At 52.4% G+C, this 124,278-nt stretch overlaps 5 protein-coding genes across 11 annotated transcripts; 2 read left to right on the top strand and 3 right to left on the bottom strand.

Moving 5' to 3' along the window:
- Positions 1 to 8,169: 8,169 nt before the first annotated feature.
- Cd8b (CD8 subunit beta) lies at positions 8,170 to 22,087 on the bottom strand. Of its 2 annotated transcripts, XM_071601791.1 has the most exons (7): positions 21,994 to 22,087; positions 18,737 to 19,096; positions 15,685 to 15,774; positions 11,610 to 11,699; positions 10,310 to 10,346; positions 9,489 to 9,553; positions 8,170 to 8,768 (listed from the first exon to the last, which is right to left on the bottom strand). In XM_071601791.1, the coding sequence occupies exons 1-6, from the start codon at positions 22,034 to 22,036 to the stop codon at positions 9,535 to 9,537; spliced, it is 639 nt and encodes a 212-aa protein (XP_071457892.1). In that variant the 5' UTR covers positions 22,037 to 22,087; the 3' UTR covers positions 8,170 to 8,768; positions 9,489 to 9,534. The 2 variants fall into 2 exon arrangements, with proteins under 2 accessions (XP_071457892.1, XP_027804660.1); XM_027948859.2 differs by lacking the exon at positions 9,489 to 9,553.
- A 19,339-nt stretch (positions 22,088 to 41,426) lies between these two features.
- Positions 41,427 to 44,714, top strand: LOC114084523 (sodium channel protein type 8 subunit alpha-like). Its single transcript, XM_071601258.1, has 4 exons — positions 41,427 to 41,436; positions 43,308 to 43,898; positions 44,010 to 44,510; positions 44,626 to 44,714. Exons 1-4 carry the CDS (start codon positions 41,427 to 41,429, stop codon positions 44,712 to 44,714), a joined length of 1,191 nt encoding a protein of 396 aa, XP_071457359.1.
- A 2,324-nt stretch (positions 44,715 to 47,038) lies between these two features.
- Krcc1 (lysine rich coiled-coil 1) lies at positions 47,039 to 60,395 on the bottom strand. Of its 6 annotated transcripts, none has more exons than XM_071601785.1 (5): positions 60,198 to 60,395; positions 54,822 to 54,929; positions 51,563 to 51,675; positions 50,811 to 50,868; positions 47,039 to 48,400 (listed from the first exon to the last, which is right to left on the bottom strand). In XM_071601785.1, exons 2-5 carry the CDS (start codon positions 54,827 to 54,829, stop codon positions 47,602 to 47,604), a joined length of 978 nt encoding a protein of 325 aa, XP_071457886.1. In that variant the 5' UTR covers positions 54,830 to 54,929; positions 60,198 to 60,395; the 3' UTR covers positions 47,039 to 47,601. The 6 variants fall into 6 exon arrangements, with proteins under 6 accessions (XP_071457886.1, XP_071457888.1, XP_071457887.1 ...); XM_071601787.1 differs by having other exon boundaries at positions 51,608 to 51,675; XM_071601786.1 differs by lacking the exon at positions 60,198 to 60,395 and adding an exon at positions 59,412 to 59,904.
- An 8,937-nt stretch (positions 60,396 to 69,332) lies between these two features.
- On the top strand, positions 69,333 to 102,057 carry Smyd1 (SET and MYND domain containing 1). The gene is made up of 10 exons (XM_027948889.2): positions 69,333 to 69,469; positions 87,802 to 87,978; positions 88,424 to 88,637; positions 91,061 to 91,191; positions 92,499 to 92,537; positions 95,618 to 95,807; positions 97,659 to 97,751; positions 99,751 to 99,914; positions 100,537 to 100,705; positions 101,899 to 102,057. Exons 1-10 carry the CDS (start codon positions 69,333 to 69,335, stop codon positions 102,055 to 102,057), a joined length of 1,473 nt encoding a protein of 490 aa, XP_027804690.2.
- Positions 102,058 to 107,208: 5,151 nt separating this feature from the next.
- Fabp1 (fatty acid binding protein 1) lies at positions 107,209 to 111,863 on the bottom strand. The gene is made up of 4 exons (XM_027948920.3): positions 111,797 to 111,863; positions 109,982 to 110,154; positions 108,745 to 108,837; positions 107,209 to 107,259 (listed from the first exon to the last, which is right to left on the bottom strand). Exons 1-4 carry the CDS (start codon positions 111,861 to 111,863, stop codon positions 107,209 to 107,211), a joined length of 384 nt encoding a protein of 127 aa, XP_027804721.3.
- Positions 111,864 to 124,278: the final 12,415 nt, after the last annotated feature.

The raw sequence follows: 124,278 nt of genomic DNA, 5'->3' as shown, positions 1-124,278 counted from the left end.
ACCATACTGTGTGGTTTAAATTCTTACAGCTTTGCAATGTATTTTAAATCAGGAAGTACAATACCTTCAACTCTTTCTTTCTCAGTGTGGCTTTAGTTATTCATATTTTGTGTGTGTGTGTGTGTGTGTGTGTGTGTGTGGCTCCAAATGAATTTCAGAATTGCGTCTTATATTTCAGTGAAGAATGCATTGGGATCTTGACAGACTTCGTGGGAATACTTACAATTTCAGCATGCTTCCCATATGTTTTGTTACTAATAATCCTGGTGAATAAACAATCCTTGTGATAAACAAGGAGGAAAATTTTATATTGGGTTACAATTTCGAAGAGTTTGGTCTGTGGTCACTTTTTTTCTGGGCCTGTGGTTAGGCAGAGAATCATGGTGGAAAGGTGTGTGGGAGGGAAGCTGCTTACCTCTTTGCTGGCAGGAAGGAGAGGGAGCTTGTGGGAAAGTGAGTGAAGGGCTGGGGACAAGATGCACCCCTAAAGGTCCCTCCCCACGGCTCACTTCCTCCAGCTGGAACACGCCCTCTAGAACTTCCACCTCCTCCCAGTGGCACATTACACTCTGCATCCAGGAACAGGTGACGGTCAGAGCCCTTAGGATCCAGCCATCTCTCAAAGGCCTCACCTCTGAACAGTGCTTCACTGGGAATCCAACCTTGGACACATCAGTCTTGGGGGAATTTTCAGATCCAAACCAGGACACATAATAATAACCTTTTTCAGGATAAATTTCTGGAGGCAGAATTGCTGGGTCAAGTCACTATTCTCAAGCGTGAGACTCCTGATGCATATCGCCAGACTGCCCTTCAGCTGGTGATACAGCTGCAGTCCCGGAGGAAAGGTCTGTCTCCAGCACTCACAGGCTGCAAGCGTCCTGGGGCCATGTTACACAGTGTATTTTAAAATACCCTCTTTTGTTTGTTGTTCAGCAAGTCCACTCTATATTGGAAACAAGTTTGCATTTCATCTTTATTAGACTTTATTATTAATTAAATTACAGAGCCTCTGGCTTCTTTCTTTATTAACATAAAAAATTCATTTATTTAAACCATCTGGAATTACTTTGGATGCAGATGCAAAGAGTTAAACTTATTTTTTCCCAATGGCTAACCAATTGCTTTGGCACCTTTTATTTATTGTAAGATTGATTTTTTCCCCCACATAGGTAAATGCCACATGCATCACGTAATTCATAGATACTAGTGGGGTCTAGGCATCGATTTATTTTAATGATTGAAATTACTCACTTAAAATTGCCCAGTGAATATCTAAGAGCTGTTGATTTCATGGAAAGGGAGAGTTTTTTTTGCCTTTGAGAAAGAAAAGCTTTTCTTCCTGAGTCTGAAAAGATGGGTGACTCTATTCCAACACTTCAGCTGTTTTTCCTTCTGTAGGGACCGCAGGTGGGGAAGGCAATACCTCACAGTGCAGAAACAGGAATCCAGAACCCAGAACGAGGCCAACTGGTAGGGAAGCCCGAGGGAAAACCAGCTCCCCAGGTGGAGGCTGAGGGGTGGCCACACTCTGGGTCTCCAGAACTCCAGGTTGCCCTGGTAGCACATTAAAGACAGAGGGCTGGGGCAGACAAAGACAGTTCAATGACACGATCTTAGGGTCCAGCTTGGCATAGACTGGTGAGCCCATGGTGAACCCATGCTTGAAAAACATCCTTTTTGATGCAAAATTCATAATATGTTTGGCTACCATGATGACAAATTAGAGGTCTGAAATGAAAAAAAAAGTGGGAAATAATTTTGTGTGTGGTGTTTTGCTAGTAGGATTTCCTTGGCTCTCTCATCCTGATGGGCAGGCCTGAGCCCACAGCCAGGGCCATGCAGCGAATCTGGGGTGGACTCATAATTCCAGGCAGATAGAGAGGAAAAATAAATTGCCTTAAGTGATTGTAAAAGTGAAACATAGACGGTAAGAGGGGTCATGTCAAGTAGGGTGCAGGGCGCTGCCCACCAGGGTCTCAGGATGCCCCTTGCACACCTGCGTGAGAGGTGCTGGGAGCTGTCAGGGTGCGCCCATAGCACTGCCGTTTCTCCCCCACCCTCTCTTCTGTCCTGTGATCATTTGACTTCTTACTTCATCCTCTGTGTATGTCCAGCCTCATCCACTGCTCCAGATGGTTTTTGGAATTAGTGCCAGAATAAATAGAAACATTGATGCTTAGCTTGTTTATGTATTAAAAGATTACATTTTAAGTTGTTAATTGATAAAAATAAAGTGAAGAATACCTTTGTCTCAATTTCTTGCTATATACATGAAACTGGTTTCTGTTCCTGGGGATTTGGCCCTTCCCACTCCTGCCCAGTGCTGCAGGGGCACACAGCCTGCTCTGGCTTGCAGTGGTCCCGCATTCAGGACTCGACAAAACCCCGCTTTCTGCAGGTGGCTATTTGCTTTACAAGTAGGGCCCTATTTAGTTCCTTCCTGAGTCCTACCTTTCCTCCCTGAAGTACAGAAGCTCCCTGACCTATGATGGCTCTGGACAGTGCCCTCATCCCCAGCTGAAGGTATCAAGTGGAAGACGGTCATGTGTGCTGGCCTGCAGAACATCCCAGCAGGCAGCAGCCCCTGAGCGCTCAACTACTGACCCACAACATCCCCAGCCTTATGTTTTTTTCTTTTGTAATAATTTTTTTTTAGTTGTAGTTGGACACAGTACCTTTATTTTATTTATTTATTTATGGGTGGTGCTGAGGATAGAACCCAGGGTCCCGCACGTGCTAGACGAGCGCTCTACTGCTGAGCCCCAGCCCCAGCCCCCCCAGCCCTATTTTGTATTCTATTTAGACACAGAGTCTTGCTGAGTTGTGTAAAGCCTCACTAAGATACTGAGGCTGGCTTTGAATCTGCAATCCTCCTACCTTAGTTTCCCAAGCTGCTGGGATACAGGTGGTACTACCATGCCCGACCAGATCCGCCGTGTGAGTGTGTGTGTGTGTGTGTGTATTTATACATATATATTTATACACATACACACACACACACACACATATATATATATATATATATATATATATATATATATATATGGCTGTGGATGGACACAACATCTTTCTATTTATTTATTTATTTTTATGTGGCTGAGGATCAGTGCACCAGTGCCTCATGCAGGCAAGGCAAGCGCTCTACCATGCAGCTACAACCCCATCCCAAAATTAGTCTTTTTTTTTTTTTGTAGTTGTGGATGGACAGCATGCCTTTATTTTATTTGTGTACTTTTTGATGTGGTGCTGAGGATCGAACCCAGCGTCTCCCACATGAAAGCCAAGCGCCCTTCTACTGAGCTACAGCCCCAGCTCCCAAATCAGTGTTTTGATGCCATTCTCATGAGGCCCGGATGAATCGTTGGTGTGGACAGCACAGGGTTTATTCAGTGATTCCTGCTGATAAACCTGTATTTGTTTCCGGTTTTCATTTTGCCACCCAAGACGGTACTGAAAGAATCACGGCTGCAGGTGCACCCTGCGGGTGACCCTGCTCCACGTGGCCACGTTCCCAGGGCACAGGTAGCCTGTGACTAGCTCAGACTCCGACGGGCATGGCCAGTCCCCCGGGGACGCCCGAGTGGAGGTCACAGTCTGTTCTGCAGTCAGCAAGTGTCTTCTCTCCTCACATTCCACCTGCAGGTGACAAGGGCGTGCAGATGACAGATCTCTGCTTTCCTAGAGAAGGTACCCTTGATCAGGCCCAGGTCACCTCGCACACTGAAGAGGAGTTTGTGGGGGCGGAGGTCGTGGCAGGAGAAGGGGCACCTGCGTGGGGTCAGCGAGACACGGACTCGCGCAGGGTCTTCATTTAGGTGGGACACTAAACACAGAGCAGGCGGAGGGGTTGGAGCTTTCTTGGCAGCATTGGGCTGGGTTCAAACATGGGACAGTTGACCACTGCAAGGCCCCGGCTCACCGTAATGGGGATGGCCTGGAAGGCCAGTGTCCCCTACGCAGGTACACAAACAGGCTCTCTCAGACCTTGATAAAACCCAACAGCGCTACTGCCCCGACAGCACCCATGTGCTAGGCATGCTGGCCACTCCCCAGCAGGAGGTCACAGGATGTGAGGGTAGCTGTGGCCTGAGCCTCCTCCTCCTACAGCACAGGTCTGGTGGCCAGACATGGGATCTGAGTTTCTGAGGAGCTGGCCTTTGAGGGGTGTCCATAAAAGGCCTTCTACTGAGGCCTGTGGCCTGTGGAAGTCATCCTGTACCTGGTGCCCGGATGGAAGGAGGGTCAGCACAGCCCCAACTCTGCCCCAGCCTGGCCAGGGACTTCTCTGTAGCCAGGTATAGTCTTGTGCTGGCTGCTTCCCTTTGCCAGACCCTCCCCATGTCCCCAGAGCTTGGCAAAGGCCTGTGGCAGGGGCCGAGGACTGGAGTGGCCTCCCTTTGGCCTGGCCAGCAGGTAAGTCCCGCAGCCAGCTCAAGGCCCACAGGTTGGGCAGACCTGCTGGGGAGGTGGGCCTCCACCCCACCCTGCCAGCCAGCACCCCCCCTTGCCCCACCCACCTGCAGGGACCTCCCAGCCTGCTGTGGGAGGGGCTGGGACACTGTTGCCTAGCAGCTCTTTGTGGGAAGGCAGTTCATGCCTCTGCCTCGCGGGGAGCATCTCCGTCCCCTCGTTTATTGTCTGCCCAGAGCTGGTGCAGAGATGGGACCAGTGTGGCAGGGAGGCCACACTTGGAATTGTGTGAGTGCCACAGTGTCTGTGTCCCCTGCAATGTCACCGTGGGGTTGGGGACAGTGCTGAATCTCTAGGGCCTGAACACATGTGCTCAGTGAATGTCTGCATGTTGAGCTTCTGTTCATCAGGGCTTGGGGCCTACATGGCAGAGCGACGTTCCCAGGGTCCTTGTGGCCTTGGGGGACAGGGGCGCTGGTGGGAATCGAAGGGGACAGGGCAGGGAGGGCGCGTTGGGCTGGCCAAGGCCCGAGGACCTCCCAGCTGCCCTCTGCTCCTCTCCTCATTTAGATTCTGGCTTAACCTTGGGAACATTGGCCACTTGTACGGGGACAGGAAGGGGTCAGAGATGCTCTGGGAAGGAGGCACTGACACTCCTGTGCCTCTGGCAAGCACCCCCGAGCCCTGTGACCCTGCCGGGTCTAACTGGCCACGCTGCATCCCTGGCCCCAGACTAGGCTGGGCACACAGAAGCTCCCCAAGGAAACTGGCACCAAGGCACCTGCGGAGAGGGGTGGGGGTTCCATCTTATGTGATTGGCAGGTGGTCACAGTTGAGAATGTATGGAGGGCTGGGGTGCAGTGTGGTGGTAGGGTACCCCCCTGGCCCACAGGAGGCCCTGGGCTCCATGTCCAGCACGGCTAAGCTGGAAGGTGAGCACTCATGTGTGACGGGCTCACTGGGAGCCGAAGGTGTGGGCATGTTTCTGTGAACCCAGAGTGTGTGGGAACGTGGTTCCCTCTGGGTGGGTCCAGCCCTGAGTCACGGAGTCACAGAGGTCCAGGAACCAGGGGTTCGTGGTCCCCAAGTGTGGTGACGCACTGAGGAGGTTTCCCAAAAAAGTGACAGAGGAAACTGTCCCCACTGCCTGGGAAGGCCTGTGAAGACAGGGCAGTTTCTCTTTCCCTCTGACTGGGTGGTAAATTCGGGCCAGCCCAGCAGCCCACGCAGCTGGGGATCTCTTTCTGAAAACAAGTAGCCCACTTCCTACAGGCAGAGACCCAGGTGCGGGATGAGTCAGGATGAAAGGAGGGTGGCTTTGGAGATTCTCCTCCTGAGAACCGGCCCTGGGGCTTCCTAACAAGAGCAGCGGGGCACCGCTGCTTCGAGACCCTTCCACCCACTGGGGTCAGTCAAGGTCACTGCAGCACAGAGAAGGAGACGCTGTGGAGGCTGTTTCCAGGGGGAGCCCAGTCCCTCAGCCAGCCCAGAGCCGCGCTTGGCTGCTGACTGGATTCAGACACAGTGACTTCCTTGGTGTCAGTGTGCAAAACCCTAACTTACGGACAAATTTGGATTATTAAGTTGAATCGATCGTTTTTGTACAATAACAAGAATCAGAGTCCTTTTGAAAAGAAGTTGTTTCTTTATTCCAAACTTTTGTCCCCTCCCCCATTACAAAAATAATAATTGGATTGTCCCAAAGATTCACACAACACCCCTGAGCACAACAGTATTGGAAATCCTCCAAAGCCACAGCCAGGAATGGCTGCATAAACCCCTCGAGACTTCACACACACACACACACACACACACACGAACCCAGAAGCCTTGATAAATTCTTAGAGAACACAAATCAAATTTGTAAAACAATTAATCTTCTGTATTCTATATATTATGTATTAAGCATTTTCTCTATCATATTCTGTATTTATAAGATTTCAATTTTCGGTTTGAAAAAGCTATGTGCAGACAGAAGTCTGGAAGAATGAGAAACTTTTAAACACGTGCTTTGATGATCTGCAATGTTCTCTATTAGGATTTTTTTTTAAAAAAAATGTTTTAGTTGTAGTTGGATATTTCTTTCTTTCTTTTTATTTGATGCTGAGCATGGAACCCAGGGCCTCACAGGCTGAGCCCCAGCCCAGGCTCCTCTGTTTGGATTTTTAAATTTCTTGTGACTCTTCCTCTACATCCATACCGTGGAAGGCTCACCTGCAGCTCAGCAAGTCCCCACACTGGATGCCCTCCTGCGCCTGACCCCCAGCTGCAGAAGCAGAGCCCCCAGGCCTCCTGCTCCCTCCCAGGGCAGCAGGAGGCTGGCCCTGGTGTCTGGTTGGTGCTTTGCCCGGGCCTGTTCCCCGCCCTTGGGATACAGGCAGGTGAAGTGGCTGTCACTTGGGGTCTAGCCATTCCTGGCAGCTGTCTGGACCCCGTGAGGCCGTATTGTCATACTGCTATCTGGTCCCTTTGATGGGCATTCAGCTTGTTCCCAGCTGGGGCCTGAAAACCAGGAGCACATGAACAATCTCATGCGTGTTCTTTGTACATGTCACTTCTGAAGTGTCCTGGGCAATGTGTGCCAGGCAGAGGATGGCAGTTGGTTGCTTGTGCATGTATCTTGCCACAGTGTCCCCAAGATGGTGGCTGCAGCTCAGTGTCTTCCTCAGAACCCAAGCCAGGTGCTGGGTGCAGACTCCTCACCGCAGCCCCCACCGATGCGCCAGGCTGCTGTGGCTCCTGGGCGGCCAGAGCTGAGCCTGCAGGTGGGTGCCTGTGGCCCGGAAGACAGACGGGGGCAGGCCGGTCCCAGCGCAGCCATTGCAGCAGCAAAGCACAGACAGCAGCAGGTAGCCCTGGGGCCAGGGCCTCCGGCCTGTTCTTCCTTCCGCTGCTTGCGGCCGGTGTGTGCTCAGTCTGGGCCTCAGTCTCTCATCGCTCACACAGGAGGCCTGGCCAGGGCCTGCCTGACGAGGGACGCGGGTCCAGCCATCCCGAGCCTCTTACCTCTCCCCTCAGCCATGGAAGGTGGCCCGTCCCTGTTCCCAGAGCTGATGGGTAGGAAGATTCGGCTCCTCTGGAGGTCACTGCGTTTGCGCCCTCCTTGCCCCCGGCCCACGCGCAGCCCTGCCCCCAGCCACCTGCGTCTCAGATGCTGGAGGGGATGCGCTGCCCCCCCCCGCCCCCCAGCCGTCTTTTCTTTCCTGTTTTCTGCGACATGTTAACATTCTGTGGCTGCCAGAGGCCTCTGACCACAGCTGGTGGCCCACACCCTTCTCTGAGCAGGCACAGAGAAGCAGGTGGGCTAGGTTCTCCGGGTTGGGCGGAGGAGGCCTGCTCACCAGTCCTGGGCCCTAGAGCCCCGGGCAGGACTAGAGGACACACAGGGACCTTTCCAAAATGCCCAGGTCCTCCTCTGCACCCAGCTCGGTGTTGCCTGTCCTTCCTTGGCCACCAAGGCTGAGGGACCAATGAAAGGTGGGCAACCTGCTGTCTCTCCCTTCCCAGGTGGCCCGAGGCCGGCAGTCCCTGGGGCTCAGCCCTCAAGAGCAAGAGCAGTGAAGTCACTTAGCCAGGAGGTGCTGGCCTCTGGGTGTCCCGATGCTCCCTGCCCCCAGTCTGTATACCTACTGCTGGCTACAAACGTGCATCTCAGATGTAAAATGAGGACGTACAAATCACATCCTTGTTGTTTCTCCTCAACTGAGCGTTAGCATTCTCCTGTAAGTGGCTCTTGTCATAACAGGAGTCACTGCATCTTTAACCCAGGACTTTATTTTTACAACTGAGATATTTTCATAAAAAGGGCAGAGAGTAAGAGAAGAAATAAACAAGCCATGGGAGAGGAGACGTGAGCCTGAGAAACTCCCTTGTAGAGGGGAAGGCCTCAGAGACCAACAGGGCTGCCGGGAGCCTTCGACATAGCTGGCCTCCCACCATGAGGGCAGGGAGGACATCGGCCTTGGCCTGGGAACGCACAGGAGGCCATCCCAACTCCATTCCAGGAGCCTCAGGAGCCAATGTCACCACTCTGCCAGGAAAAGCAAGCGGCAGCAATGGTGGCTTACTGGGCCCCACCAAAGCCCAGGCGGGGGAGGCAGGAGCCAGAAGAGGTGCCTTGGTGGTGTTGCTGAGCGCCCGGCCAGCTCGGTGGGGACCCGGGGCCTGGGTCCTCACAAGCTGCTCCCACATGCGAGGCCTGAAGAAAGAACTTGCTGTAGTTAAAAGCGGGTGGCTCAAGAGGGTGGTCATCAAGAATGTGGTGGTCAGCAAGAATGTCCCTCTCCCACTTGTGTGGACTATTGCTGACCGATGTCTGTCTCCTCATGTTGGTGCAGTCTGCTCACTTGTAAAACCTGAAACAGGAAGGGGTGAGACGCTCAGCAGATGACAGACGCAGGCCAAATGTAGTAGCCAGGGCCGTGGTTAGTGTGAGGATGTTCTTAGGGCACTGCTGGGTCATTCAACAAAACTCGAAAGCTCAAAGTCCCAAGGATCAGAACCCAGAGCACCCGGCCCAGGGAACCCCAGCTCCGAGGTCTCACTTCCTCCGGGGCCTCTACAAATGCACAGTGAGGGCTGGACACACTGCCTGACCATGGCTCTTCCCACAGGTCGGGGCTGCGGGGCTACAGGACATGCGACTAAGCCACAGCTGGAGGTTGGAACACCTGCTCTGTGAGGCCCAGGGACTCCTCACCATACCTGGATCATGACAGCAAGACCAGAGGCAGTTTGCAAGCTTTTTTAGCCACAAACCTTTTTGTTCAGATGACATCTTACAAGAACATGTAAACCCAGGCAGTAGATGAGAGCAGAGCTGTTTCAACTGAGGAGGGTGAGGTGGGCGCAGTGGCCCTGTGACCACCAACACTCCCTCCCTCCCTCCGCTGGTGCTAGGAACCCTGGTTTGCCAAAGCATGAGGTCCTGCCTCTGGCTCATCCAGAACTGATTTCAGGTCACTGGGGAACAAGTTAAAGCAAGAGAGTCTGGGGACAGATCACAGGGTGTGCCCAGAGCGGGGCTCCGTTCTTCTTAAGAGGCCACCATGGGAGCTGGGTGCAGGGACACACACCTGTAATCCCAGCAACTCTGGAGGCTGAGACAGGAGGGTCACAAGTTCAAGGCCAGCCTGGGCAGCTTAGAGAGATAAAGTAAAAAGGGCTGGTGTCACTCAGCAGTAGGGTGCTTGCCCGGCACCTGCCAGGCCCTGGGCTCCATCCGCAGCAGGAACAAAAATAAAAAACCCAGAACAAACAAAAACAAACACAAATCATGTGGGGCATTTTGAGCGGACTTCTTGCTGGAGGGCTGGCCTTTGGCAGATGCCCTCAAGTTATCATCCCTGAGGTTGACAGGTTTCTGAATCCGACCCCTGGGTGAAATCGCCCAGCATGAGACTCATTGCAAATCACCTGCAAGACGTAGCTGGCTCAGGGACCCGGCGGCCTTCAGGGCCCTTTGACACACAGCCTGTCCTGGTACTAGGTGGGGTTACAGGTAGCAGAGGGGAGGCCAGCTCTGGGCAGGGAAGCAACTATGGAGGGGAGGCCCACCTCCCCTGATCTGCAAAGTGGGGTGATGGCCCTCCTCTCACACAAGCCCAGGTGAATGGAGCTGGGACAGAGCCTGGGCTCCCCAGCCCCCTCGTGCTCTGCCTGCAGGGTTGATGGGTGCAACCCACAGAGCTGAGAGCTAAGCACTCCCCCACCTGAAACACCCCGAGTGGTGTCTGTGTTCCTCTAGGTCACCCCTCTCTCCCCCTCTGTTTGTGGCTCTCTGCAGGTGACAGCTGATTCTGCTCCCAGCTGCAGTGGGAGACTGTAAACGGGGCAAGGCCCAGTGTCCAGGGCCACACGGGCCTTCAGGGCCCTGTAAGGAGCCCCACACACTCACTGTTTTATGAAGCGAAGCCGGGTTCTCCTCTGAAGACCTGGAAGGGAGAGCAAGGAGCTGGTCAGTGCAGGCTGTGGACCACTAGCACCGACCCAGAGGACCATAGGAGGACAGGGCTGGCCAGCACCTCAGGCCACCTCTGCACAAGGCTCTATCTCCAGCCCCTCACACACCCGTGGCCCCTCATGCTCACTGAGAACCTGTCAGGTGGACGCTACAACTGTCCCGTTACCCATAGGAGCTGAGGCACAGGTGAGGGGGCCACTGAGTGGCCTGCCCAGGGCCAGGCAGGTGTCAGAGGACATGCAGGTCAAATGGGAGAGGTGGCTCCAGACTTCCTGGGGGGTGGGAAGGAAGCCAGAGCAAGCCCCTCGTGTTTGATCTCCCCATCGTTACTTTGACCTCCAAAGCCCACTTAGAAACACCTGGGATATATTGATAAATAAACTGGGCAATTGTAGTTAATGAGACCAGTTTTTAAATTTTTTACTGATAAGGTCCTTAATCAGGAAAGTCTGCAGTCCCTGAGCTTCAGGGGGTTCTGAGAGCAGGGCATGCAGACCCACTGCAGGGAGCAGTGGTGGGCAGAAGAGGGTCCACAAGACATCACACCTCCCCAGGGCTCAGTGACCTGTACAAGTTAAGGGCTGTGGTCCAGGCCTTGCCTCTAATGTGCCACCCTGCCTGTCTTACAGAAGCTCAGAGAGGGGCGGCCATGTGCCCAGGGCAGCACAGCTGGAGGAGGGCAGCCTAGGTCTCGCCTCCCCAAACCCTTAGTAGGAGCCTGTGCTGGGTGGAGCCTGGGAGCCCAGAGGGACCAGGGGAGCTGCCTCCCTGAGAGGGAGGACTCAGGAGCATTACTCAAACCTCACCAGCGGTCTCTCCTGGGTCCTGGGCCCGAGCCTCCACAGCTCACGGGAGTCCCCGCTTACTGAGCACATGCTGCCCACCAGGCACTCTGCGAGGGAGAGGCCAGGCCCAAGGCCAGTCATGGGTGAGGGTGGCAGCACTGGACTCAGAGCCAGGTCGGCCTCACTGAACAGACGGCCGCCTCTGATGCAGCATGGCTGAGGCCAAGAAGGCCTCTGGCCGGGTGCTGCCCAGCAAGCCTGAGGCCTGGGTTCCCTCCCCAGCACCAGGGCCACGGGGTGGGGGGACAAACAGGAGAAGGGTCACCTCGGAGCGCCACAGGGTCCCTGGGGCAAGTCCCCAGCAGGCCCTGCTCCCCCGGAGAAGAAACCACCCTAGAGCCACTGCAGACCCCAGTAGGCCCCCAGCCAGTAGAGGAAGGGCCACTCACAGTATAGGTGGACGGCCACGCCCAGGGACACCAGCAGGACCAGGATGCCGGCCACCAGCAGGCTGAGGGTGACAATGCCACAGGGCAGACCTGGAGAGACACAGCCATGCTCAGCCCTGACTCCATAGGTAGGACATGGGAGGGAGGGAGCTGGGGGCCCAGCCCAGGCCCAGCCCAGGGCCACCCCAGGGCCCATCCTAGAAGGCCAGCCCAGGCCCAGCCCAGGGCCACACCAGGGCCCAGCCCAGGCCCAGCTCAGGCCCACCCCTGGCCCCCTGTGGGTCTTCTTCGAGGCCTGTTTGTGTGCACTTCAAACCTCTGAGGTAATTTTGTATAAAAATTCCATGTTTCACATCCAAATATTTTTTAAATTAATTAAACTCAGGAGGTCTCTGTGTTCCAAGGAGGTAGACAATTGTCATGTATGGAAACGATGTTTTCACTGCATATTTTAAAAACCTTTGTTTGAATTTCATAAGAAATAGCTGACTGTACTTTCTTTGTACAGGTTTAAATGGGTGGTTAGGGTGCCCCTTGGCACCCTGGCTCCTTTGATAAGTTTGATTATCACCCTTGATAATTTGGTGGTCTTTCTTTTCACACTTATGCATACATGATTTCCACAGATACTTAAGTTTTTTTTTTTTTTTTTAATGCAGTGGATTCCACTGTACAGATTATTCTGCAAGGGCTTCGCCCTCTTCATCTGATCACACAGCATGTTCTTTTCCCCAGCAATTGATACGTGACTGTATGGATAGGCATGGATTATTTAGCCATGAGTGTGCAACTGGACCGATTCCTGTGTTTTACAAGCAACCCTCGGAGAACATCCTGGTATGTTTCCTAATACGGATGTCTTCCTGAGCAGATACTGAAGATGGAAATTACTAAATCTTAGACTCCCTCCACCTTAAATTTTTTAGGGGTGCTGGGGATTGAACCCAGGGGCACTTTGACACTGAGCCACATCCCAGCCCTTTCTATTTTTTACTTTGAGATAGGATCTTGCTAAGTTGCTTAGGCCTCACCATGTTGCTGAGGCTGACTCTGAACTCCCAATCCTCCTGCCTCAGACTCCTGAGCCCTTGGGAGGTGGTGTGCATCGTGGTGTGCACTACCATGCCCAGCTCATGTATGAATTTTCTTCTGTGAGCTGGCACTCTGTTCCTTTGCCCATTTCGCATATTATTTAAGTAGCAGAGGTTGGGTTTGTTTGTTTTGTTTTTTCTGTGCTGGGGATGGAACTCAGGACTTCAGGCATGCCAAAGAGCACTGTACCACTGAGCTATACACCCCACCCAGGAGCAAAGCTTCCATTCTTAAAGTGATGCCCCAAACCCTTCTCCAATACCTGTCGGGACCTGTGGTTGGTCCCTCTAGTAGCTGAGGTCCAGAACTGAGGCACAAGGGTGACGGGGCAAGGCTGCATATTTTGGGCTTGAGGTTAACAAAATTAGGAATCATCTTAGATGTCAGGGAGGAGGGAGTTTGTACTGAATGCAGCGTGCCAAGGGCAGACTAGGTGCAAGCCCTCATCTTGTGGGGAAGGAACGTTTTGAGGCTCATAAAACCAAGATTCAAATAGGTTCAATCATAAACCTGAGGTTACCCAGCTTCTATGAGGCAAGACCAGGTGCAGATACCGGTCATCCGAGTTCTCAAGCCCTGCCTGGCCCACCTGTGCTGCCCGAGCTCCTGGAAGGGAACCTGCCATCGCTGGGAGGGCACAGGCCAAGGCCAACGACGGGGACATGGAGGCTCCTGCACAGGCAACGGGTTGGAAGAGAGGCCCAGCTCTCTCCAGGTTCCTGCCCGGCTTCCACTCACCTTCTCCAGCTCCCCTCAACTTGATGAGCCTCAGAAATGTGGCTCTGGGTGGAAGCAGCCAAGCGTGAGACCAATGGAAGCACCCAGATCGTGTAGTTATGTTTATACGAACTGCCAGGGGCACAGACTGGGGAGGTGGAGAGGGACTCATGGTTACCAGGGGCTGCGATAGGAGGACACCAGCTCTGGACACGTGCAGGGTCTCACTGGGTCCTGAGGCCTCCTAAGGCTCAATGGTGGTGCACTATCCTGAGTCCCATGCTCCAAGAGTCCCCAAGTCCGCATGCTTAATGTGGATGTTATGGTTGGCAGACTATAACCCTGACGGTTTTCAGAAGTCCTGGAGGTGGCCTCACGGCGCCTGAGGATGGCCGCCTGGAAGCCTTCCTGTGGAGTGGTCACTACCTGCTGGAGCTGCTGTGCAGCTGGGGTCATGGGCTGGCTGAGCCAGGGCCCCACTGGGCTGCTCCCTGTGTCCTGCTCCCTGTGTCCTGTTCTGTGGTAGTACCATCTGCCTCAGGGCCTCAGGCCAAGTTGTCAGGGCCTGGTGCATCATGGACCTAGGCCACTCTGCCCCCCCCTTTCTATTCCAGAAGCTTTGCCAGTCTGCACAGGGGCTCTGATTTCCCTGAGCTGAGCCCAAGTCCTGTGGGTGCCCCTCCTCAGCCCCTGTCAGGCACTCTGTATGGTAACAAAAGCCACCCACTACAGAAGTCAGTCCCGTGGGGGTGGGGATGCTGTGGCTTGTCTCTGGGAAGTGGCAGATGGTACTTTCTGTTTGTCACCAGTTACTTTTAGGGTCTGAGGCCGGTAGTTTTCCAGAAACACGTTTGGACTGATGATCAAGAAAAGTGTGTGGGTGGACACGTTGTGTGCGTGTGCCACTTCAGCTATGGGGTCTGGTGCTTACAGCATAGATGGGCCGTTCTGTCCACTCACTGACCAACAGACAGTGAGCCCATCCCATGTGTTAGGTCCTCAGTTAAGCATCAAAATGGGGAGAGGGGCTGGGGCGTGGCTCAGTGGTGCAATGCTTGCCTAGCACATGCAAGGCCCTGGGTTTGATCCTCAGCACCACGTGAAAACAAACAAATAAATAAAATAAAACTATTGTGTCCATCTACAACTAAAAAACAAAAAATAAATGGGGAGAGTTTTAAAGCTTAAAGTGTGGCTGAGGGTGACAATGCCACAGGGCAGACCTGGAGAGACACAGCCATGCTCAGCCCTGACTCCATGGGTAGGACACGGGAGGGAGGGAGCCGAGGGCTGGTTTTGTGCGTGTGTGTTTTTGTTTTCTGTTAGTGCTGGGGATTGAACCTCTGAGCTACAATCCTTAGCCACATCCCCAGCCCTTTTCATTTTCTATTTTGAGACAGGGTCTTGCTAAGTTACCCAGACTGGCCTTGAATTTGTGATCCTCGTCCTTAGCCTTCCGAGCTGCTGGGATTATAGGAGGGTGCCATAGCGCCCGGCCTGGGTTGGGTTTTGTTGAACAGTCTTTCTGAGGCACAATCTGCATATCATAAAGCCCCTGTTCCCAGTGCACAACATGGTGGCTCTTTCCATCTTGGTAGAATGATGTGACCATTACCATATTCTCACTTTTGTCCATACCCCCAGAAAGAAAGAAACCCTGCACCCCCAGGAATTGCTTCTCCGCCTCTCTGTCTCTCTCCCTCTGAGCTGCATCCTCGGGCCACTCCCCAGGTCACTCTCCAGCCCTCCCTGGGTGGCCGCTCACACGCCCTCTGTTCCTATGGAGTGCCACCTGCACATTTCATAGCAGGGCATCGTGTAGCACGTGGCCTTCTGGGACTGGCCTCTTCCACTGTGTAGCAGTTCCAAGGTCCAGCCAGGGCACCTATCGGCTCTTGGTTCTTTACGTGGCCGATGTGCTGCTGTAACAGAGGCCATACTTTATCACATTCATTAGCTGGTGGACATCTGGGTTGTTTCTGCTTTCAGCCAAAATGAACCATCGTGTGCAAGTGTTTTGGTGGTAGATTCTCCCTGGGGTCTGTCTGTGATGATTTGTGAGTCTGACCACTGGACAGGGAGCTGCTGTTGCTCAGTGTCCCTTCTGGACCCAGCTCAGGCTGGGGAATCAGGCTACAGAGTGGACACTTGGCAAAGGCTTGGAGGAAGAAGGAGGGGAGGAGGGAGGGGAGGAGGAGAGGAAGGTGGGAAGGAAGGAGGGGAGGACGCCTGCCTCATTCTGAGGGTGCTGGGGATGGAGACTCACCCTTCTGGGCCGTCAGCTTAGGGCGCTGGCAGGTTCTTTTCTTGGGGATGGACTTACTGGTGGGCTGGGCAGTGGTGGGAAGAGCATCGACTACAGAAGGAAAGCAAGACACACCCGAATCAGATAAACAGCAGGTGGATGTAGAGACAAATTCAAAGCTGCCTACATCATAGGCACAAAAGTCCCTATGATGGTCCCCTGGGCTGTCACAGGGATTCAAGTGACAGAGCAAAAGAATTTTGATCCTTTTCTGGAATCTCAGATGTATCTGAGGCCCAGGAATGGGGGCCAGCTTTGGGTCCTGCAGAGAGGGGCTCTGCAGCCCCCAGACCTGAGCAGAGCCAGCACCCTGGTCGGCCACTGTGAGACGGCCACCATGAGACGTGGGAAAGCCCGCACACTCTCTGGGCTTCAGCATCCCCACCTGCCACAATAACATGACTCCACCTCCTTCTCAGGGTCGCTGTGGCTGCAAAGTGTGTGAGGGCTGCCTGGCAGGAGGCCGTGAGCTGCCATCAGAGTCCCCAGGCCTTGGCACAGCCACCCCTGAGCCAGCAGAGAGGCTCATGGGAAGGGGCCACCCTGCTCCCGGACTGAGCCATACAGAGCACCTGTCTGGGATTTCTCTCCCTCTCAGCTGTCCTTGAAAGTCTAAGGGGACCTGTAGTCTCCACTTCAATTTCAAAGGTGAACTCCAGCAATGGGGGCTGGAGGAGGCCTTGCAGGCCAGTGCTGGGCTAGGCCCCCAAGCACCACTGCCCTCCTTCCCCAGGCCAGTGTCCCCTGCTGCAGGGTTGGGAGAGGGCAGTGAGGCCACCCCCAGAGGGAAGGGAGACCCAGGGTTCTGCAGAGCTGAGCGAGCCGTGAGCGAGCATGGCGGCCACCAGCCCTCGCCCCCCTGGGCCGAGGAAACTCCTCAATGAGGCCATCTTTTGGCAAAGTGGTAAGACGAAGAGGGAAGCAAGCTGAGCGTGACCTCCAGAGCCAGGGGAGCAAGGAGGGGTGGCTGGCAATGGTCCCCATGGGCTGGCACCTTCCATACGCAGAGAGGACACGGGGCCTCTTCTCCTGGGCCTCCTCTGGAAGGTGGAGGACGCGGCAGCTTTGTCTGCTCTATGGTGTTCCTGGGAAGAACTGGGGAAACTAGAACAGACTGTCCTGAGCTCCCTGGCGCTTCAACCTGAGAGGACGGCCCCTGCGAGCCTGGGCCTAGCGAGCAGCTGAGGAGGCCTCTGCTCAGAGGCTGTAACAGCTTGTTCAGACCAACCGGGGAGTCAGGATCTGAACCCAGAGCCTGGTTCCACCCCAGCACTCCTCTTGCACCACTCTGCTCCGGGCACCAACGTTTTCTGACAAAGGTGGAACACTTAGGCTGACCTGAGCCTTAGGTGACCTGAAGGTGCTGGGGACCACGGTAAGAGGATGAACAGCGGGCTCGGCGCTTGTGGCCCGAGAGCTCCACTGGCCTGCAGGGAGCCCCTCAGCTGGAGCAGGAGCCCGGAGGAGATGGGGCTGGCACCACGGACCTGGGCCTTGCTGGGGCTTGGGGCGGGGGGCTTGTTCTGTTTTAATTCCTTCTTGCAGAGTCTCGTTCTCCTCAGCTGCTCTCTCTCTCTCTGGCCTTGGAAGGCGCAGGCCCTTTGAGCCCTGGGACACCTCGAGGCCTGGTGACAGGCCTCTCCACCACCCAGGCTTTTCTGACACACAGGACCTCGGCCACACAGGTGGGTGCTAGCTCTGCACACCTGGGCTCTGGGGAGCTTCGGGAGCTGTGGCCAGTCCTGGGAGGTGAGCAGTGGCTTTGAAGCCAGGTGTGGGGGGTGGGGGTGGAGGTGGTGAGAGGTTTCTGGAAAACAGTGGCACTTACTCCACAGAGACTGGAGTCTCACGGTGGGGAGATGGGGGCTTTCAGAGCCAAAGCTGTAAACCAACCGCAACCCAACCCTCAAGCCGGGTTTCAACACTGTTCCCCGAGGAGGCCTTGCTTCTCGCCCAGAATCTGACCCCAGGCTGAGGACAGGCATCGCATCATTCTGGCTTTTGTCTTCCTAACTCAGCCACTGTCCCCAGCTGTCCTGCACCTTCTTATGCTGAGCAGTGTGATTATTGGGGTTCCCCAGTCCTGCTCTGCACCCCTGGTGGGTGGAAGCCGTGGGAGGCCTGACCACAGGCTAAGCTGGGGAAGGGGCCACAGCCGGGTGCAGGCCTGAGGGAATGTCCACTTCCCTCTCCGCCAGCACAGCAGCCCCTGGCCACGTGCGGCTGGGTGTGTGCCGGTCTGGGTGGACACGCCACAAGCATCAGTACACCCTGGCACTCAGTGTGAGCACGCTGTGAACTGCGCGATGGCTGAGTAAAACGTCACATAAAGTCTTCCACTTGTTTCTTTTTACACTTTAAAATCTGGCTGTTAAAATTTTAACTTACACCTGTAGCTTACAGTATGCGGCCACTGGACACTGCCTTAACTCAGGGCACTGATGCTTCTCAGGCCTGAGGGGACACAAGGCCGTCAGCAGCCCCCAGAGCAGATGAGGAAACTGAGGCCAGGAGGGAGCGGACTGCCCAAAGGTACGTGGCAGATTCACAGCACAGCTGGGCCTGGGGTCCAATTTCCTTCGTCTCTAAACTTCAAGTGCGGGCTTGAACCACAGGCCCCACAAAGAACATTTGGGGCATCTGCCCCTCCATTACCCAGACATGCTTTTGTTGAGTGTATGCAGGCGATGGGAAGCTTCTTTCCCTGTCTGCACACTTGGGATCCTGGGATTCATCCCCATCCAGCCACCACCAGGTGGGCCTGAAGGACAGCACTGCCCTGTCCCCATAAGAAGCATGGCCCCTGTCTCCTTCAGGCTCATCTGACTCCAAGTAAGATGGGAGTGGTGAAATGCCCCCAGCTGGGTGGGTACAGTACTGAGTGACACCCTGTGGGAAACGTGGCGGGTGCCTGCCCTGGCCAGGCCCGCACGCGCCCTCTGTGATGCCCAGCTCTCGGTCATGGCTGCAGAGTAGGCTCCCAAGAGTGGCCAGCCCAGAGCGCCGTTCTTACCCACACTCAGCCGAGTTCCCTTCCCGAAGGTCAGCTCAGGGGCCCCGACAGTCATGCAGAAGTAGACGCCACTGTCCGCAGGCCTCACGTTCGTGAGGTTGAGAAAGTGCCCGGTGGCATTTGAGAACGGAGTCAGCTTCTCCTTGGCCACTGCCTCTCCATACGTCGTCTCTTTTGGGGGATGCCAGGAGGCCAGGAACTGGTACCAACTATGCTCGCTGGGGGGCTGGGGCTGTCGCAGCCAGAAGACACGCACTTGGCTCAAGGAGGTTGTGGTCTTACAGGACAGTGTCACCACTTGGTGGGTCAGAGCCACCGTGAACCCAGGGGTCTGTTGGAAGGCAGAGCCGCCGTGGAGAGCTACGAGAGACCAGGGGGCAGAGACCATCAGCACATGTTCTGGCCACCATGTGAGGCCTTAGTCACACTGAGCCGGTGCCCGAGGGAAAGCCATGGAGAACCTGTCCAGAGACAGGGCCCAGATGTGAATGTGATGGGTGCCTCTGCACTCAGAGCTCACACATCTCACCACCCAGTAGATCGGCTGCCAAGTATTTCCTGTGCCGAGCTTTACCATAGGCCCAGGAGAGACAGCGGCCAGTTGTGGGTAGCACATGGATATGCTGGCCCTCAACCTGGCTTCAGGAGTTTAATCTCCATTGCATAGAGGAGAAAAGTTGGCCATGAAGGTACTTTTCCAAAGTTACTTGCAAGTGGCTTTGGATTCAAACCACCGGATCCAAAGTCTGAGTCAAAGCTGGGGCTACTCTATGCTCAGGCCTCAGTAGCTCAAGCCACTTCAGGAGAGCCGGGAGAGACTGAGTGCCAGGCAGAGCCCACAGCTGGTCTGGACGAGCTGAGGATAGCCACCACTCTGGACAAACAGCAGAAGGGGCTCACTGCCCCAGTGGCCACAGTTGTCCCCATCACTCCCAGCTCAGCGATCCACGGTCGCAGAACCCCGTTCTGTGTGGAAGGACGCACCCCAGGAGCAGGGTGGGTGTTCACGTGAGCCTCCCTGCAGGTGGGGCTTGTCCACCAGGAGCTAGAGGGGAACTCGAGGCTTGGCAGGAACCTGCCTCTGCTGTGGGCCATCTGTGGGACCGAGTCTAGGCCTGAGACGCCGTGAGGGAGGTGGCTTCCCGCGGCTATCTTGTAGCAGGGCCCAGCAGAATCAAAAGCCCCAACTTGTTTCCTTCCCCTTCTTCCTGGTGAGAGTTGTTCTCTCTGGACTTCCTATTGCTGAGAATGGGGACTGAAGAGCCACCCCTGGCCCAGGCAAGACGGCCTGTGACGACCTCTCTGGCTAGCACAGCCTTGCTCCATCCCCAGGCGACTGTCTCCTGGCCTTGGTTTCTAGGGTCCAGTGGGGACAGACTGGCTGCTTCTCCCAGTCCTGGCCAAACAGCCTCAGATCCCTCAGTGCCCTTCGACATGGCTTGCTCTCTCCTTATGTGGGTGGGTGGCTGAATGCAGCCGCTGGGAGCCGGGCAGATTCCCTGGCTGGTGGCCACAGCCATCCTGTTGGCCTGAGGGCCAGAAAGAAAGGAAAGGGCACCAAAGAACCATCTCAAGCTGCAGAGCCCTCCACGCAGGGAGACACTGTCCTCCTATCCACAGCCCAGGGGCTGCTACAGGCGACAAGTAAGACCTCAAGAAGGATCCCAATGGGTCCCCTTCACAGTCATTGCCAGGTCACACAGGTTCCCAACAGGCCCATTCTGACTGGGCAAGGAGCAGAGGGGGACCCTGCAGACCATGGCAAAGCACAGAGGACACAGACTGGGTGGGCAGAGGAGGCCGGGGTGTGGGCGTGTGTGCATGGGGCATGCAGCAGGGCGCTGCCTAGACCAGGGGTGCTCCTGCCCTACTCGTGGCTCAGGCTCAGTGTTCCCACAATGGCTTCTCCAGTACTGATGAGGTGGACCTGAACTTCCTGATGCTGCTCCCAGGCCACGCGAGCTTCTGCTGACATGCAGAATGAGATGGCACCCGGGGCCCAAGTGGCAGCAGGACCTCCTCTCTTCCCAGACACCAGGTCACCCGGCAGAGGTTCCTCATTGGGGAGTTAATAAGAATCAATAACGACAGTATTTCCTGAGCTGCGCCCGGGAGGGTGTGTGTGTTTCCTCATTTAACCCTCACTGGGTCCTGAGGATTAAAGGAGACCTGTTTTACATTCAGGCCCAAGGAGGGAAGGAACTGTTCAAGGTCACACAGCCTGGCTGATGGATCCAGATTGCAGGGGCCCCAGCACCTGCGCTTGGAGCAGGTTTCACGGCATCTGAAATCCGCCCTCCTTTCCCAGATCTAGGTTATGTGCACAGTGGGGCAGCAAATGTTCCGCCACCCAAACCCTGGCCCAGAAAGCCCAGAAGAGCCTCCCTGGGCAGTGGGGGCCATTTCCCCTCCTGCCAAGGCATGCCCTGCTCCTGCTCTCTTGCTCTCTGGGCCATTTGCCTCTTGGCCTCTGGAGATTGAACACCAGGCTGAGACAGAGCCCCCACTGGGCCAGACACAGAGCCAGCCCCCAAGCTGGTCTCATTGTGGCTCCCAGTAACCCACAGTTGTCTCTTCTCAGAGGCCTGTGAGGTTTCCAGAGCCACCAATGATCAGCAGAGTTCTGTGGCTTGGCCTGATCTGGGTTCTTGCTGTTTGGATATGGCTGAGCTCACAGGGTCAGAGCTTGGTGCTGTCAGGCCTTGTCCCCTGCTGGCAGAATGACAGCTTTGGGCTTTGGGGACCACAGGCTAGAGGGCAGTTTGGGGCGTGGGGGGCCTTCTTCCAAAAGGTAGTCTCGGGGGACTTAGCCAGAGGGGCCATCCTGACCCCCGCCACCTGCCAATTCCAGCGCTCCAGTCCTAACCCTGCTTCTTTGGGGAATCCCACCACACAGGACCCCACACCAAAGGACAGCGGAGTGAGGGGACTAGAGAGGGCACTTCCCGGAAGTGATAAAAATGTATCCACAGGACCCTCAGCTCAGGGCAAGTGTGGGGCTCAAAGGCCAGGCGATTCCTGGCTCCTTCCAGGGGCAAATCCCCGTGGGGACCGCGAGGACCTCTCTTCTTTCTCCCTGTACCCCTCCGTTCTTCTCCCTCCTCCCGTCCCTCCTCCTGGGTCCTCCCTTCTCCAGAGCGGCTCTCGGGCCCCGGGGTTACCGGGCTCCCAGGGACTTTCCTTCCCACGGGGGACCGAGCCTGCCAGCCGCCTCGACCCCGCCGAGTCCCGCCGAGATCCGCCCGCGTCCCGCTTACCCGCCAGCTGCGCGGCCAGGAACAGCCAAAGCCGCGGCTGCATGGTGTCGCCGCGGCACCGTCGGGCGGGCGGGTGGCGACGCGGCTCGGCTCCGTCGCCGCGGGAGCCGGGGAGGCGGGAGCGGGGCGGGGCCGGCGCGAGAGGCGGACGGCGGGGTCTCCGCCCTCGTCCCTGGAGGCCCAGGTCTCCACCGTTCTCCCTCCGCTTTCCGCTAAGGCGCCGACCTCGCTGACCTGTGCCTAGCAGTCTGTGCTTGAAGGCCTCCTGCCCCTGGGAGGTGCCCAGGGCATGGCGGTGACCCACTGTGTCAGCTGGAGAGGTTCGGAGAGGCCGGAATTCTCCAGGTCCTACAGGACGGCTGCTGGGGCTGACTTAACTGGGGGACACTGCTTCACTTCTCTTCTGTTTGAGCAGTGGCCGAGGTGACCAGCCTGGTGACCAGGGTTCAGCTGGACCTGGAAGCAGGCACGGCCATCCTGACTGTCACACAGGAAGATGAGGGAGGGAGAGGACTTGGGAGCTGGAACGCTGGAGGGGCCCCCAGCTCTGCCTGGGGTGGAGCTAGGTCAAATCTAGGCCCTGAGTCCCCAGGACTAGCTGATGGGGTGTGCCAGGACCCGCCCTGCCCCTGCACCCAGGGAGATCCAGCCTGGTGGGCACACTGTAGTTCGACCTGGCTTGTGGGTGTTAGAGATGGCAGGGCTGAGAGTGGGGAGGCTGTCCAGGGAGAGCTGGTGAGTGATGACCTACAGGGGAGAAGATGGCTAGGAGGGCTGCAAGGAGGGGACCGTCCGCAGGATCAGCTGGACAGGCCTGTGAGGGACCAGGGGAAGAGCTTGCATATCCCAGAAGGGATGGCCTGTCCCTGGAGGGCTAAAGTAGGCAGTGGGTGGGGACATTGTCACCTTCCCAACCCACTCTTGCTCATTGCTGGTGATCAGCATCACTGACCTAGGGACAGGGTTCAAAGTCTGGAAGGGAAGAAGAAAGGGGGTGCGTGCACTGAGTGTGGGCTTCTGACGGCTCACACCTCCCCTGTATTGTCGTGGCCCAGGAGCAGCTGATGAGGCCTGGTGCACACAGAAGCCCAGGGAGATCGATGGTAATACTTTGGGAAATTAAGGGGAGCCCGCTGGGTACGGTGGCATACATCTGTCATCCTAGCGGCTTGGGAGGCTGTGACAGGAGGATCGCAAGTTCAAAGCCAGCCTCAGCAACAGCGAGGCACTAAGCAACTCAGTGAGACCCTGTCTCTGAATAAAATGCAAAATAGGGCTGGGGTGTGGCTCAGTGGTTGAGTGCCTCTGAGTTCAGTCTCTGGTACAAAAACATAAAATAAAATAAAATTAAGGGGAGCCAGAGGTGGTGGTGTGTGCTTGTAATCCCAGCAACTCGGGAGGCTGAGGCAGGAAGTTCTCGAGTTTGAGACCACCCTGGGAACTTACCAAGACCCTGTTTCAAAAGAAAATAAAGAACTGTAGAACTGGGGCAGTGTAGTTCAGTGGTAGAGCACCCTTGCATTCCCACCAACACTTGCCGCTTTCTGTTTTGTGCCCATCCTTGTGGGTGTCCTTTTGTGCCCATCCTTGTGGGTGTCAAGTGGCATCTCGTTGTGGTTTGGATTTGCATTTCCCCAGTCATTAAGGAGATTAGCTTCTTTGCATGTCCCTCTTGACCATTTGTATTTCTTCTTCATATGTCTATTTAAAACATTTGTTGCTTACTTCTGGGTGCAGTAGTGTACAACGGCTGTTCCAGCAACTCAGGAGGCTGAGGCAGGAGGACTGCAAATTTGAGGCCAGCCTGGGAAATTTAGTGAGACTCTAAACAACTCAGCAAGACCGTGTCTCAAAATAAAACAGGCTAGGGGTGTGGCTCGGTGGTCAAGCTCTTCTGGATTCAATCCTCAGTATATATACACACACATACACATAAACATGCATGTTTATATTTTATATGCTACTCTTTGTACCCACTCTCTCTCATGGGTTCCTGAAAAACAACTTTCTCACTGAATGGCTAAGAGTCACTTCTTGTCCAGGTATTGGCAAGGATAAGGTACTCCTGGATGCATTAGTCAAGGAAACACTTGCTCTCCTGATTAATTAAGTCTTAATGATTTACTTCTTAACGATTAGGCCTTAATGATTTGACTCCATCCCAATGCCCTGGCTCCCTCTGCACCCTCCAGTGGCTGTTCCAGGGCTGGAGCGAGTCTGTTCCCCTCATCTGCAGCCCAGGCTCTTTCTGTCTTGCCGCTCTCCACCCTTAACTTGAGGCTTCAGGGACTACTGTGCATAGGGAAGGGAGAAGAGTGGGTGGGTGGAGCCTTTCTCTGTCCACTCTTCCATGGCCGGGGCTCAGTCACCTGTAGGGGTGCTGTCAAGTGGAGCTGAGTTGGGGCTGGGGATGTGGCTCAAGCTGTAACGCACTCGCCTGGCATGCGTGCAGCCCGGGTTCAATCCTCAGCACCACATACAAACAAAGATGTTGTGTCCGCCGATAACTAAAAAATAAATATTAAAAAAAACTCTCTCTCTCTCTCTTAAAAAAAAAAAAAGTGGAGCTGAGTTGGAAAGGGAGAGACCTTGGTCTGCACACGCCCAGTGAGGATCACACCATCAGCCATGTGTCTCACTGGGTTATTTTGGAGTTAGGTGAGACCCAGGGTTCGCTTTGTGATCTCTTGCTGGCTGATCTCCAAGGAGCCAATGCAGAGGGGGACACAAGGACCATTTTTATAAAAACCGAGGTGGCGTCTCACTGTGTGTCCAGGCTGGTCTTGGACTCCTAGGCTCAAGTGATCCTCCCACCTCAGCCTCCGGAGTCTCTGGGACTCAGTGTGCATGCTACTGTGCCTGGCAGTGTCCCCTTCACATGGGAGCAGTTTGGAAAGGCACTGAAGATCTTTCAATAGATCCACTAATTGAGGTGGCCATAAAATTTGGTGAGTGGGGCCAGGGGGCCAAAGCACAGCATGAACCTTTCCTGTGACTTCCAAGTGTGCTGCTCGTCATCCATCCAGGTGGATGACCTGAACCTGGAGCTGACCATTTGGTTCTCACAGGGTGCCTTTTCCTTTGGGCTATTAACACGCTGTGACTCTGGTGGCCCAGCCACGTGGCCCAGCCACCCTTGTGCCCCCTGCCCTCCCAACCTCCTGATCTCTGCCACATGCCAGGACCTACTCCGGCTTCTCTGCAGCTGGCGTGTGTGTGGTGCAGTCAGTGTTGGGGCGCGGGGACCTTGGCAGGGCGTCTCCGGAGCCCAGGGAGCCGGCTGGTTCAAATGCTCTCCGGCTCGTTCTCACGCTCTCCTCTCTTACGTTGTGCTTTAGGGTTTGTGCTGATTTGTTTTGAAATCGTGGGTGCAGGTTGGACATTTTGTCTCAGGATTTCATTTCAGGGCAGTAAAAATGCTCTGGTAAGAATGGTCAAGTCAAAGGTTCTTGTCTGACAGGTTGGGATGGGTGATTCCCAGGGGGCTGCGGGGCTTGCAGCGGCTGGCTGACAGGCCCACAGGGGGCGCTCTTTCAACAGCTGCGGAAGGGGCGGAGGGAGGACCAACCGGTGTAAATGCTTTAGTGCACAGTGGTGGCTCAGGGTAGATCTGTGCGTGTGCCAGACCCTGGGGCCAGCACCCAATGAATGAGTGAATGAATGAATGAATGAATGAATGAATATTAAAATAGTGTGATCAGAAAACACCCAGAACATAAATCTAGTTTAGATTAGTCTCAGAACACTCTGAACTCTGAAGTCAAAGCTTTTGGAGCTGCTGTTCATTTTCCACTTGGAAATCTCACACTTAATGCTAGACCAAGTCAAAGAAAAACAGTATATACCACTTTTTCTAGTCTTATTAGGAAAGTGCTAGAAACACCAAACACATGGCCATCAAAGGGAACCCAAATGGAAGAAAAACATTGAATAACCTCCTCAAGTAAAGGGCTAATGATTCCACTGTCACCCATAAGAGAAGTGAAAGTAGGAGCCTCTTACTCAGAAAATCACATTAGGGGGCAAAGAAAGGAAAATCATGTCTCTTGAAAGTTTATTTATAGTTGGGCATTTTTCTCTTGAAAATCATGTGTCTTGAAAGTTTTATGGACATATCTGTAATCCAAACTACTGGGGAGGCTGAAACAGGAGGATCACAAGTTTGGGGCCAGCGTCAGCAAATTAGTGAGATCCTGTCTCAAGATTTAAAAAAAAAAAAGGTGGGGGGGGGGCTGGGGATGTCTTTCAGTGGTCAAGTGCCTCTGGGTTCAATTCCCAGTACTGGGGAAAAAATTTTCCAAGCTGGAGAGCTGAGCAGGGAAGCCAGTGGAGACTGCTTGGCTGGTCTACCCCTGTCAGAGGCTCAGGTGTGGCTCCATATTCCAAAGTCAGGTGTTCACAGATACTTCACCACTTCCCCAGAGGTATGGAGTCTACTTTTATTTTTTCCAAATTAATTTTTCGATTTTATTGCCTTTACTCAAAAATGTTGAACAATATATGAAAAAGAATATTCAGGATTTTTTAAATTACCTAGAAAAATGGAAGTGCCTTATCAGTTCCCATCAATTCCAGGCCTGGGAGTGAGCCTCCTGTGAGAAAGAAATCATTCAGATGAGGTGAACTCTGTCTGTCCTCTCGGTGAGGCCTGGAATGGCTCAGAGGTGGGAGGAGTGCCCAGCGTATGAGGCCCTGGGTGGGACCCCTAGCAGCACCAAGGAAAGGCGGCCAAGGACAGGGTCATCAGCCCTTTCCCTGGGGAGCCTATTCGACCTGCTTGAACCCGAATGGAGACCAGTCTGGGCAAAACAACAGGACTCGGCTTCAAAAACAGCAACGCACACGGCAGGCCTTGCCAAAGGTCCCTCACACCCCAGGGCAGGGGTCACCTAGGATCCCTTCACACCCCAGGGCAGGCCTCGCCAAGGATCCCCTCACACCCCAGGGCAGGGTCACCAAGGATTTCTTCATACTCCAGGGCAGGCTTCCCAAAGGGTCCCTTACACCCCAGGGCAGGCCTCGCCAAGGGTCCCTTCATATCCCAGGGCAGGGTCACCAAGGATCCCTCACACTCCAGGGCAGGCTTCCCAAAGGGTCCCTTACACCCCAGGGCAGGCCTCGCCAAGGGTCCCTCACACCCCAGAGCAGGGTCACCAAGGGTCCCTCACACTCATGGCAGGGTCGCCAAGGGTCCCTCACACTCCAGGGCAGGGTTGCCAAGGGTCCCTCACACTCCAGGCAGGGTCGCCAAGGGTCCCTCACACTCCAGGGCAGGGTCGCCAAGGGTCCTTCACCCCTGGGGCAGGGTCGCAAGCATTTTCTTTCCTTTTTTCAGAGGCACGAGCAGGTTTACTTAGGATAGTGGAGACCTAGTCCAGGGAGAATGGGGCCATCTCAAGAGGGAGGACTCTGGAGTACAGAGAGGAAGGCGCATCCCGGGAGAGCGGAGTTGGCCTCTAGGGGGCAAGAGGGCAGGCTGTCGCTGAGGACCGCCCTGGGGCTTCTCCTGGAACTCTCTGTTCTCCTACACAGCGCAGTCTGTGCCTCTGGCTGGCGCTCACTGTGTGCCAAGGACCCTGCGGGTCCTGCACCAAGTGCCCCCTGTTCTCTGGGACTCCTTGGGCCCTTCTTCAGAGATGTCTTCTCCTGGGACATCTCTGGTGTGGTCCACATGGGGACCTCTGGAGGCCCTGACTTGGCCTCGTGAAACTGGCCTACTAGTTTAAAATCAAAACTTGGAGACCAAACCCAGGGAATGAAAGGGCTAAGGAAAAGCAGCCCAGGGGTTGGCCCTGGCCCTTTAAGGTCGGCCAGGACCTAGGACATCATGGACCCCCTAAGGCCTTGTGACTTCAGGGAGTCGCCCTACCTCCCAGTCAGGTGGATTGTGAGGATCCCTGGGAACAGGAAGCCAACATGTGCACATTCTGCAAAGAGGAGGGTCAGAGAGGGAAATGCTCCTGATTATTCTAAGGGGGCCATGGGTGCTCAGTCAGACCCTGCCCCATCCTGGTGGCTGGCACTACTGATGGGGGAGGGCAGCAGAGCCAAAAGGCTCTTCACAAGTCCCCAAGCATGACCCCTGAGCAACCTCAGCCACCCTTAACCGTAGGTAGGAACCAGTCAATTTTTTACCAACCTGGCCTTAAATACCTGGAAAGCATTTTCTTAAAGGGCCATATTTTTTCACCTTTGTGGGTCTGGTCTATTGTAGCTCTGAGGTGACCGCATGAGTGTGGCTGTGTCCCAGTGTAACTATCTACAACAACAGGCAGAAGCCAGCTTTGGCCACGGGCTGCAGTGGGCCCACCCCTCACATCCCTGGGGAATGTATTAGTTGGCTTACTATTGACCATGAACGTCCAGTCCATGAATTTGAATGTTACTTTTATTTATCTTAATCATTAACACATATAACGGGCTTCACGAGGACACTTCCACCAGGGCACAGATCAAGCTTTGGTCATGCCCACCTTCCTGCCCCTCGTGCCCTGCCTCCTCTCTCTGACTGCCTTCCTAAATCCTAATAGCTCCTCTTCTACTTTCAGGGCCTCCCCCGCTTCCCCCAGTTTCCACATAGGAGAGGAAATGTGCAACAGTCGTCTTTCTGTGTCTCCTTGATTTTGCTTAACAGGAGGTCTTTCAGTTCCATCCATTTTCTGCAAATAAGAGGATTTCATTCTTTTTGTTTTTTCCAGTACTGGGTATTGAGCCCAGGGTGCTCTACCTCTGCACTGTAGCCCCAGCCCTTTTAATTATTATTATTATTTAATTTTGTGACCGAGTCTTATTGAGTTGGTGAGGATGGCCTCCAACTTGTGGTCCTCCTGCCTCAGGCTCCTAAGGACCTAAATTTACAGGCATGAGCTACCATGGCCCGCTGACCTGGTTCCTCTCTACATACTGAATAATGCTCCATTGTTAGGCCATATTTCCTTTATCCATTCATCTGTTCATGGGCACCTGGGTTATTGTGTGTGGGTGTCTCTTTGTATGCTGACCTCATTTCCTCAGATATGTGCCCAGCAGGAGTTCTGTTTTTATTTTTGTGAGGAATCTACATCCTCTTTGCACTAATTTACATGCCCACCAACAGTGTTGAGGGCTTCTTTTTCTGTGCAACCTCATCAGGACTGGTTATTTTTTGCTCTTTTGCTAACAGGCTGAAAGTTAAAAAGTTGCAAGTGACCTTTGGTAGGGATTCAGGAGCTTTGATCCAGGAGAGAAGCTCATCTCAGTGTTCTGCTGCCCACAGGCCACCCATCATTTTTATATCTAAATTAGCACATTTATTTCAGCATAAATCTGTTGACCATCCTGCTGGGCCCTTTTTCTTTGTGCACAAATGCAGGAGTGGGAGGAAGGGAATGTAGGGCAGGATCGGGGTGACTGATAGACAGTAGAGAGGGCTGGGGTGAAGGGTCAAGCTTGGTTTAGGTCCTTCAGCGATGGGAGGTTATGAGTCTGTCTGGAGTGGTATCTACATACACATGTGCATATGTGTCTATATTATTTTACACAGTTCAAAATGTTCTCTGAGAAATGGGTCTAAAATCAGCTCCTTTTCTGGAATCATTATGGGTTGCAGACTTAGCTACATGTGTGTAGCTCTGCTTGAGCAGATTGGAACCCTCTTCCGCCTCCTTCATCTTGACCTTGAGCCCTGCTCCTTTGCCAGACAGAAATCTGAACCTGGCTCCATACTTCTGCTGCCCTACCTTGGGCAAGAGGCTGCCGATCTGGTCTCACGGATCTCTCAGGAGTCACATTGACCTCCAGGCATTTTGAGGATGGGGTCAGACGGTGTGTAACACACTGGACTGTCACCGCACCACCTGTGGTCATTGAGCACAAGCTCTGCTTTCCAGCCCCAAACATTCCAGGCATTTGGACACTGAAGAGCTGAGCACTCAGGATTCTGGCACAGGGAACATGCAGTCTGTGGGACAGAAAAACAAACAGAATGGGAAATTGTGCTACTTGTCAAAGGACGAAATGACAACGATTTAGTTTAAAGATCTTAATTCATTTTCCGCTCTATTCTAGAATGTCTCCATACTTCCTTCTGTAAGGGACCGGCGAAAGGTCAGAGGAAGAGACCACCAAGAGACTGACTTCATGCAATAAGCAGAAGGGGATTTTTATTGAGGATCCGATTCAGCGCGCTGAGGCTCCAGGCTCACTCAGGAAGGGAGAGCAGCCCAGAGCCCAGAGCAGGGGTTGAACAATGCTTAAGTACACTTTTTGGGGAGGGCAGGGGCTTTGCATACATCACAGTCTCCTTTAACAAATCACCTTACACCGCGGGAAAATCAAACAACAACTCCTAGACTTGATTAGTACATTCATTGGCGGGAACAGGTCAGGCTGGAGTGATAGGTCATTCCTAAGGAGGGGGTTACATTCAAACTGATTGGTTTGGGCCTTGAATGCCTACGTGACAAGCTGCACAGGGTCTTGAATGCTTACGTGACAAGCTACACAGGGTCCTAGGCTATAAATCAACTAAATGGCCAGTAGGGCATTGTCTTAACTGCCTCAGGAATTTAACCCAGGCTTTGCAGTTTAGAAGCAGGTTTACAATGCCTGGTCCTTTACATTTTAACTCAGGCTTTGCAGCTTAGAAACTTTACCCTTTCACTTCCATAAAGTTGAGGACCCACAGAATAGAAGTGGTTTTACTGACAGAGAAAGGCCAAAGAGAGCAGAAACAACAGAAAAAGCAAATTGAGCCTTTCAAAGTTACTTTCCTTGTGAAGTGGGGAAGAATAATAGAAAAATAATGGACGTGGCTAACACCAGACTATTTTGGGTTGCTCTGCCTAAGGATGTAAGGCTGCCGGGGTGAAGGTAGAGCAGACAGGGTCCTCAACTTGAGCCAACCTGCCTGGGAGAGTAAACTCCTTTCCTGGTTTTAGGAGGGCAGAGAAGCAGCTCAGTTTGGGTTTGATGACAAGGAACTTCAGCGCAGGTGACTCCCCTTTGTTGATTAGTCTGGTTTTGGGGACCCACTGCAGGAGGATCCTTGTCCAAAACAATGGTCTTTGTAAATTTTATTTAACAAATCAATGAGCCTGGTGAGGAAACAGGGGCTCAGGTGAGATTCCAGGTTGGAGTGTGTGGGTACACGTGTGGCTGTGTGGTTATGTGTGGAAGATGCATGTGTGTGTGTGTTTGCATGCAGAGTTTGCTTGTCTTGCTATTTAGTGTTCCACACATTCAGTTCTGCTCTACCCTACCTGGAAGGAATAGATAGTCAGCAGCTCCTACAGCCTGAGCCACCCGTGGGAAGCCATGTCCAAAGCATGCGGGCAGCGAGGGCTGGGACCCAGGCCTTCCTTCCTCCTGAGCCCCTCCCTGTCTGTCTCTCCCTCCTCCTTCCAGCCTCTCCTCCTGGGTCAGATTTCTGGCAGAGATGGAAGGCTCAGTCCTGGGCTCTTTGAATTCCTGGGAGGATGAGCTAAGCTCCAGAAATTTCCTTTCCAAACACCCGGGCCCCTCTGGCCCTGACCCAGCCCTCAGACTGAGGATGGGGACAGCCAGCTCCAGCCTTGATGTGGACCCACGGGAAGCTCTGCAGATGGTTGGGAGCCCAGCTAAAATGGGCACCAAGTTGTTACTCTTCTGGGAGGGCTGACCTGGGCCCTCCTAGAAAGCACCTAGGGAACGTTTCCCATGTTCACACCTGCTCTAGACTCAGCGGAGCACAGAGCCTTCCCAGATTTCCCCCTGAATTGCTCCCTATCCCAGTCTTCACCCCAGCCCCGACACAGCCTGCCTTGGACACAAGAAGCCTTATTCAGGCTCCTTTCCGCTGTCAGCCATCACCCCCCTTCCCAGTTTTCCACAACTGTGTTCCGAGAGAGAATTTTCTTCAAAGCTTAAATAATAAAAGCTGAATTAAATGTATCTATTAGAAACTAACACTTCCCATAAATAGGAAGTGATTGTTAATTTGAAAACCAGGGAAAGAAAAACTGAGGTCAGAGAGGAGATCTTCAGTGCTCCAGGGGATTCAAGGTTGGCCAGCACTGGAGGGAGACTTTATGTCTGAGGGCTCGAGGAGGACAGACTGGATGGGAGGACAGATTGGACAGCGGCAACCTTCCCACGTCATCCTATGTGGTTTGATGTGTCTGTAAATTACCTGAATGAATATTTGTAAACTGATGGGATCTCAGAGGACCTTGGCTAGTCATCCCTGGCTCTTCTGGGCCCCAGGCCATGAGTCCTCATTGAATAAAAGGGGACAAGACTATACCACCTTGCCTATCTTGCTAGGTTCTCCTCAGGGACAAAGGAAATCAGATGGTGATCTAAAAATCACAGGAGCTCTGAAGGGTCAGTCAGGCATAATGGGTAGGAGCAGGAGCCCCTGGGGGCGCATTTTGTAAATTCATGATGGAAGACCTGTGTTGGTCTTCCCAGTGTTGGGGTGGAGGGGGCTGCTGGCGTTTAGCAGATGGGGTAGGGATGCCGGGAGTTCTGCAAATGCATTGATCTATACCTAGACCAATGGTTAAATGACAGCTCCCTCCCCCGTCGGCCCTCTGGCGCCCCCTATAGGCAGAGACGAACATCAAGCCACCGGGCGAACCAGACCCTGGGCCGCCCAGCTTCTCAGAGCAATGAAGCCACTTGGATCTAAGAGTGGTACCTTCAGCTCAAGGTGAGCTGCCCGCCCTGCCCAACATGAGCCCAGATGGAGCTCAGTTACACATCAACGGCTCCCTCCCTCTCTCCTCTTTCTTCCTCTTTGTCTCTATTTCCTGCTCTGCTGTATCTCTATACCTAGACCAATGGTTAAATGACAGGTGAATGTCTACATTTTCTTATTGATTTGTAGAAGTTATTTGTCTAGTAGGACTGTCTTGGTCAAAGCCAAATCAGGAGATCAAAACCACACCAATAATTTAAGAAGAGAAAATTAAATATGAAGAATTGTTAGCTATAAAAGATGGCTAGCTACCAAAAGGGTACAAAAGTCTATTGCACATGCCTATAATCTAAGCTCCTTGGGAAACTGAGATAGGAGGATCTCAAGTTTCAAGGCCAGCCTCAGAAACTTGGCAAGAACTGTCTCAAAATAAAAAATAACAAAGGGCTGGGAGTGTAGCTCAGTGGTAGAGCAGCTCTGGGTTCAATCCCCAGTGCCAACAAATGCCAGGTTTCTTTTCTGACTAAAACGCTCAGGGATTACTCCAGTTGAACTGGGCTGACTGGGCTGCACAAAATAACCACACAAGAGACACAAACACCTTTTTCTTTGGGGTCGCTATGACGGCTCCTCTGACCTTAAGGGTCCACAGAAAGAGAGAGAGCCCACATGAGCTGACCCCCTTTTATTGAGGAGAAGCTATTCAAATGAGGCAAGGGCTCAGGTTTCAGGGGGCTGAGTCTATCTTCATGATGTCCACTGTCAGCAGGTTGACTGACATCTGGGTAGGCCACACCCGAGGGCACAGTAAGAGAAGGGGACATATACAAGGCACTTCCATGAAGATTCTAGCTTAAACAGGGCAAGGGATTATATTACAAAGGAATAGGTGAGCATAGCTCCACCCATGGGGCTGTAGTAAGACACACCCAGGGACGAAGACACAGTCACTCAACCCTGGAAGAGCGGGGCAGTCTAGCAGCATGGGTGCCTGATGCCACACCGCCCAGTAGGGGAGTTAACTCAGTCACATGCAAGGTTGGTCTCCCACAAACACACACACACACACACACACGCGCACACACACACACACACACACACGGGACAAAGAGCACAAGAGGGCTCTGAGGCAGGGTGGCAAGCTTTTCCTGCCAAGGTCTGGGTGGCAGACATTGGGGCTTTATGGACAAGAGGCACTATCAAGGATACATGTTCCTATAGCAACACAGAAAACAAGCGTCTACTGTCAGGTAGACTTAGAACAAAGCAGCCCACGAGGGAAAGGAACATCAATCAGGTGCCTACAGAAAGCCTGTCAATCAGCGGGATCTCCTGACTAGCACCTGTCAATCAGCAGGACCCCCTGGCCAATCCTGGAGTTCAGCCAGCTCCCCTGACCAACTCCAGCAGGACAAGGGACCCTAAAAATCCCTTTTCCTGTCCAAAGCCCTTCCCTTCCTGCCTAAGCCCCATAAAATCCCAGTCCAGTCAAGTTCCCATGCAGTTTCTCCTCAGTCCCTTCTCCTGTCCACTCTATCAGTCTGATTGAGTTCCGCTCTGGTGAGTCTCAATAAAGGCTCGTTCATCAGCCTTTTAAAATCTGCCTCCTTGGGCTGGGGATGTGGCTCAAGCAGTAGTGCGCTCACCTGGCATGCGTGCGGCCTGGGTTCGGTCCTCAGCACCACATACCAACAAAGATGTTGTGTCCGCTGAGAACTAAAAAAAAAAAAAAAAAAAAAAAAAATGAGGGGAAGGGTGGGATGTCAAATAAAAAATAAAAAATAAAAAAAATCTGCCTCCTCTTGGTCGCCCTGTGTCCTGATCTCACATCTACAACATTTTTATTGATGGGATCCAGAATAAAACATTGAGTACATGTTTTGGAATGCTGTTCAATCAATGAGGACTGGTTTAACATTTTGCTTAGTTGAGGTCCAGGTGTAAAACCCATCCTCAGCTCAAGGGCAGTGCAGAAGCTGGAGTGGACTGATGGCTTTAAGCCCTACCTGTGGGGCTGGGCACGGTAAGCAAGGAAGGACTGAGAAGGAGGGCATCTCCCTGATGACTGGGAGTCAGGCTCCGCAGAGAGAACCGGGCCCTCAGCCCAACAGTACAGACTTGTTGAGGGCACAGGTGGGAGGTTGAGGCCACACTCCTCTAGAGAGATCTGCTCCAACCTGGGCAGCAAAGCTGGTCCTCCCAGCTCCCACCCCCGTCGGCCCTCTGGCGCCCCCTATAGGCAGAGACGAACATCAAGCCACTGGGCGCACCAGACCCTGGGCCGCCCAGCTTCTCAGAGCAATGAAGCCACTTGGATCTAAGAGTGGTACCTTGAGAGTGGTACTGGGGCACTAGGTGATGCCATGATTTTCTCAGTCTGTTTGACTTGAAAACATTTGTGTTTCATAGGACGCAGTATTCAAAACGGAAAGAAATAACACTTTGAAAAGTTAATCTAGCTCCCACCTCTGTCCCGGCTCACTCAGTCCTGGCCCCCAGAGACTCTGGTTACCATGTACCATGTATCTTTATTGAGTGCCGCAGTCTGGCTGGGCACAAATAACCGAGCCGCCACAAAGCCTTGTAGGTTCAAACAGCAAGTCTTTATTCCTGAACTCTCACCGGCACTCTACACACACTTCCCGGGAACACACTCCCTCCACGGGGCTCCGTGCGCCAATTCCCCTGGAGAACTCAAGGGGAACTCCAAAGTAGTGAGCGCCCAAGGCAGCAGAATCCGCCCTAATCCTAGCAGGATCTGCCCTAATCCTGAGCCACCCTATTCCTGGTGGATCCACCCTAATCCCGGAGCCTCCCTAATCCGAGAGCAGGGTCACCTTTCAACCATTCCCTCTAGCAAAATGCCAGGCGTCATTCCTAAACTGTGGCTCTCAACAATTGAGCTGTTCTAAGTATGCAAGCAATGCTTATTTTTAAATTTCTGTTTTAAAGATTTCACAATAAAGTCTTCTTCTTCATACAAATTCTAAATACTTTGGCAACTATGTCTCTTAATTTTTCTCATTTAATGGCCTCTGGCTAAGGTGTCTTGTTTATGAGGGACAGCCAAACACCAAGATTAAAAGCCATTTTCCATATTTTCTTCTACGACTTTTGTACTTTAGCTTTTACTTTCCTGCATTTAAACCGCCTGGGCTTAACAGTGTGAGGTGGGGATGAGCTTCTGTGTAGTGGTGTTTCCAAAAGACCCGTCCCTGTCCCCTATGCCAGTCCAGTAATGAGGACTCGAATTTGACAAAAAAGGTTATTGCTTTGATAGTGTTACCACTGTTGACCAGTGACAGTCCTTGCTTCCCCAATGTTGAAGAATAACACCAGAGAAGCACGGCCGAGGCAAGGTCAGAGTAGAAATTAGAAGTTTATTAAAGGACAGCAGAAAAGACTTCTCCTGGAGGAAGAAGGGGACCCAAGAGGTGGAATCCGTGGAAGTGCAGTTGTTTCCCCTTTGTATAGTTCTTTCAGTGATGGAATGTAGGTTGGAAGGTCGGAGGGGTGGGACACAGGTGGGCCAAAGAAGTAATCTGGGCAGGGAGGACTTCATTAACACTTCTTTGGGATGGGCTATCTCCAAATCTGTTGGGGGCTTTTTTTGGGCTCCATTAACATTCCTTTGGGATGGACTTTGGGCCTAGGGCTTTTTCGGGACTTCATTAACATTCCATGAGTTGTCCTGTGTTTCCCGGAATTCATTCAACATGGCCTCCATTTTAGATCTTACTCGATATTAGACCCGATTTACCTAACTACACTGACTACCTAACGTTAAACCTAGCTTCACTAGCAAAGGAGACACAGGGCACTCCTGTCCCAGAGGCTGTGATCCTGCCCATCAGCAGGAACTGGGGGCTGTTAAAGAGGTGACTCAAAGGCTGCATTCCCCGTGCTCTCTGTTGGAGTTAATTTGAGAGATGGTCATTTCTGAGACGTTCTGGTGCCATCCCCAAAGTCTGGAGGACTTCTTTCCTATGGTGGGTGTGTGCTCAGGGACAGATACCTCTGCCTAAGATGGGCCAGAAAGGTGATCCTGTCTCCCCTGAGATTAGGGAGGAACAGGGAGAGATTAGGGAGGAGCAGGGAGAGAGGAAGATGCTGGGAGCCATTAGCCAAGTAGGTTTGACAATTTCCTTGCCAGCGTACCCCATGTTGCAGTGACATTGAATGTAGGTGACCTTGTTCAAGGACCAAGGCGGATTAGGGCGTTCCCGGTTTAGGTTCCAGGTTTAAGGTTTAAGATTATTCCTGCTGGGAATAGGGCGTATCCTGCTGCCTGAGTTCCCCTTGAGTTCTCACGGGATTCAGACAGTATATTTTGGAGATAGAAGCCCAGTGGAGGTGGATTTGGGCAGAGAACGTGGATTTCCCCAGAACGTGTTGGTAGACGGCTGGTGTGAGTTTGGGAATAAAGAGTTGCTGTTTGAATCTACAAGCTGTGTGGTGGCTCGTGATTGTGTGCCCAGCCAGACTGCGGCATTTGTGCCCAGCCAGACTGTGGCAGGAAGAGAAAGAACCCTGTCCATTTAAAAACCAGTTGCGGGGCTGGGGATGTGGCTCAAGCGGTAGCGTGCTCGCCTGGCGTGCGTGCGGCCCAGGTTCGATCCTCAGCACCACATACAAAGATGTTGTGTCCGCCGAGAACTAAAAAATAATAATAAAAAAAAAAAAGCCAGTGGCAGAGCAGCAGGGCCACATTCAAAGCCTGAAGTGGACACTGTTACAGTGGGAGGTGGTGACCATTACCCAGGTCCCTCTCAGCTGCGTTCCTTGGGCTCTACTGCCTGCAGACTGCTCTATGCCTTGCCTTCTCTGTGGGCTTCTGTCTTGGATGTCCCTGGGGCCAGAGCCACTTGGGAGAGCCCCAGGCTTTTGAAATGCTTGAGACTTTCTGGTGGGTTGGACAGTGCGGGCTTGGTCCTCAGCAGTGGGCGTTTGCCAGCTGGGCAGGTGCCTGGCTTTCTGTCCTTTGCAGCCCTTCCTGGGAAGCAGGGCCCTGGTGGCCTCCTGGGGGATGTGGGGCCATGTGCTTCCTCCTCATCCTCAGGAGTAGAGTCCTGGTCACCCTCCTAAGCCACACCTTAGGCTGTAACCCTTTGGCTTTCTGTTTTCTAATGTCAGTCTCAAATTCATGTTGCGAGGGTCTAGAGTTTTCCGTTACATTGACCAGGAATGAACGCTCTCCATTGAATGCATTGCTTGCTAGGAGCCCGTTCTTGTCTGAAGAAGGGCAAGCTCAAATTCCTAGGGGAGAGGATGCTATGTACTGTAAATACTCCTTGTCATTTGTGCTAGTCAGCTTCTCATGACTATGACCAAAATACCCAACACAAACAACCTGGAGGAGGAAAATATCTATTTGGGGCAGGGTTTCCGAGGTCTCAGTCATGGTCAGCTGGCTCTGATGCCTGGCCTGAGGTGAGGCAGAGGTCATGTGGAGGAAGGCTGCTCACCTCATGGTGGGGAAGCAGAGGGAGACAAGGGAGAGAAGATGACCCCTTGCAGGGTATGGGCCAGGGACCAGCTTCCTCCCTACCTCCTACCTCCCAGGCATCCAGGCAGTCATCACTGGGGTGATCCCCTGAGGAGGCCAGCACCTCATAATCCAGTCACTTCCCCCAATCCTACGTATGAACCCATGGGGCTATGGGGATGTTCAGGTCCAAACCATAACGTCATGGATCTTGAGCAGGCATATTTGGTATAGAATGGAAATCATGAAACACAATGGACTATGAAAGTGAATCTCAAAACACTGTGCAAATGTGAGTTTTAATATATAATAAATGTAACTCCCATTCTCCCAGGAGTTCATGTTTAAAATTTATCCCTGGTTACCACAGGTTTGAAGATCATGGATAATGTTAGTCTTTCTTAATTGTTTGGATTTTTGCTATAAATACCATTACTTTGTATATAAAAATAAATGAGATTGAGTCATTTTAAGAAAACAGAAGCAGACTACCAAGCAACTAAGCTCTGGTGAAACCAAGCCAGGCATGTTGGATCAGGCCTGTAGTCCCAGCTGCTTGGGAGGCTGAGGCAGGAGGATCACTTCAGGGGCCAGACTTGGCAACAGCCAGACCTGTCTCTAAATAAACAAACAAATCTAAAATATATATATATATATATATATATATATATATATATTCATTTGTAAGTTCTACATTTGTAAGTTCTACAGAACCAGAACTGGTCATCTTATATGCCAGGAAGGAAAAAGCAGACCAACCAACACGTCCCAAGCACACGTGTGTACTTGGTCCCTCCGTGTCACTTCTGTGCATTGGACCTGAGAGCTGGGCCATGCAGAGCTGTGTGGCCAGGCTCCTGCATCAGGCCCACTGGACAGACCAAAATGGAGTTGCTGGTGCTGATTTCCACCTCCCCAGGTGGGAAGAAGCTAAGCCATGTCTCTGGTCACGGGGGAAATCAGGAGAGAGGCAGAGTCAAAGCTCAACAGGCCAGGTTCATCTGGGATATGCGGAGTCCCCTCAGCTTTCACTCATTAAAGGATGGATGGCATTTTGCCGTTTCTGCTTCCTCGAGCCCATCTCTGCCTCTAAAGCCAAGGCCTCTGCTCGGCTCATGGGAAGGCTCCTGCCATGTTGTGAAAGAAGGTGTTGCCATTTACTTGGACACTGCTTATTCTTTTATGTTCCCTGAGGACAGAGTTTGCTACCACCCTCTCCTAGTTTCAGAATCACAAAAGGCCACAAGTGTGACTGGAGCTTGTGAAATCTGTGGTTTTGCTTATGTATTTGTCAGGCTGCTTCGTTTTGAGCAGCTTTGAGGCTGCTTACCAAGATGAGGACTTTGTTAAAAGAATGTTTGCTTTGTGAGAAAAAAAAATGGGAGGAAGATTAGATGAGAGAAATAAGATAAGGTGGACGCCCCAGGCCCTGCACTGCTTGCCTGGGTGTGCCTGGCCCATGTGATCTTGGCTGGGTGCAGCAGGTGGGCTGTGAGTTCGCCTGGGAGGTGGGAGCTCTGAAACGGGCTCAGCACTGTGACATTCACACTGTCTGGTTTCCCTAGTGCTGAGTCCTGAATGAAGTATCCTTTGGTGTGTGCTGGGGACGACTCTGGGACACTGCGATACCCAAGTCAGTTGCAGCTCACATTCTATAAGAACCTGCACAGTCTCCCCTGTGCTTTGGTCATCTTTAGATGACCTGTCATACCAACAGTAATGCTGTCAAGAGGCGTCACACCGTATTGTTTGGTGAATAATAATAGGTCTGCGCCTGTTCAACAGACAACAGTGGAAAACAGCGTCCACCCATGTTCGTTGAGCCTGCACAGGCTGAGGGCTGACATGCACACTTCTCTGTTCCTTTCTGGTGCCTTTAGCGTGTAAGCACATGCTCTCCCACCGAGCTACCCCCAGCCCTGTATTGGATATTCTGATTCAACTAACAAATGGAACTGGAACATTTTATCTTCAAATCACCTCCTCAGGTGAGACTGTTCACAAACATTGTTTAGTGATAAAAGCTCAATAAAGGTTAAGTGACCCCCTCAGCCACCTGACTGTGAGACCACCTCCCTGCTCCCCTCTCCCTTCCCAGTCCTGAGTTCCCACTCCCAGCTGCTCTGTAAACCCTGGGTACTTGTAAGGGGCCTTGAGTATCAGACAACTTGAGGTAAACGCAGAAGAACCCCTTTTAAAACATGTTTTTATTAGTGTGTTCTAGTTCTACAGAGTGTGGTTCATTGCGACACAATCAAACATGCAGAGAATTTAATTAACTCTAAGTCAGCCCCTAGGACCTCCACTTCCTCCCCTGCACCCCCCTGTCCCCTCCTCTGGTCCACTCGTTTATTCTTTTCTTGTTTGTTAAGTTGGAGCTTCATAGACATACATGTGAAGTCCTCCCTGGAGTATGTGCACAGGACAGAGCACAGCACATCATGGCCCGCTAGCTTCACTCCACACTTCTCCCCCCTCAAGCCCCTTCCTCTACTCCATCCATCTCCTCTCTATTTAGTGGGACGGGCCCTGCTTCCCTTTATTTTGTTCTAGCTTCCGGATATGAGAGAAAGCGTCCAACCCTTGACGTTCCACTCAGCATGACGACCTCCCTTTCCCCCACTACCAGCCGACGTCATGATTTCCTTCTTCTTTATGGCTGTGCAGAACTCCACTGTGTATGGGTGCCACATTTTCTGTGTCCATTCATCTGCTGACAGGCTCCTGGGCTGGTTTTGCAATTTGGCTGTTGTGAACTGCGCTGCCATAAACATTGAGGGGCGGAAAGTGTAACCACCACATGACCCAGCCATCTCACTCCTTGGTATTCATCCAAAGGGAAACATTTTTGATGGTGCTGCCTAGGTGCAGACAGGGAGATGTCTCATGAGGATACTCTTGCTGCTGCAGGTTGGGGGGCCTCTAGGTACCTCAATACACATAGGTTCCTGGGTAGCACACATTGGGGGAGGGAAGCTCCTGCCCTTTCCACAGGCTTACACCATGCACGTCTCCATCTGTAATACCCTTTATAGCAAACCAGTAAGCATCAGTCAAGAGTTCCCCGAATCTGTGAGCTGTTCTAGAAAATTAACCAAATCCAAGGGGGGAGTGGAGGGAACCCAACTATGGCTGGTCACTCTAAAACAGGTACATCTGGGGCCTGTGATTCGCATCAACTTGAGGGATGTCTTGGGAACTGAGCCCTCATCCTGGGTGGATAGTGACAGAGATGAACTGGCTCAGAGGACACCCAGCTGGTGTCTGCTGCAAAAACTAGAGAACCGGGCGATGGCTTGTGGTGGGAGAAGTCCTCACACTTCTTGGTGACCAGAGGTCACAGAGACCTTGTGTTGTTTTGTGAGAGTAGGGTGGGAGGAATCAAGTTTGTTTTCCTCTACATTACAGAGTGGTTGAGGGAGTTTTTATAATTTTTCTTCTGAAAGGGAGACAGAAGCAAATGGATAGGATAGTCCAGTACAGACCCTCAGTGCAGGACAGAGATGAGTCCTGAGAAGGTAAAAGGTGTAGAGTTCATGGCATGAGGAGAGGAGGTGTCTTCAGGAAGAGCAGGTCATCTTCATGAGGAAAGGGGGTGTCTTCAAGAAGAGCAGGGTGTCTTCATGAGGAGAGGAGGTGTCTTCAGGAAGAGAAAGGCATCTTCATGAGGAAAGGGTGTGTCTTCAGGAAGAGCAGGGCGTCTCCATGAGGAGAGGAAGTGTCTTCAGGAAGAGCAGGGCATCTTCATGAGGAAAGGGGTGTCTTCAGGAAGAGCAGGGTGTCTCCACAAGGAGAGGAGGTGTCTTCAGGAAGAGCAGGCATCTCCAGGAGGAGAGGAGGTGTCTTCAGGAAGAGCAGGCATCTTCTGAGGAAACAGGGTGTCTTCAGGAAGGGCAGGGCATCTCCACGAGGAGAGGAGGTGTCTTTTAGGAAGAGCAGGGCATCTTCATGAGGAGAGGAGATGTCTTCAGGAAGAACAGGGTGTCTCCACAAGGAGAGGAGGTGTCTTCAGGAAGAGTAGGATGTCTTCACAAGGAGAGGAGGTGTCTTCAGGAAGAGCAGGGTGTCTTCATGAGGAGAGGAGGTGTCTTCACGAAGAGCAGGGTGTCTCCACAAGGAGAGGAGGTGTCTTCAGGAAGAGCAGGGTGTCTTCAAGGAAGAGTAGGGTGTCTTCACGAAGAGCAGGGTGTCTTCATGAGGAGAGGAGGTGTCTTCAGGAAGAACAGGGTGTCTCCACAAGGAGAGGAGGTGTCTTCAGGAAGAGTAGGATGTCTTCACAAGGAGAGGAGGTGTCTTCAGGAAGAGCAGGGTGTCTTCATGAGGAGAGGAGGTGTCTTCACGAAGAGCAGGGTGTCTCCACAAGGAGAGGAGGTGTCTTCAGGAAGAACAGGGTGTCTCCACAAGGAGAGGAGGTGTCTTCAGGAAGAGCAGGGTGTCTTCAAGGAAGAGTAGGGTGTCTTCACGAAGAGCAGGGTGTCTTCATGAGGAGAGGAGGTGTCTTCAGGAAGAACAGGGTGGCTCCACGAGGAGAGGAGGTGTCTTCAGGAAGAGGCTGGCGTCTTCATGAGGAAAGGGGTGTCTTCAGGAAGGGCAGGACATCTCCACGAGGAGAGGAGGTGTCTTCAGGAAGAGCAGGGCGGCCTCATGAGGAAAGGGTGTGTCTTCAGGAATAGCAGGGTGTCTTCATGAGGAGAGGAGGTGTCTCAGGAAGAACAGGGTGTCTCCATGAAGAGAGGAGGTGTCTCAGGAAGAAAAGGGCATCTTCATGAAGAAAGGGGGTGTCTTCAGGAAGAGCAGGGCGTCTTCATGAGGAGAGGAGGTGTCTTCAGGAAGAGCAGGGCATCCTCATGGGGAAAGTGGGTGTCTTCAGGAAGAGCACATCGACTTCATGAGGAAAGGAGGTGTCTCCAGGAAGAGCAGGGTGTCTTCATAAGGAAAGGGGGTATCTTCAGGAAAAGCAGGGCGTGTTCATAAGGAAAGAAGGTGTCTTCATGAAGAGCGGGGCATCTTCATGAAGAGAAGAGGTGTCTTCAGGAAGAGCAGGGCGTCCTCATTAGGAAATGGGGTGTCTTCAGGAAGAGCAGGGCTGTTGAGAGCCACAGCCGAAGGGGCCCCAGCAAACTTCCAGCTGCCGGCTGATGATTGGCTCACAGCGGCCCCAGCAACATCTAGCTGATTGGCTCCTCTGCGGTGATGCTCATTGGGCTGTTTCCCTGCCCTTTCAGACCACGGAGCTGTTCATGGGGAACCTGCGAAACAAGTGTGTCGTGTGGCCCATAAACTTCAATGAGAGCTATCTTGAAAATGGCACCAAAGGCTTTGATTGGGAAGAGTATATCAACAATAAAACAAATTTTTACACGGTTCCTGGCATGCTGGAACCTTTACTCTGTGGGAACAGTTCAGATGCTGGGCAGTGCCCAGAAGGATACCAGTGTATGAAGGCAGGAAGGAACCCTAACTATGGTTATACAAGCTTTGACACTTTCAGCTGGGCCTTCTTGGCATTGTTTCGCCTTATGACCCAGGACTACTGGGAAAACTTGTATCAGTTGACCTTACGAGCAGCTGGAAAAACATACATGATCTTCTTTGTCTTGGTCATCTTTGTGGGCTCATTCTATCTGGTGAACTTGATCTTGGCTGTGGTGGCCATGGCTTATGAAGAGCAGAATCAGGCAACATTGGAGGAGGCAGAACAAAAAGAGGCTGAGTTCAAAGCAATGTTGGAGCAACTTAAGAAGCAACAGGAAGAAGCACAGGGTCTCACTCTGTTACCCAGGCTGACTTGAATTCCTGGGGTCAAGCAGTCCTCCTGCCTCAACTTCCCAAGTACCTGGGACTACAGCATGCATCACCATGCCTGGCTATTAGCTGCCGCAATGGCCACTTCTGCAGGCACTGTTTCAGAAGATGCCATTGAGGAAGAAGGTGAAGATGGGGTTGGCTCTCCTCGGAGTTCATCCGAAATTTCTAAACTCAGTTCAAAGAGCGCCAAGGAAAGACGTAATAGGAGAAAGAAGAGGAAGCAAAAGGAACTCTCTGAGGGAGAAGAGAAAGGGGATCCTGAGAAGGTATTTAAGTCAGAGTCAGAAGATGGTATGAGGAAGAAGGGCTTTCGACTGCCAGACAACAGAATCGGGAGGAAATTCTCCATTATGAACCAGTCACTGCTCAGCATCCCAGGCTCACCCTTCCTCTCCCGCCACAACAGCAAAAGCAGCATCTTCAGCTTCCGGGGCCCTGGGCGGTTCCGAGACCCAGGTTCGGAGAACGAGTTTGCAGACGACGAGCACAGCACCGTGGAGGAGAGCGAAGGCCGCAGGGACTCGCTGTTCATCCCCATCCGGGCCCGGGAGCGTCGCAGCGGCTACAGCGGCTTACAGCGGCTACAGCGGCTTACAGCGGCTACAGCGGCTTACAGCGGCTACAGCGGCTTACAGCGGCTACAGCGGCTTACAGCGGCTACAGCGGCTTACAGCGGCTACAGCGGCTTACAGCGGCTACAGCCAGGGCAGCCGCTCCTCGCGCATCTTCCCCAGTCTGCGGCGCAGCGTGAAGCGCAACAGCACCGTGTGAGCAGGGCGTCTTCCCTGTAACAATGGGAACGTGGGGCTGTGTGCAGGAGGCAGACAGACAGAGGCATCTATCTCCCTAGTGGAGTGGGAGGTAGGTTATCAGCTGAGAGAAGGAGCCCTAGTTGGGCCACACAAGAAGGTAGGGAGGGGCAGAACATGAGACAGACCTTCTGAGTGGGAGCTGACTAGGAAGGCTGGATGGATTGCAGGCTTGTGGTCATTTGTTTGAAAGATGGTAGGGCATCCAGTCTCCCTTCCTCCCTGCTGTCCCTTCTTCTTGGCTACTTTGGGTCATGAGACAGGCAGTCAGGCAAGCACTAGTGTGCGCACACACATACACACACTCACACACATTAGACTCCTGCATGCATGTGCTCGTAGAGTTGAACCTATGAGATTTCTGCTCACTTCCTGGCCTTTTCCTTTCCTCTTCCTTTTTCTAAGTGTGGCTTTGCCATCGCCAGGGTTTGTCCCAACTCTTCAGTTTCTGCCCGGTCACTGCTCATCCTCGTGGCCTCAAACCCACATGCAAGGAACCCACCAAACACAAGCATCTCTACTGGGGACCTTCATGAGGGTCCAGCAGGTTGCAGCTCCATGTCAAGACCCAGCTTCACATCTCTTCCCAAGCAATCTAGTCCTTCACTTCCTCCCGGAGTCGGCCTGTCAGTGAGCAGTGCTGCCTTCACTGCTGCCTCCACCTCGCTGCCCAGCCCTGGTCAGGCCAACCCTGTCTCTTTCCGGGACCCTGAGACAGCCTCCCGCCTGACCTTTCTGGTGTTGGTTTGCCTTGCCTGCCCTAACCCCCAAACTTAGTTTCAGGTAACAGAGGAGGTGTAACGCAGCGACCTCAGTGGGGTGCTTTTTCAAGAGTGGTCTATTTCCCTGTCCCCTTACTCCTCAGGAGGAAGTTCTTCAATCCAAGGTCTGGGGACACTGCCTAGTAGTCATGTCTCTCCCTGCCACTGAAGATGCCTATGGCTTTGTGAACGCCCCCTGACCCATCCAGCTGTCCTTCAGGAGCCCTCATGTTCTCATGGCCCAAGCTCTGGGCATCAGACACCCAGCTCCCTCCAGTCACACTCTAGGATCCACTAAAGCCAAAGTTTCAGAATGTCTGGGGTGAGTGGGTCCAGAGTCTGTGGGAAGCGGTCTTTTAAATACTGGAACTCAAGGCCTTCAATGTCTAATGCAGGACAAATCCAAGTTCCATAACACAGCCTTGTGGACACCTCTGCTCCTCCCAGCTCGGCTCCAGACTCCTTCTGTCCTCACCCAGAAATATGCCCGTCTATGGCCTTCTGGGTACGGTAGTACCTCTGCGGGGGACACACTCCTGCTCCCTCACCTTCCAGTGGGAGCTGACCCCTAGTGACACGTCTTCCCAAGGCCTGTTCCCACCCACAGATCCGATGCCACCCAGCTACAGCCCGTCCCATGTGGACTGGCTGGCCTCCTCAGGTAGTGTGCAGCCTGGGGTGGAGACAGCCCAAGCCCACTGTCCCAGGTTCCTTCCTGGCACCCCTCAGGCCTGGTGCTCTCAGTCTTGGTTCATCTGTGTTATGACAAAAACTCCAGTTTTGACACTTCCCTTCAAATCTAGCCAGAATTTCTCTCCCCCATCTCCCAGTCAGCTTAGGTTCTGCTCTTGGGAAGTGCTACCCCTTGAAGGGGCAGAAGAGGAGAGCGAGCTGCCCGAAGAAATCTCAGCTTCAGCCACAGCGGCACCACTGATAGCCCCGTGTATGCTGAACGGGGTGGAGAACAAGGCCTCCCTTCATATTTTAGGGCAATGTTTCCGTCCTACAAACATTTTTTTTCCCTATCCTAAAATTTTTTAAAAAGATTGCACAAACCACAGGGCTTCCTCAAGATCATCAGCATCATGTATATAGCCTTCCCCTGCCCAATTTCCATGATTTAATCCCATTCACAAAGGACCTTCATGATACTTGCAGTGTGGACTGTTCATCAGGTGCTGCCTACTGGACCTGAGCCATTCGGAAGGCTCCCCAGCACTTGGTGTCTGCTGATGTCCCCCACAGCGTTGTCAGGATGGGGGAGTGAATGGCATTTCACCTCTTAAACATTCCCATCTCTTCAGGGTCAACTATCTGGAAAATTAGTCACACATTTCTCCTCTGAAAACTGAGTTCAAATATGAATATGCTTGGTACAGGAGATAAAGACCTTCCACAACTCTGAAGTGTCCCACCCCAAAGATCTGGCTGCTTACGTACAAACTGTCTTGTTGTTATTTTGCTCTTCCACTCGCCAAGGAAACTCATCACTGAGGGGAACAGACCACTGACACAGAACAACGTGTAGAAATTAGAACACTTTATTATAAACATTTCCAGAATATAAACTGATTTTTTATTGAGACTCTTCAAAACTTTTAAAACTATATGAAACATTATCTTACTATTATTATATTTATTTTCCACTTTCCAACCTAGAAAATATGATGCCATTAGAGCTAACAAAGGAAAAAAATCTAAATTGCTGCATAGAGAAAAAATCAATCAACTTAAAAAACTCCCACTCAAAACTAAAACAATCCCAACCAAGAAACAGATTCTGCAAAGTCTATTCATCCTCAAATTTAAAATAAATGATCTCCCAAGGGAAATAATCCCATCCTAGCAGTTTGATGAATAAAAGCAGAGTCACTCTCCTAAAGAGAAACCCATCGTGTAAGAACAACATAACAGTGCTTTTAGAAAAGGAGAAAGGGTGACTCCCCGTTGGGGAGCAAGCACATGAAATGCTGCACGTCTGTGGCCTCGTAGGAATCTAACAGGGAAGCCCTGTGCATACCAGCACCATAACCAGCTCCGCAACCCTGTCTTCAGCGCCACCCGGGAGGACCAGCGCCGGCGCTTGCTTCAGAACCCGAGGATGGACTGGTCCCAGAGCATTTCCTCCTCGGTCCTCTCCTGGCCTTGGTCCTTGCTGGCTTTTCTGTGCTTGCGGCCCTCTTTCCTCGAGGCCGCCGCTCGGCTCTTTCTCTCCTTCCGGCTCTTGGGCTTTCCTGCACTGACCTGCGTGGTTTCCGTCTCCACCTTTGCTTGCTTTCTTTGGATGCTCCTGTGTCTGCCCAAACCCAGTTCCTCAGAACCTCTTTTCCTCCGGTGCTTGGGCTGCTCCTCCTCTGCCTCCTCTCCGCCCTCCTCGGGGTGCCTTTTCCTCTTCTGATGTGCCTGCTTGTGGCTGGCTGGACGGGTGCTGGGGCTCTTTCCTGAAGAGAGGTGCCTGTGAACACTGGACTCCAAGTCATAAGAGCCACAATTGTACTCTCGCTGACTAAGGTTCCTGGGCACCGGTGTCCCTAAGAAGCAGTCCTTGGGGAGCTGAGAAACGCTCAGGGACTCTGGTCTCAGCCTGCCGTCCTGAGCTGGCAGGCACTGAGGTAACTGGCCGTCCGCTGTCTGTGGAGTACTGCATGATCTTGGGTGGGTCTGGACAAGTCCAGGTGGTGGTCTCTGGTCAGACATTCTGTACCTGGCTCTGGAGTCAACCTCCTCTCTGTGCCCACAGGTTTCCAGGTAGCCCTCTCTCATCTTCCTGAAACAAGTCTTTGGCTCTAAGCCTCTGGCTTTCTGCACTTTAATGTAATCTTCAAGCTCATCTTGAAAAGAGTCATATGACTTTGAATGCTTCATTAGGTTGGCAAAAAGGGATTCTCTGTAGAGGAGATGGAAGAAAATCCTTACTAGATAATTTTGTTCTGAATATTTCCTTTGCTCTTGAAAAGAGCTTTGAAAAACAAAGAAGCCTAAACAAATTAAAACTTCATCATAAATGTTAAACGTTATGACAATATAGGCCAAAAAGTGGCATCAGCATGGTCACATACCTCCCAGGCCACTCAGGGGGACCTTCACCCTCTCCACCATGGAAGGAAGAGGCAGAGGGGGCTGACAGGGGACCTGTCACAGGACTGAGATGAAGACACACACACGGACGTGTAGGGAAGAACCACGAGTGGTGGCCCCCTCTGAAGGGTTAGATAGTTTCTGAAGCTCTATTAATCAGTTTCCTGTATGTGTTTTCTCAGAAAAGTCCTAGAACCACTGAGAAGTAGTCTGATCTTTAACATGTTCAGTTTACTCAAACAAAATAAACACACATACTCACCTGACTACGTACTGTAAGGCTTAATAATAAAAGGATGACTAATCAGTACAAATTAAAAAAAAATTATATATGAAAATAAAATAAAAGGATGTTTGTGAAACAGTTTGGGGATGCTGGAAATCAGAAATTCAGCTCTAAGACGAAAACTACTCGGGTATAGGGCATGAAGGCATATGAAGGAACAGAGTTCTGTTTCTCCTGCCCAGCGCTATGGTTTCATTCCGTTACTTCTGATTGGTGGGAAAAGCATTCTAGAATACCTTCTGGTTTGTTCTCTCAAAGTACTGATGTGAGGGCTGAGGGAGGAAACTGAGGAGACGGTACTTGGGGATACCTGGTGTAGAGAGTGTCAGGAGGAACGTAGGAGGGGATTGTCTGTGGTCCTGGCGATGGAGCACAGGGCCTGAGCAGGCGAGGAGGCAGGCGTTCTCACACTGAGCCACGTGCCCAGCCCTAGTCTGTTTTCACTGAGACAGGGCTCACCAGGCTGCAGGCGGCCCCACCCTGTGGTCTCCTGCCCTGGCCTCCAGGTAGCTGCATCTCAGGCCTGCTTGGCTGTGTGTAATTCATGCTGTTTCTGCTTGCTTGTCAGATTCTTTTTGCAGGGGAGAGGGGACAAGCAACAGGATTGCTGATTCTCTCTCTTCTCCTACCTCAAGCCCTGATTAAGTACCAATACAGCAGAAAGTGCACTAGGGAATGATAATGCCCTGGGTGCTATCGGTGAGGTTTCACCTGTAAGGCAGGAGGCAGCAGCAAACCTGTGCAGAGCTGCGTTTCCCCTTTCACAAGAACAAGCCGCACAGCACTCTAGAGTCACTGCTGACCAGCTCTTCTCTTGCCAATGAAATCCACTTTTATCTAAATGAAACCCAATTGGGTGAGTTACAAAAATCAGCTCCTATTCCATGTAAATAGCACAAAAATTCTGACTAGGATAATAATAAAATAACAAATGGTTAAATATAGGCAAAATATTTTAAGAAATATTTCTGAAAAGAATAAATAGAAATGGCCAATAAACACATGAAAAGATGTTGAAGATCATTATCATCAAGAAAATGTAAACTATGTAAAGACAAACCCCACCATTATGAACCACTATAATGCACCAATAAAAAACACAGGAAAAAAAAATAAAAAGAAAATGTGAACTAAGCTGGCGCAGTGGCCCACGCCTGTAATCCCAGGGACTTGGGAGGCTGAGGCAGGAGGATCACAAGTTTGAGGCTAGCCTCAGCAACTTGGTGAGGCACTAAGCAACTTAGCAAGACTCTGTCTCAAACACTAAAAAGGGCTAGTGATGTAGTCCAGTGGTAAAGCATATATCCCTCAGTTCAATCCCTAGTATTATTATTAAAAAAAAAAAGGAAAGAAAAAGGAAACGTGAAGTGAAACCACAGGGAGCCATCCCCACCCTCCAGGAGGCCTGAAGTAAAGATGGCCTGAAGTGAAGACTGCAGTCCCCCTCTCATGAGAGTGGACAGCTGGAGCTCCTGGGAGGGGCTGAGGGGTAGAAAAGGGCACCACCACTTTGAAATCAGGCATTGGGGCTAAGCCCAGAGGTGTTCTACCACAGAGCTACATAATCTTGCAGTCCTTTTTTTAAAATTTATTTTTCAGTTGTAGGTAGATAAACAATATCTTTATTTTATTTATTTTTATGTGGTGCCGAGGATCAGACCCAGGGCCTCGAACATGCTAGGTGAGTGCTCTACCGCTCAGCCCCAGCCCCAGCCCCCCAAGTCCTTTTTATTTTATATTTCGAGACAGGATTAAGTTGCCCAGGCAGGCCTTGAACTTGTGATCCTCCTGCTTCAGCCTGGTCCATTGGGACCACAGGCGTGGCTACCGCAACTCACTTGTCTGGCAGAGCTTCAGTCAGCTTTTTTGTTGCTGTGACCAAAAGACCTGGCAAGAGCAATTTTAAGGAGAAAAAGTGTAATTGGGGGCTCACGTTTTCAGAGGTCTCAGTCCACAGACAGCTGGCTCCTTCCTCAGGGCACAAGGTGAGGCTGGAAGAGTGTGGCGGAGGAAGGGGCTCAGGAATTATGTCAGGAAGCAGAGACTCCACTCACCAGGTGCAAAAATATACCCCAAGGGCACGCCCACCTCCCATCTCCCACCTTCCCAGCCACACCCTACCACACAGCTCATCCCATCAGGGAGTAGTTCACTGACTAGGTAAGACTCTCATGATCCTCTAAGCCTCTTTGCATTGTCTCACACATGAGCTTTGGGGGGACACCTCACATCCAAACCATCACAGGCAGTTTCTTAAGAAGTCACACATACATTTACCAAATGATCCAGTGTATATCACTCCTAGATATCTACTCCAAAGAAAAGGAGATCTATGTCTACACAAAGGCTTGGACATCAATGTTTACAGTAATTTCATTTGTAACAGCTCCAGAAAGAAAGAAAATGTCATTAATAGGTGAATGGATAAGCTAAATGGTGTTACGACTTGTATAATGGAATAAATACTATCAGTGATACAAAGTGGGAACAATCCCAATTTCCATCAACTAAAACAAAATGTGGCACATTCATACAATGGAATATTATTCAACGATAAAAAGGAATGCAGTACTGATACATAATATGTCGTAGAGGAACAGGAGGATGCTATACTAAGTGAAAGAAGCTGGTCCCCAAACACTGCAGAGGGCACAGATGAGGATGATGAGGTGAACAAAAGCTTACCCTTCTCAGGCTGAGAACCTGGTGGAGATAACTGATCATATTTACCCATTAACTGCTTCAGATTTTCAGAATGAACTTTCTTCAAATAGTGAGGCTGTGCAAGAATCTGTGAGCTAAAAAACATGATGCAGAAGATTACAACTCTGTATTGTATAATACTCTTATTCTTGCTCACCTGGAACAAAGCACAATCTTGTTATAAAGATTAAATAATTTGGAGCCAGGCGAGATGTCACACGCCTGTAATCCCGGCAGCTTGGGAGGCTGAGGCAGGATTGTGAGTTCAAAATCAGCCTCAGCAACTTAGTGAGGCCCTAAGTAACTCAGTGAGTCCCTGTCTCTAAATAAAATACAAAATAGAGCTGGGGATGTGGCTCAGTGGTGGAGTGCCCCTGGGTTCAATTAAAAAAAAAAATTAGGGTGGGGTTGTGGCTCACAAGTAGAGCGGCCACCTGGCGTTCGTGAGGCACTGGGTTTGATCCTCAGCATGATATAAAGTAAAATAAAGACATTGTGTCCATCTATAATTAAAAAACTTAAAAAAATTAAATAATTCAAGCTAGGTGTTGTGGCACATACCTGTAATCCCAGTGACTAAGGAGGCTGAGGCAAGAGAATTGAAAATTTGAGTCTAGCCTGCCCAATTTAGCAGATCCTGTCTCAAACAATAAAAAGAGCCAAGATGAAGCTCAGTATAGAGTACAGCAGTACTGGGGGAGGGGGAAGGGGAGAAAGAGTCCTCCAATTTAGAAGTCAGTCGGTTTTCTTTCTTTCCTTCTCTCTTTTTTTAAAACACAATACCTTTTATTTATTTATATGTAATGCTGAGGGTCTAACCCAGTGCTTCACACATGCTAGGCAAGCCACAACCCCATCCCCTCTTTTTTATTGAGACAGAGTCTTAGCCGGGTGTAGTGGTGCATGCTTGTGATCCGAGGAGCTCAGGAGGCTGAGACAGGAGGATCGTGAGTTCAAAACCAGCCTTAACAAAATCGAGTGCTAAGCAACTCAGTGAGACCCTGTCTCTAAACAAAATACAAAATAGAGCTGGGGATGTGGCTCAGTGGTTGAGTGCCCTGGAGTTCAATCCCTGGTTCCCCCCTCCAAAAAAAAAAAAAAAAAAAGAGAGACATAGACTTGCTATGTTACCTAGGCTGGACCAAACTCTTGATCTCAAGAGATCCTCCTGCCTCAGCCTCCCACGTAGTGGGGACTATAAGTTTGTGCCCATGGCCAGCTTTAGAAGTCATTCATTTTTATGTTTCTATTGGTTTTTGTTTCTTGAACCAGGGGGTTTTTATCACTGGCTATATCCCCAAGTCTTTATAATTTTTTACTTCAACACAGGGTCTTGTTAAGTTGCCCAGGCTATCCCTAAACTTGTGATCCTCCAGACTCAGCTTCTAAGTCACTGAGATCACAGGCATGTGTCACTGTACCTAGCTATGTTCCTACTTATGAGAAATGACTAGCTGCTTCTCAAAATACTTTGCCCTTCCTTAGTAACAAAACTTAGGCAATATGTCTAGTTAGAAGATGACATTTCCTGGCCACTCTTAAAGATTCGGTCATCTGAATAAATTCTGAAAGAAAGCTCAAGGCCCTGTAGGGCTGCAGCAGAGCTCCTCCCTCCTGCTGCTGGAACGAGACACCTGGGCAGAGCTCAGTATCCTGGGCATGGGGAGGGGAGCCAGTGCCCCAAGGACCAATCTGGTCCTCTCCACGACGTACGTCATGGAGCTGTTGCAGCTGCCTGGCACTGCCTACCCCCAACCTCCCGTAAGTAGGAGGATGAAGAGGCCTCTAGAGGTTCAAGCCAGGGCAAATCTCCAAATTAGTTTAAATTGACCATGTAACTAAAGCGTTGATATAGGGAGAAGGAGATGCAAACATTTTCAGAGTACAGCTGCGAGTGGTTTTTATTGTCTTGTTTTTACACGCCTTCCTATATTGACTGTTACTTTATAGTTGTAGAATCTTGTGGTCATGTCTTCAACAGTCCTGGCTTTCGTTGTGGGGAAAGGATCAGACTAGACATACTCACAACTATGGCAACACACAGATCATCAACCCCACTCTGCAGGTTGAGAGAACAGAGAGGTAACAATTCATAGGAGAGCGGAGACCCGAGTCCACTCCATCCCAGGCCAAGACGTGCCTGCAATCATGGTGCTCTATCTCAGCCTTACGTGAACTAAACCGCAGTTTCTACAAGCTCACCGGTGGGTGAAAATAGAGCCGCTCCTCAGAGCTGCAAAGCTGGCTTTGTGCTTCAGGTCAGTAAATGTGTCCTCCTGGTCTGCAGGTACCAGACCTAAGAGATCCAACAGCTTGTCCGGTCTTAGGAGAATGAAAGGGTCAGCGTGGGAAAGATGGCTTCCTGTGCCAGGCAAAGCAGGAGAGTACAAGACGGCCCTTTCTCCAGGAGATCCCCACACAGGGAAGACTCCACTGGGAGCCCCACCCACAAAGGGAATGGGCACGGGCAGGATCGCATCTCACCTGCAGGCTCTGTCATGCCCATGACTAGTTAAGGAGAATCCCTCTCTTCTGGATCTCAGTTTCTTTGGCTATAAACTAAGAAAGTAGGGCCAATGGATTTTGTGTTTTTTTTTTTTTTTTTTTTTTGTTACTGGGGATTAAACCCAGGGATGCTTTACCACTGAGCCACTTCCTCAGCCATTTTTAGTTTTTGAGACAGTGTCTTGCTAAGTTGCTGAGGCTGGCCTGGAACTTGTGATCCTCCTGCCTCAGCCTCCCAAGTTGCTGGGATTACAGATGTGTGCCACTGTGCCTGACTGACTAGTAAATGTTTACCTTCTGTTTTTAACACTCTTATATTCTAAGACTAAAAATTCTAAACAAACAAACAAACACACACAAAAGCCTAGGTCAAGGGTGAGACTGCTACATATCATATTCATAACCTTCAACTACTACAAGGGAAGCCTCTTTGGGCCTTGATCCAGATTAATAGGTTCCTGCTCAAGCTTTATGATACTATAAGAACTAAGAATTCAGGGGCTTTCTGGATCCAGTGGAAGACATGGGGAAAGCAAATGAATTTTGGAGTTACAAAGACTTGAGTTTAAACCCTAATTCCAAAGGGGTAAGTCACTCTTGAGCAGTCCCACCATCTGTCAAGAGGACAGGGGCACCTCCTTCATAGGGTTCTTGTAAGGGTCAAACAGATGACACTCTGAAGTTCCCTGCTCCATTTAAGCTTCTGGAGGTCCTGTTCTCTTTATGTTCGACTTACCTCATCATAGGAACTTGTTTATCAGTCAGGCTGAAGCAATAGTCCACGGAGGCCTTTTATAAAAAAGGTATCTGTGACAGTTCAGTCTTTGTTCATTTAACGTGGTCCCTATAGAGGAAGTAAAGGGAGGCAAAGACAGGATCAGATTAAACACCTAAGGCAATGTTTCTGACCTTCAGCTAGTAGCATCATTTCATGAACCATCCCAAATCTTCATTTCCCAAGTGCTTACAGGCGACAGCAATAGCTTCTTGTGCTCATTAGAACAGCAATTTTAATGTGAAAACATTTAGTAAATCTCTAATACGGACACATTTTGATTTGGCTCAGAATACTGCTCTGAAGGAAAGGTTAAGGGGCACCGTGGGACCTGGACTTCTGGGACGTGATCTGGAACACCGATATTGAAGAGTGGGTAAGAGATCATCCTGGTGTTTTGTTTTAGAGCAATCACAAGAAATGTAGCCCACTTTATGGTGCTGCTGACTTCAGCTGCAGCAGGCCCTCCATGTCTGTGGGTCCACATCCTCGGACCCAACCAACCGTGGTTGGATGTGTTTGAATGTCTATTCGAACACGTACAGACCTTTTTTTCTTGTCGTTATTTCCTAAACAATATAGTATCGCCACTGATTACAAGCATCTACGTGTATCTGGTATATGAGCATCTAGAGGTGACTTACAGCACTGAAGGATGTGTGCGGGCTGTGTGTAGACACTATGGCATTTTATCGGACACAGTTGAAGGACTGTGGATTTTGCTCTATTTGGGGAGGTCCAATCCCCTGTAGATACTCCAAGATGACCCCACAGCACTAATGTCCTCCCCACAGTTGCTGTAAATGTACCCACACAAATCTCACTGAGTAGGCTCCTCAAGCCCCTTAAAGCTATACTTACATATAACTTCTAGAACATGTGTGAAACATTTTTTCCTCATAATAAGTAATTTATCCCAAAACGACTACAATAATACTGAGAACTGAACTTCAATATAAAGTTCCTAACAGTTTAAATTTATTTTACAGAAGTTTGCCAGTTTATAGTTAGGATCTACTATGGTCTTAACATGTTCCCCTAAAATGTGTGGAAAACTTAATTCCCAAAGCAACCGTGTTGGGAGGCAGGGGCCTAAAGGGAGGTTTGAGGTCAGGAGGGCTTCTCCTTCACAAGAGATTGATACCAGTTATACAGGGGGTCAGGCCGTAGTGTGATCCCTCCACACATGGCTGCCCTCTGCCCTGGAATGGTGTAGTAAGAAGGTCTTCGACAGAGGCTGGCACCTAGACATGGGAATTCCTAGCCTCCAGGTCTCCTGGGCCCTGGAATTAAGAGCCTGATCACAGCAACTAAGAATATTTAACAACAAATCCCTCCATTATGTGAAACTATAAAGCACCAATAAAAAAACAATGGGGGAAAAAGAGCTTAATGGTAGTTGCTAGGAGGAAGAAACCCCCTCTCTGAGTCCCATTAGTAAGATGTCCCTGGCAAAGAGTCACTGGCAGTAAATAAATCCAAAATTGATGAGGCACTGTTTTGTGAATAACATCATGTAAGCCATACTACAAGAAGCTGATTCACAATCCACCGCGTGAAGTGAAACTCACTTAAAAACCTTATCTATTATCCTGGGTCAGGGACACAGGACCAACTAGGGGACACAGCCTGGAGAGAGAGCTTTCACGTACCACATGCTCTTCTGATTCACTGGAATCTCCCAATTGCCTGTATTCTTTAAATAATCACTAAACCTTAATCCTGGCTTTTATTACTGACTCACGTGAGCCTGATTTGACAATCCAATCTATGTGCTAGCTAAAACTGTGCAGAGAAAACCTGAAGGCTGTGTAAGGGTGCGCCCCTATAATCCCAGCACTCAGGAAGCCGAGGCCGAGCTCCAAGACCCTGTCTCAAAGTAATAAGCACTGGGGACGTAGCTCACTGTTAGAACACCTCTAGGTTCAGTCCCCTGTACTGATAAAGAAAAAAAAAATCTAAAAAGGTACACACTAAATTTAATGGGAATAGGATAGGGGAGAATATTTAAATTTTGCTTCAGATATGCCTGTATTATGCTAATTTTTGCAAAAAAAAATGACCTTGTAAACTAAATCTCCTTAAGTATTTACATTATACTGTATATATTCAAACTAAGCTTAATTTCAGTACCAGTGTATAGATTTTAAAAGGTTTGCTTAAAAATATGTGCTCAAGATAATAATTGTAAATCAGAACCAATTTAGGAAGAACTTGATGAGTTCTCTTAATTAGTTTTGAGTTGTTTTAAAATATATAGTTGCACTTGGTTTTAAAGTAACAAGACAAAAAACGTAACGACGTAGGTTTATATACTTCTCTTTCCTCCTTTTGGTTCCGGGCTTGAGCCCTGGGGTGCTTTAGAACTGAGCTGCAGCTTTAGTCCTTTTTTTTTTTCCCCATTTATTTTGTCACAGGATCTTGCTAAGTTGCTGAGGCTAGCCTCAAACTCAAGATCCTCCTACTGTTGGGATTACAGGTATGTGCCACTGTGCTTGATTAGAACGTCAGGATTCAGAATTCATAAAGAACTGTCCATGGTGATGTGATCTCCCACCCCCTTGAGATAGGATCTATGTCGCCCAGGCTGGCTTTGAACTCTTGGGACCAAGTGATCTGCCTGCCTCAACTTTCTGGGTAGCTGTGACTATGGGCGTCAAGTCAGTTTTAATGGTACTATTAGGATTTTGAAAGTGAGAAAGATATTTTAATAACTGGGAACAGGATAATTCTTTGATAACATTTGGAGGACTCTTCTAACAAGTTCTTTTAAAAAAAAAGATATTATTAAGTATCTTGTTTTCCTCTTCTTGTTTATCTATGATCATAGCTGGCAACTATTTATAACTATGTGAAATAATAAGCTTTTATAACTATGTAAAATAAAAATATAAGCTGGGCTTGTGGCACAAGCCTGTAATCCTGGTGACTCAGAAGGCAGGACAATCACAAGTTCAGAGTCACCCTCAGCAACTTATAGAGACCCTATCTCATAGTATAAAAATAAAAAGGGCTGGCAATGTATTTTTTAAACTTTAAATATTGAGTCCCAATAGTGTTTTAAAAAATATAACATATCTAATATTACCATATTAGATATGTTATGTCAAGTGGCTAATAAAGGATATTAACTTGAAATAAAGCTGACAAGATGTATTTTTAGGTAACAATTATATTTTGCTTTTCAAGTCCACAGGAAGGACCTCCACCCTGACTCAGGCGAGTTCATCAGTCTGCAGGTCTGACGGGGTCACAGGCGAGTTTCGTGTTTAATGAGTCACTGTTTAGCACACAACCACTGAGGAGAGTGTGTCGGGTGGAGCTGCTCAGCTGTTGGTGTCAAAGTCTGGACAGTGCAGGCTCCTGTAGTGCACACCACTGACATTCTCAGTAAGATGATCTTGTGCTGTGTGTAGGTTGTCCAGTGTACTTTTAGGATGTTTGTGGCATTTCTGGTCCACAGTAAAAAGATGCCCTTAGTACCTGCCCTCACTCACTATGCCCCTCCCTGCCCAGTGGTGCGACAAGCAAATGTCTCCAGACATTACCCAATATCCTCTTGGGGACAAGGGTGGGTAGGTGGTAAAATGACCCTTGGTTGAGAACCACTGGGCTAGTCCAGCTGCCCCACTCAACAGATGACAAAGTCAAGTTCAAAGAACTGGGGACTTACTCAGGGCCATAGAGTGAGTGGAGAGACTAGCACCAGGGCCTGGGACAAATCAAGACTCCTACTCCAGTGCTCTCATTTACCACCCTGAAGTGGTTCAGAAAGGTGACTGTTGGCACCACATGGACTGACACCTATTAATGTTTTCTGCACACATTTAAAGTCACTGCAAAAACCAAAACAAACACCCAAATGCCACGTTTGGCAAAAAGTTAATTTTCCGTGAAGTGCTGTTTGCACGTCTTATGGGTTGGCCATGAAGCCACACTGACTTGCATCTCTCCTGACACCCATAAGCTGTTCAGACACACTGACAGGAAATTTTGGTGTAAAAGAAAAAAATATATATTTCAGCCAGGCATGGCAGCCTGTGACCTCCAGCTTGAGAAGGGTACGGCCAGCCTGGGCAACTTAGACTGCCTCCAATAAAATAAAAAAGACTGGGATGCACCTCAGTGGCTCAATCACCTTTCTGAGGGGACGAAGTGATAAAATCTGATGTTTCTTGATTTTTTGTTGTTGTTGTTGTTTCAAATCAGAACAATGACACTAATTCAGGCTGACTGAAGACACTCATTTGATTGTAATGGAATTCTAATTAGCATATATATAGGGAATGGAATTTATAATTCACTGCTTATAAAAATGTTTTCAGAGTTATTTTATTCCTTGGTCATTTCTCCAAAGTGAAATAAGTAAGATTATGGAATAGCACACAAAATATACACATCACAATAAAGTATTTTTATAGTTATTACATTTATGGTGTCACTCCTGGTAAAAGGGTCCTAATCACTCTTTAATATGAACTCCATTACCTTTTACTCTGCATAAAGAAAGTGACTTAGGGTAACCCAGCAAGCGCCCCTCCCTGAAATCACCTGTGGACGTTTTGCAGCCTATCCCGGCCGCCTGTAGGCGGACTGTCCGCCGTGGAGGGTACTTGGAGGAACCCAAGTCTCTTACACCGGGACGGGCAAGAAACTGTGTGTTACAGGAAACATGTTGGTGATAACTGTAAAAACTCTCCAGATCCCTGTAAAAGACATTTTTTTGAATATATTTTGTAGTTGATGATGGACCTTTATTTTATTTAATTATATGCATTGCTGAGGATCAGATCCAGGTACGCACAGGTGCCAGGCGAGCGCCCCTCCACTGAGCCCAGGCCTCTAACAGCTGAGGCTGGGTCCCTGCAGAAGCGCTGGGTTCTCTGCTCTAGCCGCCGCCCCAGGACAGGCCTGCTGTCCCGGGGCGCACCCCGACTGCCCCTGCGAACTGCTCCTCGGTCCTTCTGGGAGGTGTGTCCGGGGCCTGCGAGCCACTCCTCTGGACTGGTCAGCGGGGCCGGTCTCCGAGGGGGGACCGAGCCGGGGACACGGGGCCCTGCCTGCACGAGCACCAGCGCCCTGCGGACAGGCGTGCCCACCTCTCCCGCCCAGCGCCCGGGACGCCGGGCTCCCGAGGCAGACCCGTCCCGCTCGGCCCGCCCCGCCCGGCGTCCAGCTCCACCGCGGCCCCGCAGGAGCGCGCCGAGGCGCAGGCGGCGTCGGGACGGGGCTGGGCCCGCCCTCCGACCCCTGCGCCGCGGCATGGCGCCTTCCGGGCCGCGGGCGGCGAGGCAGGGCGAGGGCCGAGGCGGCCGCCGCCGCCCGGCAGGAACTCACCTTCTCGGAGGCGGGGCGGCGTCGACAACTGCGGCCCTCGCCCCGCCAGCGCCGCGGCAGGGCCGCGGAGCCGGTGGCGGAGAGGCGGGGACGCCGCCGCAGCCCGGAGCAGGCGGGCCGGGAGCAAGAGGCGGAGACCCGGTCCCCAGAGGGGAAGTCGCCGCCACCACCGGTGGCTGACTGGGCGGCGCCGGCGCCATGGCGGCCGAGCGCGCTCCGGCGCCTGCGCGGCCCGCTCTTGGCAGCCCCCCTGCGCCACGCCCTCCCACGTGCCCCGCCCTCTGCGCGGCTCTGCGCTCGGCCGTCCCCCGCGCCACGCCCTCATGCGTGCACCGCCCCCTGCACCGCCCCCTGCACCGCCCCGCTTTCTGTGGTCTCTGCGCCACGCCTTTCAGCTTGCCTGATCCCCTGAGCTGTCCAGCTCTCGGCGGCCCCCGCGCCACGCCCTCCCGCGTGCCCCGCCCCCTGCGAGCGCGTGCGGGCTCAGCTGGCACTTGGCCTCTGGGCTGTGGTTCCGCCTTCCCATTGGAGGAAGGGACAGCTGCTGAGGCTGGAGACCCGGGAGCGCGCGTGCCTTCCACCTGCACGACGCATCGCGTGCGCGCTCCCCTTCTTCCTTATTACGCACTTTAATACCCAACGTAGAGGAGGCGCAATCCTCGGTCGGGACTGTTGTCTTCAGGGCACCCTAAGTGACCTCTCTCCCCGCTCTTTTTCAGGCTTTGAGCATAGACGTGCAGCACACGCACGAGTACGTGTGTAGTGCACAGCACGAGGCTGTATCCAAAGCAGCACCCCTGTTTGCAGTCATCACCGCCTCTCTCCTCTCTGTCGTACACACGTATGTGGTCACATCTGTGTTAGGTTGCTTTTGTCAACTCGTAAGGCTACTTGTCCCTGTGTGAAGCATCCTGGTGACTTGTTTCACTTAACGCGGGGTTAACCGTCTGCGCAGTCGCAAGTAGCTGTGATTTATTTAGTTCCACCCATTTTCTCCTTGATTGGCGTTTTTCCTGATAGGCTGCCCCCAAAAAAGTTCCCCTGGTGACCTGTGCATTTCTGTCACACTGATACTGCCTGTTTCACGTCTTGCCTCTTTTGATTGAAACACGCTAAGATCTGCCTTCTTTTGATTTCAGCAGCTACAGTCGATGCTCATGTTGCTGCTGAGGATTCAATAAAGAAGTCATAATTGGCTCTCCATTGTCAGTGGGGAAAAGTTAGACTGAGTTCTGTCAGCTTCTGTGCACGCCCTGATCTTATTCTCTCCCACTGCCCTCAAGCCCCACCCAGCACTCACCTTATGATTCTACAACATTAAACTTTTATGATTACTACAAATACTCCACTACTGTGTTACTAAACTTTTTTATTTGCTCCCTCCTCCTGTAATGCTCTCTCCAGAGAGAGAGGTAAGAATAGAAGCAAGCATGCTATCTTATTTTGTTGTATTTTTTGCACTGCTTGGGACCAAACCTGGGGCCTCACTCCCTTGGGACCCTACTTCCTAATGAACTCCTTTTCCTAAATCCAGCATTTCTCATTCACACGCATTGTTTCATAATTTTACGGCATATATATGGAATATTGCTTTGCATGACTTAGAATTTTACCTAAATGTTATTATACATCCTGCTTATTCCTCTGGAATTTGTCTCCACTTTCCAGTTTAGCGGCATTCCATCCTGTGAACGCATGGTCTTCATTCCCCAGCCATTCTCCTTGGAGGGGAGCTGTTTCCCAGGTTTGTTCTCACAGACGGTGCTGCATCAGGGCCCTCGTGAAGCCTTGGGCACATAAGTGGTGGTTCCTATGGAGGAGATGATGCTGTGTCTTCAGTAGGAGCTCTTAGCCACATTTCTTCTCAGGACCTCCATTTCTTATCTTCCAAAAGGCACTAGTTCCCACCTCACAGGGCGCTAGGGGAACGTGGCAATTCCAAGCATTCAAACGTCTTGCTAGTAGAATCTCTTTCCAATGCACACGAGTCACTGGACATGAAAGGCCTGGGACCAGACTAGTGAAGGAAACAGTTGTGTGCTCTATGTGTCCTGCTGTCTCTCCATGTCCACCTCTCTGGGTCCTTGGGCGTATGCTGGTCTCCTCCAGTTCTGATTTCCCCTTTCTTCTTCCTCTACCCTTCTTTGGAAGATTGCCCTGGTTCCTCATTCTCACCTGGATAAGATTTTCTCTTTGTCTCCTACTCTCTTTAACCATCTTTACATGCTTTTCCATAATCCCCTTTATTATTTATTTATTTGCAGTACTAGGGTTTGAATCTGGGGCGCTATACACTGAGCCACATCCTTAGCCTCCCCTTTCTTTGTGGTGCTGGGATCGCACCCAGGACCTGTGCATGCAAGGCAAGCACTCTATCAACTGAGCTATATACCCATCCCTTTTTAATTTTCTTTTAAATTTTGAAACAGAGTCTTGCTAGGTTGCTTAGGGCCTGTCTAAATTGCTGAGGCTGGCCTTGAACTTGCAATCCTCCTGCCTCAGTCTCCCATGTCCCTGTAATAACAGGTGTGTGCTACCTCACCTGGCCCATAATCTCCTTTAAATGGTCAATGTCTTGAAGCCAGGCCCTACATTTTGTGGGTCTATGTGCCTCAGACCCTGATTATAGTGCTTGCTACATGTGCTGGTAAGTGCATGTGGAATGAGGGAATTTAAGAATTCTCTGATGGGGCTGGGGATGTGGCTCAGCGGTAGCGCGCTTGCCTCGCATGTGTGCGGCCCGGGTTTGATCTTCAGCACCACATACAAAAAAAAAAAAACAAAGATGTTGTGTCCGCCGAGAACTAAAAAATAAATATTAAAAGAATTCTCTCTCTCTCTCTCTCCCGCACCCCACTCTCTCTTTAAAAAAAAAAAAAAAAGAATTCTCTGATGGAAAGCAGTTTGAAACTAAGGATTTCTTAGAGGCAGGGCATTGGGACCAAACCAAGGGCCTCATGCATGTTAGGCAAGTGCTCTACCACTGAACTATATTCCCGGCTTCATACTTATTTTTGTGAGAACACAGGAACCAGAGGGAATGTGTTTTTCAGTGATGAAACTGCATAGAACATAATGAGTATTGAGGAGAGAACCTGCACTGCTCATCCTAGGTGTGGGCTAGACGTGCACAAGAACCTTTCTTTGATAGTGTCTCTGATATTGCTTTTGAAATGAGTGAATGCAGCAGCCAGGGGATGGCTGTTGAAGCAGCAAGCTCCTGTGGCCTCTTCTAGGTGTCCAGGCATGCAGCCATTTTAGTTTGAGCAAGGCTTGGCGAACATTTTTTGAACAGTGCCAGAGAGTAAGTTTTTTTCGGTTCTGGGGACTCTGTGTTCTATTCAACTCTGCTGTTGAAGTGTGAAGGCAGCCTTAGAAAATATGTAAATCCCGTGGCTGTTTTCTAATAAAATTAAATATATGGCCATTAAAATTTGAATTTTGTGTGATTTTTTTGTGTGTGTCACAAAATATTCTTTAATTTTTTTTCCCCAAACCATTCTAAAGGACTCCGGCCTAAGTGAAAGTTAGGGCTGAGGATGTAGCTCAGTGTACAGCACTTGCCAAGAAGCGTCATGCTCTGACTTTGATTCCCAGTACAGAAAAGGAGGGGGAAAAAAAGCTCAACGAGCCTCAGTACCAGGTACTGGGGTGCAGAGGCCGGGCCCAGCCAAGGGTGGGTCTCCTGTCACTACAGCAGGCCTCTGGGAAGATGTAAAATCCTGCAGTTCCTAGACTGGCCACTAGATGTGCTCTCCCCAGGCCTGTGGCTCAACAGGGACCCAAAGGCTGGAGTAGTTTTCCCCAGGTGTGGTAGGTCAGTGGCCACCCTATTCACACAGGCACACCAACTTCCCAAAGATCCAAAACCTATCACAGACTGTGTGGGTCTGTTTTCCCTCTCCATGTTCATACTTTTTGTGCATATTCCCTGAATCGTCACCCACCCAGCTGAGGGGAGTTAGTCACTCTGAAGCCTCTGTGTCATCAGGCTCAGGATGATCATGTAAATACAGGTTTATGGTCAAACATCCGGGAGCTTCAGCAGGCTCTGGAGACAGAGTCTGCCTAGGTGCGTGTAAGCCAGCGGAGCGCCTCCTTATGCTGCGAGGATACTTGAAGCCCCTGGCTCATCTCATGACATGGTACTGACCGCTGTCTCCAGAACAGCCCCCAGGCCTGGCCTCCTCCTCACCACCTCCTTCCACCACAGAGGTGTGTGACAGGGGCCTGGCACTACCTTTGCTTTGCACCAATGGCCTTCAACTCTTGTTAGGGTGTGGGAGTATTGGGTAGCCGTGGTAATGTTCTTTGTGCGTACGCGTGTGTGTGTGCGCGTGCACACGTGTGCACACACGGGCATTTCTGCTGACACAGAGGTATAGCGATAGCCTGGGCATCTGCCCCATGGGTCACAGAACTGACCCGAAGTGCCAGTCACATGCAGATATGCCACCCTGGTCCTGGAGGATCTCTCAGGAGGTGTGGAATGAACCTACCTCTTCCATCCCTCTTGAGGTATGATGTCCAAGAAAGCTCTGGTGTCCTTCCTGTAGCCTTTCTCTGGTGACCTCCACCAGGGTGACAAGTAATCCCGAGGATTTGGAATGTACTTTTCCTGAAGACAAGGAGCAGCCATTCCCAGAGGAGGCAAGTCCACCACAGGGAAGAGTTTAGAGATGTGATGAGAGTCTTTGGTTATCACAGTGACCCCAGGTGCTAGAGGCATGATGCTGTCCATCCAGGGCCACCAGGAAAGATCAGCATCCTGGTGAAAAGTCACTGGAGGAGCCGGGGTGCCAGCCGGGGCAAATGGGCTCAGAGCTCTTTCATCGGGTCTGTGCTCACATGCTACCTGGCAGGTCCGGTGCCTTCTGCCCCCGACCAGCCTGGTCTGGGGTCAACTCTCCTGACTGTCTGATGCTGGCCAGAAATGCTGGCTGTCCTGGAAGCAAGGAGCAGCCTTGGATAATGAAAAACCCTTGCCTGTCCCAAGAGACTCAGATAGCCAGATGTGCCTCTCCAGCAGGCAAAAACCCAGTTTATAATCACCTGGGTCCAGAACTCTGCTTTGTATGGAATCATAGAGCAATTTTTAGAAGTTCTACTATCCACTGAACATTATAGGGGAGATTGTGCCAAGAGACATCTACCATCTCAGGAAGCCATGCCCTGGGCACTGTGCCCCGCGTGGGGTTTGTGTCCCCAGATCAACCCACACAGGGCTTCACTCAGATGTGCACGGTTCTGACCACTCCATCACATCTCTACTGTGGTTGGACCCAAGCATGTGAATAGTGAGCAAACCGGCATCTTAATTTACCATCAAGGTATTAACATTTATTTTTTAGTTGTAGGTGGACACAATACCTTTATTTTATTTTTATATGGTGCTGAGGATCAAAGCAGTGCTTCATGCATGCTAGGCCAGTGCTCTACCTCTGAGCCCCAGCCCCAGCCCCACCATCAAGGTACTTTAATTTATTATAAGTTACCTTTCATTTTCTTCCCCCCTTATTAGGGTGGGATAATAGTTGATTGTGTTTTTTTTTGTAAGAGCTAGTAAATTACACTCTGTATGAACTTCATTTCAGAGTAGCAGAAGAGCCTTAGGTGATATGTACTGTGTGGAGAGACTACTTCAATACTTTATATGTGAGTTTCCCATCGCTACGGTAACAAATAAGGACAAAGTTAATGACTTAAAAACATGAAGTTATCATCTTACAGTTCTGGAGGTCAGAAGCCAGACCTGGGGTTCGCCGGCTGAGATCAAGGTGTCACAGTGCTGTGCTGCCCTGGAGGAGCGGGAGGGAGGGCCTGCTCCCCTGCCTTTTCCAGAGTCGGCCGCTTCTCTGCCCGTGACTCCTTCCTCCATCTTTATGGTCAGCAGCACTGAATCTCCAGAGAGCTCAAGGACTCCGACCCTCTGGCGTCCATTGTGATGACTCCTTCTCTGACCCTGACCCTCCTGCCTTGGTCTTATGGGGATCCCCGTGATCACATTGGTCCCACCCAGATAATCTAGGATAATCTTTGTGTCTCAAGATCCTTAATTCAATCACATTTGCAAAGTCCCCTTTGCCATGTGTCTCGATGCTACAACTGGATATCACAGACTGAGTCACTTATAAAGAAAGCGTGTTCCACTTGTGGTTCTGAAGGCTAGGAAATTCAAGACTGGGTGGCCATATCTGGTGAGGGCCTGCCCACTGGTGGGGATGCTGCAAAGACCCAAGCACCATAGGTTGTCAATAGAGCATCCCCACATCCGTCTCTCCAGTGCCATTGGACCAGGGCCACTCTCAGTCCTCCTTGGGCCTCGATTGCCCTCTGCACTCCCATCTCCAGATGCCGTTGTTGGATCCATTAAGCTTCTGCCCTACGATACCTCACGTGGGGATCACGTTCACCACTGTTTTCTTGTTGGTTTGTTTTTTTGTGGTACCTGGGATTGAACCCAGGGGCATTTTACCACTGAGCTATTTTTAAAAATTTAGTTTTGAGACAGAGTCTTGCTACGTTGCTGAGGCTGTCCTTGAACTTGCCATCCTCATGCCTCAGCCTCTAGTGCTGGGTTTACAGGCGTGCACCACCTGCCTGTCTCGGCATGAGTGTTCGTGGAGACAGTCACTCCATGGACATGCTATGTCAGGTATGTTCAGAGCTCTGGGGATTTGAGCCTGGACATCCCTGGGGGCCTGATTCTGCCTTCAACAGTATTCCTGTCTTTGATCTGGTAAGGTTGCACCCAGGGATGTAACTCAAGCTCTGGTCTCGGGCGGGTCCACTTTGTCCTCGATGACGGCTTGGGCTGAACCTGTTCCAGTCCAGTGTCTACAGGAGAGCACAGGGCCCTGCCAGGCTGAGGGAGGACCAGCTGTCACCAGGCAACATGGGTGTGGGCACTTCGCTGGAAGCCGACCAGTCTCCTCCATAATATTTTTTTTTCTCTTGGGAGTGTGTGATGTTTACTCTTTGAGGCACCAGCTTTCACCATCTTAAGTTGTTGTGCTCTTTGGATCCATCTGAAGTCGCTGAGATACCGTCCAGCCCGCCGGGCTGAGAGGGACCTCCACACCAGGATGTGCAGTCTGAGAGGATTTGGGGTGTGCTATCCAGAGCCACCGGAGAGTGGGGAGAGGCAATTTGCCTGAAGGTCCGTTAGAATTCCTGCACATCTTGATAGTCAGGGGAGGACAATGGAACGGAATAAACAGAGTAGAAGAGCCGTCACTGAATGATGTGACATGAAGTGCCAAGTGCCAGGCTCTGTCCTTCCATGTGACCTCACTTAACTCCCAAACAAGTCGGCGAGGTAGAGACGGTCACCTTGCTCTTAGGTTTTGTGTCAGGGTGACAGTAACAGACCCTTTACTGCTAAGCTACATTCCCAGCCTTTACCTTTTTTTTTTTTTTTTGAGACAGAGTCCCATTAGGTTGCCTAGGCTGGCCTTGAACTTGTGATCCTCAAGCCTCAACCTCCTGAGTACCTTGGATTACAGGCGTGCACCCCCATGATGGGCTGAGACTGGATAATTTGTAACAGAAAACTTACTGACTCGTGATACTGGAGCTTGTGAATTCCAGGCTCCAGGGGCCACGTCTGGTGAGGGCCTTCTTGCTACGTTGCCACATGGTGGAAGGCATCAGAGGAAGAGAGAGAGGAAGGGAGAGAGAGAAGGAGGACGGGAGGGAGGGAGGGAGGGAGAGAGAGCAAGAGGCGCGGGGGGTCGGGGGTGTGGACAACAGACAGAGGCCAAACTTTTATCAATCCTTTCATCAGGAACCCAAAATAACTAACCCACTCCCTTGACAATGGCCTTAATGTGCTCACAAGGGTGGAGACCCTGTGAACCACTCACCCCTTAACCCTAACCCTAACCCTAACCTTAATGTGTTCACAAGGGTGGAGACCCTGGGAACCACCCACCACGTAACCCTAACCCTAACCCTAACACTAACCCTAATCTTAATATGCTCACAAGGGTGGAGACTCTGGGAACCACCCCGCCCCCCAAAGGTCCTGCCTGTCAACACTGTTGCATTGCGAACTAGGTGTCCAGCACAAGGACTCTGGGGACACATTCAAACCATGGCAGGAGGTATCCAGAAACTAGAAGTACTACAGGGAGGATAAGCCACATTTCCAGACCTGGGCTTTTCTTCGGCTTCCGTGAGATGTGCCTGATGGCTAGGGAGAGTGGCACTTAGTTCAGTGAGGATCTCAGAACTGTCCCTCCACGGCCCTGGCACCAGGCGAGGAAGACAGAGCACGCTGGTGTTCTCCTGGCAGTAGATGGTGTTTAAGGGGAGGTTGATGGGTGGATGGAGACAGGGGCCGGTGTTTGTGAAGCCGGCCTTCCCTGTGCCCAGCCTGCCTCTGACACAGCTGCATGGCCAGTGATATTAAGGACAAGACACCCTTGGACCTCCATGCCACCTGGGGGGGCCACGCCCGGGACCTCCATAACACCTGGCAGGGGGCACGCCTGGGACCTTCATGCCACCTGGGGGGGCACACCTGGGAGCCCCAGGTGGTGCTGGAGAGGAGCAATGCCCCTTGGAACCTGTGCAGTTCTGTTAAGCAGCATTCCACTAGGCAGAGAGACTGGGGTGGGAGGAGCGTCTGGCTTGGGAAATGCGAGCCTGACAGCTGAAGGGTCCCAGAGCAGCAGGCCACCTTTCCTCTTCCCTTGGGCCACTCTGGAGGTCTGCTCTTGATTGATAGAGGCATCTGGCTGCTAAAAATACCCTCCTGCCCGGCTCCCTGTTCCAGCTCCAGCTGAGCCGACACACGCGCACACGCACACAGCTTCTTTTTGCAAAGAACCTTTCAGAACTGGTCAGGCCCCATCCCAGGGCTGCACTTGCCCACGGCATCTTCTGCTTTCTCCGCTATGCTGGGTGACAAGTGAGACCCTCGCCCTGCTGCTGTCCTCTTGCCTGCCTACTCCTGCCTCCAGGAACGAGGTAGAGGGGGAGGTGAGGGCCCAAGGCCAAGGGGGCAGGGAAGGGGAGGTGGCCTGTCCATTTATAGTCCTGCTCTTTGGGATGCCGAAGGTGCCGAAATAGCAGCAGTGACAAAGGGCTTGGCCCAGCGCTGACATCCCCCGTGCACCCGCAGACTCTGAGATGACAATAGGGAGCATGGAGAACGTGGAGGTCTTCAACTCTGAGGGCAAGGGCCGGGGACTGAAGGCCACCAAGGAGTTCTGGGCAGCAGACATCATCTTCGCCGAGCGGGCTTATGCCGCTGTGGTCTTTGACAGGTATGGGGCCCTTGCTTTGGCTTGTGCCAAACTTTAAAATAGGTGGCTCTCATGGTCACCAGGGAGGGGGTGGTGACCACGGGGTCCTCTTAGTGAAGCGGCACTGCTGCCAGGTAACTCCCTTCTGGAGGCCCCAGCATTGCCTGAGATGTGCTGTGGACTCAGGGTGGTGGAGGTGACCAGAGGCCCCGGCACGTCCTCCTGACACATGTGCCCGTGGCCCAGCTGTGGGTGGGTGCTGGGGGGCAGAGGTGGGCATGGTGCTGCGGCAGACACCTTCTGGCAGAAGACCCCTCCTGTAAACTTCCTTTGATACGTTAAATAAGCCAAAGACTTGTAGACATATGTTCAAGAATCAAGGAATTGCTGAGACTTGAAGAAATCAACTGTAAATACAGAGGTGACACAGGGACCCATGTGCCCTTCAAAAATCTTGTCCAGTCCTGGTTCCTTCTGTCTTTCCTGAGGTAACCTGTGTGATGATTTAAATGTATTTCTTTCCAGAATGTTCTTGTGTTATTACATACAGTCACTGGCACTTACCAAAGTGGCCTTTGGTTTCTTTTTATAGAGATGGCCTCTTCCTTCAGATGCCCTTTTAGAACCTCTCCTTTCCCCACACCACACACTCCTGACGGCCATTCCTGGGGGACTGGAAGCTCTAGACACTTCCTTTCAATCCTTGGGGACCTGCTTCCTTTAGGGATGCGTAGCACTGTTCACGTTGGTCCAGCTGCTCTGCGGACCCCGGGTTTGAGGTGCCCGATGAGTTCCGCCCCCCAGACTCGTGACTCCTGGAGTTGGGGTGTGGCTCAGTGTAGGGCATGCGCTCAGCCTGTGAAGGCCCTGCTGATTCTCCATGCTATCGAGCCTTGGCAGGGAGGCCTGCTGTGGCCATTGCTTGCTGGTGGCTGTTCTCTGGGTGTGTGGCTGGAAGAGCCACCCCCAGGCCATCAGAGTGCTGCCTTCAGTTTTAGTAGTGTCTGCCATGACCCTGTCCCCGCAGAACAGCCACTTTTAAATTAGCTCTTAAAATTGGTTTTCAAAAGCCCTGCCTGGTAATTAAATGAACATGATGCTTTCTAAGCCTGCAGTTGGTGTGACCTGCCTGATGTTTACGTGGCCCGTTGGTCCCTGTGATTGGCTGTGGCTCCACCCGTCCTGGGCATGGGCGCTGCTTTCCAGAGACACCTTGCTGGGCACTCAGGGTGTCCTCTCCCTGCTGCAGGCCCTCTGGGGAACTCAGAGAGCAGGCCCTGGGGATGGAGTGAGGTCTCCCTCACCAGTCCATGTGTGTGTTGTGTGTGTATGTATGTGTGTGGGCGTGTGTATGTGGGTTTATGTGTATGTGTGTATGTGTGTATGTGTGTGTGTGTATGTGGGTTTATGTGTGTGTGTGTGTGTGTATACATACAACAAGGAGTCAGCTGGATTTGCAGTTAAAACACAAAATTCAGAAACACAGGGTCTGGGACTGCTGGTCCTGTTCTGGGGCCAGGCTGCCCCCTGACCTTAAAAGAGCACCCCCACTTAACACCTCGGGTTCCCCGGAGCCCATCTGGGGCCCAGTCTCCTCCCAGGAGTGTCTGGAGCTGGGCGGGTTGCACCGTTTAGTTGTAGAGAAGCTTGAGGAGAAGTGCGTTATGGCGGAGTGTCTGCTCTCCATACGCTGTTGTCTCCTCGGCTGGTTATGCCCAGGTGTCAGCATCTGTCCACACAGCTGGGATCTGACCACATGGCTGTTGGGATTTTTCATTTAATGACTACCTATCTCTGGGCAACATACCCTCTTCACGGACACAGAGGTTAAGGACTGCGTGTTCTGCCACTTGCTGAGGATCAAAAGTGTAGGTGGCTTCTGTATCTCTGTTACTATGAATAATGTGTTATTAATTTGAAGTAATAACTACAAAAACAGCCTTAGAGCTTGCTGCAGATAAAATGCTGTACAGTATTTCATATTGTCATTACAGTCGTTGTAGGGTGAAGGGGGTGAATGATCTCCAAATTGATTAAAAGGGGGCTTGGGGCATAGCTCAGTGGCAGGCACATGTTTAGCCTACAGGAGGCCCTGGGAAGGATCCCCAGCAACACACACACACACACACACACACACACACACACACTGATGGGGAAAATGTAATAGAGATAGTGTTTGAAAGTGATTCACCCAAATTCCTTGCTGCACAGAGGAGGGAGCTGTTTCTATGGGCATCTCATGGCCGTACAGCTTGGAAACGGTGAGAGGAAGGCTTTGCCCATCGAGGGCTCCTGCTGAAGCTCAGAGACTGTCCAAGAGAAACACAGCTGGGCAGGTAGGACCGGGTCACCCAGGAAGTCCCTCTGCAGACGTGACAGGCTCTAGTCCACAGATCGGCATGAGGCCTGTTTTTAGTTGAGTAGTGCATTAAATGTGAAAATCAGTTCCTTCAATTAATGGGTGGTGCCTACCGTATCCTGTAACACCCTAACTGTTGTGATGAAGCACAGTGTGAAATGGGCACAGGAGGCCACCAGCTCCCCCTGGGGTGCTCCAGCCTGCTGCCCCTTCTCCTCCCTTCTGAGTCCTGTGTCCTGCCTGCCCGGAGCCCAGGGGTACCCTAAGCTTTTTCTCATACACTCTACTGCTTTTCTCATACAGTTTATTCACAGGATGAATATTTCTAAGCCATATGCAACTTGGTTTCTATTTCCTTTTTAATCAAAGGTACAACAATGCTTGTGGTTTTGTGCCAATTGCTTCCTTCACTCTCAAGTTCATTCTCATCCATGTGGCTTTGCCTAATTAATAAATAAATGAGCTGTGTGTTGTGTGTGCCACATGCATCTTCCACCCCCTGATGGACGGTCAGGGGAGCCTTGTTGCCTTGTCTCTTGGAGGGCAGACACTCTAGGTGCGTGCCCTTGCTGGCTTGTGGGTCTCCGCTGCCTGTGCGTTCTGCTTTCCCGCCCAGGGCTGGCGGGCAGGGGTGAGCTTGTCTAGCTCATGCTGCTGAGCCTGGCCCTCATAGCCCCCTGCCACGGTCCTCAGTGTGCTCAGGATGTCTTCCCCTTTGCCGGCTGTACACATGAGGCGTCTGCTTAGAGGTCAGGGAGACACAGAGAGCAGATGTCAGAAAGCACACCAAGAGCTGGGAGGACTCTCTCAGGCCTCAGCAGTGTGCAGTGTGTCCCATGGTCCCTGGCAGGTGTGACCAATCCCTCAGGCACACCTGCCCCCCCTGAACTTCAGCCTGGCCTCAGAATCCTCCCAGCAGGTGCTCTGGCGGCCACTGCTCATCATCCCAGGAATGGGAACTGGCTTTGGGATGAAGTCCACTTGCCTCCCATGGGTGCCTCCATGGGACTGGGTGCCAGAAAGGAGGGAGAGTGAGGTGGTGGGGGAGGGAAGCTTGCAGGGAGCCTCTGTGAACACAGAGTTTTAAAGTGGTGAGACACTGGTTTGGGGATGAGCTGCCAGAGGCCCTTTAGATGTCTCCTCTGAGGGTTCCCAGGTCCTGGGAAGACAGGGACAGGGAGCCCACAGGACCTTAGCCTCATGCCCTCGCTGTTCTGCAGTGGGGTGGATCTGGGAACTGATGATGCTGGATTGATTGTTGCTGTTTAGATTTTTTTTCTACTTCATTTTAGAAAATTTGTAAATTGTAGAAAAAACAAGGAGGGAAATTAAAATGATCTGAAATCCTGCCATTTGGAGAAAACTACAATTAACATTCTAATGTATTTCTTTCTGTCTATCTCATGAAAATATAATACATATAAAATGTTCTCTTGCTCCCGATGGGGTGTATGTGGGGTGAGGGTGCTGGGAGAAGCACTCCCTTAACTGTAAGGTAGTAAGTGCACCTGATTGTAAGGTGTTAAATACCAGGTAGTAAAATATGGAGGAAGAAGTTTGCTTTAGAATGGAAGGAATATGGGGCACATATAGTATTTTATCAATTCCAGGACATATATTTCATTTTAACATCTCCAAGCTCATCATGTGGGGCCGGGGGTTATAGCTCAATGATAGAGCACGTGCTTAGCAAATGTGAGGCCCTGGGTTCAATCACTACAAGAGTGAATAAATGAATAAAAATAAGCAAATAACATCATGATGGATGCTAAAATCTATGGTTCATTATAGTTTAATTGGCAGAAGTTTTTTGTTTCTTAGTGGTAAATACAAATGGTGTGTTTAATAATCATTTAATACTTCTAATAACTAAAGAATATTAAGTGGTGCACTTAGTTACTTTAGGTTCAATGTAGTGGAGTTATATATATTTTTTTTCTCAAGAGATGAAATTATTTTGAAACCTGTTTCTTTCTTTTTAAAAATATCTTTAATTTCTTTTTTTTAGTTGTAGACGGATAATACTTTTATTTATTTATCTTTATGTGGTACTGAGGCTTGATCCCAGTGCCTCGCACATGCTAGGCAAATGCTCTACCACTGAGCCACAACCCCAGCTCCCCCGAAACCTATTTTCTTTACTTCACAGCATGTTGTGACATTCCAAACCATTAACATCCTTCCACACCTTTTACACACCCATGTAGTGCTCCTTTTGTTGACCCGTGTTTATTAATTTAACCAGATATCAAGGGTGGGTCCTACTCTTTCCTAGTAAGTCTTCCCATAGGTGTCTGATTATTTATTGAAGATAAACTCCTGGAAACAGATTTTTTTTTTTTTTTTACTTCAAAAGACATTTGTCAGGCTTTGGATGTAGATTTTCACATCACCTCCCCAAAGGGGCCACGCTGCCTTCTCTGGCAGTGAAGATTTACCTACCCGCCCTAGCCTTGGTGAGCAGTTATTAGTTACTTTTTTATGTTTTCCAACTTAATCTGTAAAATCTTACTTTACTATTGTTATAATTTGAGTTTTCATTATTAGAGAAGTGAACTTTTAAACTGTTTATTAGCCATCAACATGTATTACTTTATGATTTGGTTTTCTTTGAATGTCCTCAAGTTTTAAGAAAAGAGGGTCCCCACTTAGGACGGTTCCCCACAGCCTTCACCTCTAGATGGTGTGAGGGTGACCACACCCAGTGGGAGCTGCCCTGTGAGGTGGGCCTGTTGGTCTTCTCCTGGGCTGGTGGTGGGCAGCACAGTACTGTCAAGAGGCCGGGCAGTGGCAGCTGCTGCAGCCCCCAGTCACTCAGCTGTCACCAGGTGAGTGACGGACACTCCACAGTGCGCTCTGTTGAGCTAGGGTGTTGGTGGCCAGGTGACCACACATATCTTTGTCTTTTCTTTGGCTGTGCTGGGAATGGAACCCAGCGCCTGGGGCACCCGGAAGTTCTCTACCACTGAGCGGCACCCGCAGCCCTGCATGCGTTTTAACTCAGGATATTTTCAATTTAGGATGTGTTCACTGGCACCTGTCCCTGTCGTAAGCTGAGGAGCAATTGCACTTTTGTGCTCAGATGTTTTCCCCTCCTTTACGTGCAGGTCTTCACCACTGCCTGCGTTTCTTGAAATCTCTTCTGTTTTGATTTCAGCTCCTCCACAGTCTTCTATTAGTTTTGACTTTAATTTTGCAAGTCTTTCTTTGATCTTATCTGAAGACATTTTTAGAGGTGCATATTTTCCCTGTGTGTGCCTTTTAAAGTAATGTCCAGCTTTGCTTCTTTCTTGTTCCTTCATTGCACTCTGATTCCTGTTGTCACTGTGGTTTTCATCTTAGCTGACTCAGTTTGTTTTATGTCAAGTAGAAGGAGAGACAAAGGGCTCAGGAGTGACTCAAGCCTTCAGCAAATGATCAGGTCCTGGCCTTTTCCCTGGGTGGCCTAGGAACTCTTCCAGACCCTCAAAGGAAAACCTCCATATTTTTAACTCCAAAATCTACTGGATAAGCCAGGTAACTTATTGTAATATGAATGAAATTCACCACCATTGCCACCATCATCACCATCATCATCATCACCATCACTGCTACTACCACCACATCACCACCACCACCACCATCACCACCATCACCAACACCACCACCACTACCAACATCACCACCACCACCACCATCACCACCATTGCCATCACCACCACCACCACCACCATCATTACTGTCACTACCATCACCACCATCACCATCACCACCACCATCACCACCACCACCACCATCATACCACCACCACCACTATCATCATCATCACCACCACCAACGCCATCATCACCACCACTACCACCATCACCACAATCACCACCACCATCACCACCACCACCACCACCACATCACCATCACTACCATCACCACCATCACTATTACTATCACCATCACCATCATCACCATCACTATCATTATCATCACTACCATCACCACCATCACCACCATCACTATTACTATCACCATCACCACTATTACCATTACCATTAACATCACCATCACCACCATCATCATCATCATCATTACCATGATCACCATCATCACCATCATCACCATCCCTACCACCACCACCATCATCATTGCCATCACCACCACCCATCACCATCGCCACTGTCACCATCCATCACCATCATTACTTTCAAACAATGTACATACCTAATAACTATGTGGCCAAACTGGAATGAATTCAGAATTGGGCTGGTCAACAGAAGCATAATACACTTCAGATAATTTTCAAATAATTTTGGAGAAATAGCCATCTGAAAATAATGAATTGTCCTTTGAAAGAAAGTGTTCTGAACATTCTGTTTCTCTCTCTCCCCCTGCCTCGCTCTCTACACACACACACACACACACACACACACACACATATACATATTTTAATGTCAATAGACCTTTATTTTATAAATTTATATGCGGTGTTGAGACTCGAACCCAGTGCCTCATACATAAGACATAGTCAGGCAACAGGCCTTTTTGTCCGGGGCACCTGAAAATTTCCAGTCTCTCGGCACCCAAAGCCTCGCCTGCCCTGGCCCAGGTGGGCCTGGCAGTGTTGTTACTCCTCTTGAGGTCCCCTAAACAGTCCCCCCGTCTTGGATTTAGAATCTGTGTGGCCTGGGGGTTCCTAACTTGGATCCAGGGATCCTTTACCAGGGAAATACCTCAACCTGGAAGGTCCAGCTTTCTATGTGTGGGCGTATCCGCTTCTGCCTCTGGGAGAAAGTCCACAGCTTCCATCAAGTGTGAGTGATTCCAGCCCAGATGAATGCTGGGGCCATTGGCTTTTATGCAATCTTCTGTGGCAGATGAGGAAACTGAGGCTTAGAGAGGTAATGGTCCCCCAGGTCACACAGGGTGGGTCCCAGGGAAGGACTGAGTTGTCCAGGCCATTGGTTCTCATCAGCTGCACTCCTACCCCCAAGAGGGCTTCATGGTACTACTACCAAGCTTTCTCGTGCAGTGTTCAATGCAATTAATGGTATTCATTTTTGTTTTGTTTGGGGTACCAGAGATTGAACTCAGAGGCACTCGACCACTGAGCCACATCCGCAGCCCTATTTTGTATTTTACTTAGAGACAGGGACTCACTGAGTTGCTTAGCACCTCACTTTTGCTGAGGCTGGCTTTGAGCTCGTGATTCTCCTGCCTCAGCCTCCTGAGCCACTGGGATCACAGATGTGCACCACCATGCCCAGCCAGTATTTAATTTTAATAAAAGAAAAAGCATCCATCAATTTCAGAAGAATCAAAAGATGATTATAGCCAGGTGCAATTATGCCTGTAATCCCAACTCAGAAGGCTGAGGCAGGAGGATCCCAAGTTCAAGGACATCCTGGGCAATTTAGGGAGACCCTGTCTCAAAAATAAAATAATAAGGGCTGAGGCTGAGAGCAGAGCACTTGCCTAGCATGTGTGAGGCCCTGAGTTTGATCCCCAGCCCTGAAAAAAAAGGTCACTGGCTCCCAGGGTCTAGGAATTAAGACATGAACACCTTGGAAGGCTATTTTTGAACCTACCACAACCAGTAATGTGAATTTTCTAGATCAAAGTTCTTTATAAAGTATAGTAAGAAGAAGGAAGGAGCCAGGATAATTTTGGAGACTTTTCTTTTAATTTTTATGACTCTTTTCTGTGCTAGGGATTGAACCTAGGGTCACGTACATGCTAGATGAGGGCTCTGCCACTGAACTATATCCCCAGAGCTTTTAAGTCTTTTAAATAAAACATGACCAAGTCCAGATGATTCTGGGTGGGAGTTAGGGTGGCCGAGACATTGTGCAGACACCTGTGTGCAGGGAAAGCACAAGGGGCAGCGAGGAGGAGCTGAGGACTTTTAAAGAAATGGTCCCAGCCAGGCTGCTTTTGAAAACTGAACCAGAGAGAGCTCCTTTAGACCCAGTGGGGACAGCTGGGCCTTGGGCCTCTGGAGCGCTGCGTGACCTGTGGGAAAGCCAGGATTAGCCCCGCAGACGCAGGACACACATGTGGCCTTTAATCTGGGAGCAGCTGGTGAGTGGAGGGTGGAGGGCAGATGAGGCTATAAATAGAAACAACTTAATAACGGGATTAGAGAAATTCCTGGACAGTTAGTTCAGAAAATGCAGGAATCAGTGTCTGTTAGGGTGATCAGGTGGCAGCCTCCCAGGTCTGCCCTTGCTGAGGGCGAGTCTCCCCTTTAGTTTGGCGTCTTGGCTGCAGAAAGCTGCAGGGCTGGAGTTCTCAACAGTCCTCAATGGCAGACTTAGAATGGGTTGCTTTTTAAAAATTTAGGCAAATCACCTCCGCAGAGATGTCATCGTCACTCATGTGCTTCTGAGGGCTGAGCAGAGTCTCAGGTTGGGGCGTGGACACGGCTGGAGCAGGGCTAGCATGCAGGTATGGGGTGTGTGACCTCCTCACGGGAGGAGTGGCAGGGAAAACCCCAAGAGTCAGCCTTTCAATAAAATGTGGCCTGTAATCCCAGCAGCTCTGGAGGCTGAGACAAGAGGATTATGAGTTCAAAGCCAGCCTCAGCTACAGCGAGGCGCTAAGCAACTCAGTGAGACCCTATCTTAAATAAAATACAAATAAGGCTGGGGATGTGGCCCAGTGGTCGAGGGCTCCTGAGTTCAATCCCTGGTACCAAAAGCAAACAAACAAGAAAGTGGTAGAGATGGATAGGCCATCCCGGGCCTCCTCCAGAGATGCCATGCCACCCAGTGTATGCTTAGGCACACAGGACAGTGAACAGCAGCACAGCAACGTCCCTCAGGGCCACTGGGCCTGAAACGCACAGCAGGGAGATGTCTGGGGAGAAACGGAGCAGCCAGCTCTGCTCCTGTTGCTCCTCTTTCACAGGCCATCAGTGGGAGCCCCTGGGCCTGCAGGATGGGGACGTGCACTGAGAGGGCAGTCCACGTCCCCCAAGCCTGGTCACTTTCCCAACATCCCTTCCCAGTATGGTGCCTCCTGCAATCTCCCCAAGAGCTGGCCACTCCTGTCTCCTAGAGCACCCCGCCCGCTGCTCACCCACCTCCAACTCACGCAGGAGACCTGGGCCTCCGAGTGTGCACACAGCCCATCTGGGGGGCCAGAACAATGCCTCCTCTCCCAGGTGACAGCTCCACCTCAGTGAAGTAAGGGCTTCTCCCTGACCTGATGGTGTTGCCTTCATACGTGTTTGTGTCCCAGGCCAGCCTGGGGACTGCAGGAGGGCGAGATCAGCCTTCCCTGTGTTCAGGCCCTCCATTACCTACCTCAGTGTGCAGCACATAACAGATGCTCAGTAAAGACTTGTGAAAAGAAGGAGGAGGGGAGGAGTGGGGGGAAGGGTGAAGAAAGGAAAGAAGGAGTGAGAAAACGAATTTGAGACACTGGAGTTGTCTGGGGGCTGGAAGGGGTGCTCTTGAAGAACCCCTCCCCCAGCGTCCTGGCAGCCTGTGGAGCCGGGGGCGCTCTCTCAGCCTCAGCTGGCCCGCCCACTGCGTGCACACCTCGACTTTGCATTTGTCTGTGACTATTTCCATACAAGGAGTGGAGCAGCAACTGCCCTCCGTCCCTCTTGACGCTGACAGGTGATAGAGCACAGGGCACAGCTGCGGGGCGAGGAGCGAGTGGGGACCAGCAGCCAGGACAAGACACACGTGCTGTAGGAGGGCAGTGGGCTCTGGGGCGTCTGCCCTCATGCTGGGAGTGGGTGCAGCAGCAGGCACTCGGGTGAGACCCCTGCGGGACAATGACCACCTGACCATCGGAGCTCCAAAGGCTGCGGTGAGGATTTAAAAAAGAAAAGGACTCCATACACCTCTGGAAACTCGGAGCTCTGTACAAAAGAGAGCTGCCACTTCCTGTGTGAAGGGCACCTGGGAGCCCAGGAGGCAGTCTTGCTGAGCCTGGTGGGACCACACTCTCCCAAAATCCAAGCAGTTATTTGGGGATTTGCTTCTTTTGGACTTTCTTCTGTGCTGGGGGAAGGGATGGGGGTACTTCCATCTGGGAGGGGCCCTGGTCCCACCAGGAGGGTCTCCATACCCGGCTGTACTCTCCTCCTCTCAGGCACCTTGGAGAGCAGGAGGAGCTGGAGGAGAGCAGGGGCTCAGAGGTCACCTGACCAACCTCCCTGTGTGATGGGCGGGCCAGGCTGCCATCCAGGGAGCACCCACCCGGTGCCAGGCTATGCTGGCTACTTCACACCTATTATATCAAAATCATTAAATCCTGAAAAAAATCACCCTGAGTGTAGAACTTCTTTGTAAATTTCTTCTTGCTTTAATTTAAAAGCAGTAATGATGTTTCTTTCAAAAGCAACAAATATTAGTCTAAAAGATATCAAGATGTAGGTGTTGCCATTCCCATCTTCACATAAGGAATCAGGGCTTAGAGAGGTTAGGGGACTTGCTAAGGTCTCACAGCCAGCAGATATTGGAGTCAGGAGTTGAACCCAGCTCTAACTGACTCCAGATTTGACCTTCCACATTATCCAAAAACTCTGGAGGTTTTCCCTGCCACTCCTCCCGTGAGAAGGTCACACACACCACTGATGAGGAGAGGTGAGGACCAGAGGGCTAGGCTTCTCCTTCTTCTTGTTTCTAAATAAGCTTCCTCTTCCTATCTACCTGGTATTTCCCAGTGTGCTCCCTGGAAGGAGCAGGATCCAGGTTCCTCCCATCTCTACTTTCTCGCTCCTGAAAGTGGAGGCATCAGTGTCCCCCCAGAACAGGAAGGGCACAATCCCAGGCCCCTCAGACCTGGCAGCAGAAGATGGATTTAGCAGGACCTCCGAGAATGTGTGTGTAGTGAGCCAGGGCCGCAGTCCGCAGGTGCGGTTCAGGGCTAGGGCGGCAGGTAGCTGAAAGAGGGGCCGCCTGTCCCAAGGGGACCGGGATTTGGAGCTAACTTGCAATGCTTCCTGGGTTTCACCGGCCTTTGAAGCTGGCTCCAGGCCCGGGGAGCTGCAGGATGGATCCCAAGCCGACTTCCTCCCTTGGCTCTGGAGGAAGCACTCGCTCGCACTCGGACCCACACTAGTCAGGGTGAGAAAAGGCCATCCTGATGGTCACGTTTACGATGTCAGATTTGTCCCACTGCACATTTAGTTTTTATGAGAGGAATGAAAGCCTCTTATGGGGAAGTGACGAGGTGGAAGGAGGTGGGACATTGCACTGATAGGCTTGCTGATCCGAGGCAGGCGACAATCAGTGATTGGAAGGCTTCCTGTCACTCAGCCTGGAGTGAAGGGTGAAGGCCTCACAGGAGCAGCCAGGGCTCTGTCTCCAGCCTCCTCCCCAAAGTGGTTGCTCTTGACCTTGAAGCAGCATGGTCCAACCCTCTGGAATTTATTCTTAGGAACATAATTTGGCTGTAGTTCATTGCAAGTGGATTATTCTAAATTCAGGCCTTAGTAGAAGTGATTTAAGTCAGCTCCTGGGAGCTGGGGACAAGTGCCAGGCCAGGAAAACACACCCTAGTGAACCTCGGGCCATGCAGACCCACGGCAGGCGGGATAGGGGTCCAGCCAGGGGCAGGCCATAGGGGGCATTGTTTGCACAGTTACAAATCAATGACAACCAAGTCCTACTCATCTGTTTCTACTGTCATCATGACCCACAGCCCTCGACCATGTCAGACCGTGGGCTCCTGCCTGCCAAAACCCATGTTCTGAACAGTTGCTGTTGACTGACCTTCACATTGGCACATTTGAAAACACTGTCTTCTGCCCGGGGTTTGACTGGACAGACTCTCAGTGGCACCACTGTTCCCTGATACAGCAGGCCGGGCTGCTGTGTTCGCTTTGAGAGCTGCTCTGGGGACGAGACTCCTTCAGCTTGTGCTGGCCACGTCTCCAATCCTGTGATACCACATGGGTTAGGCCAAGCAGTGAACGAAAACGTCAAACGTCTATTATGCCAGGTGATCGCCTAGAGCTATTCACATTTAAGATTTATTTAATTTATTAATTTTTTTTGTACCAGTCATTAAGCCCAGGGGCACTTAACCACTGAGCCACGTCCTTAGCCCTTTTGAATATTTTTATTTATTTTATTTAGGGTCTTGCTGAATTGCTTAGGGCTTTGCTAAGTGGCTCAGGCTGGCTTTGAACTCTCCATCCTCCTGCCTCAGCCTCCTGAGCTGCTGGGATCACAGGTGTGCACTGCCATGCTTGGTTTAAGATTTATTTTTTATTAAAAAATATTTAATAATTTGGGGGTTGTTGGGGATTGAACACAAGGCCTTCCTCTTGCTACGCATGTGCTCCACCACTGAGCTACACCCCCAGCCCCCAGTATTTAACCTTTAAAACAGTGACCTGGGCACTGTGATATTTTTAATATTTCATAAATTTTTGAAGTTTTCTCAAATTTCAATGTATCCATGAAATATGAATATATATTATATTTATATATGTGACTAAAATACGAGGTATATTAGATGCTCTAAAAATATCAATTTGGGGGCTGGGGTTGTGGCTCAGTGGCACAGTGCTTGCCTTGCACATGTGAGGCACTGGGTTCGATCCTCAGCACCACATAAAAATAAATAAACAAAATAAAGATTAAAAAATGTATATTTTAAAAAACAAATACCAAATTGAGTGTAAGGCATTAGACAGTCCCAGTGTGGGGTTTTCTCTGATGGATGACCCTGGAGGGGACAGTCATGGAGTGCCAAGTGACAGCAGGCACCACTGTGCAGCTTCTAACAGTCCCGCCCCAGGTCTTGCTAGCCACCCTCTTTCCTGCCTGTGTTTCTGTGCCATCTGGTTCTGATGTCCCAGAGGTGGCGTCTCCTGCTGTTCCTCCTTCCCCAAGGAAAGGCTCTCAGGTGTGCCGAGGCCTGGAAGCTAACACACCAGCACAGAAGACGCTCTTGATGAAAGGGAACGCCACACCACAAGCAGCCAGGAGGGGACAATGGTGATGCCTCCATTTCCTGTGAGGCAGTTCAGAGCCAGGAAGGAACTTCTGGCTATGATGTGTGTGTGCGCCATCTTGATGACGGTCTGGTACACAGATGTGCACCATCTTGGTGATGGTCTGGTACACAGATGTGCACCATCTTGGTGACGGTCTTGTGGACAGATGTGTGCGCCCTCTTGGTGATGGTCTGTGGACAGATGTACCTGTTGGAATCTGTCCAAGCGTACACACTTTCAGGGTGGCCTGAATGCACTTTGCTTGGGGAAAAGGACATGAGCTTTCAGGGGCTGGAGTAGGTTCCTATAGTTTGAATTTTTTTTTTGTACTAGAGATTGAACCCAGGGACACTTTATCACTGAACTACATCCCCAGTCCTTCTTGATTTTTTCTGTTGAGACAGGGTCTCACCAAGTTGATGAGGGTGGCACAAAGTTGCTGATGTCGGCCTCAAACTCTTGATCCTCCTGCCTTAGCCTCCCAAGTTGCTGGGATTACAGGTGTGTACCACCATGCCTGGCTTATAGCTTGAATTTTGAATGTCCCTCCAAAGCCCATGTGTCAAAGGCTATCACCAGCTGGCTGGACTGGTGACATGAACTGGGTTCAAGGGAGCTGGTTGTATAAATAACTATGAAAACGGTGAAGAAACATGCAGCAAATGAACATAAGTTTCTAAGGCAGGACAGTTTGGTGACCCCAAGGGGGAGCTCCAGCGCTGGAAGGAGCAAGAGAGTGAGCATACCCCAAACCCCTGTTTTTATTTAGGGGAAAGACGTTTGAGAAAGTTCCACCCCAGGGCTGGGGATGTGGCTCAAGCGGTAGCGTGCTCGCCTGGCATGCGTGCGGCCCGGGTTCGATCCTCAGCACCACATACAAACAAAGATGTTGTGTCCGCCAAAAAATACTAAAAAATAAATATTGAAAAATTCTCTCTCTCTCTCTCTTTAAAAAAAAAAAAAAGAAAGAAAGTTCCACCCCAATAAGGCAAGGGATTGGATTTTGAAGGGTGGAGTCTTGCTTGTTGTGTCTTGGGGTCAGAGGATTGACTGGCCTCTTGGGAGGCCACACCCATCTCAGGTGCTGTGTGGGATCATAGGCAGAGCGAGAGGAAAGGCACACAATCAGGCAGCAACGTCGGGCCACTCCCCTCATGCGCTCAAATGCACATGGCTCACACACACAGCCCACGGATGACTCGGACTAGAGGCTTGGTCTTCAACCTGTGGTGCTTTTGGATGATGGTGGAAACTTCAGGAGGCGGGGCTGCTGGAAGGAGGTTAGGCCACTGGGGTGCTTCCTTGAAGAGGTGCCACCTCCTCCTCTTCCTCTCCTTGCTTCCTGGTTGCCATGAGGTGAGCAGCTTCCTCTGCCATGGGCTCCCACCAGGATGTGCCACGTTGCCACAGGCCAAAAGCAATGGGCCAGCGGACCGAGGACTGAAATGTCCCAAGCCGTGAGCTGAAATAAACCTTTCCTCTTCCTAAGTGGACTGTCTTAGCTAGCCTGGTGTGCACATCTGGAATCCCAGTGACTTGGGAGAATTGCAAGTTTGAGATCAGCCTTGGCAACTTAGTGAAACCCTGTTTCAAAATAAAACATAAAAAGGGCTCAGTGGTTAAACACTCCAGGGTTCAATCCTCAGTATCAAAAATAATTTAGGCTGATTATCTCAAGTATTTTGTTATAGTAACAGAAAGCTGGCTGGCACATACATTTGGGGGAGGGTGCTGAGGATTGAATCCAAGGCCTTGTACATGTAGACATGTGTTCTACCAATGAGCTACACCCGCAGCCCAGAAGAATATATTTTAAATATGTGTGGTTGATTGTGTATCTATTTTGTCCCTATAAAGAATATTTAGTGCCCTATGGATAGGCAGAGACTCTGATTGGGCTCGGGCCTTTGGGAGAGCTTAGGAGGGTCTGAAGACTATTTATAATTTGATTTTTACACTAACGTATTTTTGTAAAAGAAACTAATGGAAGTGCAAAGTCAAGATCCAGGAAGTGTAAGTGGGACCTCATTGTGATACTATTCTCTATCCTGGACACGGGGATTGTAAAGTGTCTTCACCTCTGAGTGGCCAGGAGATGACATATGGAGCCTTTTGGGGTCTATTCTCTCGTGTTCTTCAGCAAGCCAGTCTCTGCTAAGGAACTTCAAACTCCTGCCAAAGAATGCAATTCTGACTTATGAGAGAGAGGGAGAGAGAGAGGGGGGAGAGAGAGAGAGAGAGAGAGAGAGAGAGAGAGAGAGAGAGAGAGAGAGGTGCGGGACCTGTAGCTCCCCTTCTCTGGGGCTCGGGGACTGCACACGCTGGCCAGGCCCCGTGGTAGCTCATGTGCCCGCTCTGTTGGGCTTTCACAACAGCGGCCTTCTCTCTGGTGCACCCCTGTGGCTCCTGATGGGGGCTGTAGAATCTGTGCAATTCTAAGTATGCGGAGGAACTCCTCCTTCTGTGTCACAGGGAAGCTTGTGGGGACGTAGGTGGCAGAGCAAGGAGGATGTTACTGTGGGGATAACCTTGAATCTCCCTAACTTACAAATAAGCACTGACTTTCCACACCCTGGAGCACTTCAGGGTCACTAACAAGTTGCCAGCAATGCATCTCGGTGGGGACAGAGCAGGGTGCTGGGTCTGCTGGTGGGTGGCTGGGGGCCGCCTGGACTCTGTGGGAAGCCTGGGCCTGGCTTGGAGCAGCAGCCCATGCAGTGCCCTCTGCTGGCTCTGCATGTGTCTCCCCCTCTTAATGCCACTGTGGGAACATGGGGCCTGGCCATGGGCTGGCCCCCGAGTCTGACCCCTTGCACTGGCCCCTGGACCTGGCTTGATGACATGGTTATGCCCACTTTCCTCTGACTGCAGGGAACATCAGAGGCCACCCAGGAGGGAGGACTCCAGGGGCCACACTATTCCTGCTGAAGGAGCTGTGAGCCTCTCACTTGGAGCAGGGAACGAGGGGGAAGCAGGCAGGGGGTTCCCATTCTGGAAGACTGATCCCCTGGGGCAAGGGTCCAGTGCCCCCCATGAGCGTGCAGGCGATGGCTTCTGTGGAGGCAGATTGAAGCTGACCAACAAACAGACTGGCCACCAGCGTTGTCCTTGGAAGAGGTGCCAAGCTTTCCTCCCTGGGAATTAAGATTCGTGGTCAGGAAGGGACCCAGGGATCGTGGCACTTGGGGGGGGGCCTGTGGAGTTCCTTCCGCCTCAAGCTGCCCCTAAATGCCTGTTTTCTTATCCTTTTGAGATCCCTGTGTAGACTGCCGACTCTAGCCTGGGTGTCCACATCTGCTGCCCACCATGATGGGAGAAGAGGGCGCCAGGGAGTCCCAGAGAGAGGAGGTCTCCACCCAGGAACAGCGGGGTCCTAGACGTACATGAGGGGAGAAAAGTCCAGCACATGTCAATAGCGGCTCAGGGATCTATTTAGGAAGGCCAGGAACATGCATTCAAGGGATCCTGGGCCATCTCTAGAGTGAGGGGTGTGTTTGGGGGCTCCCCACCTCTCTGCTAAAGGAAGCTTGGTGACAGGTGGGTGTGGGAAAGTAGATAGGGATGACATGAGCCTGCGATCTCAGGGTGGCCTCCAGTGGCCATCCTCGGGATCCTTAGGCTGATGTCCCCATTACGGGATCAGCAGATAACACCGGCAATGCCCTAAATTAAAGGTTTTTCAAGCTATCACGTCTCTCTTTGCTTAATCTATTTATTGGGGGCTTAATTTACAGTGCTCAAGGTAGTTGTATAAGTGAGTACTTTATGGTCAACTTCAAGATTTACAGATTTCCCCAAAATGTGGAGAGACAGACCTGGAGAGGCATGGCCTGTAGTTCCAGAGGCCTGGAGAGGTGTGGGGGACCTCAGGTTAAAGGCACAAATGTACAGCTGGGACCTGAGACGCTGGGCTTCATTCCAGAGGCCACTTGCCTGGTGTCAGGCTACGTCTAAAACTATTTCCTGTGTGGCCTGTGTCCTTCTTTATTAATGGTGGGGCGACACGGGGCACGTGGCTCTCTGCAGGGAACACGGGAGGCCGGAAGCTGGGATAAGAAGACTGGCCCTCTAATGGGCATGCATTTCCCACCCTCCCTCCCAGCCTCTCTCTGAGCTGGGAGAGTTTCTCAGGTGACATCGGTGACCTATTCTTCCTGTAGCAAAACCCAGGACTGTGTGGGGGCAGAGTGTGCAGACCTGGTCACCCATGTTATGAATTTAAGAATGGCTACGTGAAATGGGCCAGATGGTCCTGTTCCGTCGTGAGCATGTGTCACTGTGTATTGACAGCCCACTGTCATGTAATCACAGTGCAAACAAAGGCACCGGCATGCAGAGGGCAGAGGTGTCTCCCACAGGGCCACGAGAAATGCCTGCTGCAGGATGGCCAGAACTAGAGGGGACCTCGGGAAGCTCAGGCCCCTCGTCTGAAAGGCGGGAGTCTGGAGTTTGGAGTGATGAGGACCAGCCCACAGAGCTGGTTCCTGAGCCCAGGTCTCCCCACTGGGGTAGGTATGGTTTCAGTGCATATCAGGGCTTCCTGTGCCAGGTGTGGCCCTGCCCTACGGCAAGGCGTTGGAGGTGGAGATCCAGGACTATGGCCTGCAGTGGGACCCGTGGGCAGAATAGGACTAGGTCTTCAGGTTGCGAGGCTCCAGTGCCCAAGATGAAGCTGTGGCTTCAAGGGACCAGGGAGCGCACACACACCCACAGGGAACCCTCCCTGTGGCTCCCTGGGCTGCCTCCCCCTGGAGGCCACCATAGCCAGGTGGGTGTAGCCTGTAATTCTAGCAAGTTAGAAGGTTGATGCATGAGGATCCCAATTTTGAGGCCAACCTGTCTCTTTGGGCTGTGGCTCTGTGGTAGAGCTCCCTGGGTTCAACCCCTAGTGCCCCAAACCAAACCAACCACAACAAACCAAAAAGGCCACCCCAGAGGTGAACCCGAACCCGACCTGAACTCTGAGCCCAAATAAGTGTCTTTTCTTTGAACCTCTCTTGTGGGTTGAGTGCTGTCAGCCGGAGTACTGAGACCCCTGACCTGCTCTCTCTGCCCTGCCAGCCTGGTGACTGTAGTGTGCCACACCTGCTTCAAGAGGCAGGAGAAGCTGCACCGCTGCGGTCAGTGCAAGTTCGCCCACTACTGCGACCGCACCTGCCAGAAGGACGCCTGGCTGGACCACAAGAAGGAGTGCTCGGCCCTCAAGAGACACGGGAAGGCACCCAGTGAGAATATCAGGTCAGGCCCTGCAGACCAGGAGGGACTTCCAGGGCCCTGGGCTGCTCACTCCTGCCGTTCCCCCCACCCGGCTAAGAGGGAGGCCGGGGGAGTTCACAGAGCACGGCAGGCAGGCTCTGCAGGCAGGCTCTGCAGGCGGTCCAGGGCCCTGTATGTAACAGCTGACCTGCCAGGGTTGAGACATGGGGGTTTCCACATTCAGGAAAACCACGGTTTTGGCTTCTCTAGAAACAATGGCAGGAGCTGGGATCTGACAACGGGTGGGACAGAAGAGTACTGTCCACTTACAGTGGTCTCCCAGTCACCCGGCTGCCCCGGCCTGAGCGCTCTGGGCACCCTTGCCCCCGCACATGGGGCCTGGCGCGCATCAGCCGCGGCTGAATGAACGCAGCGTGACCGTGACCGTGACTGGGAGCGTGGCCTGCCTAACGCTGCCCTCCCGCAGGTTGGCCGCACGCATCATGTGGCGGGTGGAGAGAGAGGGCAGCGGGCTCACCGAGGGCTGCTTGGTGTCGGTGGACGACCTGCAGAACCACGTGGAACACTTTGGGGAGGAGGAGCAGAAGGAGCTGCGGGTGGACGTGGACACGTTCCTGCAGTACTGGCCGCCCCAGAGCCAAACTTTCAGCATGCAGTACATCTCCCACATCTTCGGAGTGGTACGGCGCCGGATCCGCCCTCCACTCCCCTCCGGCCCCTCTACTCCCCTCCGGCCCCTCCACTCCCCTCCGGCCCCGCCCCACCCTCCTCCCGCCCGCCCCACCTCTGTCTTCTCCTCCCTCCTTCCCTTCCAGCCTTTGGGTGGGTGGGCAACCATGCAGCAGGAGCATCTGCTGCTTCCCCTTAGGAGCCCAGGGACAGGCCTCTAAATAGTCCTATTTGAAACTAGAGACCCTGGAGTGTTATTCCTAGTAAAGAGGGGAGACGGGGACAGAGGGGGTTGTCCAGCCAAGAAGCTTCCAGGAAGTGCTGGTGCAGAGTCAGGAGGGGACCAGTGGATAGAGGAGCACAGAGCTTTTAGATGAGACCTGGCCCTGACCCTCCATGGCTTTGCTTGATCTGGGATCTGTCCGGCCCTGACTGAACCTGCCATCCCGTCCACACACTATTTCTGCATCATTTCTGAATGACAACTTATCTTCCTGCTTATCAGCACTTGGTAAACTTTCTTCAGTCTGAAATGAAAACAAAGACCTGATCCCCATCCCTCCCTGCCCACCAGTCACCTTGGAACTAAAGCCCTTCCTCTCCCCAGGTCTGCAGGGCAGGACTGAGGGGGCACTGGAGCAGTGGGTCCTTGTGCAGCCAGGGAAATTGGGCTTGTGGAGGGGGCAGCCCAGCCAGGGGAGCCACCAGGTCCAGGAGGTAGGGGTGGGGCCTGTGGATCAGGAGCTCCTTGGCCAGTGGGCCGCGGCCTCTCCCATGGTGCTGGTGATGAGGATGAGGAGGGGGTCCGCGGAATAGCAACAAGAAGGTCACACTTGCTGCCTCTCCAGGCCTGACCATGGAGAGAGGGGTGGGGACTTATTTTAAGGGACTGGCTCAGGCAACTCTGTCCAGGGGTTGCTGGATACCCAGGGAAGAGCTGGGCTTGAGCCAAAGGCAGTCTGCCCCACCAGTCCCTCTTGCTCAGGGGAGAGCAGTCTCTCCTATGTCAAGGTCTGCTGCTGATCAGGACCCACCTGCAAAGCGGTGGCCACTCTGCTTTGCTCCAAGTTCACTCGTTTAAAAATTAATCTCATCTAAAAAACAACTCTACAGAAACACACATACTAAGGTTTGACCAAATTAAATACCTGGGCACCATGGTCCAGCCATGCTGACCCATAAAGGTAGCCATCATGGCCTCTCCCCCCAGATTGTGTCATGAATCGTCACCACACAAGGTGAGGGCCCTCGTTTATAGAACAGAGAACCCAGGCTCAGAGAGGTTGTGTGATCTCTGAAGGCCACACAGTTGCTGCTTGAGGAAGGTCTGGAAGCAGCCTGTCTGGTGCCAGGGCATCTGTCCTTACTTCTGTTAGCCCTGCGGCGAGCTGCTGTGACAGACACACCCTGGGCGTCCCTAGGGGTCTGGGGATGAGAGCCACGGTCCTATAACTACCAGAGCCTGGAGCTGAGAGGATCCTTAGAGTTCCTCTAGTCCATTTGACTCAACCTACAGATGGGACACCAGAGCTCAGAGAGGAAAGAAGTGTGCCTGGTGCTCACGGGTGTGCCCATGTCTGAGGAGAGTTGTGGGAAGGTGGCCTTCTCCAGTACCAACCGCCAGGCCAGGACACACAGGCGTGCTGTTTCCGTTACCCAGACACAGTCACTGACACACTCCAGGTGTGCGCTCTTGTACGCGTCTCGTGCTCTGAGAGCAAGTGTTTAGAACCTGTTTCTAGAAAGAACGACTTATTTTTAAGGAAAAGAAAATCATTTGACTGCTACATCTGTAGTAGCAACTTGATTTGCCTTGCGTTTCAGAGACACATTAAATATGGCCCTCTTCTGATTTTTCAAATTTGTGAACAGGAAATACAAACCGGGACTCAGAGGCTGAGACAGGAGGATGGCAAGTTGGAGAAACCCTGTTTCACAGTTAATAAGTGCTGGGGCTGCAGCTCAGTGGTTGAACACCCCCGGTTCAATCCCAGTACTGGAAAAAACAAGAAATAACTATATGCCAGATTAAAAAATAGTCCAAGAGCGTTGTCAATTTTATGTCGCGGCAGCTACGGGAACTGTGAGAGGGCAGGCAAAGAAAGGAGGAGAGAGACAGGCAAGGGCATGGGCTGTGTGCTCCTACACGAGGGTATAGAGGGGAACCTCGGCGTGCCCAGGGGGACTCACGCGAGCCCAGCCAGGGACCCGGCATTTCCATCTTGAGCCCTTTTAGAATAGAACCTGGGCCAGCTTCAAGGTGCTGATGCACTTTTGCCAAGATGGGGCTCCAGGTTGCTCTCCCCTGTGGGTCATCTGGAGTGATGCAGAGCAGGGGCATCCCCTAGGCTCCCTGGCTTCAGGCTCCCTCGAAGCTGGGTGGCCTTTGCCTTGCCTGTGTCCCTGACGGCCCTTTGGTCTCTTTCTTTGGTAGATCAACTGCAACGGGTTTACTCTCAGCGATCAAAGAGGCCTGCAGGCTGTGGGCGTGGGCATCTTCCCCAACCTGGGGCTGGTTAACCACGACTGCTGGCCCAACTGCACTGTCATATTCAACAATGGCAGGTGAGTCCAGCTGAAAGGGCATGCGGGGACAGGCGGCCTCCCATGTCTGATGACTTCACTTAACCAGAGTGGGCCTTCCACCTTGAACCGCGGTGAAAGTCCCCTGTGCGCCCAGTTGGAACCTCCCACAGACGAGCTGCGGCTGGGAAGGGTAGTGAGGAGAGAGCAGAGTGCCGCGGGTCACTTCCAAGGCCTGGTGTGTTTCTTGAGGCTGCCTGGCATGTTAGATGAGCCTCTAGCGTCTATTTTAAAATGTGAAGCTGGAATCATCTCTCTCAGGTCATGCAGAATTCAGGTTGAGGGAGGCTGCAGGAACATACCCTAAAGCCTCTAGCATTAAGCGCATTTTCCCAGTGATTCCCCAGAAGCCAGAAACAGTAGACTCTGGGTCCCGCTGAGAGCTAGGCCTCGCCATCAATGTGGCAAGGACCCGATTTCCCTCTTCCTGCCCGTTTCCGATGTCAGTTTCTAATGGAATTGAGAAAGACCTTAAGATGGGAAAGTTTATTTTGGATCTTGATGATACTATTTTCCCAGCATCTGTATTTGTCCTCCCAAGCCTCTTGGGGTCACTGCCTGGACCTCCTGCAATCTCCTGAGAGGGCCAGTTTTCCAGTCTGGCCTGGCTGGCAAGGAGATCACACTCAGCCATGTGCAGGGCTGACTCTCTAGGCCCTTCCCTAAGCTATGGCGACCCGGGACTCTGCCAGTCACTCTGCACAATGGCCAAGGAGCCTGGGAACCTTCCTCTGTCCTCTCGGCTTCTGCTCTGGCTTCCCTGTGTCTACTAATTCTGAGCAGCCATGTTTGTCTGGGCTGCTTGGCTTCTGTGTGAGAAGACGCCTTTGCGTTCACTGCCTGGCCACCTGCCATCTGGAGAGACCCCTGGGCCTGGCATTGGGTCCTGATTCCAGCTCTGACCAGTTTTACCTACTAGCTGTGTGAGTGGACCACATCTTAGCACTGGACTTCAAATGCATTCTCAGGACACCACCTGCCAGGTGGCAGGTGAGACCCAGAGGCCCAGGGAAGGAAGCAAGCTATGCAGGGCCAAGAGCCTTCTACCCGCAGACCTCCTCATTCCAAAACCAGGGTACTGTCCACCAGGCCAGCCGCGTCCTGTCCTGGGACCGGCTGGAAGGGCTAGGATGCAGGCTGCTGTGACAGTGAGTGGCACCTTGCCGACTAGGCAGGCCGGCCAGTGGTATTGACTTCACCTGGTGTCTGTGACAGTTGTGGGGCACCTTGCCCACTGGGCAGGTCTGCCAGTGGTATTGACTCCACCTGGTGTCTGTTTTGTCTTTCAGCCATGAGGCAGTGAAGTCCATGTTTCACACCCAGATGAGGTGGGTCAGCCCTTCCATGACCCCTGCTCCTCTGACCCATCTGCCTCCTTTGCCTGGTGTGCTGGGCCCACCACGCCCGAGACTCCATGTCTGCTGTCCGTCCGAGTGTCCTCTGCAAGCCAGTGCCCATCCTCCTTGCATGGCGTATTGTTAATGCTTTTGAACTGGGCATCTGCTGCTCACCCACCTCTTCCTCTCTGTCTGCTCTCTCTCTCTCTCCTGGCCACCAAGCATGAGTCCTTCTAGTCCACATCTTAGCCCAAACCTACGTCTGCCCCCTACACCCTGTTCACCACAAGACGGGGGCTGTGGATCCACTGACCTGCTAAAGGACCCAGTTTGTTTATAACCCCAACTTCTCGCCCAGACTGGTTTCTGAAAATAGCATCCACAACTGTGAAAATTCTGATCAATAGTCATTCATTTTAGTATTCTGTTTATAGTTTCTGGCCAACTCTGTGAATTCGCAGTTTAGGTTAAATTTTGCTTTTGCTTTTCCTTAATGACGATCAAATAGCTCCAGAGGGGTCTTTGGGTCGGGCTGTGCTTGGGACCCTTGAAGTGGTCTTTGGGGATGAGGGCTAGGAGAGCTTGGGGCACCTGATTTGTTGCTGTGCCTCACATGAGACTCTGGATGCGCCACACCATCTCCTGGCTTTGGGTTCCACATCAGGGGAGCAAAGGTGAGGAGGACGGTGTCTCTGGGGACCTCTGGCTCTGGCTCTGTTCCTAAGCTCTGCAAAAAAATGCTTTAAATAAGTGGCTGCTTGTCGCTCAGCTAGCTGGGTGATAGATGGCAGAGTGCTGAAGTACAAGGGACCTGGGTCCCGCCAGGGCAGGGACAGGTCCAGGACAGCGGCCACAGGAAGGGCAGTGCCACACCCCTCACCTCCTGCTTCTTCGGCAGTGCTTACTTCAATTCCCGTTTGCCCCCAGCCACCAATTCCACGTACAGATGTCCCTCGCTTACAGTGGCTTGGCACAAAGATTTTTTTGACATCCTGGTAGTGCAGAAGTATGCCCATGTGGTCATCCTGTCACCCACCAGTAGCGCAGTAGTTGAGACATCAGGTGCACAGTGACATCAGTGGGAGATGACCTCGCCCACTGCAGGCGGTGCCCATGTTCTGGGCATATTGAAGGCAGCCGGGCCAGGCTATGGTGTGGGGCAGGTCAGGGGACTGCACATGTCTTTTGAGGGTTGGGACACTTTATTACTTTCACGCTCCCCAGCAGGGGCAAGCCCATCTGCGTTTTTGTCCTGTGATATTTTCAGTTACCCATGGGTTTACTGGGACGTGAGCCCTGGAAGTCAGGGCTCACCTGTAACATCAGACTGGGAGAAGATGTATGTGTGTTTTTTGGTATTTAAGTGATACAAAATTAATTTGGTTTTGAAAACTCTTAAACACCATTAAACCATCTGAGCCACAGATCACTGTTGGATTTCAATCTGTCACCATGGCGAGCTGCCTCTGGGAAAGGAACCGTGGGAGCAGAGTGGGTCCTCATCTCCCGGGACAGGACACCAGTGATCTACCCTACACCCTGGCCCTGGAGTGGCTCACCTGGGACAATTTGCCTGGTAGTGGAGTCCTAAAACCCAGGGCAGTGGTCCATCTCGTGTCCCAGGCAACTGTGCTGGCCGTGAGGCTTCCTGGAAACCTCATGGGAGCAGCACCAGGGGCACCAAGGGCACCCGACTCTAATCTCTGCCACCCCTGTGCTCTGGGACCTGGGAGGAGGCCACTTGCTTTCTTGGTTTGTGTCCTCGTTTCAGAGACATGGGGCCCTGCAGCTCAGCGTGTTAGGATTCTCAGCAGAGCTGTGAGCACAACCACCCACCTTCTGTCCCACCTGCCTTTCATTGCCTCTGCTGAGAACTGGGCTGGGAAGAAAGGAAAGCAGGAATAGGAGGTGGCGTCCGGGGCTTTCCCAGGCTGCCTCAATGAGTGCATTTTGGGGCGCGTTGGTGTATTCCAATTTGGGGAGAGGTTTCCACCTTAAGTGGTGACCTCAGGTGCCAGGCGGGCATGTCTCTGCCACTCACCTTGGAAGACATGGAAGGGGATGCTTTGCCTGGAACCCCTCCAGGTGCTAGAGTCCTGCCCTGCCTTTCACACAGCACCTAACAGCCTTTCTGGGTGGTAAAGCCATGCCCACCTCTGCAGTGCCTGTCCCCAGCCCTCTGCATCCTGCCCCTTGCTCTCTGGATGGTGGTTTTCCCCTGGGCCGTAAGGCCCTGGACTGGGCTTGGGATCTAGCTTGCCAGTCTCACACTTCTCTGTAACCATCTGACCTTGTGGTGCTGGGGGGGGGGGGTGGAGTGGGTGGGGCCCGCAGCCTGCCTGTCGGATCCACTGGGTGTCAGTTCTGCAGAGGGCTTTCACCTTGAGCACCTTTCATATTGTTGCTCAGCGGGTGGGTACTGGAGGGTAAGGTCTGGGGGGAAGGAAATCTACCTACCGTTGCTAGTATGCCGCGTCTCCCAGGAAACGCTGAAGGCAGTGATGAGCAGGCTGCAGACCCAGCCTTTGTTTGTCTACCTCCAGTGATAGTGGTGGGCATGAGTCCCCCACAGGGGGGGCCTGAACATTGGACCAAAGCTGAAGGTCCTGAGGCTTAAAGTCAGACACAGAGTGTGCCAGGGTTGTGGGTAATGGAATGTATTTGTCTTTGAGAGTGTCTCCAAACTAACCAGAAATCGCTTCTAGGTCTTTTTTTCTTGGGGTTTGCCTCCTTGTTTCTCCCTTCCCTTGTCACAGATAACCAGTAACTAAGTGCACACAGGTGGCTGCAGAAATGGTGGCTGTGTATGGTTTTATGGCCCAGCCCAGCCCTCTACTGGGAGCCTATGGGAACCTATTCCAGGGCAATCGGCTGAATGGAGCAGATTTGACCATTATAATACTGAGCGACCTACAACTAGGGGTCACATTCCCCCTCCTGGGGGGAATGGGTGCTTTCTCGGGGTGCTAGTGGAGGTGCAGTCTCTGGGACTTGACCCTTGAGCCTAGGAGAGCACGATCCTCTGTGGGTGGCCTGGTTCTCCTGACTCCTGCCCCTTCGTCCTGCTCTAGGATCGAGCTCCGGGCCCTGGGCAAGATCTCGGAGGGAGAGGAGCTGACGGTGTCTTACATCGACTTCCTCAGTGTCAGCGAGGAGCGCAGGCAGCAGCTGAAGCAGCAGTACTACTTCAACTGCACCTGTGAGCACTGCCAGAAAGGGCTGAAGGATGACCTCTTCCTGGGAGTGAAGGAAGACCCCAAGGTACACGCAGCCCACCGCTGGGCCCAGGCCACTGCCCCTGGAGCCAGGCCAGGGCAGTTCTCACAGCCAGTCGAGGTCCCCATGGCCCCGGGGAGGTGGCAAGGGGTGGTAGGGCCCAGCTGTCCCGACTAGGGGTCTGAGTTTGGGGGAGTCACTCCGTCTTCCCATCTGCGAAACAGGAATGAAGGCCCGCTGCAAGGGTCGTCTTGAGGATGAACCAAGGTGCCATAGGAAAGGGAGCAGAGGCACTCCGCGAATCTCCCACCCCCATGTGGGTGAAATACCCCTGAGCCTCTCAGACATGGAGGTCTGAGGGGCAAAGAGATTTGTTACTGGGTTTTCCCAGAGAAATTCCTGGTCTCACGGATGACAACATGGAGAGGGGGCAGGCTTGCGGAGGGGCCTCTGGAGCTCAGCTGCACCAGGAGGGAGCCGAGTGGCCAGGTGTCAGAATAGCAGGGCAAAGCCACGCACCAAAAACGACAGTGACATTGTCTGGCTCTATGGTCAAGCGGGAAGGGCTGGGTCCTGAGTCCAGTGGGAAGAGTGTCTTCAAGGCCTGCCATGCCTTCGTAAGAGGTGTAGGGAAGGTCCCTGAAGGGGAGCTGGCCCAAGGTCTCAGAGACCCAGGAAGGAAGAAAGATGTAGGTGGCGGCCCTGTTGGGAACACTGAATATTGAATAAAACCCAAATAACCACAGACAGAGAGTCAAAGGAGAAAATACCCTGAACCCACTAAGATGAATGAGCCAGATGTTTATGTGCAGATGTGGAATGAGCTGTGTTTGTTAAAGGGCAAGAATCAGGGGCCAAGCAATGCTGTGCAGGCTAGTTTGCTGGAGCTGCTTATAACAAAGTGCCCCGAACTAGCCCTGTTGATCCCAGGGGTGCTTTACCACTGAGCCACATCTCCCTTTTCTATATTTATTTAGAGTTGAGTTGCTAAGTGCCTTGCAAAGTTGCTAAGGCTGGCTTTGAAATCACGATCCTCCCCTCTCCCCTGGCCCCTCCCCTGGCTCCTTTGCTTATCTCAGGCTCCTCTCCTCTAATCCCGCCCCTCTCCCCTGGCCCCGCCCCTCTTCCCTGGGGGGGCGTTCCTTTCCTTCTCTCTGGCTCCTCCCCTCTACTTGGCTCCTCCCCCTTTCCCTCCCCCTCCCCCTTCATTTAGTACCTTCTCTTCCTCCTTTGAACTTTGACAAATTCAGTGGTTTTTTTTCCTTCAAAATTATGGTGTCCTCATGTGATATGGCTTCTTGATTATGGTACTTTCATGCCTCAAATACCAAAAACGTCTTTGGATAGGTTTTGGCGGGATTAATGCGGTAAACCAAGTGGGTCTCGGTTTCAGATGTAGCTGGCAAAAATCCCTTCTGACGTCCTCTGGTCAGGATGCCAACCTTGTCCAGATGCTAAGACGCTGGGAGGTTTGAATGGGCAGAAGCGCAGGATCCCCCTTAACGACCCCCTGTGAACTGGAGTCCAATGCTGCAGGCTCAGTCCTCGCCTCAGGCTGCCTCCAGAGCGTGCAGAGCGTGCCAGTGAAGGTGGGCTAGTGGATGAGTGGCCGATGTTTTGGGTGATAGATCAGAATCCAAAATGCAGAAAACACCCTACAGGGACCAGCGCCAGGCTCTGCTCCTGGCCACAGCCCACGGGGAGCCTGGACTAGGGATCACTAGCTGGCAGAAAGCAAGGCAGAGAAGCTGCAGGAATCCTGACAGAGCCGCAGGACCCAGAGTTCAGAACCAGGAAGGCACTGATCTCGGTGGCCTCACCTACCTCCGCTGGCAGCTGTCAACAGAGTGGGCTTTCCCTGGAGGGGGCCTCCAACTTCACGTCCCTCTTTTCCAGCCCTCTCAGGAAGCTGTGAAGGAGATGATACAATTCTCCAAGGACACATTGGAAAAAATACACAAGGCTCGCTCCGAGGGTCTGTACCATGAGGTGAGAGGCTACTGCTCTAGGGCTGGGCTGGGGAGGAGCGGGGAAGGGCTGCTCTTCTGCGGATGTCCCTTGATTGAGACTAGGGCTTTTCTTGCTCCTAATCCTTTAGTACCTGCTAGAGGTGTGTTCTCAGCGACCCTTCAGTTCACGGGAACTGGGTCTGAGCAGAGCAGGGGCAGCTTGACAGATGTGTCTGGGGCTGTAGGACAGCTCAGGGCCATTGGAGGTGGGATGGCGATGACAGTTGGACTCATGGGAATGGCCTCTTGCTCTGAGTAATTGAGTGCTTGAATGGCCACAGTTTCTAGTCTCCGCCAACCAAAATTCAGTTGTGGTTTCTGGAAGCACCAGGGGCTCTCACTAGAGAGGGGGCTGTACACTAGAATCACCTTCAAAAAGTCCTGATGCCCAGACCCTGGCCCAGGACAATTTCAGCAGAATCTCTGGAAGTGAGACCCAGACAGTAAGATTTTCAAAGTTCTCCAGCAATTTCAACGTGCAGCTGAAGCTGAGGCCCACGGCCCAACACTGGGCTGCAGTGAAGTGGCTTTGAATTATCCTGGGCAGCTGAGTCTCACCCCCTGAGATGCCAGTCACCCAGTCTGCAGCAGAACAGAGACCAGATTCAGGATGTTCTCCCGAACTCATTAAGCCACTGGGGCATGTGGGCAGGTTTGCGTGGCACTAGGACGCGGTACCATGGGGGTGGGTTCTCTTCCTTCTCCCTCCTCTCCTCCTCGGCCTCTGCTAACTCAGTCATTGCACGTGCAGAGCCCTCCCTGGGGTGACCAACACGACACTGTCCTTGCCTCCCTGGAATCCTGTCGGTGGGGAGAGTCAATGCCCAGTGTTGCGCACAGCTTGGGAAGCCGCGTCAGGGCGTGAGCCGGGAGTGGGCAGCAGGCGGGTTCTCTTTCTCTGGATTCTTGTCTCCTCTTCATTTCTTCTTTGTCTTCATTCAAACTTGGCAGAGCCAACTTCGGGCTGCCCACTGCCCCTTGGATTGGAGAGGGTTTCCTGCAGGACGGGCTGGTCGCAGCTCCCCGTTGCCACCCCACAACCATTTGCTCCCAGGCTCTGGGGAAGCCTCAGAGCTCGGCTAGTTTTGAAATGGAGAGAACTGGTGGCCCTTCCCCATGAGAGCATCCAGGGAGGAGGAGAATAATGACAACCCAATCGAGAGACCCTCTGGGTTTGTGAGGTGCAGTCTCAGCTTGTGTCTACGCATGAGCTGTGGGAAAGCCTGCCCCCACCAAGGTCTCCGGCCTTCCGGGAACCGCCTTCTCTGCCCATCATCTTGTACGTATCTATCAACTTGCTCAGCCTCACTGGGCAGAAGGACCCCCAGCGCCTCCCACAAACTGCACATCCCACATCTTTCTCCCAGATATTTGGTATCAATTAGTCTGGGGTAGAGTCTTTTTTTGGGGGGGGCATCAGCATTTTAAAAAAGCTTTCCAGATATTCCAAAGTACAACCCATGTGGAGAATCACAAGAAGGGTCGCAAAGATGGAGCTCAACTGCTTGGTTCGAATCTTTGATCTCACTACCTGTGTGACTTTGACAAAGTACTTACCTTCTCTGTGCTTCAGTTTTTTCCTCTAGTAAATTGGGAATACTGGTAGTACCCAAGTCACTGCATTGCCGTGGGACAAATCTGTCATGGACCTGTCACCTGTCTGTATTTGTACATGTGCACATATTTGCACATGTATGTCTTTGTATGCACATGTATACACGTATACACACACATACGTACACAGCTTTCACAGCTCTCAGCTGCCCACAGATTTAAAAGCTGCCCACTACCTCTGTCATTGGTGTGTCCCGTGGTTACACTCTCATCCCCGCATCTTAGCCCAGTCACAAACTCGGCTGCCTCACTTCTGTCAGCAGCTTCCCCAGCCTTAAAAGAGGTCCGGGGTCCTCGGGATGCTCCCGTGTGACTGAGGCTCCGGCTCCGGGGTAGTGGTGACGGTGGCCCGTGTTTCGCTCCAGGTGGTGAGGCTGTGCCGAGAGGCTCTGCAGAAGCAGGAGCCAGTGTTTGCTGATACCAACCTCTACACGCTGCGGATGCTGAGTGTCGTGTCTGAGGTCCTCTCCTACCTCCAGGCCTTCGATGAGGCCTCCCACTACGCCAGGCGGATGGTGGACGGCTACATGTAGGTGACCATTGCCGACCCAGGATGGTCTCCTGAGACCTCCTCCAAATGGCACACAGGGCGCAGGTGCTGCGCCTCCTCACCCACGGCCTCTGTGGGCCACCCACATCTCCTTCCCTCCAGCCTTTCTACATGGGCTCCGAGTAGTAGTGACCACCCTTCACTTCCGCGTCCCCATGAGCCGGTGGGTTTGCATTTCTGGACAAATGAGGAAGTCTTCCAGAGGAGGCCGCCTGTTAGACATGCTGCCCACTGCCCAGCGGGCAGGAGGGAGCCTCCCAGAGGAGCACAACCACCAGCTGTCCTGAGAAGGACGCTCTAGTTATTCCTGTCACTTTCATAGGAGAGCCTGAGTGCCCCCTAGGGCCCCAGCTCCCCCTATTCTAGCTCAGAGTACCATCCTGGGCCTTCTCATGGGGATGCAGCTCGGGGGCTCAGGCCGGAGTCCCAGCTCCTACAGCTCCCTGTGCCCCTCAGTCCCACCCAGCTGGCCAGGGAGGCCTCACAGACTAGCAGGAGGGGCAGACGGGCCTAGCACTGAAGGTTCTTTCTGAGCCACTAGGAGACGGGTGGGAGTGGGAGGGCTTGGGGTCATGTCTTGTTATCTTCTGTCCCCCTGCAGGAAGCTCTACCACCCCAACAATGCCCAACTGGGCATGGCCGTGATGCGGGCAGGCCTGACCAACTGGCACGCTGGTCACATCGAGGTGGGGCACGGGATGATCTGCAAAGCCTACGCCATCCTCCTGGTGACTCACGGGCCCTCCCACCCCATCACTAAGGACCTGGAGGCAAGTAGTGCCTGAGGGCTGGGCCTCGACCTCTGAGCTCCCTGAGGGGGAAAGGCCTAGTTCAGGTGGACCTGGCCCTAGGGGAGTCCTGATATCTGGAGGGACCAGAAAGGGAGGGTGCAGAAATGCTTTGTCATCCCATTGTTTCATATCCAGGAACCCCGGGGCCCTGGGAAGGGGCTCTGTCTGTAGTGACTGAGGGGTGACGGCAAGGCTGAGCCTAAGTGCTGGGCCTGAGATGGCCACGGCTGGACTGAGAAGCTGGACCGTGGTGTGTGCACAGCCATTTACACATGGAGCTTGGAACTCGCCTCTGGAGTCCAACTCCGGGGTGGAGTCCCAGCCTCTGCTCTCTCCAGCTGTGCTCCTCCACACAGTGATGGCAGTGACACCTGGCCGGCTCCACCTCTGTGTGGTAGGGACCAGGATGGTGTCGTGGTGTGGGTTCAGCAAGTCAGTGCTTAAAGGCCCAAGGGACGAGGGGCGCAGTTTTACTATCTGCTGCGTCCCTGCCTGCTTTGAAGCGCTGGTTTATTTGAGTGACAGGACTGTCCTCAGGTGACTTCGTCCAGGGGAAGCAGGTATACTTCATGTCTTCACACTGTGACCTCAAGTGTTGCAGAGTGGTCTTGACACTAGGACTAGTGTGACCTCAGGTGAGGTGTCCCTGACTTCTCAGACCCCCAGATCCTCATCTATAAGAGAGAGGATATGCTAGCTCTGAACATGGATTCAGGGACCAAGCGACAGCGGGGAGCGGAGGTGACTAGCTGTCTGTCCAGCCACTAAGCTTGTCCAGGCAGAGTCTCCATCAGTCTGATTCACTGTGGTTTCCAGTGAAACCACAGATGTCCTGACACGTGGAGAGACAGGGCTTTCTCGTGTGCCATACTCCATGATCTTCCAAACCTACTGTGAGGCACAAGGGGATCTCATTTGTGTTCTGGACAAGACTGAGGGCTGAAGTGGTTGTGTCACTTGCCTGAGGTCCCACAGCATAAGTGAGGGACCCAAGTCTGGGTCCCCGCTTGACAGGTCCTGAGGGCAAACATTCTCTGGTGGAAACGTCCCTCTGACTACTCCCTCGGGGCCACGCCGCCTTCCGCACTAACTGCCCACTGCTGAGGTGGAGAGCAGAGCTCCCTCAAGTGTCCTGGGCTGTCCCCACCATTCACTGTGGATGTGTCCCCCAGGCCATGCGGGTGCAGACGGAGATGGAGCTGCGCATGTTCCGCCAGAACGAGTTCATGTACCACAAGATGCGAGAAGCAGCCCTGAACAACCAGCCCATGCAGGTCATGGCCGAGCCCAGCGCGGAGCCAGCCCCGGCTCTGTTCCACAAGAAGCCCTGAGGACCTGGGGCGGGGGCAGCCCGCGGGGAGGGGCTCTGGAGGCAGCGGGTCTCTGCAGAGACCCTTGGTGAGCAAGCTCAGCCTCATGGGGACGTCCTGCCCTGTGTTCACCTTGTCATTCGGGCTCAGTTCAGCTTGTTCAATGAGTTTGACGCTGTCTCCCAGCCCGACGCCTGTAGGTACGCGCTGTTGCTGGGCCCTAGCGTCTGGTAATGGAGCCCCCAGTGTAGGAGGGATACAAATGTAAGTGATCGATTAAAGCCCAGTGTCATCCTGAAAGCAGTGGTGAACCACATGGAGAGGGGTGCAGGGGAGGGATGTGTCTGGTGTGTGTGCACCTGGCGTGTGTGTGGGGTGCCATGGGGCTGTGGTGCCAGGCGCCTGGAGTCTCCTGGCTGCTCACCTATTTGTGCAAGTGTCTCTGGGGCTGGTGGTCTCCCCCGGGGCTGGAATCGTCAGCGTTTGGCGACTCGGGTGAGTGCTGTCTGACTTCCTCAGGTCGGTGGGATTATGAGGAATGGCTGTTAGGCCCTTTAGGACCCACTCAGAGACTTGAAGCCCATTCAGAAGGGGACACATGCAGAAAGAGGCAGGACCTTGCCCAAGCCACCTAAGATCTCAATTCTGGGTCTGGGTTCCAAGTGTAATTTTAGAAATAATTCTAGACATACAGAGGGAATATCTCCCCACCTTAGCACCTGGCCTGGTGCCTCCTTGTGATGTGGGAGCTGCTGGGACAATACCTGGATTTTTCTCGCCATTGACCTAGTAGGACTGAAGAAGCCTTCCCAGGGTGCACCTGGGAGAGAAGGGAGGAGACACGCACGCGATGGCCCTGGGTCCAGCAGAGGTGTACCTGGGGGTTTGGCTCCGTGTGCCTGGGTGGTCTTTCTAGGCTTAGACTCCTTCATTGTCCCAAGAGGCTCCGTCAGAGGGCTGAGTAATTACTTCCCTTGCTGAATTTCTTTTTCTGTCCGTGCCCTGGGGTTCTTGCTCTTCTCACCAGAAGAAACACCTGTGCACCTCTTCAGAGATGTGACCAGTGTGTCCTGATTTCCTGGGAGACTCTTGTTATTTCCATAAAAAAGTGTAGGTCTTGAGAATTGTCCTATTCCAAGAATGGCCTATTATCTTCTGAGACTTCAAATTTCTCACCAATGTTTTCTGAGACCCCGGAACAAACTCCTTCAGTTAGGGATGTCCCCAAGACTTCTATGCAACCTTGGGCTACTACCACTGACCCCAGAACTCCACCCAGCTTCGTGGAGTCAAGTAAGCTCCGCAAATTCCGTGTTTTCCTCCATCCCTGCTCCTCCAGCTCCAGAATGACCCACTGCCTCCCTCTGAACTTCGTCTAGTGGCTGAAAACTCTGCAAAAGGCCACTCTTTGCAGAATATTAGTCCCTGACATTCGGCTCTTCTTCAAGGACACTCTCTTCTATGGAAGGTTCTATAGGAAGACTGGCAGTTCTTTCAATCCCCATTCCGCAGACCAGGAGGCTACGCTCCACTGGCACCTTCGAATGACCCCCTCTTCCTCCTGGATGGAAACCTCTCCAGCCCTCTTCCCTTCTGGGCCATGTTGTCTGCCCACCCACTGGTTGTCTCCCATGTCCGGGGTCATTTTTTCCTCCCGGTCTTCCTGAAGCTGTTGTCTTGGTGAATTATGTGTGTCTGTGATTCTCCTTCCCTCTCTCCTCCAGAGCTAGACTGCTCCTGTGCCGTGGAGCCCTGGTCTTCCTGTGACCCTGGGATCTGCTCCATGTGGTTCCCCTCCCTCCAGGGTCCTGCCACTCCTCACCACTCCCATCTTCAGATCAGGACTCTTGGACCTCCAAGACCCTTGGTCTCCATGGCGAGGGTTGTAGTCTCATCTGCTTTTCCTCCCTCTGCATTTCTGTGGAGCCCACTGTAGCCTGGCCCCACTCCTGCCCTCCACTGCCCCTGCCCCTCCACTGCCCCTGCCCCTTCACTGCCCCTGCCCCTCTACTGAATGGCTCTCGCCCACTCTAGCGTTTGCTGTTGGGGCCTCTGATGAGTGGACTTCTCTCTACCCACTCCACTCCCTGACCGTGACTGTTCCTTGGGACGAGCCTCTGACGTTGTTTCTCCACCTGCCCCCACGTGTGGCATCACAGGAGGTGGTTCAGCCCTCTATCTGCCCTCTTCTCTCCACACACACTCCCTGCCTGTGCTCCAGCAGGTCCTCTGCTGAAGGGCTGCCTGGAGGATGATGCTCTGCCGCAGTCCGGCTGCAGCAAAATAACCGGGGGGTGACGAACAACTTGTGTACGTTGATACAGCAGGAGTAGGAGCTGTTTATTGCAGGACAGGAGCAGTATTTATACATTCCACACAGCTTATCTAATTAGCATAAACTAGATACAGCAGTCAACCAGTCAGGAATCTCCACACTTAATGGCTCGCTTTTGTTACTTCTCAAACCACTCCCTCTGGCATTTTGCCAGGCACCATCCAGACTTGTTTACGAACTCTAACATTCCCCTGGCAAAATGCCAGGTGTTATTTTGACTTATTTACAGACTCTAACAATGCTCTGTTCCCTGACCTTGAGCTCCAGCTCCACTGCCCCCCACCCCTCAGAACACCAACCCCGGGCATTGCCTCCCCTCTGATTGTGAACTCCTGGAGGGTGGGGCTGTTCTTGCCCCAGAACCTGGCCCAGGTCCTGGAGCAGGACAGGTGCCTGGGAAATGTGTATAATGGATGGATGAATTTGCTAATTACGGAGCAGTGTGCACTTTGAGTTTTTGTGTTACAGCAATCGACAAAGCCCTTTAAGCCCTTTATGTTTCCAAGCAAACAGGTGTGGCTTCTAAGGACCTCGGAGCAGTGATGATGGATAATTTTTGCCGCCCCAAACAGTCATCACTAGCGACTCCTGACTGCTGAGCACTTGAGTCTGACTCAGACGGAATCTTTTATTTTATTTAATTTCCGTTTATGTTTGAATAGTCAAAGCAATCAGTGGCTGCTGTGCTAGATTGTGCAATTTTAGGGGAGTAATTAAGGATAGGTTCCCCCCGCCCCCACCTCCTGCTCTCAGTACTAGGGATTTAACCCAGGGGTGCTTTACCACTGAGCCACATCACCAACCCTTTTTTAAAAATTTTATTTTGAGACAGGGTTTCACTAAGTTGCTTAGGGCCTTGCTAAACTACTGAGGCTGGCCTCGAACTTTTGATCCTCCTGTCTCAGCTCCCAAGCCATGGAATTACAAGGGTGGGCCACCACTCCTGGCTCAGAGTAGTTTTTAAAGCCAGACTTCCTTCTCCTCCCCACCCCATGAATCATTTCCTCTAACCCAATCCGTGTTTTGAAAAGGGGAAGCACTCTTCTGGGTGGATGTAGACTGCTGCAGGTGTAGACCGCATCGCACCTGCAGACACCTGGCACGGCACCTGCGGCAAGCGCCCCCTGTCGGCGGGAGGACCGCACCGCAGGCAAGGGGCCCGAGAGGTCGGGGCAAAAACAGCCCACCTTACCCACAGCTGTTGAGCCAATTTGTGTAAAGCAGATTTCCAGCCCAGGGTCTTCTGGGCATCTGTAAAAACCAAAATTCGCTTCTAAAATTAAATCTCCTTTTCAGTCCAAGTCTTAATAGCGATCTTCCCCCAAATGAGTTCCCAGGGAGGAGCCTCGCTAGGAGCCGGGGAATTTTGTGTAGTCCTGGAGGTTTGCTCAGAGTACTTGACTACTCTCTCTTCCTGCGGCTGGAGATCTAGAACCTCAGTGCCACCGCCCCTTGGGGCTGTGGATGAACCTCTTCTCTCAGCCTCTGCGTCTGCTCTCAGAGGTTAATTCCTGTGGCTGCACAGTTGCTGCTAATGCTCTTACCAAACCCAGCGACATTCCCAGAGGAATCCAATGGCAACAATGACGTGCTTTACTCTGATGGCCTTTGGTGTGCACCAATTCATGGGCTTCTTGCAAAAGTTCTAGAGAAGGTCTCCTGCTGCCCATTTCACAGTGAGAATACCGAGGTCCAAAGCCAAGGAGCAATTAGCTACAGTTACATCTTCAAGCCCAGAATTTTTTCTTAAGGCATATGCTTGTTAAGTTCATTGCCCTCTAAAAAATGGTTCCACAAAATCATTTACTTGCAAAAGATTCATACAATGTAAATCAGGCAAAAAGCTTTTGACTTTCAAATTTGTTCCACCCTAGAGGTCATGGCTTTTATCCAGCGTTGCAATCAACTAGAGGTTTCCCGTGTTCACCTATAGCTTTGTTTCATGTTTTAGCAAAATTTACAGGAATGATATTGTCAACATTGTTACAAAACTAGCTTTTTAAACAATGTGCTTTATCTTAAGGGACATTTCTATGCTGTACATGTAGACCTACCTTGTGCATTTAATGTATTGTGGGTTATTTCAGGGCGTGCCTGGACCACAGTTCTATTCTTATTTAGCAGTGAGCATTTATTTACAGCTTTAGGTTTCTGCATCTGTGTGTCTCTTCATGTCTGTGTATAGCACGTGTGTAGGAAGCCCTAGGACAGTGGCCTTGCTAGGTGTTAGGGATCACATTGTTTTCAGTGTGATCAGGGATACTGTCAAGTGGCTCTGTATGGGCCTCACAGTGTTCACCTGCCATCGAAGGCAGGGCCTGTGCCCACGTGCTTACATAGCTTGGGTGTTTCTTTTTACTATTGACTTTTATTTGGGTACCTCGCCATAGACGTATTTCATGTGTGAGCAGTCTATTCACGTCCTCGACCCACCTCCCCACTGACTTGCAGGTCTGGTTGATCTCATGAGTAGAGCTGTCCTGTGTCTGCCCAGTGCTCCTGCCCCTATCCCTTCAGGGAGCCACCCTCAGGACAAGCCCACTGCAAAAAACCAGCTCCTTGCCAATGGGGCTGGCTGGGGAGGGCTGTGCCAGGGCCACCCTACAGATGCGGCACACCTGGAGTTCCTGTCAGGGACACCGGAGAGGGCAGGCTGAGGTCTACAGTGCAGGGTGAGACCTGCCCTCCGGTCCTGAGCTGGTGGGGTGGAACCTGGGGATCATGATCGTAGGTGGCTCATGGTGACCAGATCATCAAGAAGAAAAATCATTTTTAAAACAAACTTCACTTTATTACATTAATTTTACACAGTAAAAGAATATAAAATGCAGACTTGTCTAGATTCTCTTGCTGATTCTCTTGAAGACAATGTCACCCACAGTCATGGTCTGAAAGCCAGAAAAGAAAAAATGAATTGTTCACCTGATGTTAAATTGTAACAAAACAAAACAAAAACCAAGTTCCCAAAATAGCCTAGGATATGCCAGATATATGAAACAAACAACTCAAAGATCCTGCTGTTTTCTGTGGGACCGGAGGAAGCACTGGCAGTTTGTACTAAAACCCTGTGCCAGCCTTCATCACTTCCCTTTTGATGTGGAGATCTGTCCTGCCATTTACTGAATTATCTTGTACATCGATGGCTGTTATAGTAAGACCACCCAAACCAGCCTAATCCAATCCAATTTCCCAAGGTTTCATTGAGCACCTATTATGCACCAAACACATGCTCTGAGTGTCAAGGACACATGTACACAGACACATGGAGCGACTGGCCAGGAGCACGGTGGCCCTCACCACTTTCCGCCCAGGGCTGAGTGGGGCAGTGACAGTGAGGTCTGTGTTATGAAAGGACGTGCCCTCCGCCCTGTGGGCACTCTGGAATGTGACAGCGGTGGTGACCTAGCAGGTGATGAAAGGAGCTCCTGAACTTGGGCAGCAGGGAGGGGCTGCCGCTGAATGAATGGGAGCCCTGTCAGGATGGCCCTGGACAGGTTATCCTGACTAGTGAGTCCCTTGTCCTGCCTCCCCTCAGGAGACCCGAGGATGAGGCCAGACGGAGGTTATGGAAGGCTGCTGGCTGGGGCTCAGTCCTGGCGGCTCAGCTCCACTGCCCTGCTCTGCCCTGCAAGTCCTGCTTGAGGGCTGTGGCTCTTGGGTGGGGACAGACTCCTGGGCAGCCTCCTTCTGCAGCTCCTTGAGCCTCGTGCTGGGGGCAACACTGCAGAGCGACAGGCAGATGCAGCCTGCGCTGGGGAGGCTGGCCAACGCCGGGTACTGGGGTGCCTCACCCCTGAGGGCACCGCCCATCAGCTGCATCAACTCGCCCCCAGGGCTTGTGGGTTAGTGCTGGCAGGAGGCAGGGCTGCGGCTCTGAACCTCCGAGAGGCCATAAAACAGGAAAGGCAATGAAGGAGCCTAACTCGGCCACAGCCTCGTGGTGTGTGGCTGCTGTGTCCTTGGGAAGGGTGGCTCCAGGAGCCCAGAGGCCCGCAGAGGGACACCCGCAGACTGGCTGCATTTCCTCCCAGCGGGGACAGGAGGAGGTGAGCTGTGCCAGTGGCTGCTCATCCCTGTGCCTCTGTCCCCAGCTCCTCCCTCACGCCAAAGGTTTGGGTGTTCAGGCACCAGTTCAGCGACCACTGCCCCTAGCTCCATGCTGCTGCGGCTCCCCATCTAGAAACGCTGCTGTTGAGCCTGTGCGTGAACCACCCGTGCGTAAGGGCTCCTCCAGGAGTGGAAGGTGACACTGACAGCAGCAGCACACTTGGAGACTTGGGGCCTGGCTGGCAGGATGGGGGACCCTGAGCAGATCCTCACCCCCACCTCTCCTCTCCCAGCACTGGGAGCCGAAGCCCCGAGCACCAACTCACACTGGTGATGATGTCACCGTTGAGTTCAGTCACAGACTTGATGTTTTTGATAGTTGTCACCAGCTTGTTGTCACCTTCCATGTTGACCACTGTCTGCAGGAGACGGAGAGGGCCTATGAGGAGGGGTCTGGGAGTGGGCAAGACCCTCGCCATGAGCCTGGCTCCCCTGCACAGGGTCAGCTTCCAAACACCCAAACTCCCGGCCCTGTGCTCCCAGCGGCCTCTCGGGATCCAAGGAGCGAGGTGCACTTCAGAAGGAGAGAGGAGCCAGCACCGTGCGGCTGGAAGTGCATTCTGTGGCATTGACCCAGAAAGACCCCAGGATCTAAGTGTTCCCAAACACAAATGCTAGGATAGAATCAGCTAAGGTCCCTATTCTCCAAGCTGGTGGAGGGAGGTCAAATTCACAGTGCTGGCCAGCTGAGAGAACACATGGCTTGCTTTGGCATGTAACCCATCCTTCCAGAACATTCCTCTTTCCTCCTGCAGCCCCCCTTCCGAGCTGGAGGCATGCCGAAAGAGGTAACACAGAAACCCAGCCAGGAGCAGAAGATGCTGGCCAAGGTGAAGCTCTGGCCTCCAAGCATTCCAATGGAAAGGCCTATGGGGACCCTGTGGGCCTGAGCTCTGGAGTCCCCTCCTGGCTCACACATCATGTCTGCAGGGGAGAGGTGGAGGGCAGCCGGGAGAGGCACAGGGACACCTGGGAGCAGAGGAGACAGGCTCGGTGGCTCTGGCTCCACTGGGTGCACATGGTCTTGTGGGGCACCTCAGAGGCCCATGGAGATGGTGCCGTAGGACAGGCACCACGGCATGCACACGGCCCTGCCCTGTTCCCATCGCACCCCAGGTTGGCAGCCTGTGCCATGCGGGAGCCAAGGTTGGGCAAAGCCGGGTCTGTGCTCCTGCCAAGGCTTGTGGTCCTGTGCTGCCGGCACCTCTGGAGACCTTCCCCACACCCTCTGCTCTGGGCTCATCAAGGGCCTCACAGACGCCTGCTGGGCACCTCCGAGGCCCTCAAGAGCCAGGGGTGTTGGGCCCGGAGAACATGAGCCTCAGAGTCCTGCTCTGAGTGGGCTTCCCATGTGGCCGAGCACCTGGGATGGAACCAGGGAATATGAAATGGGCTTCCCCAGGGCCGTCTGCTGCCCTCCCCTCATGGGGTGCCCGCAGTGGGAACTGGGAGGCTCAGGCAGGAAGCCTCGGAGGCAGAGGTGGCTGCAGGGGCACCTCTTACCTTGATCTTCTCCCCGGTCATGGTCTCCAGCTCACACTCCTCCCCCAGGGTGAACTCGTTCTGGATCACCTTGGAGCCGGTGGTGATGGTGAGCTTGAAGTGCTTCCCGTTCTGCACCACCTCCGACACCCCCTTGAGGTCCTTCCCCTTCTGGATGAGGTCATCGGGCAGACCTGGGGAACCAGGAGGCTTAGAGACGGCAGGGTGGGGTATAAAGCTGGGCAGAGAGAGACTGACACGGGGGCAGGATGGCACTGACCCCCAAGGCCTGAGAGCCCGGGGCTTTGGCCTCCAAAGGGAAGGTGGGTGGCGCCGGGCCTGCCGCCATCTTGCCATTTCATTCATAGAGGATGCTCCTGTGCTTGGAACCTTCCCTCTGCGGCTCCCTGCCTCCCACTCACAGCCACTCCCCTTCACTCGGCTCTTGGAGTGTACGCAGTCCACCCTCCACACCCCGAGGCACCAGAGCTTCCTTTCTCCAGACCAGGTCACTCCTGAGATGGCGGGGGCTATGGACACCCAGGCCAGACCAGGCACAGTTGGGCAGTGCAGGCTGTGGATAGGTCTTTGTATCAGCGGGGGGCTGATTGGCTCCTCTGCGGTGATGCTCATTGAGCTGTTTCCCGGCCCTTTCAGACTGCCAGCTGATGGCGGGCAAAGCGTTCCTTATAGAGTTGGGTGCGGGGTACCTCCTGACAGCAGGGTGGCACTCCTGGTATGGGTGGGCATTTGGACACACAGGTGTGGGACCTGCTGCACATGGGGGCTCTGGGGGTCCCTGGAGGCCTTCTTTCCTGTCCCTCCCCCAGCACCCTCCCTCTTCCTGCTGCACTCTCCTCTCCAGGCTACCCCCCCCCCCTGCCAAGCAGGCACCCTCCCCAGCCCCTGGTGGCACCTGCTCATCTTCCAAGGCTCAACCTCCCTCCACACCCTCCTGGACCTGGGGAGGCCAAGGGGTTAACGCAGGCCTCTGGGCCCAGAACCTATGTCCAGTCCCATCCAAACCCTTCCCACTATGTGACCCTGGCCACAACTACCCAGCCTTTCTCAGCCTCAGTTGTGAAATGGGGAACTCACTGTGCCCATCTCAGCAGTTTGTGAGATTGGTGGGGCATTGAGGATCCTGGCTGGGCACGGTGTCCTACACATCAGGGGGCACCTGCTCACATTCGTCTCTGCTCTCTAAACTGCGCCCTGGAAATGTGGCTCATTGTCATCTGTCTCCTTGGTTATCTGTCCAGCACAGACCTTGATGTGTGCCTGGCCTGGAACCAAGGCTGGCATGAAGGGATAAAGGGATGGCTGGGTGGGTGGGTGGGTGGGTAGATGCATAGATAGGTGGATGGATGGGTGGGTGGGTAGATGTGTGGATGAGTAGGTGGATGGGTGAATGAGTAGATGAATGGATGAGTGGATGGATGGGTGGGTGGGTGGATGAGTAGGTGGATAGGTGGGGGGGGTGGATGGATGGATGGTTGGGTGGGTAGATGTGTGGATGAGTAGGTGGATGGGTGGGTGGGTAGATGGGTGGATGAGTAGGTGGATGGGTGGATGGGTAGATGGATGGGTGGGTAGATGGACGGATGGACAGGCTCACACAGTGAAGTTCCAGAGAACATGAGCTTCAGTCCAGATCAGCTCTCTTTTCACTGGCCGTGGGTGGCCTTGTCCAGGGAGTCACAGCGCATGTGGCAAAAGACTGCAAAAGCCCGCTGACTGACCCTAGTCCAGTGTGCCTCAGCCTCTCCTCCATCTCAGCCTCAGGCCCTGGAGCCACCCCAGTAGGGCCAGACTCGCCGCCTGTTCAGCACTCACCAATTGCCTTCATGAAGGGCTCGAAGTTCTCCTGGCTCTGCAGCTGGTACTTGCCGGAGAAGTTCATGGTGGCGGCGAAGCTCCCTGTGCCCACTGACACTGCTGGCTGGGCTGCTCAGTGCTGCAGCTTTATAGGGGCTTCTTCCCTTTCAAATATCGGCCATAGGTCAGTAGCTGTCGATTTCTTTATGGCCAGGTTCAAACATTAACTTCCGAGAGCAATGGTCAACGATAAAATCCAGGATGGGCACATCAGAGGTTTTCCCTACTCAGCAAATAGCGACGATGCCAATCAGGGCAAGCCCGAGGGCCCTGCAGCCTCTCAGTTGAGTGCCCACCCATCATGGAATGTGCATGCATGCACACTGTGTACAGGTGTGTGTGCACGTGTATACACACACATGGGGTGAGTGCGCATCTGTACATGTACATGTTTGTATGTGTACTGCCCACACGTGGATGAGTGTGCATCTGTACGTGTGCATGTTCGTATGTGTACTGCACACATGTGGGTGAGTGAGCATCTGTACATGTGCATGTTCATATGTGTACTGCACATGTACACAACACACCCAGTTTGGGCTCAGAACCTTCCTTCCTTACACGGCCTTAGGGTTGGTCCCCACTGCTGTCATTGTCACAGAACTGTCATTGCCTGTCACATCTCCACAGTCCAAAGCTCTCCTGCGTGAAGTGCTGAAGTGGCCTTGGCTGCGTGAGGGGCAAGCTACTCACACCCTGTGTGTGCAAATGGGGAAGCATTTCTTTGGCAGGACATGGTCAGGGAAAGGAAGAAGGAGGGCTCTGCTGACTCACCCCAACAAGGGACAAGGGACGGGTGACATGTGCGAGCTTGACCCTGCACTTGCAGAGACCTGAGGCTGCTCTAGCCTGTCTCGAGGTGCAGTGGATCCGCATCCCCCACTTCCACACCTGAGGGGCTCTGGATGAGCACCGCCCACTTCTCTCGCTACCCCGTCTGGATCAGATGCCAGTCTCTGCATCAGCAGCAGCCCGTCCCTGACCACCAGGCCTGTCCACTCTCGGCAGCACAGATCATCCTGACATGCAGCCTGAGCACATACTCCTGTTTCAGCCTCCAGGGCTGCACGTCACTCAGAGGCCACAGGCCCTGGGCATCTGGAGGGTGCTGGTGTCCTGTGTCCTAGCCAGACGACCCCCCCAGCAGCGCTGTCCTTTGCTAGCATGAGCTCTGGTTTCTACCTGGGAAGTGATTGCCCTGCTCCACTTCTAGCAGGGTTGCCAGTCTTGCGAAACCCAGCCCCGAGTTACCTTGCTGCCCTTTCCCCTCTTACTCTGCGGGCCACAGTCTCAGGCAGGCGCTCACATGGGGCGACTGTGCCTCTGTCTGCATTCACGGGGCTCCTCTGCCCTCCTCCGCCTGTCAACCGCGTGGCTCCTCCATAAGCCCCCGGGACTGCAGCTCTGCCAACCTCTGTGTCCTGAGGCCTGCAGGACACCTTCCTGTGCCTTCTTTCCTGAGGGTTTTCCTTGCCTTCCCCAATACCCGGCACATAATAGGACCGCATCAGAGACGGATCAGCAAATAAGAACCATTGAAGCTCCCGAGGCCATGCTCTCCTGGTTGAGGGAAAGAGAGATGGTCAGCGATCCTCTGCCCTGCCAGCCAGGAGACGGGGGGATGGTTTATCATGATTAGTACGCATGTCTGAATGGGCTGCAGCTTGGTGGAGAGTCCAGTGGGGCGGGTGTGGGCAGGGCTGGCAAAGTGTACTTCCAGCCTGAACCTCCCAGTCCCGCGTGGCCTTTCTCCTCCCTTGCCACCCGGCTCTGCCATTCTGGCCTATGCTGAGCAGGTGGCTTCAGAGCCCAGACTCTGAGCTCCTGGACAGCTTTGTCCCCTCCCCAGGGACCAAGTAAGTAAGGGACCTTACTTGCAGCACAAGTCTAAACGCTCATTGCCCAGCTGCTGTCCCCTGCTCTGTCCCCAGCAGCTGGCTGGGCAGTGGGCTGTCTGCTCTGGTAGCCAGGCAGCCTCAGCGTCTGGTTGGGCAGGAGACGGGAAACGTGGGTGGATAAGAGCTCACACAGGGGCATCAGTGCCCTAGGAGGCACCCAGGGAGCTCAGGCCGATGCAGCCGCACCAGGCATAGCTGTGGCTCTGTCCCCTGCGTCCCCCACCCCAACCTTTGTGCCTCCAGGGTTTACATCTGCTGTTCTGGAAATGCTCTCTGCACCCGCATCCCTGCCGGGGGCGGGGGGTGTCAATAGGCACCCTGCCATCTGCCAACAGCGTTGGGCACACTGGAGCACGTGGCCCCCTGAGAACTCTGGCCATTCCTAGGCACCACAGTCACCTGGGCACAGGGATGGGGATGGGCAGGGGCCTCAAAGGACGATGGGCACAGGCATGGCCCTGTCATCTTGCTCTATCTTGACTTCATGTCTTTTGATGTGACTCGCTGTCCTGAGGGCTCATTTGGACTCCAGTCTCCAAGTGGAACCCTGCTCTTCCATTTTTCTCTAAGTGAGAAAGTAAAAAAGCCATTATTATTTTTTTTAATTATTATTTTTTTTTGTAAAAAAGCCATTATCTCAGGAAGTGGCCTGAGAATTCCTCTTGGAGAGGGTGTGTGTATGTGTGTGTGTGTGTGTGTGTGTGTGCGCGCACACACACGTACAGGATAAGCTGCTCGGGAGAGAGGGTGGGGAGCCCCCAGACCTGTGTGTCCTTAAGAGGCGGGTGGGAGAAGACACAGGCTGTCCCGATGTGCAGGGGACCACTGAGGACCCAGGGAGAGGGGAGAGGAGAGGGGCCCACAGGAGGGCTTGGGGTGGGGTCACTTGCAGTTCCCAGTGGCCACAGGCTAAGGTCCTAGGAAGCTGCCTGTCTGCGGCAGAGTGAGTGCCTGTCCATCTGTCTCTAAGTCCCTCTGGTGTGATTGTGAAGGCTGTGGTGAGACGCACTATGTGAATCACAAGTCATTGTTAGGAGCGAGAGTGTGACCTCGGCGGGCCTATGACAGCTCAGGCAACTAACCTGGAAAGCAGTGTGGCAGGAAGCTGAGGGTCCACAGGGATGCCCCAGAGGGGTCCCCAGAAATCCAAGGAACAAAGCTCATTTCAGATAGACTCTGGAGTCCCGTGTGCCCCAGATGGCATCTGGGTCATCTACGTTGCCTAAACCTGGGGTGACAGCTGGCCTGTGTCTGTCTGATGAGCAGCGGTCGAGCCCAAGGCTAAATTCAAGATGTCCCGAGACCTCCTCCACCGGCCTCCCTTACCACCTGAGGACCGTTGCCAACACCTGTGGAGGAGTGGATGGGAAAGGGCTTGGGGTGGCGGAGTAACCAGAAGTAGAGAGCACGCCTGGTAGGCACGAGGCCCTGAGTTTGAGTCCCAGCATGGCAGAGAGAGAGAGAGACAGAGAGAGAGAGACAGAGAGAGAGAGAGACAGAGAGAGAGTTTAGAGTCTTACAACTTAAAGCCAATGAAACAAATAACCCCTGTGTAACAAGAGCAATGGTCATCGCCGCCCCACCCATCAAGTGCGCAGGGGCCGGATCCGGGCAGCCCTCACCCTAGGCACTCTCTTGCACCCTGTAATCTCCACACAGAGCCCCTTCCCTTGACCACAGGCTTCAGAGGGCTGGGCCAGTGCAGCCCTGAGTCTAGGGTGGGGAGTGAGGGAAGGGCAGGTTCCCCACAGGGAAGGTCAGCCTCCATCCCAGGACCCCTGGGGAAGGCCCAGTCCATGTGACTCTCTAAGAGCAGGACCCATGGCCATCTCCCCGTGGATGCCCTGCCTGGCCCCGCACTTCTTACTCTGAACAGGCAACTCCTGCAGACGAGGAACAGCACTGGGAATGTGACTCAGGTTGGTCAAGAGCTGGCACAGCTGGTGAGGAAGTGACTGCTCCCCAGAAGGGTCAACGCCCAACAGGCAGAGAACAGGGGAACCAGGCTGATGGGTGGGAGGCCAGGAACCCCCTCCCCCAGCTCCAGACGGGGCCATTAACAGGCAACCAGGCCCCCCCCCCCCCCGCCGTCCCGGGTCTGGAGTGTGTGTGTGTGTGACTTGAGACCACAGGCATTGTAGCCATTTCAAAACCTAACACTCATGAGTAGTTTTCCATAAAATTAGGAGAGGGTAATGACATCTTCCACCCACTGGTTGAGCAAACATAGGAGATAAGCTGAATTACAACGACAAAGTTCAAGTGGCTTTCAGAGAAAAAAAGGCTCCAACTCCCTGGGCACAGCCCTGCGTCTGTCAAACCAGAGATGGCGCAGCCCCACCAGGTCCGCTAGGCTTCCCCCTCCTCATGCTGCCTATGCAGATGGGAGTGCGTGCGCTTGGTGGTGGCCAGGAGGTGATCAGCATTCATTTTAGAGCAGGCACCTCTGCAGGTGTGTCTGACCCTGGGTGCCCGCCTGCTGTGCCAGCTTGCCTGTTTCCTGGGCATTTTGGAGGCAGACAGTGCCCCAGGAGCCCAGGGCTGCAGAGCAGAAGGGCAGGGCCAGCTCTGCTTCACCCACCACGTGGTCCTGGAACCTCCTGCCTCCGCCTCCCCGTCTGTTAGATGGTCACGGGGTTCTTGCTCTTGTGAAAGATCCATGTAAACTGCCAAGTCCTCAGGAACACGGAGCTCACACCACAGGGGACCAGGGCCCCTTGCGTTTGTCTCTCAGGGTCCTAGGGGCCACCCTGGCCCAGGATCCATCTTTCAGTTAATCCCCTGGCTTGGCGGCAAGCTTCCTCCCATCTCCTGGCCAGTCACGCTTTGCTGACGGTCACCCAGGTCGCAGGCCTGAGGCTCCGCTTGGCTCCTGCAGGCTGTGGACTCGAGCGCCTGGTCACCTGGGCTTAATTCCAGGTCTGCCAACCACTCGGGGGCCCAGCCTCCATCCGGGGCTTCCTGCTCTGCCTTCCTACCCGCTGTCCTGGCACCTGGGAGTCTCACTTATTTATTTTTCTCCTATGACTTTGGCCACTCTAGGCCACGCTTCAGCCACAGCGGCAGCCATGCTGGGGGCTTCATTGGCTCAGTTGCTCACTCCGTTGGTGCGGGAGGACCTGTGCTTGTACACACTGTTTTAAGACCTTCCTGTAGGACCCCTGGATGAACATACATTAACAAAAACAGTTTTAAAGACATTGTTAGGCGTCATTGCACGTGTGCCTGTTTTGTTCTTCAGTCCTGGTAAATTCCTTAAAGAACTCACCTGTCACAACTGTACCCACCTAGGAGGGGACCTGCCTTAGGGAACTTTCAATAGCTGTGGCATGTTTTAGAAACCCACCCACTTGAAGAACCCACCAGGACTCAGGGGTAAAAACATGCCCAAGAGAAATGCAGGTGGTGGCTTGTGCTGTGAAAGGGGTCACGCAGCAGAGCACCCAGAGTGAGCGTGCAACCAACACCCTTCCCCAACACGGTGACATTTTAGGAATGTCCTTGTTAAAGTGAAGCCTTCCTGTGTCTCACTCTGAGGTCCCCAGAGAGCTCTTCACATGGCAGGTGGAAGAGCCTGTGGAGGACACAGCAGGAGGTGGGGGACGAGCAGGCTGGTGGAGTCCAGAACGAACTCAATGCTTATCCGCAGTCAGCACATAGGCCCCTATTTTGACTGTAAAAGCTGATGCTGTTTATTTTTCCTGTGTCCTTTGTCCCCTTGGGGTTATAAGCTAGCCTAGTTGGCTTCTGAGTTAGCCTGACACTTGAAAGCAAACCTCTACCAACTCGCCACCCCTGCCCGGCAGCCCAAGATCCATGGGTCAGCAGCCAACCCCTGGCATCCAGGAAGGCTCAGTGCCACACCATTCCCAGGAAGCCTCCTGAGCCCTCTGCCCTTTCTGCAGCCAGGACCAACGTCCCCGCAGCATTTCCATTATATCAACAGTGATAACATAAGAGCCTCCAGTAGCCAAGTGCTTTTTCTCATTGACTTCTCAAAACTACTTAAAAGGTCCACATTATGTCCCCATTTTCAGATGAGGAAACTAAGCTACCTGATTTCTACTCCATGAACACAATATGTCCTACAGTGTGGATTTTGTGTTGGGATCCAATTTTAAATTCACAGAGGACCTCACTGCCTAGCAGGGGACATGAGGGAATTAGAGCTGCCATCTGGATGGGGAAAGTTTGAAGAAGACTTGGAAATGCAGAGAATGTTTGATTAAGAGTACGAAGGCCGGGAACAGTGGCACACGCTGTAACTCTAGCCACCCGGGAGGCTGAAGCTGGAGGATGGCAAGTTCAAGGTCAGCCTCAGTGACTCAGCTACATCCCATCTCAAAATACAAAACACAAAGGGCTGGAGATGGAGCTCAGCCGTAGAGAGCACCTGGGTCTGAAAACCAGTCCAGCAAAAAACAAGTAATAAATGAATAAGAGAGTAAGAAGGCGTTTTCTGATTGGTTAAGGAGCTAAGATTCTCTCAGGAAGAGAGGAGAAGTCATGGAGCCTGGTTGCTGCAGAAAGACCCGAGATGCAGGGTGGAAGGACAGGATGACGGCGAGGGTGGGCGGGGGCACTGGGGCTGGGAGCAGGGGAATCAGCCACACAGGGTCAGGGAGGAGGGTGACCGCGTCCCCCACAGTGGGACATGCAGCAGGGCTGTGATCTGTGCAGGGCACACTACAGACAATCATGCATTTTGTCTACTATGTTCTAGAGAAATATAGACCAGTTTATGATCTTGTGGACATTATTGCTTAGGAGAAGGTCAAGATTCTTTTTTTTTTTTCCCCCTTCAAGGAGTAGCTTAGAGAAAAATATCCCGTGACACGGGACAGGATTATAGCAGTTGGAGTCTGATGTGGTAAACTGGCAATAATCTAGGCATTTTCCATGAATGATTCATCCTCGGGACTGGTTTCCAAGGTGTCGGAAGAGCTGGAAGAGACCAGGAGGGAGGACTCTAAGCTGGTGCTTGTGCCCGGGTGGAGCCCAGGGTCCCCACCGGCTCCCACAGGGCAGGAGGCCGCCGGTGCCTTTGGTTCTGGGTCCAATAAAATGATGCCTCCTCGACCAGAACTTGATCCACTGAAGAGGACGAGATGGTGAGGGGCTGGGAGAAGAGGCAACAAGCTGGCACAAGGACCTCAAAGGAGTGAAGCCGACACATCGGTGACAAATTTTGGATTCACCATTCTGAGTGGTGGAGAGTCAGGGCAAGCTCTTGGCAGAGTTGTGAGATCAGATGTGTAGCTTTGGAAGACTGCTCTCAGGGGGCAGGAGGGATGGGACTATGGCGGGGGGGGGGGGGGGGGGGGGAGACATGGAGGCCGAAGTCCTGGCAGGAGAGGTGGAAGCCTGAACTTGGGAGCAGGCAGGGGGCGCCAGGGAGCACTGTAGCCGGTCACCACAGGGTGCATGCATCCACTGAGCCCTTCTTTCTGCCTACTGTCCCATGTGGGAGTGTCTTTTCCTCACTCTGAATCCTCTGTGGAGATTTGTTGTTCCGACACTCATCACTCAGTCTCACCTCCTTCAATCTCACCTCCTCAGTCTCACCTCCTTCAGTCTCTCAGTCTCACCTCCTTCAGTCTCACCTCCTTCAATCTCACCTCCTTCAGTCTCACCTCCTTCAGTCTTGCTTCCTTTAGTCTCACCTCCTTCAATCTCACCTCCTTCAGTCTCACCTCCTTTAATTTCACCTCCTTCAGTCTCACCTCCGTTCATATCTTCCTTTCCTTTTCCCCTACCCATGGCAAGGTGCTTGATTATAGGGTGCAAGGACTTGTTTGTGTCCTTACTAGACTTTCATGTCCCTGGTGTAGAGACAGGCTAAGAACCCATGACAATGATGATTCCGGGAGGGCCATGCCTGTGACCACCTACAGAGCTCCTCTCCCCAAGCCCTATGTCACAGGTCTCTGGCATCCTTACAGTCCCATGGCTGCTCCCTGTGCCAGGCCCCCCTCTGATGGGACTCCTGGCTTCTGAATTTCGACTGAATGGTTTAACTTTTAAATATTGGGACTATTTGGTTAAGAAATAAAGTTCTTGTAAATCACGAAAGGTAAACTCTCTATTCCTTGCTTTCCACTTGTTGAATTATGATTGGAAGATTTAAATTTTAGGAGATGATATTAAGTTGAGGGTCCAGTGATAAAAATCGGACACCAGGGTTTTGTGATGACTTTTCTCTTTCTGTTTCCTTTTGTTTATTGTGTGTGACATTGGGAGGGCAGATGGCATGAAGGTGCTGGGAAGTTTCGGGATGTGTTCATACAAGTGCCCCCAGCTTCACCTGCAGGCCTCCTGGCAGGAGCTTGGCTGCATACTGGAAAACGCCTCCCCCAGAGCGGAGTCGAGAGAGCACAGAGGTCTGTGGGTGAAGGCTGGAGTTGCTGTCAACATCCTGACAGCATTTCATGGTGACCCTACAGTTGGATGGGCGCGGCCCCAGGGAAGCAGCTGCAGGCTCCGGGTTCCATGCTGCACACAAGCTTCGGGAGGGCAAGTTCCAGTGACAGTGGTGAGGTGGACAGCCCAGCGGCTGATAGGTGTGCGTGTGTGGTGCTGAGAACATGGACGGCTCTGCCCATTCCTCCTGTGACCAAGGCTTTGACAGTTCAGTTAAACTTCAACTAACTATTATTTGACTAAACTATCCCCTGGTTCCTGAGGGGCTGGAGGTGTTGGCCCTCTTTGTCTTTGCTGACAGGAGCTCTGTTGGGGCTTGTTTTACAAAACCAGAGCAAAGTGAAGCACCAGCATCTTGAGCAATACCAGGGTCAGCAGAGACCAGAGGGATTCAACCCTGTGTCACCAAGATGCACGTGGCCCAGGGGAAGAGCAGAAGTCTCAAACCACTTGCTTCCTTCTTCTCTAAGAGGCCCCAGTGGACAAACTCTCTACCCTGCTTGTCTCAGACGAGACTCCAGGTTCCGAAGACCAGACCACAGCCATGAGCTTCCTTCTGCATAGCTCTAGACTGGTGGGCTCTCAGCCTCTTGGCAGGGGCACCTGCAATTCCCACTCACCACCCCATCACCACTGGAGCCTCCTCGGCTCCTAGAGGACAAGTGTCCTGCCTGAGGCCACACCTCTAGGAGGCAGCAGAGAGCATGGGCCTTTAGGGAGCAGTTCAGGATGGCCTCTACTTCCTGAAGACACTGTCCTTGCCCATCTTCCTCCAAGTGCAAGGGAGGCTGTGTCTTGGTAATGGTACATATTCAGGATTTGGAAATTCCTCTTTTAGCACATCACTAGTGAGTCTGGCTATTAGATCAGAGAGCCAGAGAAATCACTGCCAGGCACATTGCGGGTTCTGAGTGCGAAGGCCGATAACACCAAGGTGAAATCTTCCCAGTTAGGAAGGGGAGGATGGGACTTTCTCAAGGACTTTTTAAAGACTCAGAGAGATTTTTTCCCCCTGGTTCTACATCCATTGAATGGCTTGCACATTTCCAGGGTGTGTCTGCTGAGATTTGTGAAATGAGGTCTGCCTTCAAACACTCCTTCAGACCTCAATTCAGACAAGATGCGAGACAGAGCGCCTGCCCAGCCACAGGGCCTCTGTGTGACTAACCTGACTTGCTCTCCAAGACATTATCCTCTGCCCCCAGCTTACACAATGTCATCCCTTCTTGGCAGAACTCCTGCCTTGCCTCAGCCTCCTTGGCCAGACCCACAGGCTCCCATGGAGATCCCCATCTCCATGCTCTGCAGCTGTATTACTAGTCCCTGGGCCCTCCAAGGTGGCTGTTGAGGCCGACATAATGACCACCTAGGTATGAAGGAAAGAAGGAGTCTCAGAAGCCCTGGGCGCAGCCCCCTCTGGCCCAGACTGAGCCGAGGAGGGGCCTGGGAGAGGGGCGGGCTCTTTCATGCCCAGGCCACAGGTCCTTGGGTTACCTTGGTCACTTCTCAGCCATGAGTCTCACGGACTGGTTCTTTCGGGGCAGGGCTGAGTGCCAGGACCCAGCACCAGGTCCCCAAGGCAGCAGAAACTTTTTGGCCTTGACTTTTGCCTCCAAACCCTAGCGGCGGCACGGCCCTGCCCACACTGCCCCTTCCTCTCCTCACCAGTGCACACCAGGAGCACGGGACTGGTGTCGCACAGTCATACGAAGAAGCTTGAACCTGCTTTACAGCAGAAAATAAAAACCAGGAAGGACGCGTTCCGAGCTTCATTAGTGAGGCGGGCTGAACCCCACCTGGGGAGGCTGCTGAGGTGGTGGGCTGGGGGCTGGGGCTGCCCTGGGCACCTGAGGTCTCCCAGGTGCCCCGTCTCCTTCCCTGCAGGCCTTTGGAAGCCTCTCCTCCTGGTGGAGTGGATGGACAGGACCGTGGTGAGGCGGCCATGGTCCTCTCCAGCAAGTCTTCACTGGCATCTGCTCCCTGGCTCAGGGGTCCCCTCTGCCACTCAATGGAGCCTAACAAGATCATCATGATTGCACTTTGATCCCATCATGACTGAAGTGGTCACCGGAGTCTTGAAGCCACATGGCCTCAGCGACTCTTAGAGAGGGTGCCTGCTCTGACTTTCATTTCCCCTGTCAATCTCCTCAATGGGCATAGAAATAGGCATTGTGGTCCTTGAAGGATTCATAGTCACATTTATATGCCATGGAGTCCTGGCTACTCGATTCTGGGTCTGCACTGGTCTCTCTGACCATAATTTTTCTATTTATAGAATTTTATAGAAATTTATTTATTTGCTCATTCAACACATCTTTACTGAGCATTTAGCTGGTGCCAGGACTTTGCTCAACCTCATTAACATCCTGGGCATTAACATGTCATTGCACTGTAGGGGTCTGCAGAGCTCTGAACCTCGAGAGTCAAGCCCAGCTGTCCCTTGAGTTTGCTGGGCAGGTTGAAGGAGGTCAACCATATGTGTACCTTCCCACAGGATGGGCTGGGGATCCCTGGGCGGGGAAGACCTCCTCTCCCCCAGGACTGCTGTGCAGAAATTGAAGGGGCAGGAACAGGGAGGCCAGGGAGTGGGCAGCTCACACCAGCTTCCAGAAGCCTGCTGCCTCAGTGGTGAACCGGGGCTGAGGGCATCAGAGACCAGGGCCCGCTGCTTTCCTGGGTGTAGTAGGAACCAAGACGTACCAGGAGATCAGGCCCAAAGCGCCAGCGCTCTCACATGTTGAGGCTGGCACTAACCCCAGCTCCGTCTCCCCATCCAGGACTGCCTGGCTACACAAGGCCAGCACCGCCACAGACATTCTGGCTGCTTCCTGACACAGCCCCGATCTGCCCCTGGGCCAGGAATCTGTCTTGCTCCTCCATCAGCAGAGCCGGGGAGTCTGCTTCCCACATCCGGGCCGTGCCTGCTCCTGTCCCTTCTTTTGGGTTAGGGCCATCGCAGGGGATATGACGTGGCCTCTCCCTTTGCTTTTGATTTGTGTTTCTGTGATGACCAGTGACGTCAGCTTGTTGGACATCTGTACGTCCTCTTGGGGGAGAAAGTCTCTTCAAATCTTTTCCTCATGCTTAAACTGGGCTGTTTGTCTTGTCCCTGCTGTGAATTAGTGTCAGAGGGTTTTGTGTGTCTGGACAGTTCCTGATCAGACATACCCCTCCTTCAGGGACTGCTTTCCGTTTTCTCAGTGGTGTCTTTTGAAGTGCAAGAGCATTCAGTTTTCATCAAGTGCAATTCGTTAGTTTTCTCCGTTGGTGTTTTGGTGTTACACCTAGGAATCCTCCTGCGGACCTGCGACCACGGGCCATGAGGAGTTCACCGACCCCATGAGGCTGGAACCTGCCAGCTTCCTCTGCGCCTCCCATGTGTCCCTTTATCCCTGTCCCCTTCTTCTCTTGGGTTGGGTATCTTAGGTTCCCGTGTTATCTCCTCTGCGTCTGTTGGACGTGGAGCCTGGCTTCTGGGGTTGCTCAGGGGTTCAGAGAGCAGTCTGACTTATCGGGAGCCGCCCGTGGCTGCGCTACCCCTTTTCCTGTGTGGGAGGGCTTGAGGCCAGCGCGCTGACTTCCCTCCCCAGACCTTTGGGCCACTTTTTGGAACATTTTAGCTCTATGTGTGCTGTAATCTCCACAGGACGTTGTTATCGGTGTTCTAGTGGCCGGTTATCTTTTGAAGAGGTTGAAAGAGGAGCGGAAACCTTATCAGGCGCCCCTCCCTCTGGCCTTCCCCGTGGGGGCCCCATTCCCTCCTGCTCCTTTCCTTCACTCGCAGGACTTGGTGTATGTCATGTGGCTGGGCCTGCGGGTTGTGCATGTTTCCAGTTTGTTTGTCTGAAGCAGTCTGCATTCTCCCTTTCTTTCTTTTTTTTCTTGCAGTGGGTATTGAACCCCAGGGTGCTTAACCACTTTGCCTCATCCCCAGCCATTTTTATTTTTCGTTTTGAGACAGGGTTTCCCAAAGTTGCTTAGGGCCTTGCTAAGGTGCTGGGGCTGGCCTGGAACTTTTGATCGTCCTGCCTCTGCCTCCCGAGTTGCGGGGTTGACAGGGGTGTGCCACTGTGCCTGGCTATTTTGCCTTCATTTCTCAAGGACATTTCACTGCTATAAAGA

Source organism: Marmota flaviventris, chromosome 14 (genome assembly GCF_047511675.1).
Source record: "Marmota flaviventris isolate mMarFla1 chromosome 14, mMarFla1.hap1, whole genome shotgun sequence".
Classification (NCBI taxonomy): Eukaryota; Metazoa; Chordata; class Mammalia; order Rodentia; family Sciuridae; genus Marmota; species Marmota flaviventris.
The sequence above is the reverse complement of the archived record's forward strand: the minus strand, read 5'-3'. Positions and strand labels throughout refer to the sequence as shown.

Coding starts and splice junctions, on each gene's coding strand:
- Fabp1 (XM_027948920.3), bottom strand. CDS start 111,863: ATGAACTTCTCCGGCAAGTACCAGCTGCAGAGCCAGGAGAACTTCGAG. Junction 108,838..109,981: donor TGACCGGGGAGAAGATCAAG/GTAAGAGGTGCC, acceptor CGTCTCCTGCAG/ACAGTGGTCAACATGGAAGG. Junction 107,260..108,744: donor ACGGTGACATCATCACCAGT/GTGAGTTGGTGC, acceptor TCTGGCTTTCAG/ACCATGACTGTGGGTGACAT.
- Smyd1 (XM_027948889.2), top strand. CDS start 69,333: ATGACAATAGGGAGCATGGAGAACGTGGAGGTCTTCAACTCTGAGGGC. Junction 91,192..92,498: donor GTCATATTCAACAATGGCAG/GTGAGTCCAGCT, acceptor TTTGTCTTTCAG/CCATGAGGCAGTGAAGTCCA. Junction 97,752..99,750: donor CCGAGGGTCTGTACCATGAG/GTGAGAGGCTAC, acceptor GTTTCGCTCCAG/GTGGTGAGGCTGTGCCGAGA.
- LOC114084523 (XM_071601258.1), top strand. Junction 43,899..44,009: donor GCAACAGGAAGAAGCACAGG/GTCTCACTCTGT, acceptor CCTGGCTATTAG/CTGCCGCAATGGCCACTTCT. Junction 44,511..44,625: donor GGAGCGTCGCAGCGGCTACA/GCGGCTTACAGC, acceptor CAGCGGCTACAG/CGGCTTACAGCGGCTACAGC.
- Krcc1 (XM_071601785.1), bottom strand. Junction 50,869..51,562: donor AGGTTCTCAGCCTGAGAAGG/GTAAGCTTTTGT, acceptor ACACTCTTCCAG/CCTCACCTTGTGCCCTGAGG. Junction 48,401..50,810: donor GGACTGAGACCTCTGAAAAC/GTGAGCCCCCAA, acceptor TCTCCTCTACAG/AGAATCCCTTTTTGCCAACC.
- Cd8b (XM_071601791.1), bottom strand. CDS start 22,036: ATGCAGCCGCGGCTTTGGCTGTTCCTGGCCGCGCAGCTGGCGG. Junction 15,775..18,736: donor GGGAACTCGGCTGAGTGTGG/GTAAGAACGGCG, acceptor TTCCTTCTGTAG/TCGATGCTCTTCCCACCACT. Junction 11,700..15,684: donor TAAGCTGACGGCCCAGAAGG/GTGAGTCTCCAT, acceptor GTGTCTCTCCAG/GTCTGCCCTGTGGCATTGTC.